Consider the following 121,446-nt stretch of genomic DNA (forward strand, 5'->3'; position numbering starts at 1 on the left):
AAAGATGGAGCAGTTCCCTCTTTGTCTGGAGAAGGTGTTGTTTATGGACCACAACCGGTAAGTGTATTTTATTATTTAATTTGGTGCGTTTAACAGTTTCTGTAACTTTTTACTCAAAGGGCAACACTGTTTAGCTTTGTTAACTAGATGTTAGGATTGTGCAAAAAAACGAATGCGATTTTCATGCGCATCTCGTCAGTAAAAACGCTCCTGTGACTATAAATACATCTCCAGCACACGCTCCTGCCCACTTGCTTCTCAAAACTACTCCAAAACTAGCGTTTCCAGGAGGGCAGCGTGCTGTAAGCTGATGTCGAATCACAACACAGGAACCGGTGGCACAATCAGAACTCGTTACGTTTTTCTGAAGGAGAGGCTTCATAGAATAAGGAAGTCATCAGCCCGTTTTTATGGCAGTGAAAACAGCGGTGTACAGATATTAAAAATATTGTGTTTTTTTACACTCAAAACATGAACACATGTTATATTGCACACTGTAAACACAATCAAAGCTTCAAAAAAAGCGCGTAAAACAGGACCTTTAAGTTATTTCATTTTCCAGTGCATCATTTCAGTTCATTTAAATGAACAACCTAGATGAAGGTTTCTTTGAAATAAGTTTCTTATGCTCACCAAGGCTGCATTGATGTCTTCAGTGTGACATGATTATTCATAAATCTCTGTTGTTATTAATATATATTTTAATACAAACATATTAAGTAAAAAAAAAAAACATTATCAATAATAGAATGCCAATAATAACCAAGGACCAAATCATAATATCAGAATGATTTCTGAAGGTTCATGTGACGCTGAAGACTGGAGTAATGATGGTGAAAACACAGCTGTGACCACATGAATAAATTACAGATATTTTAAATATTAATAATATGTCGCAATATTACAATTTCTATTGTATTCATCAAATAAATGCAGCCTTGGTGAGACTTCCTTCAAAAAATAAAAAAAAATGTGTATTCGAAAATTGACACAGAACAGACATTAACAAAGAAAAATGCACTTATAAATGTGATTTATAGTACACTGGAAATCACATTTATTTAAAAATAAATGAATATCAGTAAATTAAGAAAGTTATCCACTGTACAATGACAGAAATGCCTGGGGTGTATTCCAGAAAGCAGGGTTAACTTACCGTGAATTGAACCGTGAACTCTCGGTTGATTAACCCCAAACCTTGCTGACTCAAGGTATGTATTTCCAAAAACTCCCGTCCGGGAGTAAGTTCATTCAACTCAGAGTATGTTCCTGATTAAGACTCAAGAAGACTTTCTCAACAGAGCGACGAATCGACGAGTCACTATAGAAACGGACGCTAAGAAAAAGCATGCCAAGCTGTTTCTTTCTTCTTCTTTTGTCCATTAGTTGTTTACCTGCTTAGTGCATATCTCCACCTAACTGATGGCTGTGCAATCTTTTTTTTTTTTTCTCCATTTAATCTTTAATGGGGGGGTGAAATGCTCGTTTTTACTCAATATCCTGTTAATCTTGAGTACCTATAGAGTAGTACTGCATCCTTCATAACTCCAAAAAGTTTTTAGTTTTATTATATTCATAAGAGAATGATAGTCTGTACCGATTTTTTCGCGGAAAAACACGACCGGCTGGAGGCGTGACTTGTGGGCGGAGCTAAAGAATCACGAGCGCGAATAGGCTTTTGCGTTGAGAGCATTTGGAAGCTGTGACATTACCGTGAGGAAAAAAACATCCAAAACAAACCATGGCTAACAGTCACATTCAGCCGTTTATTTATGATCCAGAATCAGATCCAGAGGCTGAAATTTAACAAGAGCAGCATCAGCAACGACGTCTCTATGTGGTATGTACTGAAACTGTATATATTTGCTTAGCGGTTTTGGAAAATGACTAAGTTCCACTTTATGTCGTCTTTTTTTTTTTAAGCTGTACATATGTGGAAAGTGCAGTTTGATGCCAACATCGCATGTTGTTTGCTTGATGTGCTTACTCACTGATAGCTAAGTTAACAACACAGAGATATTTGAAGCAGTTTTACTCACCGCATGCGGTTCCAACACACGATCCTGACCCTTTTTCGTTGGGACTGCATTATCCTTAAGAAATAAACGATGTGCAAATCCGTCGTCAAACTGGGCCTTGTTTGTAAAACAAGCATCTTCGAAATGCAGGGAACAAACACTTGCACAACTCCGTTGATGCTCTGTAAAAATAAACTCCATCCACTGGTCCCTTAATGTTTTTTTTTCTTTGGTAATCTGTGCAGGGTTGTCTTGCCCTGGCAACCAAAAACACACTCCTTTTGTGACATTTGGCGACGCTCTCGCTCTGATCAGTGAAGTCTGTTGTGCTCTCAGTGCTCTGCTATACGGGAGCGCGCTCTTCCGGCAGACGTGCCTCAGGACCCATATAAGGAAATTCCGCTCCATCTAACGTCACACAGAGCCATACTCGAAAAAAACTTTCCGAAACATGTGACAAACCAGAAACGTACAACTTAATTTTTGAAACTTTGTCCATGTTTAGCATGGGAATCCAACTCTTAAACAGTGTAAAAAACTCAGTATGCATGAAATAGTATTTCACCCCCCCCCCCCCCCTTTATCCTTGAGAATGTGAATTATTTTGTTTGTTTTATGCCAATCATAATATTAAGTCATATCAGAAATGTATTTGTATTTAGAATTTAGACATAAAATAATCATATTAGAATAATATATTACCTTATGTATAACTTATATTAACGCTTCCTCATTAACATATCAAATATATATAAATATATACATAATAGGATATATTACATATTTTAAAGTTATATCATGTTAAAGTGTGCTTTAGTAAAAGTAACATGGCTTCTACAATAGACGCTCTACTGTTGTACTGCTTCTAGACAGACACTAGAGGGCGGCATCCAACTTAAAAATATCCATTGCTGCGCTATTAGCTTACAAGACCTCATGTGGATCAGAGGGATATTTTCTATCCAAATTGCATGTTAGATAATTTGGTACCTGTGAATAATGCATTGTAATGCATTTAGTGGTTTTCCTATACTTGAATATGTTTTTGCACATCATTTCATGAAAACTTTGTTACAGCAGTTTTAATACAATATAAGAGATGTTCCTTTTACACTTCCTCAAAACATTACGTTTTGTTACATCATAAGTCATCGTATCACATCAGAAAAATCTTTTTTAAAGCTACATATTGATATTTTACAGTCTCACAATGATTTTACAAAAAAAAAATCACACCTGTCAGAAAGCATTTGAAAGTATTAGGTTTCTCCAAGAGCAGTGATGATTTCAAGGCTACAGGATCATTTTTGACACTGAAAGTAGAAAGATTGATCTTAATTCACCATATAGTAGAATAAACCAAATACACAATGGTTTTGAACACTTCTCCTACTACTAGATGTAGTAATGGCCTGCTCGTACAGAGATCCGCCTCTGAGTAAAGACCACATTGATTGCAGTTGTATACAGTAAAACAACACGGATGATAAGGAGGCCGCTGATAATACATATAAAACATGGATATAGGTTGGTATGTTTAATGTTTCTACAGGTTAAACTAATTTCATTCAGCTTGTGTGTGTGTGTGTGTAAAGGTTATAGTAATTTATGATACCATTCAAAGTTTGGAGTCAGTATGTTTTTGAATGAAGTCTCTTCTGTATTCTGCATTTATTTGATTAAAAATACAGTAAAAAAGGCAGGAAAATACAATCTCAAATTTCCAATTCTACTGTCATCTACAGTTAAATGAAAACTAAATTTAAAATAATGTTATAAAGTTAATTATTATTATTAATTATTATGAATTAATTATTAATAAAAATTCATATATCTACATGATAGGTAAAAAGTCGCTTGGATAAAAGCATCTGTTAAATGCATTAATTTAATTTAATTTAATTCAATTTAATTTATATATATATATAAATATATCTTTAAATATTACATGAATGTATGTTAAATTAATATATAAACAAAATTCTGAATGTATGTTAAAATTATATATTATCAGTATTATTATTATTATTATTATTATTATTATTATTATTATTTATTTGTACAAAAAACTCAAGAGTTGTTGATTAATGCAGCGTATTTGAATTCTGTATTTTTCATCATATACTGTAGGTGAACTGGAATTTATGCCAATCTCAGGATTTTAATAATCTCAGTGTTGAACGTGTAGTTTTAGTTTGCCATTGATCAAACAGGAATCCAATCTTGCGTAAGCAGCTCTACTATGGGATAAACACATCCTACAATAACTCACAGAAAAACTAATAAGGCAAGAACATGACAACTTAATTACAGTAATGCCATTCCATCACACTTACAGTATAGATCAAGTCAGAAAAAGAAATAAACGTTAGGTTTGGATGATTCAGTCACTGCTTGACTTTAGTTGCGGTTTTCTTATACTACTATAAACACTGGCGGCAATCAGGCATTTGGCTTTATTGCATTGCTTTATTGGTGTAGTGAGTTTGTTTTTGCTCTAAACCTACATGACACGAGGTGAACGACACTGGCATCAGGCCAAAGCAAAGGGACGTTGAGAAACTGGGGTTAAAGTTACAGTATTTGCTGTTATATCACTTGGCAGTGTTTTTGTGTGCCTTTCTGTCAAAACATCAGGTTCATAGCTTGTGAAATACCAGAACATGATGACATTACTGAATCTGTGTCAATCCAGTGTCAGCTGACAGGCTCAGAGTGGCCAATTAACCCAAACACCCCATAAACCCCTGAGAACGGGTCAACACCTCACACAGAGCGCAAACATTATACTTACTGGGAAACAACAACAACAAAAACATATTGATTTAAATGTTGAAATGTTGTTTTTAATTACCTTGCTTACATATATAATATATATTTTACCTTACAGAATAAGATGATAGATACAGAAGAAAAAAAAAAAAAAATAAATAAATAAAAGAAACATTTCTTATTATCGGTGTGTCACATTACCATTCAAAACTTTGGGGTAAGATTGTAAAAATAAAATAAAAAAAAACACAGATTTTTGTTTAATCAAAAAAAAAAAAAAAAAAAAAAAAAAAAAGAAGAAGAAAAAAAAGAAAAAAAAAGAAAGAAAATTAAAAAATAAAAATAAACGTTTCTTGAGCTGCAAATCATCATATTAGAACGATTTCTAAAGATCATGTGACACTGAAGTGTGGATCAATGATGATGAAAATTCAGCTTTGATAGCAATAAATGACACTTTAAATATTGCCATTGAATTCTTTTCTTGTAATTCAAAGGCCCTTCACCAATTATTCCATTTATTCTATAGCGACCACATCTCAAATATTGATTAGATGCTTTATTTAAAGACACTCATCGTTTGTTGTCCTTTAATCACTATTTTGTGTTGGATTAAGTTTGGTAACAATTCTTAAAATTAACTAGTTACTTATTAGCATGCATATCACTATTATATTATTAGTAGTTATAAAGGTTATTAGCACATATTAATGCCTTATTGTGTGTGGATGAAACATATTTTAGATGCTGAAATCCTACCCCTAACAACTACTTACTGACTAATAATAAGCAGCAAATTAGAAGTTTGTTGAGATATATGTTCCCTATTCTAAAGTGTTTCCTTAAAGCTGCAGTAGGGAACCTTTGACGCTCTAGCGGTTAATAAACAGAACTGCTTGCGTCTTGCGGAAGAACATTGTAGCCGGAACTACTTCTCTCTGTTTATGTCTATGAAGAATCACAAAGGTACTGGGTAACTCCGCCGCGGTACCCCCGAAGCAATCTAAAATAGTCCGAATATAAACACTTATTATAGGTGCACCCTAGTGATTCAGGACAGGCTAAAAACACGGTTTGGAAAATGGATTCATGGTGTACTCGCTTATTATATACATTTTGTATACTTTGGACACAAAAAAAGTTACGGACCTCAGCTCTGATTGGTTGTTTCTTACCTGGAGCGATGTATTTCTGCAAATGGCAATAGGACACTGGGAGGAGCCAACGGAGCTTGATTTTTTCACAGATTATCTGTCTCATATTCTACTGTCAGGACACAATGGCAGGTTTAACAAATATGTAAAAAAAAAAATACATTTTTACAAAAGTTACCAACTGCAGCTTTAACTTTTTATGCATCTCATAAAAAATAAATAAAAAAAAGACAACGATGGAGTGTCTTTAAAAACCTTCTTTTGCATGGAACGACTTCCTTCCGCCACGGATTCAAATCTCAGTTTGACGGTTTAACAGCTGATCTCAAGATCTCTTAATAATTAGAAAACCTTACTTTAGAACATTAGTAACAAATGGATGTTGAGTTTCTTCATTGTAAGCTTATTGTATCACTGTATTAAAAGTTCACTGTACTATGTAGAGTCGAGTATTATGACAGAAAGATGGACTGAGCGAGTGTGATTACTTGCATCTGATAGAGCATTCCTTCTTCAGCTCATATATATATATATATATATATATATATATATATATATATATATATATATATATATATATATCTCATAAATAAAACATGAGTTTGAGTGTCTGCTGAAGAAAGCGATATCTTTGTCGTAGTATCTTAATTTCTGATGATAGTGCTGCTATACATATACATACACACACACACACACACACACAAATATATATATATATATATATATATATAAATTAAAACCATGGTAAAACCACTATAGAATGGAATGATTACAACATCTAGACCACAGTATTGCATTTAAAAGTTTTATTAAGAAAAAAAGTGGTGAACAATATCCAGTGAATTTCTAGACTCTCGTGATTTTCTTTTCAACAATCACTCATTGTTTTTTCATCACTCATACAGACATACAATAAAAATATTACACATATTTATTAATGAGTACATAAATAGAATGTTACATTTATGTATGTACAACTTTTTGTATTGAAAAAAAAGATTTTACATAATACTGTACATGGAATGATTTCAGTGCTAAATAATATTGCATAGAACAATTTTAACATTGTAGTAAAATATATATTTACTATAGTAATATATAGGTAGCAGCTATTATGAGAACAACTTAAATATTTCATTTAAGCTCATTTTAATAGTAATAAATAGAAGAATTATTTACTAGTATCATAAAACTAAATATAATAGTTTGAGGTATAAGTGTAGGCTTGATTTATTCGATAGTTTAGCAGCAGTATAAAGGCCTCGCAATGTGTCCGATCCATTAATATGGAGTTCAGGTTATTATCTGCAAAGAATAAAAAAGAGGGTTTCAAATCACAAAGGAGAAGAGCTTTAGAAAGCACACAGGAGCATCAAATCTTTGCTAATATCCTTATGGTTTTGAATGAGAAGTAATTTTCATACCTCATCGTCGGACAAAAGCCACAGGAAGCTCTCGACTGGGAACCAGAGTTCCTGAATGATGCGCGTCCACCGGCTCATGATCTGTGGCCACAATCTCATAGTCACGTAGTATCTGAAGATGATGAAGAGTATGAAAAATGACATCAATCTACTCATATTAAGACCTAGAAGTATTGCGTAAGCTTCCATTGTCCAGCAAACGTACCCAGCAGAGGCTGAGTTGGATCTGAAGCTCAGCAAGTCGCCGGCCGATGCACATCCTCTTTCCGACCCCAAACGGCACGTGTGCGAAAGGATTGATGGAGCTTTTCTCCTGAATCCAGCGCTCTGGTCTGAACTGCTTCCCGTTGTCAAAATACTCCTCGTTCAAACCAATAGCCTGAGTGTTGATCATCAGGACCGTCTGGGAACATCATGAGAAATAGCGATGAATAAGTGATGAACGAAACACAACCTAGTTACAGTCTTGTGGCTCTTTTGCAAAATCTAGTGAGACTTTTAAGATAAAACACACAAATATATTATACTTGGTATTCTAATGAGAGTTTAATATTAGGTATAACTGTATATTATACGTTAAATTTATTTCAGTGTATTATATTCATTTATATATATATATATATATATATATATATATATATATATATATATATATATATATATATATATATTTTTTTTTTTTTCCTTATATACAGCAAGTTATATTAATAATTATATTCTAAAATACATTTATAATGAAAATGTGTATTAATCATAATTAATATTATTATTATTAATTACTGTAAATATCATATATAATATATATATTATATATTTTTATATTATATATTATATATCTTTTTATTACTATATATATATATAATTTTTTATTATTTTTTTTTTATTTTTTTTTATCTAAATATAATTTAGAAACACCAAAAGCAGTGTCTAATTAAATACTGACTATTTAATTATTTTATATTTTATGCTATATATTTTTTATAGTATCACATTGCTAAAATTGAAATACGTTAAATTCTATTGGAATCTATTTCATGAGAGGAACATTTTTTGCTGCCAAATTAAGTTTTGGAAATCGCTCTTATTTCAGTTAGGATGCTGTCTGAGAAGGGAGCTGCCAGTTGGACAGCAGACTTCGAGGTTGCTCAATAGGTTTTGAATCAGAGTTCATATGGGGGCAGTAGAGAGCAGGTCTAATGATGAGATACTCACTCCTTTGGACAGAGTATAATCGCCCAGAACGGTGTCTTTGTCTAAGGTACGGCTGGTGAACGGCACAGACGGTGAAACTCTGCGGGGAAAAAAGACAACAATGAACCTCACACTTTTAAGAATTCTTATAAATGTCCTATTTTTTGCATGCATGAGCGCGTAAGCTGAAAGGTATGAGGCACGTTATGCTGCTAATGCAAGTCAAGGCTAGATAATCCCACAAATACACCATCAACATTCCCAGCACATGCTTCAGCATTATCCTGCTTTAATGTCCGTGTCTTCCTGTAACGCATGACTGTCGCCTGAAACATGAAAGCATATGAGGCGTAAGCATGCTTCCATGCGCTTTCGGATTCCAGTCTGGACTATTATATCAGCTGACTGGATCTGGGAACGACCAGCCTAATTCAGTGCTATTCTATTAGAAATGATTCACCTCATATGAACTTTTTACAGCTGATACAGAGACACTCTAAAGGGGTTTTATTTTGCAACAGTGTAATAAATGAAAATGTTTTAGTTGCTCAAAAATGTTTCTTTACATCAAACAGTTCTTAAAATTTTTTAAGAATCTAAAGAACCTTCGAAGGTTCCAAAAGGTACATGAAAGATACATTAAAGTTTCTTTCATGGAATAATTGGTTCCAATATATATATATATATTTGTGTGTGTGTGTGTGTGTGTGTGTGTGTGAGAGACTTAAAAGAACCATTTTCCCTAATTTCCTGACTTTCCTCGCTAATTTCCATCTCTTAAAAATAATAATATTGGCATTGATGATTCAATGAAGAACCTCCAACATCCATGACACTAAAGGTTGTTTATGGTAGAAAATGGTTCTTTAGATTATTTATTTATTTATTTATTTCAATTGTCCAGTGAAAGGATATTTGGGGAACCCAAAATGGTTCTTCTATGACAAATCCGTGAAAACATTCTTTTGGAACCTTTATTTTTCAGAGTCTTGAAGAAGATTTGAATTATCCTGAGAACTGTTTATAAAGAATATTTATTGGAATGGAACGATTCTTCACTTTTAAAAATAAAGGTTCTTTATTTGGCATTGATGGTTCCATGAAAAACCTTCAACATCCATGGAACCTTTCCATTCCACAAAAGAAATAATGGTTCTTTTAATAACTGCTCAATGCAAAACATGCTTTGCAACCTTTACTTTTTTTAAATTCCATTTGTGTTAAAGATCCTTCATGGAATCTTCAATGCCCAAATAACTTTTCAATAAACAGATCCTTAAAGATCCATGTTTTTCCTAGTTCCAGTTAATTTCAGTTGTTCTACTATCTAGTATATTTTTCCCACCTCATGGACTCCTTCAGGCAGGCTTTGAGGTAAGGCATGTTCTTGATGTGCTCAGCACACGGTGTTTCTCCTGCAGGCACCACATCCTGGATCTCCTTCAGAAGTTTAGCTTGGGCGCAGGGGTTACGTGAAAGGTTGAAAATAACCCACAACATTGTATTAGCGGTCTGCAAGAGGAAAACAAGAAGTTTGTATGGTCAGTCGGGCCACACTGTACATGCGCGCTACTTCTGCCCTGCCTCATTCTTCTGACTTATGTGCTTGATTGAGCTAAGCTGTGTGTTGTTCAATCTAAGCCTGGATAAGAGCAGAACAAAGACGAGTTAAATCAAATGTTTTTTTAGCTCACTCGTGTGTGACTCAAAAACAAGCTTGCTGAAATACAAGTGGGTTTGTGTGGGGTCATGAAAGTGCGTACCGTCTCCACTCCTCCGACCTGGAGTTCGGTTGTGGCGGCGTACAGCTCCTTCTTGGTCAGGTGGTTCTGGTGGTAGATGTCGCCGAGAAAGCTCCCTGTGCTGCCGTTTGAGTGCTTCTTCAGATTCTTGTCAATGTAAAGTTTTGCTGTTAAAATGATGGATTACTTGATTAGTTTTTTGATCGTTTTGAAAGTTTTAAAACATGACATCTTGAGTGGTATTTTATGAAAATAGAAGTAAATAAATGTTTGTTTTTTGTTTTTGTTTTTTAACAATAAATGCACAATTTTATTTAAATACATTCTATTTATATAAACACACTACCATTGGGGTTGATCTGATATGTTTTTGAAATTAAGTCTCATTTGCTCACCAATGCAATTCATTAAAAAGATGGTAAAAAGGTGTATGATTGTGAAATATTACTGCAAATTAAAGTAAATGTTTTTTTTTTTATTGTAATATATTTACAAACATAATATAGTTCTGTGATCAAAGCTGAATTTTCAGCATCATATCATTAGTGCAGTCTTCAGTGTCGTCCTTCAGAAATCATTCTAATGTTCTGATTTACTGCTCAAGAAACATTTCTGATTATTAGTAATGTTTGAAATCTAAAAAAAAAAGAAAATTCCACACACACACACACACACACACACACACACGCACACACACACACACACACACATATATATATAGAGAGAGAGAGAGAGAGATTTTTGTTTTGTTTTTTCAGCATTCCGTGTGTATATCTTGAATGCATATTGGATGAAAGCATCTGCCAAGTACACGAGTGTAACTATTCTATTCAATAACTTAAAAACTGTTAAGGTGTTACCACTTTTGTGCTAATTGCCTACGTGGGGAATGCCGTTCTTGTAGTCAGGTACAGCACGTGCTGCTGTTGTTTAGCTGCAGGGAAAGTGAAGTGTTTGTGAATGTGTGACAGGTGCTGTGAGCGAGCTGCTGTTAATGGAGCCAAAGCAGCATAACATACTGGGAGTAATTCAGTCTCACATCAACATTCCTCCCTCTCTCCCTCCCTCCGCTCCTGCTACTACAAATATTTGGCTGGATTCTCATGCACTGTAATGCAGGTCACTGCATTTACTACTATGGTTTACTCTCTCTCTCTCTCTTTCCTGCTGTGAGCCCAATCTGCTACCGTTGGTGCAGAAAGCCGTAAATTCATGTGTCATCACCTGACTGGAAATGAATGCTTTATGGGTCACATTTCAACTGATTAAGGCGCTCTTTAGTACCTGTGTTAAAAATACGGTCCCAGGCCGCTGTGTGATCTTGCCATGTTTTCGTATTGAAGGTCTTGTGGAGCTCCACGGGCGTCACCATCATCAGCCCAAAGGTGCTCATCATCTGAAAGTGAGAAAACACCATGTAGATCTGTTTTTGAACTATGAAACACTTTGCATCTTTGCATTGCATCAGAAGAGATTTAGATAAAGCTTATGCACTTAGTGTGTTACTCACTGTTTGCACTATCAATCGGTTCAAAAAGATAGTCGATTTACCGTTTTTACTGACGTGATGAAATCCATGGCCTCCTGGCTGACATTGTCTTGCAAGAGTCCAAAGCGTTTGTCATAAAGCACATAACAAATAGCTAAAAGACCAAAAGAGAAAGAAATGTAATGCAGTTCATTATACCAAGTCAGTATGTTGCAACTGTGACATGAAAACTCACTTTCAAAGGACCACTTGTTCAGTTCAAAATACAAATCGTCGATCTTCCCGTCGACTTGGGCTCTTCCGATCCTCTTTATCAGATCGGCTGAAACCTTTTCATGAAGACAACAAGTGGTCATTCATATAATCTATGCATATATGTGAATTATACTTGATGTTTCTCAAGCAGAACTCACTTCATTGATTTTCCCGTCCAGTTTCATGACTTCAGTTGGTTTCATGAGTTTCTGCTGGAAAGCGCTACGCACACGCTGCCAGTCTTTTCCTTCCCTGCAAATGCATTAGTTTAGATTATAGAATATAATGAAATAACCAATAAATCTCACATGCATAACTGAACTATAATATTTACAGTATAAGCAGCCCATATGCTTCATCTCGCATGTCTCTGTAGGCTTTCCATGGTTTGATCTCCAGTCTCTGAGGATAGCTGCCCTCCTTCCTGTAAAGAGCCTCCAATAAACACGGAGCCCCAATGTGAACCGATTCAAAAGAGCCCAGCTTCATCTGGAAGATCTTCCCAAACTTCTTATGGTAATTAATCTGAGATTGAAAACAGAGTAGCAGAGAAAAAACCCTTAAAACTGAAAAAATGTACAGGAATGAATGAATGAATAAAAAATAAAAAAGACACTAAAATAACTAATTTGAGGTAAGCTAAATTAACTCTGTCTATATATATAATTTAAATATATACATGCATTTGTTTATTAAAAAAACTAAAGCTGTAAATTTCACTATAAGTTATGTAATGGTGTGCATGTATAATGAAAAGCCTACATGACTGAAATCCATGACTAAAAAGCCTAAAATCATGCATTTATATTTTATTTTAATAACCATAAAACATTAATGTTTCAATAATCTTCTGTTAACTTAGTTAATTTATAAATTAACTAAGTTAATGTATAGTGCATATATAAGAAAAATATAAATGAAAATCCAACATGAATTCAAATAAAAGAATAAATTTAATAATAAATGAAATAAAGGCATACTGTTATATACTATACCGTATTTCAAACAAAATTTAACTATGAAATAAACTTTAAAGTAATTATAAATGTAGTTTTTTTTTCAATTGTAAATAGAAAAAAATATAATATAATAAAAAAAGTTAAAAAACTAAATTAGTATGTTGATTTTTTTTTTTTTTTTTTTTTTTTTTGCATAATGTATAATAATAAAGAGGTTCATACCAACGCCTCATGTTGTCTTTTAAGACCTCCTTTCCGGAGCAGCTCGATGAGGCTTCCGAACAGCGGCCAGTTGGTTGGTCCAGGGATGGAGTCGAGACTGTGCGCGCAGGGCTGCGCGCTCCCTGCAGCATCCTTCGAGTCCAACACACACACGGAGGATGTGGGCTTGCAGTGCTGAAGCCCGATAGACTTCTTCTTCAGCAGTTCCAGAATCTGAGGACCTTTCTGGATATGTGCTCTCATCTTGACGAGTGCGTAAAACGACGTGCGTAAAAGTGTTCGTGAAGTTTCTCTTAAATGCCACTATATATACTAGCGGCTGTGTTTATCTCGGTCGGACGCGGCGACCAATCAGGAATCGTGTGTGGAAGTCGAGCCCACCATTCATTTATGGATCCGCTTTGGTGAGGACCGCATGACCCCATATAGACCGAGGAAGTGCCCTCAAACGCGCTTTATAAATAAACATAACGGAGGTAACGCGGTTCGCTTTGAGCTGCCCTCAACTCCTCTCTCTGAGTAAACACTGAGACCACGCGACGCCGCGACGCGCAAATATTTGCTCAGTATCTCCTGTGCGCGCTCGTGGACAGAGGCGATCGGCAATCGCGGTTGTTTGTACAATATCTGCGATGGAGCTCAAGAACATGTCAACGTAGAATTGCATTGATGATATCTCACACATCATCATCATTAAGCATCGCTATGCGCACGTGCAGCACCTTGCATAGTGAACTTGTCTTTGAAAAGAAACTCGTCTAAAAGCTTTTTGCATTGAGATAACATTCATTTACTACATTTTTAAAGTATTGTCAATAAAAATATATGAGGAAAGCTGTATGTTTGTCCATAAGCATCCAAAGATTAGATTGATTAATATTGCATAATATAAAGAAGTGTATATCTAAATGTTTCTGCAATGTTTTTTTTTTTTTTTTTTTGCATTGAATTGTGTATTATGGTTTCAAAGTATTGCCTAATAAAAATACCAGGATAGTTATGTAACATGCATGTTTGTCCATGAACATGCAAGTTGCATGTGAGTTCACTGTAAAAAAAATATTGATTATTGGAATATGTTTTACAAGAAAACATTGTTTCAGTTTTTGTAATTCAGAATCTAATGTTACTTGCCAATTCTTTATAATTATTTGTGAATTTTATTAGCAATTTCTGAGTGAAAATAGTTTCATGTCCGATATTTACTTCCAAATTGCATATTCACACTATATTTTTTTTCTTCTTGTTTAAAGTTGCAATTAAAACATTAATTATATATATATATATATATATATATATATATATATATATATATATATATATATATATATATATATATATATATATATATTAAGTATTCAATGAATATGATATCATGAATTTGGCATGCATAATAATTATAGATCAATAAAAAAATATTTCTAAGTGAATTATCTTCCACTACACAACAGCTGCATATAATTGAATATAAAACAGCTTGTAAAATACATTTTAACTATCATATTCTGTTTGCAAAGTACGTTAAGCATTGCACATTTCTGTACGGGTTGTTTAGCTGGACCATGTTGTTAATGTGTGTATCGTATGACCCATGATCGTGAGTTTTGGGTATAAAATTAGCCGGGTTAGCATGTTGCCCAGTACCCAATATGAACTCAAGCCCCTCTGGTAATCCCACGCTCATGATATGGCGTAATTTTACCAAAGTAGAGAAATGTGGTACAGTAAACATGTTGACTCATAGCATACATAGGTCTTGTTTAAATAACCTTGAACCCTCTTCAGTGCTTGCTGTGCTGCCATAGTATTAAACAACACTTTGTCCATATAAGGCACACCACACAGAGAACAGAGTCATCCAGACTGGGTTTGCTAGTACCTACGAGACACCTGAACATGAACTCAAAGTCATGGACAAAGTCAGTAACAACAGAATGCTCATTACAGAATGCTCATCTAAGATGGTTTAACATCTGATTCTGTTCAATTAAATTTCAGCACAAATTGGAATTTTTTACACAGATTTTTTTTTTTTTTTTTTTTTTTTCACCAGAAATATTTGAAGCACATCTTGTGCACATTGACAAGGCTGAAGCTGAAGCTGTTTTTGACAAATAATCCCAAAATGGCCAAATATCGGCTGATTTATCATGTATATCTTGTCCAGCATGATGGTCAAATTGCACAGTAAGGTCACATACTGTATGCTTAAAAATTAACCTGGAAGTTTAAAGGGGTCATTATTTTTTATGTTGTACATTTTTATTACCATCTTATATGTTATAGTATATTAGATAAAATCATTTAAATAATAATAAAAACATAATATATATATATATATATATATATATATATATATATATATATTATTATTATTTTTTTTTTTTTTATCTTCAAAGGAATTACATTTTAATCAATAATCATCTTTAATTGTCTCTATTGTCACTTTCAATCCTGCTAGTATTTTGTCCCTTTAAATTAGTAAGGTCCTTAATGACATCATCCTCCAGGAAGTGACATCATTATGGAGGGAAATCAGCAGCACACACATTAGTGAGTAAAGCTTTTATGTTATTTATATAATGATCTCATACATGCATTCTTTTTTCTGTTTAGCTTTTTTTTATATTGTTATTTTTTTTTTTTTTTACCTGTATTATTATATTTATATTATTTCTTTGTTGTGGTATATTTGTTGAGTACCTTTATATTGTATGTTGGAAATCAAAATAATAATACAAATAGCGATGGATTTAACTTTGTCGATGTGAACTAGCATGATTATATCTGAAGCAGATGTTTATTTTCATATACTGCATAACAGAAATGACTCAGAATTGGTTGTTGGTTAACTGTGAGACGTTTGGAGTAGAATCAGTGAAGCGATTAGCAGACGTTTATAGTGACAGGAAACTCAAGATGGTGGATGTCGTTAGGCCTTGTTTTCGTTAGAAATAGACCTCATAAACAAACCTATAAACATATTGACAATAACCTGCAGTATGCACAATAAAACTTTAACTCTTGTTAACGTTAATGGATTAAATTGACTATAAGAATGTAATATCAGCGGTCCTCAAGTTATTCCAGAACACATGGGTGGCCGTTTTTTGGCAAAAACAAGGTATTAGAGCTTTTGACAGAAGCACAGCCATGCAAGGACTTAAAACCCTCAGCTTGTTTTTGGTTATTTGGCAGTACAAGGCTGTAGAATAATGTGGTTGATGCAAGACTCTTTCTTTGGCAAATTTTGGTTAAGCTCTTTCATACTTGGGATTTTGGGATTTTTTTTATTGCCCAACATCGGTTTGAGTTTCTTAGAAAGAGTAGATCAGAAGAAATGGAAAACAAGATAGAATTGCACAAGAGTGTCTATAAAAATACACATGGTTTTGTAAAACCAAAGCAGAAGTCACTGTCAGGATGTTTAGATTGTTGCCAGTGCATTCTGGGTATTTAATAAGTGGTTGTTAGGCCATTTTTTTATGCTTTCCATTTTTTTTTCCACCTGTTTGTGAGATGAAGTTGCTGGAAATATATATAAAATTTATGTCTGTAGCACAAATATTACATAAATGTAACAATAGGGTGATATTTAGCTTAACAAACACCATTAATCAAGACTAAATGATGTGAAGTCTGATGGCTTTTTCATGTTCTATGAACCTAATGTCTGTCCCATAAACTCTTTGACCAGAAAACACATGAAGTGAAGCAAAACTGATGACTCAAGCTTGTACGACCCCGGCTGATAGGGGCCATTGAGTTCAGAGTCAACACACACACACACACTCACACACACACACACATGCACATAATAAACACTAGTAAAGATCATTTATGAACAATCTGTTTGGCATGTGACAAATGAAGGAATTGCTAATGGTTTCAGGAGGTGAACTTATCATGTTTGTTTTTAATAATTTGGTTGCGTATAAAGATTTCCTAATCCAGAATTTGATCAAAGATGGCATATGTGAATATATTCAAGAAGATTGGCTATTGAAAATGTTTGTTTGTTTGTGTATGTTTTAACTGAACTCTGTTTAAATGAACAAAATGACTTTTTCTCACAATCTTCCCATCACTAATAAACACACTCAAAACCTCGATGATTAAGGGGATTGACTCAAGATGATTAACTCAAGCCAATTATTTGTTAATTCTCACAAGGAGGATCTTATCTGGGTTGCATTTCCCAAAAGCACCGTTAGCTAACTGTGGTCACTGGAAATGATGGAATTTACGACCAGTTGCTTTTGGGAAACGTACCCCTGATTGTTAAAACATTGCGGTGCTTTGTTTCCAAATTCTCATACTGCTTTTCTCAGCCACATCTGTTTCTTTGACAACCTTAGCTGTCCTTCTTTAAAGAATTAGGTCACATTCCACATGGCATCAAGGTGTTGAAGGATTTGTGTGTGTGTGTGAAATGGAGTAAAAAAAAATGTCCTCTCTTGTGTCATTCATACGTGTTATCACATCAAGGCAAACCCGAGGAACCAATCCGGTCCAATAGCATCATTTTGCTGTCAATTTACAGTGCTTCTGGACAGTGATTTATAGCTGACATTTGAGAACGGCTCAGCCCCGGAAACCTCTGCGAACTCACTGACCCTCTCTGAGGTTTTTCTTACACAAACAACTTGGAGGTCCGGGAAAGGGTTAAGGGTTTCCCTGCGGCAGCCTTTACTCTACTTTACATACTTAGGACTTCAAAGAGTAGAGCCATTCTTGCAATGCACAATTCACAATTATCATAATGCTTTCATGAAATGAAATGGGTAGTTGGTGCAGGGTTGTTTAGCAATGGAAAAACAATGCGAATTGTAAATAAAGTGCAACTAATCATAGATAAGATAGACTTTGCATATCTTTTGTTCTTGACGTCAGAGGCCATCCAGTCTAACTCTATTCATTTGGTTCAGAATGACCTCAATTTGTTTGATGAATTATTTGCCACAGAGAGCATAAATCATGAGTTTTTTTTTTTTTTTTTTTTTTTTTACAAACTTTTCTGCTAATTTTAAGTCCAAATTTCAGTTTCTTTTCTAAATGTAAATGGCTAAAGAAATACAACTTCTAACCAAGTTTTTAATTAAGTTGACAAAAATACCAGCTTAACTGTAACTTTTGCCGTACCTTTTGATCACACTGCACAAAAACAAAAAAACAATTGTTTTTTGGTCTTAATCTTCAGTCAAGTGGACATTTTATTTACTTTTATTGATTAAAGATGTTCTGTGCTTGGAGTCCCCACATGATATTCAATATAAAGTATTTAAAACCAAACCAGTTCAGTTCCATCTGCATGACTGTCACAAAGTCCACACCGAAAATCACTTACCCAGTTGGACCCAATACACTTGGTGCTCTACTTTTGCACAGCCTGGAAAGGAACGGGTTAACAATGAGCCGATAGTTCAACGGGTGCAATCAATAGATGTTTCCCCAAATCACCTTCTCTATTTGCATATATGACAGAGTAAATGTATGTCTCCACTTGCTAGCAGAGAGAGATTATTAACATTTCTGAGCTCATCCTGTGGCCGCATGTACAAAGCATTCTTCCACTGGAATGTTCCTGCTTTCAGACGGATGGGTCGAAGGACTTGGGCTACAAGATGACAGCACGAAGAAGAGCAGAGAAACAGTTTATAGCTCATGATGTGCTGTTTAAGTGTTCCTCAAGAGAAGTCACACATAAGTCAGTAGTACAGAGCTATAAAACGAATGCAGAGAGCAGCTCAGATCATTTAGAAAGAATGTGATGAGGAAAGGTTGAGATTTTCTGCTTCTTTATTACAGAGGTTTGAGATCAGAAACTTCAAAATTCATTTGCATTCCATTCAGTATCTTTGCTTTCTAAGAGAAACACTTGAGAGGTTAAAGAGGTCTCATTTCTGTAGTAGGCTACGCTATTTTGTTTTTGCACATTGTACTTGGTAAACAAACTGTTTTGATGTCGTAATCTTGAGTCAAGAGGATAAACAAAACCACTTTAAAACCACCGGTGGCTCACTGCCATGAGAACTAGTGAGTTGATTACGTGGGTTAGAGACCCAATATATATATATATATATTTAAATGGTGTAGTTATTTGATCAACCTTATTCAATTGCCTAACAATATAAAATATAATATTTAAGACAATATAAATGAACATATATTAAGACAATATGTAATTTTTAGTTAATTTTTAAGCTTTATTTTTGTTAGCTATCTACAAAACTTACCAGTTTCTTTATTTCTTTTATTTATTTATTTATTATATAAATGATCCCAGTGTTGTTTAAAAGTAAAAAGAACATTTTTTTTTCTTTGTGAATTATTAATTCATGTATCATGTGATGGTGTCTCACAAGGCTGATAATTTTGAAGTTAAATGATTGGTTGCAACAAGTCAGATAAACCCAAAATCCGAGCGAGTAAACTGCCTGACTCACAGGTGATGAAACCCCTCGTCCCCCATGACCCCGACCAAGCTACTTAAAGCCTCAGGTAAATTTGCTGAAGCTCTTGACCTCAGATACTGTGTCCCACAGGACGCATAAACCCTATCTAGGGTGCAGAGCCTTTCGGAAACAAAAAGAAATCCAGCTGGCCTTATCTTATCATGCTATGAGTAAGCAAACAGGGGCACAGAAAATGTCAGCCTGCACATTACCCTACAAACACCAATCACCTTAGAACTCCAGCTCTCACCTATTGATAAGTTTGATGAAATTAATTGCACATCTTTTTTATTGCACCTTCTTTTCCAGCCATTTGATGGCTTTGTCTTCCACACAACTTCTAAGAGTTTTTTCTATTGCTAATGAAATTGCATTGTTGATTTGCACGCTACTATATTGTTACAGTATAAAATATACTGTATATTTCAACAGCTTTGAGTGTACTCCAGGGTTAGTTATTTGGCTTTAGTTTTTATGTGGCTTTATATTTTAATAAGAGGTTTAATGTCTCCTAATGTATCTGTCTGTTTGTCTAAACATTTATCTATCTATCTGCCCTTCTGTCCATCCATCTGTCCGTCCATCTATCTATCAGGTTTTGTTTCATTTCTACATGGCATGTAGCTTCACTTGTTACCAGGGCTGTGGTTATTTACTTGCTCAAGTCTGTTTATATCTATAGAGACAAAACAAAAGAATAAACTGACAAATCAGAGTGCCTGTTCACTATCTGATAGGTGTTTACAGTGTTACCCGAATCATTCAGCACCCATTAGGTAATATGCTCTGGTTTTCCGTCAGTAGTGTTGCTCGTATTGCAGGGACCACCATCGCTGAGCCTCGGCGCTATTTATAATGCTTTCAGCAGCACCCAACAGATGCAGGACATTTATTACAGCCACATGTCTCCACCAAGGACCATTAACCTTTTGGGACCGCCGAGCCATAAAGTCTTCCAAATGTTTAGGAAGATCTCCCGCTACCCGTTTCCGATGTTCCTCAGAAGTGACTCAGTGTTGTTATGAGCTCATCGCTGCTTGTTATGATGAGAGTTGTGTAAGTGACAAACCAAAGCAATGGCTTCTTCACAGCGATTGCCTAATATTTCTTGATGTTTGGCCAGCATCTACTGGTTGATTCAAATCACTTAGCTCTCACTTAAGCATTTCATATAAGTTATTTCCTATAAATATAAAAGAATGTAGCAAATGTCTGAGAATGCTGTTTAGAGAAGATGATGTCACATTAAAGTTCTAAATATGACTGGTTACAAATTGGATACATAGTATCATGCCTTTACTGATGGAATGTTCTACTAATATAAATTGCTTGCTATGCATTTGCTATTGTGTTCCAGTGGCTCTGGTGTGTTCTTAATATTTTTTTGTTTATCTCACAATGTACTATTAGTTTCTAGGTTTTTGATAGGGGGTTGCAAGGGTGTTGCTATGTGGTATACAGTTGCTAAAGTGTGCTGAATAGTTTTAGTGCATCTGTTTGTATTGCATTGATGTGATTTACTAGTTTAGGGTTACTGGGCTTTGATATGTGGTTGCTGGAGTGTTCTAAATATTTTTTTTTAATGATATTTTAGTTTTTAATTGCATTGGTATGTAATTAACTAGTTTAGGGGTTACTAGAGCTTTGATAGGAGGTTAAAGTGTATTTCAGAATGCACTTTTTTCTTGCTAGGGCATTGCTATTAAGTACACAGTTTCTAGGGTGTGTGGAATGGGTTTTAAGTTGCTATGAGCTTGCAGATGTACTCTGGTGGTTTTTAATTAATTCCTATGGGATTTACAAGGTTAGGATTAGTTCTTTGCCACAGTGTATTCTTACAAATGTCTTATGGCTGTTTTCCTGTTGTACTGATATGGGGTTTATTGGATTAGGGTTACTAGAGCTTCAATATGTGGTTGCTACTGTAGGGTGTAGATATGCAGTTTCTAGGGTGTATGAAACGTGCTTTAAGCGCAATTTAAATTTAAGAGTGTACTTTTGATTGCTAGGTCTTTGCAAGCTGTTTTTTTATTGCATTTATGTGCACCTGCAATGGAGATTTGAGTAGTTTTTAGTGCAATGCTATTCATTTATTATAGAGTACTCGGTGGTTCCTGGGCTCTTGGTTGATTTCTTAGTTTCTTTCTAAAGTGTTTGTTTCTGCATGTTATGGTGGTTGTAGGGTATTGCTGTGTAATTGTTGACTGACCTTCCCTGAAGTCTGGAGCCAATCCTAAAGCTTAGTGTGTTCTGTAGTTAAACGGATTCTTGCGGCACCACAAAAAAAAAAAAAATAAATAAATAAAATAAAATAATAATAATAATTAAAGCTGCAAGCAGCGATGAACGGGCCCTCGCACCCGGGCTCACCGGCAGCGAGTGGCTTTAGTTAATAGGTGAACGGTGAGAAATATGCGTTTAAACTCATAAATATAAGTAGAATATATCAATGTTTATTCCATATATGTGCCAATCTTCCTGTTGCCAGCAGGTGGCACTATCATTATAATGGAATATTGGCCTTCAGATGTGTTCAGGGCAGGACTTTTATCGAACATGTGAGGTTTGGGGAGGATTGGACATTTTATGCCTGAGTTACAACAACATCCTATTTCATGGCGAAACAATGAAATTTGTCAGGCCGCCATGGACACGCCCTTTAACGAAACCTCAAGATCTTCGCAATTTAAGATCGCAAAAGGCTTTAGATTACACTGACCAAGTTTGGTGTTGATCTGAATAAATATCTAGGAGGAGTTCGTTAAAGTACAACCCCTGAAAATGGCCAAAACAACACTAATTTTGCAGAGAAAATTCGAAATAACTGACTTCCTGTTGGGATTCGGACTTCGTACCAAGAGACTTTTTCGTAGATATTGGTGTGTTACATGTGTGTACCGATTTTTGTACATGTACGTGAAACATAGCTCAAGGCGCACTCCGTTTAAAGTGTATACGCACTCCGTTGAAAGTGTATAGGTGGCGCTATTGAGCCATTTTGCCACACTCGATGGAATATTGGCCTTCAGATCTGTTCAGGCCAGGACCCTTATCACACAAGTGAAGTTTGGGCAAGATCGGACATTTTATGCCTGAGTTATAACATCTTTTATTCCCATGGCGAGACATCGAACTTCATCACGGCGCCATGGACACACCTTTTAACAAAAACTCAAGATCTTCACAACTAAACATCACACAGGTCTTTAGATTAGACTGACCACAAAAAATACATTGATGTCATAAAATTTCTAGGAGTAGTTTGTCGCAGTGTAAAATATGTAACTTCCTGTTGCCAATAGGTGGCGCTATGACTATAACTGAATATTGGCATGTAGATCTGTTCAGGTCAAGAGTCTTATCCAACATGTGAAGTTTGGGGCAGATTGGACATTGTATGTCATAGTTACAGCAACTTCCTTTTTCATGGCGAAACATCGAAATTTGTCAGGCCGCCATGGACCCGCCCTTTAACGAAACCTCAAGTCCTTCGCAATTTATTATCGCAAAGGGCTTTAGATTACACTGACCAAGTTTGGTGTTGATCTGAATAAATCTCTAGGAGGAGTTCGTTAAAGTACAACCCCTGAAAATGGCAAAAACAACAGCAATTTTGAAGGGAAAATTCAAAATAACCGACTTCCTGTTGGAATCCGGATTTCGTACCAACAGACTTTTTTGTAGGTATTGGAGTGTTACATGTGTGTACCAATTTTTGTACATGTACGTGAAACATAGCTCGAGGCGCACTCCGTTGAAAGTGTATAGGTGGCGCTATAGAGCCATTCTGCCACACCCGGTGGAATATTGGCCTGAAGATCTGTTCAGGCCAGGACTCTTATCACACATGTGAAGTTTGGGGAAGATCGGACATCTTATGCCTGAGTTATAACATCTTTTATTCGCATGGCGAGACATCGAACTTCGTCGCGGCGCCATGAACAAGCCTTTTAACGAAAACTCAAGATCTTCACAACTGAACATCGCACAGGCCTTTAGATTAGACTGACCACAAAAAAGACATTGATGTCATAAAATTTCTAGGAGTAGTTCGTCGCAGCGTAAAATATGTCACTTCCTGTTGCCAATAGGTGGCGCTATGACTATAACTGAATATGGGCATGTCAATCTGTTCAGGTTCGGAGTCTCATCAAACATGCGAAGTTTGGGGCAGATTGGTCATTGTATGTGTGAGTTATAGCAACTTCATTTTTCATGGCGAATCATCGAAATTCGCCAGGCCGCCACGGACACGCCCTTCAACGAAAAGTCAGGATCTTCGCAATTTAACATCGCAAAGGCCTTTAGATTAGGCATACCAAATTTGGTGTTGATTTGAAGAACTCTCTAGGAGGAGTTCGTTAAAATACAACACATGGAAATGACCAAAATTACACAAAATATGCTCATAATATTAAAAATAACCGACTTCCTGTTGGGTTTAGAATTTCGCTCCAAGAGTCTTTTTTGTAGGTATTGGTGTGTTACATATGTGTGCCAATTTTCGTGCATGTACGTGAAACATAGCTGGAAGGCTGTTGATTTTCTTGGTATAGGTGGCGCTGTCGAGCCATTTTGCCACACCCTCTTCTGAATCCTATATCAGACGAAAATTTTCACCAGGTTTGACGAGTGTGCAAAGTTTCATGACTTTTTGAGCATGTTAAAGCCCTCAAAAATGTGATTCATTCGGGAGAAGAAGAAGAAGAAGAAGAATAATTAAAGCTGCAAGCAGCGATGAACGGGCCCTCGCACCCGGGCTCACCGGCAGCGAGTGGCTTTAGTAAATAGGTGAACGGTGAGAAATATGCGATTAAACTCATAAATATAAGTAGAATATATCAATGTGTATTCCATATATGTGCCAATCTTCCTGTTGCCAGCAGGTGGCGCTATCATTATAATGGAATATTGGCCTTCAGATGTGTTCAGGGCAGGACTCTTATCGAACATGTGAAGTTTGGGGAAGATTGAACATTTTATGCCTCAGTTACAACAACTTCTCTTGCTGTGGCGAGACGTCAAATTTTGTCATGGCGCCATGGACACGCCCTTTAACAAAAACTCAAGATCTCCACAATTTAACATTGCTCAGGCCTTAAGATTAGACTGATCACAAAAAATACATTAATGTCAAAAGATTTCTAGTAGTAGTCACAGCGTAAAACATGTCACTTACTGTTGCCAGCAGGTGGCGCTATGACTATAACTGAATATGGGCATGTAGCTCTGTTAAGAGCAGAAGTCTTATCTAACATGTGAAGTTTGGGGCAGATTGGACATTGTATGTCTGAGTTACAGCAACTTCCTTTTTCATGGCGAAACATCGAAATCTGTCAGGCCGCCATGGACACGCCCTTTAACGAAACCTCAAGATCTTCGCAATTTAACATCGCAAAGGCCTTTAGATTTAACTGACCAAGTTTGGTGGTGATCTGAATAAATCTCCAGGAGGAGTTTGTTAAAATACATCCCCAGAAAATGGCAAAAACAACGCCAATTTTGCAGGGAAAATTCTAAATAACCGACTTCCTGTTGGGATTCGGATTTCCTACCAAGAGACTTTGTGGTAGGTATTTTGTAGGTATCTACCAATAAATTTACTAATGTTAAAAAATGAGACATTATTTTATTTTGTTACCAAATCCTTAAGTAATTAAAAGTGTTTTGTTATAAATTTATTGACCTATAAGCATTTGTGAAATAGTTCTGCTTGCATCACAGCTTGGTCGTCATCTTTGAGCTGAACAGTTTTACTGTTACATCCATGAGATTATATAAATTCAGATTAATGTCAATCACAGGGTGTCAGAGGTCAGTATCAAATGAGTTTGAAATTATGGACCCACTTCATATTAAGTGGCCTTAACTACTATGTACTTACATTTTAATTAATAATTTAGTACAATGTACTTATTGTGTACATACATGTTTTTACATTGTACTTATATTTAAAAAAAAAACTACATGTAATTACATCTGTATTTAATTTCTGTAATTGCATTTATAAATACACTGTTGACCCATACTTTACACCTTAACCCACCCTTAAACTTACCCATACCTCCAACCCTCTCCCTAACCTTACCCCTATCCCACCTCAATAGCAGCAAAAGTGTTTTACAATACAATATGAACACAATAAGTACATTGTACTTATTTTTTTTATGTAAGTACATAGTAGTTAAGGCCACCTAATATAAAGTGGGACCGAAATTATTATTTGCAGCACAAATAAGTATTTTTAGAATTTTTTTTTAATCACTGAAACTGTCAGAAAAGGATACGGCCTAAGAGATTTCTTAAGCTGTAATGAAAACAGCACAATTAGCAACAACAACAACAACAAAAAAACAATTTAAAATAATATTTTTTTTCTGGTGATTAAAGAGATGTTTAAGTCCCTCTCTCTCTCCCTGTCTGTCTGCCACTCAGCTCATGCCCATCCCCCACTCTCTCACACACACACACACACACACACACACACACACACACACACACACTCAGTCAGCACACATACATTCCTCAAACAGAGGGACAGAGTGAGATGAGATGTCTGACAGTTTTTTAATTTTCTTTTAATCATACAGTGTCGTAAAGTCATGAAACTATGCATATTTCCTCAGAATGATTTGATCTCTGTATGAGAAAATGCTTTTAAGTGTTTGGAAGCTGCAATTTAAAAATACAAGACAGTTAATGATTCCTTTTTTGACTGTCATTTCAAAAAATCACCACGACAAAACCGTTCAAGCTAACCAAAATCCGTTTGCAATTTAAGTTCCTCAATGTTTTTGCAACACGTAGATAAAGTTTGGTGAGTATAGTGAACTTTTCCTCTGAGAAGTATGGATTAAATCACAGCTCAATTTTTTTTTCAAAAATCCATATTCAAATCAAAATAGCCGACTTCCTGTTGGTCGTAGCTGATAACTGTGAATTAGAAAGTTGTCCGTCTTGATAAGAACAATATACGTAACAAGTTTTTTTGTCTGTAGTTAAAACTAACCCCCCCACTTTTGACAAAAGGTGGCGCTATAGAGTGCCTCTTCCACGCCCTTGTAAAAGCTTTTTCCATTGTCCAGCTATCAATAATACTGATATGTGTTTTGAGTTTCATGTAAATCTGAGGTTGTTATCTGCCTCAAAATCACCATATCAGAATATTCACGTTTGACATGTTGCCATGGCAACAATATATAAGATATCAATATTCCCACAACAGGTTTACATCGGCCATGTTTTGTCATTATTCTGATGAAGTTTGAAGCAAATAGAGTAAAAATAAGATGCTGAATTCAAAGCATTTTGAAAATGACTCAATTTCCTGCTGCCAGTTGGTGGCGCTATAACGTTGACTTTTAATAGTCACATATATACGATCGGCATAATACAACGAACAAACCAATGAAGTTTGATCAAACTCAGGTAATGTATGTGGATGTTATTAGGCATTTCTTGTTTCTAATTTTTTGCCCTAAATTCAACGCCACGCCACGGGCAAACCCTTCGAGATATCAAAAATCCCCTCGCAATTTTTCATCCCCAATGTCTTGAGATCATGTTCACCGAGTTTCGAAGCAAACGGTTGAAAGTCCTCAGAGGAGTATTTCAAATTCCAGAGCATGCTTTTTTTAAACAGCCCTGAATAGCTGACTTCCTGTTGGGCGGAGCCTATGACATAGAGTGCAAAAGTTGTTCAGCTCAATGAGATCTATAAGTGTACTGAGTTTCATATAAATACATGCAAGTGTGTGTGAGCTATGGTTCAAGGTTTCTGACTGTGTTCCAGGGGGCGCTGTAGAGCCCCTGTGCCACGCCCGGGTCCCAGCCTCTGTGGCGTCCTGATGGCCGCAGGTTCCAATGTGTGTGCCAATTTTCAAGAGTTTTTGAGTATGTTAAGGCCCCCAAAAACCCCCGGAAGGTTCATAAAAAATAAAAATAATAATAAGAAGAATAATCCTTAGGGGAACAATAGGGCCCTGCGCCCATTGGCTCGGGCCCTAAATATAGCTGCAAGCAGCGATGTCGGGCTCAAGCCATCAGTGCAACGCCACCCCGGTGGCATCAGGATAACTGTGCCCAGCGGGCATAAGCATTTACAGTAACCCTCTGACAATCAGTTTTAAGGGATGCGGCAGTTAAAGGGTTAATCCGACCAATCTAGACTTTGAAATCACATACACAGAACAATATATATAACTTTAGTAACACTTTATTTTAATATTTATAAAAAATGTATAAGGTGTGCATTGTAGCTGACACCTATATGAACACATTACAATTGCTTTGTGACTGCAAGTCTTTCTTCTCAAATGCTATTGAGCTTCAAATTTGCATTTGAGCCCATGTGAAAAAGTTGCATAATTTACATATGACTTACAGTTTGTTGTAATAAATATCAAACATTCAATTTAATTGTGCATTATAGCTGTCACCTAGATGAACAATTACAGTTGTTTTTATGACTGTAAGTCATTCTCTTCAAATGCTACTGACGTTAGAAAAGTGTATAACAATATCACATGTAACTTTAGAGACCTTCCCTAAATTTGAGACTCTAGAAAGTCCAATGTCAAGACAACTTTATGCCTGTTTTATTTTCTTTAGTTTTCTTTTCTCTGTGCCGGATTGCTGATGTCCTATACCCAGGCATAGATGTCCATCCATCAATTACGAACATTCAGCCGCAAACATGAGGTGTGAGCGGTCGCGAGCGCGGATGGGAGAATGACGCATGTTTTTTTTTTTTTTTTTTTTTTTTTGAGCAACTGGGATGGTGCCCCCTCTGGGAGTTGGTGCCCTACGAAGACTGCATACTATGTTATACTGCATAATGTTAACAAATTAGACATTATTTTACAGTGTTACCAAATCCTTAAATAATGTATTAGTGTTTTGTAATGATTTTAATGACCTATAAGCATTTGTGAAATAGTTTTGCTTGCATTACAGCTTTATCTGTCAGTTGAAGAGTTTTACTGTTACATCCATGAGATTAATAAATGTCATGTCACGTCACAGGTTGTCATAGGTCAGTATCAAATGAGTTTGAAATTATTATTTGCAGCACAAATTAGGGTTCTTAGGATGTTTTTAAATCCCTAAAACTGTCAGAAAAGGATAAGGCCTAAGAGATTTCTTAACCTGTAATGAAAGGAAAAAACACCACCATTAGCAACAACAAAAACAATAACAATTTAAAATACAGATTTTTTTTTTCCTGATTATTAAAGGGATGATTAGGTCTCTCTGTCTCTCTCTCTGCCAGACAGCCCCTCCCTACAGTCCACACACACTGTCACAGTCACCAACCCCCTCACACTCCCCCTCCCTCTCCCCCTCCCTTCCCTCACACAGACAGGGTGGCCAGAGTGAGATCATGTCAGTTGAGAAGTCTGACAGTTTTTTAATTTTCTTTTATCCATACAGTGTTGTAAAGTCGTGAAACTATGCATATTTCCTCAAAATGATTTGATCTTTGTATAAAAAAATGCTTTGAAGTGTTTGGAAGCTGCAATTTAAACATACAAGGCAATTAATGTTTCCCTTTTTACTGTCATTTCAAAAATTCACCACGACAAAACCGTTCAAGCTAACCAAAATCCGTTCGCAATTTAAGTTCCTCAATGGTTTTTCTTCATGTAGACAAAGTTTGGTGTGTATAGTGTACTTCCCCTGTGAGGAGTATGCATTAAATCAGAGCTCAATTTAAATATTCAAATCAAAATAGCCGACTTCCTGTTGGTCGTAGCTGATGACTGTGAATTAGAAAGTTGTCCGTCTTGAAAAGAACAATTTATGTACCAAGTTTGGTGTCTGTAGCTAAAACTAACCCCCCCACTTTTGACAAAAGGTGGCGCTATAGAGTGCCTCCTTCACGCCCTTTTAAAAGCTTTTGCCATTGTCTAGCTATCACTAATACTGATATGTGTTTTGAGTTTTATGTAAATCTGAGCTTGTTGTCTGCCTCAAACTCACCATAACAGAACATTCAAGTTTGACACGTTGCCATGGCAACACTATATCAGATATCAATATCCCCACAACAGATTTACATCGGCCGTGTTTTGTCATTATTCTTTAAGTAAATAGAGTAAAAATAAGATGCTGAATTCAAAGCATTTGGAAAATGGCACACTTCCTGCTGCCAGTTGGTGGCGCTATAATGTTGACTCTTAATAGTCACATATATACGATCAGTATCATACAACGAACAAACCAATGAAGTTTGATCAAATTCAGGAAATGTATGTGGATGTTATTAGACATTTCCTGTTTCTCATATCTCGCCATAATTTCAACGCCTCGCCACGGGCAAACCGTTCGAGATATCAAAAATCCCCTCGCAATTTTCCATCCCCAATGTCTTGAGATCATGTTGACCGAGTTTGGTGGCAATCAAGTAAAAGACCTATGACAAGTATATCAAATTCCAGAGCATGCTTTTTATAAACAGCCCTAAATAGCTGACTTCCTGTTGGGCGGAGCCTATGACATAGAGTGCGAAAGTTGCTCGGCTCAATGAGATCTATAAGTGTACCGAGTTTCATATAAATACATGAAAGTGTGTGTGAGCTATGGTTCAAGATTTCTGACTGTGTTCCAGGGGGCGCTGTAGAGTCCCTGTGCCACGCCCGGGGCCCAGTCTCTGTGGCGTCCTGATGGCCGCAGATTCCAATGTGTGTGCCAATTTTCAAGAGTTTTTGAGCATGTTAAGGCCTCCAAAAACCCCCGGAAGGTTTAATAAAAAATAAAAAAAATAATAATAAATATAGCTGCAAGCAGCGATGGCGGGCTCAAGCCACCAATGCCATCGCCACCCCGGTGGCATCAGGTAAACTGTGCCCAGCGGGCAAATGCATTCACAATATCCCTCTGGCAGTGAGGTTTTAAAGGATATGGCAGTTAAAGGGTTAATCCGAATCATCTAGACTTTAAAATCACATTCACAGAACAATATATATATATATATATATATATATATATATATATATATATATATATATATATATATATATATATATATATATATATATATATATATATATATATATATATATATATAACTTTAGTAACACTTTACAATAAGATTCCATTTATAAACATTATGTTAACATGAACAATATTTATATAGCATTCATTCATGTCAGTTAATATTCCAAACTTAAACATTAAAACATTGTTTTATTGTGATTTTTTTCCAAGCACATTTTACCAATTCCAAACCATATCAATCTTAATAACTACCATTATTTTTTATTTAATCATTTATGAGTGCTATACAATAGTCCAGGAAAGCTGGAAGAGAAAAACAGGTCAAGAAGAACTGACAAAAGAATTGCAAAATAATTAGGAAATAATGTGAAGATTAATTTTTAGTCAATTCTGCAAGACAGACTTTCAGGAAAGGAGGTGGAATAAAAATGAGCTCCTAAATCTTAATCCTGGATTCTGGAAGATATATTCCTCAAACCATCGGACAAGAGGAGGTGGTGCTGGTCCTTCACGAGTCACTCTAATCTGTTCATGAAGCCTATATATAAAGTCTTTATATATAGTATTTCACAATACTTCATGGTATTCTAATTAAATCATTTTTTGGAATCTTAAGTCTCTCAGAGCCTGACACCGAGTAATTCTGGAGACTCCAGGAAAGTGGCAGTTCTGTAAAATGTTGGCGCTGGAGACTAAATGCTCCCTGATAGTTTCACACCTAATTCACTTAACACACACACAAACACACACACACACACACACTACCCACAGTGACAGTGGGACTGAGTGACATCAGATGTATGATAGTTTTTTTATTTTCTATCATCCATATAGTGTTGTATAGTCATGAAACTATTGTCATGAGACCAGTCATTCTGAGGAAATATGCCTCAGAATGACTTGTCTTCTATGTGTACATTTTTTTTTTTAAGTGTTTAGAAGCTGCACTTTAAAAAAATAAAAAGACATTTACTGGTTCCTTTTTTACTATTATTTCAAAAAATCACCACGACAAAACCATTCAAGCTATCCAAAATTCATTCACACCTGTTCTGTAAGATTAATTCTTTAAACAGTGGTAAAAGAGGATGTGGTGCTGAACCTTCAAGAGTCACTCAAAACGTATCTGTCCATAAAGCCTATAAAGAATTATTCTTAATATACGGTTCACAATACTTCAGCTTGTTATTCTAATTAAGTGAGGATCATTTTATCAGTAAAATTCCTAAAATACATATTATTTTATTTGAAAGATTTCTATAAATGATTTAAATCATACTCGTTTCTACAATAAATATTTAAAAGTAATCCTATAGCTCCATCTGGTGGCCATTATTGGTACTAAGAATTGCAAGCTTGATTTATAAGTTATGATAGTTTTAATTTTATGCTGGCTCTTGAAAATGATAAAGCTATGAAACTTACTGTGCTTCCTTCAAATGAGGACTTCTACTTATATAAAAAATTATGAAGAGTTAGAATGAAAAATTTTAAAGATATAGTAAAATAATTATTGTATTTTTTATGTTACTTTAATAAATCTCTATGGCAACACCATTTAAGCTATCCTAAACCCATTCACAATTTAACATCTCAGTATATTGGCTTCATGTTGAAAAAGGAGTATGGAGTAGTATGAGGAGGAGTATGAATTCATTTACAGGCTGATTTTATCATAAATCCACAATAAAATTTCTGAGTTCTGTATCAATCTGTGTTGTTGTTTGTTTATTTTTATCTTTTATTTTTCATAGGAAGATAACTGACCCTTTACTCTCCTTTTTAATAAATGTGCTTATAAACCAAGGACAAGCTATTTATAGCTGTATTTATGAACTGCTTACTCCTGACTATTAATATTGGGACAAGGCTTTATAAAGCATGAACTGACTATTTACTAATGAGTGCAGTTATTATAGTGTTATCAATGCATTTGCTAATGTTAACAAATTAGACATTATTTTACAGTGTTATCAAATCCTTAAATGACTCATAAGCATTTGTGAAAGTTCTGCTTGCATTACAGCTTAGTATTGATCTGTGAGCTGAACAGATTTACTGTTACATCTATGAGATTATGTAAATTCAAATAAATATAATGTCACAGGATGTCATAGGTCAGTATCAAATGAGTTTGAAATTATTATTTGCAGCACAAATAAGGTTTTTTTAGGATTTTTAAAAATCCCTAAAACTGTCAGAAAAAGGTTAAGGCCTAAGCTATTTCTATGTGAGTGGCTAATTTTATTTTTGTTTTTATAATTGTAATACACAAACTATGAAATTATACAAAATGTATAAAAAGATAAATAAATAAATACGCACACATTAAAAAAGCAGCCAAGTCGAATGAGTTTCCTTTTTTATATAGATTAAAATTGAAGACAGAAGCAAGTGGTAAATGTGGTCACTTTAATATTCAAATCCAGTAGATCCAGTTTATGTTCACGTGGCTGTTTTCGTTTATAGTCGCCAAGCTATTATGTATTTTGAAATAATCTTGTCCGTGATGTGTTCGTTCGTACGACGAAAGGCAGAATCCTGCAGCTCGAGAGATATGTTATTCTGCCAGTCGCGCTTTCAAATAGTCTTGCACACTTAAACAGGTCACAAACACCTGCATTTAGCTCTTGTTGTGTTACAATGGGTTTATTGTGTGCATTTGTGGTAATATTTTATTTAAAAAAGCTCTTAAACAAGAATAAATTCGTTTGTTTTGAGCTGGACACTGTACGCGCTGATCGGAGGCGTGATTTCAGATAGGCAGCTGCAAATATTTCATTTTCACACAAACAGTTCAAAAACATCTTAATTTAGCTCTTGGTGTGTTCTAATTGGTTGATTGTGTGATATCGCTGTAATAATTTATTTTTAAAAGCTTTAAAACAGGAATAAATTCGTTTTCTCTGAGCTCTTTACTCCAGACGCTCGTGATCAGAGCGGTGATTCATCTCTCCTATTTCTCACGTATCTCTGGCCAGAAATAATTTATCCATGAGCCCTGAACCGGTAATAATCAGATATGTTGGTTTAGCTTGTCAGTGTGAATTAAATCTAAGTATTTGTTTGTATTTTTAACCGATTTAAAAGTGAAAGTAAAAGTCCGGGAATTGAACCTGTAGGGGCGCTATTTCTCTCAGACAATGGAAGTCTGAAGCACATATACTCAAACAGAGGGACAGAGTGAGATGAGATGTCTGACAGTTTTTTAATTTTCTGTTATCCATACAGTGTTGTAAAGTCGTGAAACTATGCATATTTCCTCAGAATGACTTTTTCATCTGTATGAAAAAATTCTTTGACGTGTTTGGAAGCTGCAATTTAAAAATACAATAATGATTCCCTTTGTAAGGTCATTTAAAAAAATCACCACGGCAAAACCATTCAAGCTATCCAAAATCCATTCACAATTTAAGTTCCTATCAGAAATACTGATGTGTGTTCAGATTTTTGTGAAATTCTAAGTATGTTATTTGCCTCAAAATCACCTGAGAAGTATTCCAGTTTGACATGTTGCCACGGCAACAATTTTTTAGATATCAATATCCCTCTTGCAGATTTATATCAGCTGTGTTTTAACATTATTCTGATGAAGTTTGAAGCAAATCGAGTAATAATAAGATGCTGAATTCAAATCATTTTGAAAATGACACACTTCCTTCTGCCAGTTGGTGGCGCTATAACTTTGACTCCTAATAGTCACATATATGCGATCGACATCATACAACGAATAATCTGATGAAGTTTGATTAAAATCAGGAACTGTATGTGGACGGTATTAGACATTTCCTGTTTCTCATTTCTCGCCATAATTTCAACGCCTCGCCACGAGCAAACCGTTCGAGATATCAAAAATCCCCTGGCAATTTTTCATCCCCAGTGTCTTGAGATCATGTTGACCGAGTTTGGCGGCAATCGAGAAAAAAACCTATGACAAGTATTTCAAATTCCAGAGCATGCGCTTTTTACATAACTCTAAATAGCTGACTTCCTGTTGGGTGGAGCCTATGACATGCAATACGAAAGTTGTTCGGCACGATGAGATCTATATGTGTACTGAGTTTCATATGAATATGTGCAAGTATGTGTGAGCTATACATCAACATTTATGACTGTGTTCCAGGGGGCGCCATAGAGCCCCTGTGCCACGCCCGGGTCCCAGCCTCTGCAGGCTCCTAAAGGCCACAGATTCCAAAGTGTGCGCAAATTTTCAAGAGTTTTTGAGTATGTTAAGGACCCCCAAAGCCCCCACAACTTTGACGAAAAATTTGAATACTAAACCTTAAATAGCCAACTTCCTGTTGGGCGGAGCCTATGATATGCAATACAAAAGTTGTTTGGATTGATGAGATTTATATGTGTACCGAGTTTCATACGTCTACGAGCAAGAATGTATGATATATGGCCCTCCATATTCCAGGGGGCGCTGTAGAGCCCCTGTGCCACGCCCGTGTATCAGTCTCTGCCCGGCCCTAATGGCCGCAGGTTCCAATCTGTGTGCCAATTTTCAAGACTTTTTAAGCACGTTAAGGGCCCCAAAAGCCCCCGAGACGTTGGAAAAAAAAAATAATAATAATAATAATAAAAAATAATCCTAAGGAAAACAATAGGCCTCTCGCCCTTTGGGCTTGAGCCCTAATAAAAAACAAAGCAGATACAAGAGGGTCCTCGCACCTCGGTGCTCGGGCCCTAATAATAATAATAATAATAATAATAATAAACGGAGCAATTCCAAGAGGGTCCTCACACCATCGGTGCTCGGGCCCTAAATATAGCTGCAAGCAGCGATGTCGGGCTCAAGCCGTCAGTGCAACGCCACCCCGGTGGCATCGGGAAAACTGTGCCCAGCGGGCATAAGCATTTACAGTAACCCTCTGACAATCAAGTTTAAAGGGATGCGGCAGTTAAAGGGTTAATCCGACCAATCTAGACTTTGAAATCACATACACAGAACAATATATAGAACTTTAGTAACACCTTATTTTTATATTTATTTAAAGATGTATTACTGGTTAATAATGACTATTATTAAGGGAAAAGGCTTTATAATCATGAACTATTTACTAATGCTTAGCTAATGAGTGCAGTTATTATAAAGTGTTACCAATGCATTTACTAATGTTAACAAATTAGACATTATTTTACAGTGTTACCAAATCCTTAAATAATTTATTAGTGTTTTGTAATGATTTTAATGACCTATAAGCATTTGTGAAATAGTTTTGCTTGCATTGCAGCTTTATCTGTCAGTTGAAGAGTTTTACTGTTACATCCATGAGATTAATAAATGTCATGTCACAGGTTGTCATAGGTCAGTATCAAATAAGTTTGAAATTATTATTTGCAGCACAAATAAGGATTCTTAGGATGTTTTTAAATCCCTAAAACTGTCAGAAAAGGATAAGGCCTAAGAGATTTCTTAACCTGTAATGAAAGGAAAAAAACGCCACCATTAGCAACAACAAAAACAATAACAATTTAAAATACAGATTTTTTTTTCCTGATTATTAAAGGGATGATTAGGTCTCTCTCTCTCTCTCTCTCTCTCTCTCTGCCAGACAGCACCTCCCTACAGTCCACACACACTGTCAGTCACCAAAAATTCACAGTCACCAACCCCCTCACACTCCCCCTCCCTCTCCCCCTCCCTTTCCTCACACAGAGTGGCCAGAGTGAGATCATGTCAGTTGAGAAGTCTGACAGTTTTCACATTTTCTTTTATCCATACAGTGTTGTAAAGTCGTGAAACTATGCATATTTCCTCAGAATGACTGGTCTTCTATGTGTACATTTTTTTGAAGTGTTTAGAAGCTGCACTTTAAAACAATAAAAGACATTTACTGGTTCCTTTTTTTTACTGTTATTTCAAAAAATCACCACGACAAAACCATTTAAGCTATCCAAATTCATTCGCAACTGTTCTGTAAGATAAATTCTTTAAACAGTGGTAAAAGAGGATGTGGTGCTGATCCTTCAAGAGTCACTCAAAACTTATCTGTCCATAAAGCCTATTAAGAATTATACTTAATATACAGTATTTCACAATACTTCAGCATGTTATTCTAATTAAGTGAGGGTCATTTTATCAGTAAAATACATAAAATACATATTTTTCTTTGAAAGATCTCTATAAATGATTTAAATCATACTCGTTTCTACAATAATTATTTTAAAGTAATCCTATATCTCCATCTAGTGGCCATTATTGGTACTAAGAATTGCGAGCTTGATTTATAAGTTATGATAGTTTTAATTTTATGCTGGCTCCTGAACATAATAAAGCTATGAAACTTATTGTGCTTCCTTCAAATGATGACTTCTACTTATATAAAAAAATATGAAGAGTTGGAATGAAAAATTGTAAAGATATAGTAAAATAACTATTGTATTTTTTTTATGTTACTTTAATAAATCGCTATGGCCACAACATTTAAGGTATCCTAAACCCATTCACAATTTAACATCTTCAGTATATTGGCATCATGTTGAAAAAGTTTGGTGTGAACTACTCTTCTTGGAGGAGTATGAATTCATTTACAGTCTGATTTTATCATAATTCCACAATAACATTTCTGAGTTCTGTATCAATCAGTGTTGTTGTTTGTTTATTTTTATTTTTTTATTTTTCATAGGAAGATAACTGACCCTTTACTCTCCTTTTTAACAAACCAAGGACAAGCTATTTATAGCTGCATTTATAAACTGCTTACTACTGACTATTAATATTGGGACAAGGCTTTATAAAGCATGAACTGACTATTTACTAATGAGTGCAGTTATTATAAAGTGTTACCAATGCATTTACTAATGTTAACAAATTAGACATTATTTTACAGTGTTATTAAATCCTTTAATGACTTATAAGCATTTGTGAAAGCATCTTAGTCTTGTTACATGTACTGTTACATCCATGAGATTTTAAAAATGTAGATACATGTCATGTTACAGGATGGAATAGGTCAGTATCAAATGAGTTGAAATTATTATTTGCAGCACAAATAAGTATTTTTAGAATTTTGTTTTTAATTCCTGAAACTGTCAGAAAAGGATAAGGCCTAAGAGATTTCTTAAGCTGTAATGAAAACAGCAATGTTAGCAACAACAACAAAAAATAACAATTTAAAATACTTTTTTTTTTCTGGTGATTAAAGAGATGATTAAGTCTCTCTCTCTCTCTCTTTCTCTCTCTCATTGTGTCTGCCACTCAGCTCATGCCCATCCCCCACTCACACACACTCAGTCAGCACACATACATTCCTCAAACAGAGGGACAGAGTGAGTTGAGATGTCTGACAGTTTTTTTATTTTCTTTTAATCATACAGTGTTGTAAAGTCATGAAACTATGCATATATCCTCAGAATGATTTGATCTCTGTATGATTTTTTTTTTTTTTAAGTGTTTGGAAGCTGCAATTTAAAAATACAAGACAATTAATGATTCCCTTTTTACTGTCATTTCAAAAAATCACCACGACAAAACCGTTCCAGCTAACCAAAATCTGTTCGCAATTTAAGTTCCTCGATGTTTTTTCTTCATGTAGACCTAGTTTGGTGTGTATAGTGTACTTCCCCTGTGAGGAGTATTCATTAATTCACAACTGTAAAATCTCAAAAATACACATTCAAATCAAAATAGCCGACTTCCTGTTGATCGTAGCTTATGACTGTGAATTAGAAAGTTGTCCGTCTTGATAAGAACAATTTATGTACCAAGTTTGGTGTCTGTAGCTAAAACTAACCCCCCCACTTTTGACAAAAGGTGGCGCTATAGAGTGCCTCATTCACGCCCTTTTAAAAGCTTTTGCCATTGTCTAGCTATCACTAATACTGATATGTGTTTTGAGTTTCATGTAAATCTGAGCTTGTTGTCTGCCTCAAACTCACCATAACAGAACATTCAAGTTTGACACGTTGCCATGGCAACACTATATCAGATATCAATATCCCCACAACAGATTTTCATCGGCCGTGTTTTGTCATTATTCTGATGAAGTTTTAAGTAAATCGAGTAAAAATAAGATGCTGAATTCAAAGCATTTGGAAAATGACACACTTCCTGCTGCCAGTTGGTGGCGCTATAACGTTGACTCTTAATAGTCACATATATACGATCTGTATCATACAACGAACAAACCAATGAAGTTTGATCAAATTCAGGAAATGTATGTGGACGTTATTAGACATTTCCTGTTTCTCATTTCTCGCCATAAGTTCCACGCCTCGCCACGGGCAAACCGTTCGAGATATCAAAAATCCCCTCGCAATTTTTCATCCCCAATGTCTTGAGATCATGTTCACCGAGTTTCGTGACGAACGGGTTGAAAACCTCAGAGGAGTATTTCAAATTCCAGAGCATGCTTTTTTTAAACAGCCCTGAATAGCTGATTTCCTGTTGGGCGGAGCCTAAGACATAAAGTGTGAAAGTTGTTCGGCTCAATGAGATCTATAAGTGTACCGAGTTTCATATAAATACATGCAAGTGTGTGTGAGCTATGGTTCAAGATTTCTGAAGGTGTTCCAGGGGGCGCTGTAGAGTCCCTGTGCCACGCCCGGGTCCCAGCCTCTGCAGCATCCTGATGGCCGCAGATTCCAATGTGTGTGCCAATTTTCAAGAGTTTTTGAGCATGTTAAGGCCCCTAAAAACCCCCGGAAGGTTTAATAAAAAATAAAAAAAATAATAATAAGAAGAAATATAGCTGCAAGCAGCGATGGCGGGCTCAAGCCGTCAGTGCAACACCACCCCGGTGGCATCGGGAAAACTGTGCCCAGCGGGCATAAGCATTTACAGTAACCCTCTGGCAATCCAATTTTAAGGGATATGGCAGTTAAAGGGTTAATCCAACCCGTCTAGACTTTGAAATCACATACACAGAACAATATATATATATAACTTAAGTAACACTTTATTTTAATATATATAAAAAATGTATAAGTTGTGCATCGTAGCTGACACCTAAATGAACACATTACAATTGGTTTATGACTGCAAGTCTTTTTCCTCAAATGCTATTGAGCTTCAAATTTGCTTTTGAGCCCATGTGAAAAAGTAGCATAATGTACATATGACTTACAGTTTGTTTTAATAAATATCAAACATTTAATTTAATGGTGCATTATAGCTGTCACCTAGATGAACAATTACAGTTGTTTTTATGACTGTAAGTCATTCTCTTCAAATGCTACTGACGTTAGAAAAGTGTATAACAATATCACATGTAACTTTAGAGACGGTCCCTAAATTTGAGACTCTCGAATGTCCAATGTTAAGCCAACTTTATGCCTGTTTTTGTTTTGTTTTTTACTTTATTTTTCTTTTCTCTGTGCCGGATTGCTGATGTCTTTTACCCTGGCATAGATGTCCATCCATCAATTACGAACATTCATCCGCAAATGTCCGAGCCGTCGCGAGCGCGGATGGGAGAATGGCGCATGTTTTATTTATTTTGAGCTACTGTAATGGTGCCCCCTCTGGGAGTTGGTGCCCTACGAAGACTGCGTATTCTGCATATAGGGAGCGGCGGTACTATCTGGAAGATATATTCCTCAAACCGTTGTACAAGAGGAGGTGATGCTAGTACTTCAAGAATCTCTCAAAACTTATCTGTTCATAAAGCCTATATATAAAGTCTTAATATAGTATTCCACAATATGTTGTGCTATTCTAATATTATTGTGGTTTTTTATTGACATTGTTATTTGCTGTTATTTTTTGTTTTAATATTGTTACTGTTGTTACTTGTTGTACGGTGACCTTGAGTGGTTTGAAAGGCGCCTTAAAATGCATTATTATTATTGTTATTATTATTATTATTATTATTAGCTGTACACTTGATAAAAAAATTAAATATAAACTTATTCAATTGTGTATATATATATATAGTGTACAGTTTTCTTTTATTGCATCTTGAAATAAATGTTTCTGAGTTCTGTGTTTGTTTATTTTTTTTTATTTTTTTTTTTTTATTTTTTTAGGAAGATTACAGCCTTTAATCTCCTCAAAATTAATGTGCATATAAACTATGAACAATTTAATTATAGCTGTATTTATAAAATGCTTACTAATGACTATTAATTTTGGGAGTAGGCTAGCAACAGTTGATGTTGAGGTCTAAGATATTTCTTAAGCTGTAATGATGAAAAAACAACAACAACACCAAATTGCTTTTTTTTCTGCTGGTGATTAAAGAGATGATTAAGTCTCCCCCCCCCCCTCTCTCTCTCTCTCTCTGACACCAAGCCCATCCCCTCTCCCACACATTCACACAAACTCAGCACACACACTTAACACACACACACTTAACACACAAACACACACACATTACCCAGAGGGACAATGACATCAGATGTATGGTAGTTTTTTTAATTTTCTATCATCCATATAGTGTTGTATAGTCATGAAACTATGCATATTTCCTCAGCATGACTTGTCTTCTATGTGTACATTTTGTTGAAGTGTTTAGAAGCTGCACTTAAAAAAATAAAAGACATTTACTGGTTACTTTTTTCTGTTATTTCAAAAAATCACCACGACAAAACCATTCAAGCTATCCAAAATTCATTCGCACCTGTTCTGTAAGATAAATTCTTTAAACAGTGGTAAAAGAGGATGTGGTGCTGATCCTTCAAGAGTCACTCCAAACTTATCTGTCCATAAAGCCTATAAATAATTATTCTTAATACACAGTTTTCACAATACTTCAGCATATTATTCTAATTAAGTGAGGGTCATTTTATCAGTAAAATACATATTATTTTTATTTGAAAGATTTCTATAAATGATTTAAATCATACTTGTTTCTACAATAATTATTTAAAAGTAATCCTATTATTGGTACTAAGAATTGCAAGCTTGATTTATATGTTATGATAGTTTTAATTTTATGCTGGCTCTTGAAAATGATAAAGCTATGAAACTTACTGTGCTTCCTTCAAATGATGACTCCTACGTATATAAAAAATTATGAAGAGTTGGAATTAAATTTTTTTTTAAAGATATAGTAAAATAACTATTGTATTTTGTTTATGTTACTTTAATAAATCGCTATGGCCACACCATTTAAGGTATCCTAAACCCATTCGAAATTGAACATCTTCAGTATATGGCTTCATGTTAAAACAGTAAAACAGGTGTGAACTACTTGTGTCTTCTTGGAGGAGAATGAATTCATTTACAGGCTGAGTTTATCATAAATCCACAATAACATTTCTGAGTTCTGTATCAATCTGTGTTGTTGTTTGTTTATTTTTATTTTTTTATTTTTCATAGGAAGATAACTGACCCTTTACTCTCCTTTTTAATAAATGTGCTTATAAACCAAGAACAAGCTATTTATAGCTGTATGGATTTACATTTAAAAAATTATCCTATGGCAATCATTCTAAACAGCTTGAATAAAACCTGTTAATATTTATTATAGACCACTGCAACTGTGTATAATCTAACAAAAAAGTTTATTATGAAAATAAAAGTGTGTACACCAGATAAATTGGACGATAAAGAAATTGCTAACAATAATATAATAGAGCATGTTTTAGGTTTTTAGGCGTTTAGATGCAGAAATGGACAAATCAAATGTAAAATAAAATGTAATTGATTTAATTAAATATAGATTAAGTCTTGTTAGAGCAAAATAATAAATAAATACCTACACACATTAAAAAAGCAGCCAAGATTAATGAGTTTAATTTTTTATATAGATTAAAATTGAAGACAGAAGCAGCTGGTATATGCGGTCACTTAATATTAAAATCCAGTAGATCCACTTCAGATTTATTTCTCAACAGTTTATGTTCACTTGGCTGTTTTCGTTTATATTAGCCAAGCTATTATGTGTTTTGAAATAATCTTGTCCGTGATGTGTTCGTTCTTACGACGAAAGGCAGAATCATGCAGCTCGAGAGATATGTTATTCTGCCAGTCGCGCTTTCAAATAGTCTTGCGCACATAAACGGGTCACAAACACCTCTATTTAGCTCGTGTTGTGTTATAATGGGTGTATAGTGTGCATTTATGGCAATAATTTATTTTAAAAAGCTCTTAAACAAGAATAAATTTGTTTGTTTTGAACTTGTGACACTGTGCGCGCTGATCGGAGGCAGTGATTTCAGATAGGCAGCCGCAAATATTTCATTATCACACAAACAGTTCAAAAACATCTTAATTTAGCTCTTGGTGTGTTCTAATTGGTGAATTGTGTGATATCGCTGCAATACTTTATTTTTAATAGCTATAAAACAAGAATAAACTCGTTTTTTCTGAGCTCATCATTCCACACGCTCTTGCTCAGAGCGGTGATTCATCTCTCGTGTTTCTCACGTATCACTGACCACACATCCATTATTAATGAGCCCTGACCCGGTAATAATCAGATATGTTGGTTTAGATTGTCAGTGTGAATTAAATCCAAGTATTATTTTGTATTTTAACCGATTTAAAAGTGAAACCAAAAGAGAGTCTCCTCCCTTTTTTAGTTTAGGATATGCACCTGTAGGGGCGCTATTTCTCTCAGACAATGGAAGTCTAAGCACACACACTCAAACAGAGGGACAGAGTGAGATGAGATGTCTGAGAGTTTTTTAATTTTCTGTTATCCATACAGTGTTGTAAAGTCATGAAACTATGCATATTTACTCAGAATAACTTTCTTTTCTGTATGAAAAAATGTTTTGAAGTGTTTGGAATTTAAAAATGCAGGAAAATTAATAATTCCATTTTTACTGTCATTTAAAAAAATCACCACGACAAAACCATCCAAGCTATCCAAAACCCATTCACAATTTAAGTTCCTCAATGTTTTTTCAACATGTAGACAAAGTTTGGTGTTTATAGTGTTACTCTCCTCTGAGCAGTATGCATTAATTCACAGCTAAATGTAAAAAACAATCCACATTCAAATCAAAATAGCCGACTTCCTGTTGGTCGTAGCTAATGACTGTGAGTTAGAAAGTTGTCCGTCTTGATAAGAACAATTTTTGTACTGAGTTTGGTGTCTGTAGCTAAAACTAACCCCCCCACTTTTGACAAAAGGTGGCGCTATAGAGTGCCTCTTCCACGCCCTCTTATGAACTTTTGCCAGTGTCTAGCTGTCACTAATACTGATATGTGTTCTGAGTTTGATGAAATTCTAAGCATGTTATATGCCTCAAAATCACCTGAGAAGTATTCCAGTTTGACATGTTGCCACGGCAACAATATTTTTAGATATAAATTTCCCCCCAGCAGATTTATATCGACTGTGTTTTAACATTATTCTGATGAAGTTTGAAGCAAATCGAGTAAAAATAAGATGCTGAATTCAAAGCATTTTGAAAATGACACACTTCCTGCTGCCAGTTGGTGGCGCTATAACTTTGACTCCTAATAGTCACATATATGCGATCGACATCATACAATGAATAATCTGATGAAGTTTTATAACAATTAGGAAATGTATGTGGATGGTATTAGACACTTCCTGTTTCTCAATTCTCGCCATAAATTCAACGCCTCACTACGAGCAAACCGTTTGAGATATCAAAAATCCCCTGGCAATTTTTCATCCCCAATGTCTTGAGATCATGTTGACCGAGTTTGGTGTCAATCTGCAAAAAACCCTATGACAAGTATTTCAAATTCCAGAGCATGCGCTTTTTACATAACTCTAAATAGCTGACTTCCTGTTGGGCGGAGCCTATGACATGCAATACGAAAGTTGTTCAGCACGATGAGATCTATATGTGTACTGAGTTTGATATTAATATGTGCAAGTATGTGTGAGCTATGCATCAACATTTCTGACTGTCATCCAGGGGGCGCTGTAGAGCCCCTGTGCCACGCCCGGGTCCCAGCCTCTGCAGGCTCCTAAAGGGCACAGATTCTAAAGTGTGCGCAAATTTTCAACAGTTTTTGAGTATGTTAAGGACCCCAAAAGCCCCCACAACTTTGACGAAAAATATGAATACTAAACGCTAAATATCCAACTTCCTGTTGGGCGGAGCCTATGACATGCAGTACGAAAGTTGTTTGGTTTGATGAGATCTACATGTGTACCGAGTTTCGTGCGTCTACGTGCAAGTATGTATGATATATGGCCCTCAGTATTCCAGGGGGCGCTGTAGAGCCCCTGTGCCACGCCCGTGTATCAGTCTCTGCCCGGCCCTAATGGCCGCAGGTTCCAATGTGTGTGCCAATTTTCAAGACTTTTTAAGCATGTTAAGGGCCCCAAAAGCCCCCGAAACCTTGAAGAAAAATAATAATAATAATAACAAAATATAGCTGCAAGCAGCGATGGCGGGCTCAAGCCACCAATGCCATCGCCACCCCGGTGGCATCAGGTAAAGTGTGCCCAGCGGGCACATGCATTCACAATATCCCTCTGGCAGTGACGTTTTAAAGGATATGGCGGTTAAAGGGTTAATCCGAATCATCTAGACTTTAAAATCACATTCACAGAACAATATATATATATATTCCCCAAACATATATATATATATATATTTAGTAACACTTTACAATAAGATTTCATTTATAAACATTATGTTAACATGAACAATATTTATATAGCATTAATTTATGTCAGTTAATATTCCAAACTTAAACATTAAAACATTGTTTTATTGTGATTTTTTTCCAAGCACATTTTACCAATTCCAAACCATATCAATCTTAATAACTACCATTATTTTTTATTTAATCATTTATGAGTGCTATACAATAGTCCAGGAAAGCTGGAAGAGAAAAACTCCTTATATTCATGTGCAGAATTATTAGGCTGTTTTCTTTTACAGATGAAATGCGCTAAAAAAGAGTTTTAACTCAAACTGTTTTAACTCAAAGTCGAAAATTATGAAATACCCATGAGAAATATCAAACACAAATGCAATACAGAAATGGATAAGTTAAGACTTGACCATTGTACAAAAATGCTGACTGGGTCATGAGGTCAGAAAAGAAGAAGAAAAAAAAAACAGGTCAAGAAGAACTGACAAAAATAATTGCAAAATAATTAGGAATTAATGTGAAGATTAATTTTTAGTCAATTCTGCAAGACAGACTTTCAGGAAAGGAGGTGGAATAAAAATGAGCTCCTAAATCTTAATCCCGGATTCTGGAAGATATATTCCTCAAACCATCGGACAAGAGGAGGTGGTGCTGGTCCTTCGAGTCACTCTAATCTGTTCATAAAGCCTATATATAAAGTCTTAATATATAGTATTTCACAATACTTCATGGTATTCTAATCAAATCATTTTTTGGAATCTTAGATCTCTCAGAACCTGACACCGAGTAATTCTGAGACTCCAGGAAAGTGGCAGTTCTGTAAAATGTTGGCGCTGGAGACTAAATGCTCCCTGATAGTTTCACACCTAATTCACTTAACACACACACACACACACATACACACACACACACACATTACCCACAGTGACAGAGGGACAGAGTGACATCAGATGTATGATAGTTTTTTAATTTTCTATCATCCATATAGTGTTGTATAGTCATGAAACTATGCATATTTCCTCAGAATGACTTGTCTTCTATGTGTACATTTTTTTGAAGTGTTTAGAAGCTGCACTTAAAAAAATAAAGACATTTACTGGTTACTTTTTTACTGTTATTTCAAAAAATCACCACGACAAAACCATTCAAGCTATTCAAAATTCATCCGCACCTGTACTGTAAGATACATTCTTTAAACAGTGGTAAAAGAGGATGTGGTGCTGATCCTTCAAGAGTCACTCAAAACTTATCTGTCCATAAAGCCTATAAAGAATTATTCTTAATATACAGTTCACAATACTTCAGCATGTTGTTCTAATTAAGCGAGGGTCATTTTATCAGTAAAATACATAAAATTCATATTATTTTTCTTTAAAAGATTTCTATAAATGATTTAAATCATACTTGTTTCTACAATAATTATTTAAAAGTGATCCTATAGCTCCATCTGGTGGCCATTATTGGTACTAAGAATTGCCAGCTTGATTTATATGTTATGATAGTTTTAATTTTATGCTGGCTCTTGAAAATGATAAAGCTATGAAACTTACTGTGCTTCCTTCAAATGATGACTTCTAGGTATATAAAAAATTATGAAGAGTTGGAATTAAAAATTTTAAAGATATAGTAAAATAACTATGGTATTTTTTTATGTTACTTTAATAAATCTCTATGGCCACACCATTTAAGGTATCCTAAACCCATTTGAAATTTAACATCTTCAGTATATGGCTTCATGTTAAAAAAGTTTGGTGTGAACTACTTGTGTCTTCTTGGAGGAGAATGAATTCATTTACAGGCTGAGTTTATCATAAATCCACAATAACATTTCTGAGTTCTGTATCAATCAGTGTTGTTGTTTGTTTATTTTTATTTTTTTATTTTTCATAGGAAGATAACTGACCCTTTACTCTCCTTTTTAATAAATGAGCTATTTATAGCTGTATTTATAAACTGCTTACTACTGACTATTAATATTGGGACAAGGCTTTATGAAGCATGAACTGACTATTTACTAATGAGTGCAGTTATTATAAAGTGTTATCAATGCATTTGCTAATGTTAACAAATTAGACATTATTTTACAGTGTTATCAAATCCATTTAAATGATTTGTAAGTGTTTTGTAATGATTTTATTGACCTAAAAGCATTTGTGAAAGTTCTGCTTGCATTACAGCTTAGTCTTGATCTGTGAGCTGAACAGATTTACTGTTACATCCATGAGATTATGTAAATTCAAATAAATATCATGTCACAGGATGTCAGAGGCCAGTATCAAATTAGTTAGAAATTATTATTTGCAGCACAAATAAGGTTTTTTAGGATTTTTAAAAATCCCTAAAACTGTCAGAAAAGGATAAGGCCTAAGATTTCTATGTGAGTGGCTAAATTTGTTTGTTTTTATAACTATAATGCATAAACTATGAAACTATACAAAATGTATAAAAAAGTACAAGTTATTATTTTCCAATGTTTTTTATTTATTTACATTTTTTTTTTTTTTTTTTTTGGGATTTACATTTTTAAAAATTAGCCTATGGCAATCATTCTAAACAGCTTGAATAAAACCTGTCAATATTTATTATAGACCACTATAACTGTGTATAATCTAACAAACGAGTTTATTATGAAAATAAAGTGTGTACACCAGATAAATTGGACGATAAAGAAATTGCTAACAATAGTATAATAGAGCATGTTTTAGGTTTTTAGGCGTTTAGATGCAGAAATGGGCAAATCAAATGTAAAATCAAATGTAATTGATTTAATTAAATATAGATTAAGTCTTGTTAAAGCAAAATAATAAATAAATACGTACACACATTAAAAAAGCAGCCAAGATGAATGAGTTTAATTTTTTATATAGATTAAAATTGAAGACAGAAGCAGCTGGTATATGCGGTCACTTAATATTAAAATCCAGTAGATCCACTTCTGATTTATTTCTCAACAGTTTATGTTCACGTGGCTGTTTTCGTTTATATTAGCCAAGCTATTATGTATTTTGAAATAATCTTGTCCGTGATGTGTTCGTTCTTACGACGAAAGGCAGAATCCTGCAGCTCGAGAGATACATGTTATTCTGCCAGTCGCGCTTTCAAATAGTCTTGCACACATAAACGGGTCACAAACACCTGCATTTAGCTCGTGTTGTGTTATAATGGATGTATTGTGTGCATTTATGGCAATAATTTATTTTGAAAAGCTCTTAAACAAGAATAAATTCGTTTGTTTTGAACTTGTGACACTGTGCGCGCTGATCGGAGGCAGTGATTTCATATAGGCAGCCGCGAATATTTCATTTTCACACAAACAGTTCAAAAACATCTTAATTTAGCTCTTGGTGTGTTCTAATTGGTGAATTGTGTGATATCGCTGCAATACTTTATTTTTAATAGCTATAAAACAAGAATAAACTCGTTTTTTTCTGAGCTCATCATTCCACACGCTCCTGCTCAGAGCGGTGATTCATCTCTCGTGTTTCTCACGTATCACTGACCACACATCAATTATTAATGAGCCCTGACCTTATAATAATCATATATGTTGGTTTAGCTTGTCAGTGTGAATTAAATCCAAGTATTTATTTGTATTTTAACCGATTTAAAATCGAAACCAAAAGACAGTCTCCTCCCTTTTTAATTCCGGTAACTGCACCTGTAGGGGCGCTATTTCTCTCAGACAATGGAAGTCTAAGCACACACACTCAAACAGATGGACAGAGTGAGATGAGATGTCTGACAGTTTTTTAATTTTCTGTTATCCATACAGTGTTGTAAAGTCATGAAACTATGCATATTTACTCAGAATAACTTTTTTTCTTTATGAAAAAAGGTTTTGAAGTGTTTGGAATTTAAAAATGCAGGAAAATTAATAATTCCATCTTTATTGTCATTTTAAAAAATCCCCACGACAAAACCATCCAAGCTATCCAAAACCCATTCACAATTTAAGTTCCTCAATGTTTTTTCAACATGTACACCAAGTTTGGTGTTTATAGTGTTACTCTCCTCTGAGCAGTATGCATTAATTCACAGCGAAATGTAAAAAACAATCCACATTCAAATCAAAATAGCCGACTTCCTGTTGGTCGTAGCTGATGACTGTGAATTAGAAAGTTGTCCGTCTTGATAAGAACAATTTTTGTACTGAGTTTGGTGTCTGTAGCTAAAACTAACCCCCCCACTTTTGACAAAAGGTGGCGCTATAGAGTGCCTCTTCCACGCCCTCTTATGAAATTTTGCCAGTGTCTAGCTGTCACTAATACTGATATGTGTTCTGAGTTTGATGAAATTCTAAGCATGTTATATGCCTCAAAATCACCTGAGAAGTATTCCAGTTTGACATGTTGCCACGGCAACAATATTTTTAGATATCAATATCCCCCCAGCAGATTTATATCGGCTGTGTTTTAACATTATTCTGATGAAGTTTGAAGCAAATCGAGTAAAAATAAGATGCTGAATTCAAAGCATTTTGAAAATGACACACTTCCTGCTGCCACTTGGTGGCGCTATAACTTTGACTCCTAATAGTCACATATATGCGATCGACATCATACAATGAATAATCTGATGAAGTTTGATTAAAATTAGGAAATGTATGTGGATGGTATTAGACACTTCCTGTTTCTCATTTCTCGCCATAATTTCAAAGCCTCGCCACGAGCAAACCGTTTGAGATATCAAAAATCCCCTGGCAATTTTTCATCCCCAATGTCTTGAGATCATGTTGACCGAGTTTGGCGGCAATCGAGTAAAAAACCTATGACAAGTATTTCAAATTCCAGAGCATGTGCTTTTTACATAACTCTAAATAGCTGACTTCCTGTTGGGCGGAGCCTATGATATGCAATACGAAAGTTGTTCAGCACGATGAGATCTATATGTGTACCGAGTTTCATATTAATACGTGCAAGTATGTGTGAGCTATACATCAACATTTATAACTGTGATCCAGGGGGCGCCGTAGAGCCCCTGTGCCACGCCCAGGTCTCAGCCTCTGCAGGCTCCTCCAGGCCACAGATTCCAAAGTGTGCGCAAATTTTCAAGAGTTTTTGAGTATGTTAAGGACCCCAAAAGCCCCCACAACTTTGACGACAAATATGAATAATAAACCCCAAATAGCCAACTTCCTGTTGGGCGGAGCCTATGATATGCAATACGAAAGTTGTTTGTATTGATGAGTTCTATATGTGTACCGAGTTTCGTATGTCTATGTGCAAGTATGTATGATATATGGCCCTCCATATTCCAGGGGGCGCTGTAGAGCCCCTGTGCCACGCCCGTGTATCAGTCTCTGCCCGGCCCTAATGGCCGCAGGTTCCAATGTGTGTGCCAATTTTCAAGACTTTTTAAGCATGTTAAGGGCCCCAAAAGCCCCCGAAACCTTGAAGAAAAATAATAATAATAAATAATAATAATAATAATAATAATAATAACAAATAATCCTAAGGAAAACAATAGGGCTCTCGCCCTCCAGGCTTGAGCCCTAATAATCCTAAGGAAAACAATAGGGCTCTCGCCCTCCAGGCTTGAGCCCTAAATATAGCTGCAAGCAGCGATGTCGGGCTCAAGCCGTCAGTGCAACGCCACCCCGGTGGCATCGGGAAAACTGTGCCCAGCGGGCATAAGCATTTACAGTAACCCTCTGACAATCAAGTTTAAAGGGATGCGGCAGTTAAAGGGTTAATCCGACCAATCTAGACTTTGAAATCACATACACAGAACAATATATAGAACTTTAGTAACACCTTATTTTTATATTTATTTAAAGATGTATTACTGCTTAATAATGACTATTATTAAGGGAAAAGGCTTTATAATCATGAACTATTTACTAATGCTTAGCTAATGAGTGCAGTTATTATAAAGTGTTACCAATGCATTTACTAATGTTAACAAATTAGACATTATTTTACAGTGTTACCAAATCCTTAAATATTTTATTAGTGTTTTGTAATGATTTTAATGACCTATAAGCATTTGTGAAATAGTTTTGCTTGCATTGCAGCTTTATCTGTCAGTTGAAGAGTTTTACTGTTACATCCATGAGATTAATAAATGTCATGTCACAGGTTGTCATAGGTCAGTATCAAATGAGTTTGAAATTATTATTTGCAGCACAAATAAGGATTCTTAGGATGTTTTTAAATCCCTAAAACTGTCAGAAAAGGATAAGGCCTAAGAGATTTCTTAACCTGTAATGAAAGGAAAAAAACGCCACCATTAGCAACAACAAAAACAATAACAATTTAAAATACAGATTTTTTTTTCCTGATTATTAAAGGGATGATTAGGTCTCTCTCTCTCTCTCTCTCTCTCTCTCTCTCTGCCAGACAGCCCCTCCCTACAGTCCACACACACTGTCAGTCACCAAAAATTCACAGTCACCAACCCCCTCACACTCCCCCTCCCTCTCCCCCTCCCTTTCCTCACACAGAGTGGCCAGAGTGAGATCATGTCAGTTGAGAAGTCTGACAGTTTTCACATTTTCTTTTATCCATACAGTGTTGTAAAGTCGTGAAACTATCCATATTTACTCAGAATGACTTGTCTTCTATGTGTACATTTTTTTGAAGTGTTTAGAAGCTGCACTTTAAAACAATAAAAGACATTTACTGGTTCCTTTTTTACTGTTATTTCAAAAAATCACCACGACAAAACCATTTAAGCTATCCAAATTCATTCGCAACTGTTCTGTAAGATAAATTCTTTAAACAGTGGTAAAAGAGGATGTGGTGCTGATCCTTCAAGAGTCACTCAAAACTTATCTGTCCATAAAGCCTATTAAGAATTATTCTTAATATACAGTATTTCACAATACTTCAGCATGTTATTCTAATTAAGTGAGGGTCATTTTATCAGTAAAATACATAAAATACATATTTTTCTTTGAAAGATCTCTATAAATGATTTAAATCATAATCGTTTCTACAATAATTATTTTAAAGTAATCCTATATCTCCATCTAGTGGCCATTATTGGTACTAAGAATTGCGAGCTTGATTTATAAGTTATGATAGTTTTAATTTTATGCTGGCTCCTGAACATAATAAAGCTATGAAACTTATTGTGCTTCCTTCAAATGATGACTTCTACTTATATAAAAAAATATGAAGAGTTGGAATGAAAAATTGTAAAGATATAGTAAAATAACTATTGTATTTTTTTTATGTTACTTTAATAAATCGCTATGGCCACAACATTTAAGGTATCCTAAACCCATTCACAATTTAACATCTTCAGTATATTGGCATCATGTTGAAAAAGTTTGGTGTGAACTACTCTTCTTGGAGGAGTATGAATTCATTTACAGTCTGATTTTATCATAATTCCACAATAACATTTCTGAGTTCTGTATCAATCAGTGTTGTTGTTTGTTTATTTTTATTTTTTTATTTTTCATAGGAAGATAACTGACCCTTTACTCTCCTTTTTAACAAATGTGCTTATAAACCAAGGACAAGCTATTTATAGCTGTATTTATAAACTGCTTACTACTGACTATTAATATTGGGACAAGGCTTTATAAAGCATGAACTGACTATTTACTAATGAGTGCAGTTATTATAAAGTGTTACCAATGCATTTACTAATGTTAACAAATTAGACATTATTTTACAGTGTTATTAAATCCTTTAATGACTTATAAGCATTTGTGAAAGCATCTTAGTCTTGATCTGTGAGCTGAACAGTTTTACGGTTACATCCATGAGATTTTAAAAATGTAGATACATGTCATGTTACAGGATGGAATAGGTCAGTATCAAATGAGTTGAAATTATTATTTGCAGCACAAATAAGTATTTTTAGAATTTTGTTTTTAATTCCTGAAACTGTCAGAAAAGGATAAGGCCTAAGAGATTTCTTAAGCTGTAATGAAAACAGCAATGTTAGCAACAACAACAAAAAATAACAATTTAAAATACTTTTTTTTTTTCTGGTGATTAAAGAGATGATTAAGTCTCTCTCTCTCTCTCTTTCTCTCTCTCATTGTGTCTGCCACTCAGCTCATGCCCATCCCCCACTCACACACACACACACACTCAGTCAGCACGCATACATTCCTCAAACAGAGGGACAGAGTGAGTTGAGATGTCTGACAGTTTTTTTATTTTCTTTTAATCATACAGTGTTGTAAAGTCATGAAACTATGCATATGTCCTCAGAATGATTTGATCTCTGTATGAATTTTTTGAAGTGTTTGGAAGCTGCAATTTAAAAATACAAGACAATTAATGATTCCCTTTTTACTGTCATTTCAAAAAATCACCACGACAAAACCGTTCAAGCTAACCAAAATCCGTTCGCAATTTAAGTTCCTCAATGGTTTTTCTTCATGTAAACAAAGTTTGGTGTGTATAGTGTACTTCCCCTGTGAGGAGTATGCATTAATTCACAACTGTAAAATCTCAAAAATACACATTCAAATCAAAATAGCCGACTTCCTGTTGATCGTAGCTTATGACTGTGAATTAGAAAGTCGTCCGTCTTGATTAGAACAATTTATGTACCAAGTTTTGTGTTTGTAGCTAAAACTAACCCCCCACTTTTGACAAAAGGTGGCGCTATAGCGTGCCTCCTTCACGCCCTTTTAAAAGCTTTTGCCATTGTCTAGCTATCAATAATACCGATATGTATTTTGAGTTTCATGTAAGTCTGAGCTTGTTGTCTGCCTCAAACTCACCACAACAGAACATTCAAGTTTGACACATTGCCATGGCAACGCCATATTAGATATCAATATCCCCACAACAGATTTACATCGGCTGTGTTTTGTCATTATTCTGATGAAGTTTTAAGGAAATCGAGTAAAAATAAGATGCTAAATTCAAAACATTTTGAAAATGACTCACTTCCTGCTGCCAGTTGGTGGCGCTATAACGTTGACTCTTAATAGTCACATATATACGATCTGTATCATACAACGAACAAACCAATGAAGTTTGATCAAATTCAGGAAATGTATGTGGACGTTATTAGACATTTCCTGTTTCTCATTTCTCGCCATAATTTCAACGCCTCACCACGGGCAAACCGTTCGAGATATCAAAAATCCCCTCGCAATTTTTCATCCCCAATGTCTTGAGATCATGTTCACCGAGTTTCGTGACGAACGGGTTGAAAACCTCAGAGGAGTATTTCAAATTCCAGAGCATGCTTTTTTTAAACAGCCCTGAATAGTTGACTTCCTGTTGGGCGGAGCCTAAGACATAAAGTGTGAAAGTTGTTCGGCTTAATGAGATCTATAAGTGTACTGAGTTTCATATAAATACATGCAAGTGTGTGTGAGCTATGGTTCAAGATTTCTGAAGGTGTTCCAGGGGGCGCTGTAGAGTCCCTGTGCCACGCCCGGGTCCCAGCCTCTGCAGCGTCCTGATGGCCGCAGATTCCAATGTGTGTGCCAATTTTCAAGAGTTTTTGAGCATGTTAAGGCCCCTAAAAACCCCCGGAAGGTTTAATAAAAAATAAAAAAAATAATAATAAGAAGAATAATCCTTAGAAGAACAATAGGGCTCTTCGCCCCTTCGGGCTTGAGCCCTAATAATCCTTAGAAGAACAATAGGGCTCTTCGCCCCTTCGGGCTTGAGCCCTAATAAGAAGAAGAATAATCCTTAGAAGAACAATAGGGCTCTTCGCCCCTTCGGGCTTGAGCCCTAATAATAATAAAAAACAAAGCAGATACAAGAGGGTCCTCGCACCTCGGTGCTCGGGCCCTAATAATATATTTGGGAACATTTGCAGTACAATATGCCCCTAATATAACAATTTGTCCTTCTCTTGACTTCCAGATGCTTGACGTATTTTACAGACATGTTGTTTGACTTTGGCCTCTCCTCATCAAGGTCAAGAGAGTTCCCTCAAACCGCATCAGACCCGCATGACTTTGGCACGTTGACTCTTGGGACAAATGTTGTAATGCCTGTTCTTTGACCGAGAGAGTGAAGTTACAAACACCTGACCGCATTTCCTCTGCATTCAGCCTCTGGTGGAAACTCTCCAGATTTCATCTCTGTCTCATTCATTGAAGCACATGACTATCCGAGTGCTCTCTAGGACCTGCCCAGGCCTGTTTTCTAGAGGTGGTTGTTTTGCACACCACTCTGTTTTCTCAAATGACGTCAGCTTCCTTGAGTTCCCTGAGTGTAACGCAAAATTTACGAGTATGTTGTGTAACCACACATTCTTCCGCTTGATAAAAGACCATGGGGAAACTGTATCCCGGGGGCTGTTTCTGTGCTACAGTCGAACAACGGATGTGTTTTAGTGCTGCAAGAGACACCTTGTTATGATTGTTATGATTATTTCACTGAGTTCCCATACCACACGCTCTGTTCTGAAAAACTGAAATTGAAAAATCGGCACACAATCCTGAGATCGATTCATTTTCTTGTAGTAGTTTTCTGTAGGACAGCTGGTTTGCATGAAGTTGTAAACAACTGTCCATTAATTCCCAGCATGCATCAAAATGGCTTATTTAGGAGTATTTGCTGAGGCAGATTTTTATAATTACGGTTTGTTATCAACTCTAACCTTAAGCATTTCTAAGCAATTGTTGATTTTGATCGACTGGATTGTTATTTGCTTGTATATCTGTTGCATCACACACTCAAAAATTATATATATAATTTTTTTTTGCTGTAATTTAGTTACTGCTAAATGCAGTTACAGTACATGTGTTCAAGTTGCTTCATGTGCATCTCAAACAGTGTTTTGTAACACATTCACACTTTTTTCAATCAAAAACTTGCATGAAACCCCTTACACAAAGAAAATATTTTTGCTTATATATATTGATTAACAATCCATATATTCAGTTATTTAATGTCACTGTAAAAAATGATGATCAATAAGTAATGGCGATGTGTTTTATTCCATTACTTTAAACTCATTAAATCAATTTAACCAATTTCAAAATTTTTGAGTTATACGAGATTTAATTGATAAGTCAGTTTAATATGACTTAACTTGAAATAACTTGTAAAGCCATTTAATTATACCTTAATATTTAGCAATTTCATGTCAGTTTTTAATTGAAGTTTGTTTTTTACAGAAAACATACAGAATAATACATTGTTTTAATACATTGCCACTTTTTATATTGAAAAATGTGATTATACATTACATTGACTAAAATGAGGAATCATGACAATGAAATACATTGATATATATCTATATATTTGTAATCTTTGCTTATTTGTAAATGTAAATCTCACTCGGTTATTTAAATGCCAAATCTGATTTTCCACCTACCTCACATGACTTTAACAAGACATCATAATGTGCAACAATCCTAAAACTGTAATGTTAGTTTTAGTTAACCATCATAACACCATCACGCGTTTTCATATGAAATTTGTAATGTAAACATTAAAGTCTAATAAAAGTTTATGAATATGTGTTAAGCTTTATGTAAAGCCATGTGTTATGTTGAAATAAAGCTATTATATGTAAAATTATAAATAGTGATACATGATCTATGCATATATTGCATTAAACTGAAAAAAAAAAACATAAGCACTAGCTTTCCATTTATTTAATATATGACATTCTATTTTCCTATATTCCAGGTGCTTGTGTGTGTGTGTGTGTGTGTGTGTGTGTGTGTGTGTGTGTGTGTGTGTGTGTGTGTGTGTGTGTGACTGGAGGTCAGTGTTGGTGTATTGCTGGACAGATGCCAGCGCTTGGGTTCAAGCAGTGCCTGTGTTCTGTGTGTTGAACTCCAGAACTACAACCACACACTCTATCACCATCATGCACCACATGACCTCTGCCAGCATCCACTCACACTGCTCTTCACTCAATCACTTTAGCAATAATGAAAGGAATCGCACAAAAATATCTGCATTTCAGCCTCCATGCAATCAAAGGAAGAAGAATAAATACAATGATTTTGCAATAAAATAGATTTATTGCATATAGAGTAAAATAATGAACATGAAAATATTTATTCTGCATTATTTTCCATATATATATATAATATATATAACAATGATACACATATAAAAACGAGAACATTTAGTGACTGATTAACTAAAATAACAAGTTTGCATGTTTGCGTCAGAGGTTTTTCATGTGATTTATTGGATAAAGAGCAAAATACCTAACACTAGAATATTTTTTCCCATTATTTTAATGATTCTTTTTTTGCAATTATACACATACAGTATAAAAACGAGGCAGTTTAGTCACTGATTAAATGACAAGTTTGCATGTTTGTATCAAGTTTGTTTTTCAGTGTCTCTGATTTGATGACTGTTTGCACCGAAAATACTACCATGATTTATAAATATTTAACAATTTAGATCAAGTATATTTTGTGCACTATACAGTAATTTGAGGGGATAAAGTCTGTAATCTAAAAATGTATTGAATTAATCTCTCAAAATAGCTGTTTCATGAATTCTATAGCTGTGATTCACCCTAAAAAGTATTTATTACATAAAGGAAAAAGCCTAATACTTTAAAGCTCAGTCTGTCATTATTTTACAATACAATCAACAGTATTTATTCATTTATTTTAATTAACAATGATAAAACAGCCAATAGTTTCATGACAAAATAGCACTTTGTGTCAGTTTTTCATTATTCCCATATGTTAAATGATGATTCTGATTTGATGTCTGTGTGTATAGCAGTGTGAGGTGATAAGTGCTGTATCACGGTACATGTCAGTGCATCAAGGGCACTAGAGTGAGTGAACTCATTGCTGTTATACATGTTGATGGCGTGTGGCTGTGTAATCAGCAGACGCTCGAGGTCACAGTCCCTTCTGCATGCCGTGCTTCTGTGTTTCCCCTCCGTGTCTCTCTGAAACGACTCCTCAAGGTCTCTTTCGGATGGACTCTGGAACATAGTAGACTTTGTAGCCATAAACTTGTTATGCTGAATGCTGAATGACAAATAACTCGGGAGTCAACGGTCGGGTTGAGCGAGTGACTTGTGTAAGTGTGTGCCTTTGATTACGTGAGCTTTGCATGATGTGGTTCATTGCAAAACTGATCCATCGTTATTAGTGGGCGCTGGGACACAATCAATAAACAAGCTCAAGTCGCTGTTTTTGAGCTCGTAAGAAACGTTCAGGCTCAGTGAAGGATGCTTTTTTAAAGCAGCTGAGAGACATTTATATAGAGAACGTGTCTGGTGTAATTTGGCTGTTCAGAATAACATTAATGTAGATAATTAATAATACAAATAATAACTCCTTGTAGTAACTCATTCTAAAAGTTTCCTTAAATATCTCTGATATATATATTTACAATTGCATACAAGTTATATTATGTTATTACAGTTATTATTTTAGTTATGTAGTTTATGAAATAGAAAATGACATATTTATATATCATTAATGATGTATTATTAATACATTTATTATTTATATTTATTTGATTCTATTATAAATTGCATTAGAATGTTCAATATTATCACATTTCCTAATATGACCCTAAATATTTAAGTTGATGCACATTTGTTAAATATTTCTATATTAATCAACATTATTCATATTTAGTTTTTTTTGTATTATAATTTATTAAATAAGTATTTATTATTATTATTATACACATATTTAATATATTTATTGAATTAGGTTTGTTTATGGTTTTATTTTAAACAAATAATTATATACTCATATTTAATATATTTATTGAATTGTTTTTTTGTACAGTTTTATTTTATAAAACATATCTATATTACAATTACATTTTAAATCATATAATGTGATTTTAGATTTAATCTAATATAAATGATCGATATATTATAAAATAAAACTGTAAAAATACAGTTAAAATGCAGTGGAATTTGCAATATTTGCAATTGTATGCAATTAATATTCTATTATTGCAATTATTATATTTGTTTTAAATATATTTTATAAAAACTATATTTTTTATAATCACGTTTAATTCTATAATTGTTATAATACATTTATTTTATTGTATAGTTAATTATAGTTACAATAATGATTATATTGTCTTATATTCGTTTATTTTTATTTTATATAATTATGTAATAAATTATTATTCAAATGTAAGGTTTATATTAAAATGTATTTGTTATTTGTTAAAAATCAGTTTACAATTTTATAATACAATTATTTATATTACAACACATTTCAAATGTAAAACATTTAAAATATCTGTTTTTTAATGTTAACATTTACAATGCTATGGAACAAATAAAATGAACCTTTACAAAAGTAAATAATCAGTTGTTCAAAGTTAATATTATCTCTAGCAAACACATGTGAGCGTTGCTCTAAACCCAGTGACATTCACATTAGTTATTATAATGACAGACGTGCCAAAACTAACGAATGAACAAACAAAGTGTTCAAATCATCATTAATCAAGCATTATACTAATTGTTGATATGTCTCTGTACAGAAATGAATGAGAAAAGTCTCTCTCTTTCCTTGATTTCCTCGTCTTAATCAGATCAGCAGTGCTGTTTTTGGTTTTGACTCACTATCAGTCTCACTTTGCTTATATTATATGTAACAAGATATTACACAAGCCATATATTACACATCAATTGATGGTTTTTAATCATAAAAGGATAACAGAATAACCTCTCCGCTACACCTTCACCTGAAAAACAAACTTGTGTGTCGAGTCACTGACATTTGCTCTCAGATCAAACTGACTCAAGGGTCACAGGGGCCGCTGATCTCGGAGTAACTCATCCAAACATTTCTTTACGAGCATCAGGGATGATCTGTCAACACTAGCCGATCAAATAAGCGCTGAACACACAAGAGCTTGTGTTTACCGGAGTGTCTCTGTTCTACTATGTGGCACGGACTCTGCAATGACAACAACATGTGCAGACTGATGCTGAAAGTGTCAGCAAGGGCCATTCAAAATACACTCTTGAACAAATACACTTAGGACTTGTTAAGATAAGCCCATGTTATTGAGCTGAAGTTCCAGCAGATGGAAGCAAAGCTTGTTTTATAGCAGTATTTCCGTGTCATAATACAGGTGTCACCAATAATATATAATATAATATAATATATTACTTATTACTCTGAGTCTCTGTATATTGGAGTGCTGATATACTAGATATAGACTGTCATAAACGGGTTTATTGCTATGACTTTTATTTTATGACATGTATTTTATCTGATTAACTGTAAATCCACAATTTTCTCCAACTATTAACCCTGGACTAACAGTGTTTATTTGTTGGAGCTCTAATATGTATGTAGTCAATAAATAAATATACATATGTTTACATGGAAACAGAAAATAAACAGATATTTAAAAAAGTTCAAAGATTTGTTTGTTTTTGTTGTGTTTTGTCTGTACCACATTTAACCACACAATAAAAAGAGAAACAATAGGTAATAATGTTTCGCAGGAAGAAAATGAAGCAGTTTCCTAGGATCAAGATTTTTTTGCATTGCATTATGATGTAAGTGAAGCACATTACACATTACACACAAGTCACATTACTTAATGTAAAATAAATAATAATAATTTCTATAAGGCATAATATTAGTCATTTTAGATTTGTAATATTTTAAAATATTAACTTAAGTATATGTTTCTATTTTTTACACACACATACACACACACACACACATATATATATATATATATATATAGATATATATATATATATATATATATATATATATATATATATATATATATATATATATATATATAGATATAGATATATAGATTAATGCTCTTAAAAACACAAAGTAACAGTTTTCCGCAGTGGTGTATTTCACTTAACACGAGGCAAATGACACTTTAAGAAATAAACTTGTGAATGAAATTAATTTATCTTTATTCTATTATAATTAGCCCAGAAATAATCAACAATAAAACCTTATATACAAATCATAGCGAACAGAAGCAGTGGTGAAGAGCACATGCAGATCAGAGCGGCACATACAGTATACAGTACATCAACTTCAGCACAGTAACAAACCACATGAAGATCCAGGCACACGTCAGAGACGCAGGAAGAAAACAAGTCAGAGACTCACAACACACTGACATTCAGAAGTTGATCATGTCTTTTCTTTTAGTACCAGTAGCAGTAACATTTGCCACAATACTTTGGTAAATTGCATGGTTATTTTCATGGGTTTTCTATTCAAACAAGTGGATTTGCAGAACTCTGTACTCTGTTTTTCTAATAGCACATATCTTAATTTGGTCTAAATTTATTTTAATTCAGTTAACATTTATGTAATGGTTAATTTTATGTATAGTGCAATATTCACTCAATTTAATAGGATATTGCAAGAATTAATTTTTTTCATGAAAATGCATATGATTTCATGCTTAACGAAATGTAAATCTCTTTTTTAATCTGTAAAATGGGTTGTTTCAGAACGGCTATGTTCAGAAAGAAATATTAACAAACATTACAGCCTACTGCACAGTTTACACTGCATACTGCTTAATATAAAAATAGTAGACATTATGATAAACATATCAAACAGTAGTTTGCTGAATTAATGTCACATGACCTCTAATTATCATCTCAGAAATAAAAATAGTTATTTTGCATTTTTAATCCACTTTTGGTGGGAACTGTTTTCATTTTTTGGCAGTCCAAAGAGATGAGATGTAAAAACTCAAGTGCATTGCATTCTGGGATATCCATGCATTGTGTTCCATTGTCATCTGGGTTTCTGCACAAACAGAAAAAACACAAACTGTGCACAGTATATATGTTGTGAACTGCAGAAATGGTATGAGTAGTGTGATAGGATGTTATCCGAACATAGATGGGTCTGTTTTCAGTGCTGCGATGTTGTAAAGAAAAGAGAGTGGATGAAAGAGCTGAGTCTCTCAGGTGGAGAGCGAGAAAGAGTGGAAAAAAAGCATTTTTCTTGGATTGATTTGAAGCAATATTTTCCAGTAAGATTGGTGCTCCCTGCTGATTGGTCCTGCAGTTCTCGGCAGACGAGCAGTTGCTGCCCTCTAGAGGTAATCCAGCTCAAGTGCATGACTCAAGGCCTCCAGATCCGCCCGACACGTCACTCTCCAGAACGGCATGTTCTTCTGCAGGACATCACAATGTACCATTTATTTGTCAAGGGTGATGATATTAAAGATTGTCACAAATTACAGAAGAAGTCAAATAGTTTATTAGGTCATATAATATATTTTATGTTTATGTATATACCCCCCTTTTAAAATTACTTTTTTTTTACTTTATTTTTTTATTACTGTCTGAAAAGTGTTTTGAGTATGAAGATTTGGATAGGTTTTGAAGAGAATAGTGACTTTAATACATAATTTTGTTTGTTTAAATGCATTTTAAGATTAACTTGATTTGAATTGCAGTATAAATTATAAAAAGAATAATTATAACAAATATAACATATATTTGTATAAATAAAAAAATATGTATAAAAATCTATTAATATTAAAATAAATTAAATTCCAATGTAAAATATATTTAAATAATTACAAAAAAAGCCATAATATAATTAAATATAAAAAAAATTAAAATATCTAATACTGAATAATATTATCAATTTAATTATAATCTGAATAATATAAATGCTTACTCTAATAAAAATTACTATATTTTAAAATAAATGATTCTAACATATAATTGAATATAAATATCACATTTAATATTTTACATTTTATTATTATAAAAATAATAACTTAATATTAAATGCACATCAAATTACAATTTCAAATATATAATAGATTTAAATAATATGCTTTATATATATATATATATGTGTGTGTGTGTGTGTGTGTGTGTATGTGTATGTATCTTTATTTATTTACTTAAAAAAAAAAAAAAAAAAAAAAATATATATATATATATAGTATTTTGCTAATGAAAAGATGCACTAATACAATGTTTCTCTTGACATGGAACATAACAATACCAGTAATAATAAATATATGTTGAATACCATTATGCATTATGGTACTAATTCAGCTGTTTGGCATTATTCCTTCATACCTTCTTGGCGACCGTCTCCTCCTCGACTCCATCTCCTACAACCACATACACGGCTCTCCGACCGAACCTCTGAGTCACGCGCTCAAAGCAGCTTTCTTTACCTAGAACACAACATTAACAGTTCAGTTTCTAGATCAGGAAAACTGGCTGAAATGCAGCGTATGAAGAGGCTGCAAACCTGTTTTGGTGGCGCTGTAGATGTTCTCGATGGGAAAAGCTCCTCCAAGACCGTAGAGAAGTACTTTAGAGAGCGCTGGAATCAGCTGCGTGGTGGTGACCAACACGTTCACACAGTTCGGTCTGAGAAAGGGAACATCTGTAAGTTAACTCTTGAAAGAATAGTGCAGCCATAAATAAAAATCTGGTCTGGATTTAGTTTCTCTACACAGACTTAAAGCTTTGATTGATAGGAAAATTTTAGTGAATGAAGGCTTCCATTCACATCTATTTCTTATGGAAGATTATATCTGCCATAAAAAAAAAAGCAACTGCGACTCAGTTTTGTGACCTTTTCAGAATTGTGAGAAACAAACTCAATTGCAAAATATAAACTCAATTGTGAAATATAATAATATATAATAAACTCATGATTGTGCGATATAAACTTATTTGTGAGATGAAAAAAAATCTTAATTATGAGATAAAAAAAATCTGAATTGTGAGATAAAAAAATCAGAATTATGAGATATAAACTCAGAATTATGAGATAAAAAATCTGAATTGTGAGATAAAACTAATCAGAAATGTGAGATAAAAAAAATCTGAATTGTGACGTAAAAAAATCTGAATTGTGATATATAAATTTAGGATTATGAGATAAAAAAATCTGAATTGTGAGATAAAAAAATCTGAATTATGAGATGTAAACTCAGAATTATGAGATAAAAAAAATCAGAATTATCAGATAAAAAAATTCTGAATTGTGATATATAAACTCAGAATTATGAGATAAAAAAAATCTGAATTGTGATATAAACTCAGAATTATGAGATTAAAAAATCAGAATTATGAGATAAAAAATCTGAATTGTGATATATAAACTCAGAATTATGAGATAAAAAAAATCAGAATTATCAGATAAAAAAATCTTAATTGTGAGATAAAAAAAATCTGAATTGTGACGTAAAAAAATCTGAATTGTGATATATAAATTTAGGATTATGAGATAAAAAAATCTGAATTGTGAGATAAAAAATCTGAATTATGAGATGTAAACTCAGAATTATGAGATAAAAAAAAATCAGAATTATCAGATAAAAAAATTCTGAATTGTGATATAAACTCAGAATTATGAGATAAAAAAATCAGAATTATCAGATAAAAAATTCTGAATTGTGATATATAAACTCAGAATTATGAGATAAAAGAATCAGAATTGTGATATAAACTCAGAATTATGAGATTAAAAAATCAGAATTATGAGATTAAAAAATCTTAATTGTGATATATAAACTCAGAATTATGAGATAAAAAAATCAGAATTATCAGATAAAAAAATTCTGAATTGTGATTTATAAACTCAGAATTATGAGATAAAAGAATCAGAATTGTGATATAAACTCAGAATTATGAGATTAAAAAATCAGAATTATGAGATTAAAAAATCTGAATTGTGATATATAAACTCAGAATTATGAGATAAAAAAAATCTGAATTGTGATATAAACTCAGAATTATGAGATTAAAAAATCAGAATTATGAGATAAAAAATCTGAATTGTGATATAAACTCAGAATTATGAGATTAAAAAATCAGAATTATGAGATAAAAAAAATCTGAATTGTGATATAAACTCAGAATTATGAGATTAAAAAAATCAGAATTATGAGATTAAAAAATCTGAATTGTGATATATAAACTCAGAATTATGAGATTAAAAAATCAGAATTATGAGATAAAAAATCTGAATTGTGATATATAAACTCAGAATTATGAGATTAAAAAATCAGAATTATCAGATAAAAAAAATCTGAATTGTGATATAAACTCAGAATTATGAGATTAAAAAATCAGAATTATGAGATTAAAAAATCTGAATTGTGATATATAAACTCAGAATTATGAGATAAAAAAATCTGAATTGTGATATAAACTCAGAATTATGAGATTAAAAAATCAGAATTATGAGATAAAAAATCTGAATTGTGATATATAAACTCAGAATTATGAGATAAAAGAATCAGAATTGTGATATAAACTCAGAATTATGAGATTAAAAAATCAGAATTATCAGATAAAAAAAATCTGAATTGTGATATAAACTCAGAATTATGAGATTAAAAAATCAGAATTATGAGATAAAAAATCTGAATTGTGATATATAAACTCAGAATTATGAGATAAAAGAATCAGAATTGTGATATAAACTCAGAATTATGAGATTAAAAAATCAGAATTATCAGATAAAAAAATTCTGAATTGTGATATATAAACTAAGAATTATGAGATATAAACTCTGAATTATGAGATTAAAAAAATCCAAATTGTGAGATATAAACTCAGAATTGCAAAAAAGATTCTTAATTGCAAGATCAAAGCGAGTTAAAAAAGAATTGTGAAATAGTAAATTGTGAAAAACTCATAATTGTGAGATATAAACTCATGATTCCAAAATAAGATCCATAAATATGAAATATAACTTAGAATTGCAAGATATAAAATGCGAAAGATAAACGTGCAACTCAGAGGTGAAAGCAAAGTCTGAATTGTGAGATCTTGTGGGATCTTGACAGGCTCCGGTCACTGTGTTGATTCCAGCTCAGACGTTCTGCTGAACCTCACTTTTGTGTTCACTAAAGGTTATGAGACAGAAATATCTTGGCAAATCAAGTGGTATTAATCACCATCTGTCAGTGTCTTCAGTCTCTCATGTTGACAGTGTGCTTTGCTCGCCAAAACCCATTATGTTTGAGTGACACAAAACTGCTGTAACTTGCTGTAAAATAAGTCTATTGTTGAAGGAATATTCCAGATTCTCTTTCGGCTACCACAGAAACTAGCTTCTGCTCTTGAACTCTACAACACTCACGCATCTCGTTTATTTAAGCTGGGATACTCCTGTAACGAGCGGATGTCCTGACCTGGAGTTGATGAGAGCGAGGGCCTTCAGTGCCTGCGTCAGCCACAGATCCGTCAAAACCTCCATCTCCCGCCGCAGCTGAAGCCACTCTTCCCGCTTCGGACTGCACAACAAACCTACAGAACAATCATCAGCAGACACAAAACCCATTCAAGAACTGAAGTTTAATGCACAAAACATATTCTTGAATGTTGTTTCTGAAAATCCAAAAATAGCAATAAGAAACATCACCAACTGGCCATGAATTACTGTGATTTTACAAAGTTGTTTGGCTCAAAGCAATGTGGCATAAGTAAAAAAAAAAAAATAAATAAATAAAATAAAACACTTACAACAAGTGTAATACAAAGCCTTGAATGACTTGTAGTTTTTATAATATAATGATATGATGCACAATAAATAATTTTGTTTATTTTAAATAATTTAATATTAAACTATATTTAATAATAATTCTTGAACTACAGCACTTTATTTTATTTTGTTTAAAACATAAAAAATAAGAATAAAAAACTACTATACATAGTTTTCTTTATTCTCAGTAATTAAATATTAAATCACATTTAATAATAATGATTGAACTACAGCACTTTATTATCTAAAAAACATCTAACAATGTAAAAATATAATTTTGTTTATTCTCAGTAATGTAATATTAATAAACTAATAAACTACAGCACTTTATTTTATTTATAACAAATAAAAATCTAACATGATGTACAATAAATCATTTGATATTTAAATATTTTAATATTAAATCATATTTAGTAATAATTTCTAGAAATACTACTACTACTTATTTTTATATTTAATTATATATTTTAATAATAATAATAATAAAAATTTTAAATATAAAGATCATTATAAACTTTTTACCATGCCTTCATTTATTTGTGCTTCATTTCAATGAACCGAAAATCCTGATTTTTTTTTTTTTTAATTTTTACATATTAAATATTTAATGTATGAGAACGTCACAAACAGTCCCTCATTGTGAATTTGTTTTTAATGGTCTGTATTTATTTTCTAAAATCTTGCACGCAAGAGCCAATAGCTCAAACACCCAATTCATATTTATATAAATAAATGTAAATAAATATCAAACATATATAAACACACACACACACACAGTGGTTATGGTTGATGCTATAAAATTGCCGTAAACAGACGTGTGGCTTCAGGTGCATGTACTTTAGCTATTTTACAACGACTTCAAACATGTTCGACCAATCAGATTTGAGAACAGAATCTATATGTTGTGTACTAGTCATTTCAGGATCTAGTCATGCTTGAGTTCACAGCTGTGAAAGCAGAAAGCAGGGTGTCGAATGCGGTGGTGTTCTCTTCTCACCTCCTACATTGTTCTTGTAGGTGTTGTAGATCTCTTTGACTCGGCGGTAGCGGAAGGCGAGTTTCCTCATCCAGTCGACCCCGCCGTGAACACCTGAGCCCAGGCAGAGCGTGCCTCCACCTGCTGGGCTCTGGAAGCCATCCGTGCCAAAGTTATACGTGCTGCAAGTACAGACACACACATACGGTCAGCCTCAGATCCGCTCTACACCTCCTGACACGCTCCTAAAAGTGTGATTAATGTTCATCGTAAAATGTCTGGAAGCAGAGCGAGAGTCTGCCTACAAACTGTGATATCAAACTATAATAACCAGTATGTCAGCATGCCGTTATGTTTAATATATAGATCACCTAAAAAGGAAAATTGTGCCATTTATTTATTTATCCTTATGTCATTTCACAAAAGGAATTAAAAAAATAAGTTTCTGCTCCTTTTTCATATAGCATCTGTTCATATTAAGTACGTAAATAAATACATTGAAAAAAAAATAATTTCAATAAAATATTTTAAAATAAACAATATGTAAAAAATGAAATATATATATATATATATATATATATATATATATATATATATTCCTGCTTTCAAAAAGCATCAGTTCACATTAAGTAAATAAATAAATAAATATTTTAAATAGTAATAGAAAATATTTTAAAATTAATTAAATTAATAGGCATTTAATTAATCATACATATTGCTTTTATGGTACTTATTTTGGAGTATTTGTACTTACAGAGCTTTTTAAATATATATATATATATTTTTTACAAAAATAAATTTAGTAAATTGTAATATTTTCAGTAAAATCAATGAAAGATTTTAAAATAAAATAAAAGATATTCACTTAATTATATAGACTGCTTTCATGGTGCTTTTTTTTGGAGTATTAATAAGGGTTTGGAATGAAAAAAATAATAATGACATTTTCAAAGGACTGTTCCTTTAATAACTCTGTTGACATGCTCATACAGGTGTGATTAATGTCCATCATAAAAAGTCTGGAAGCAGAGCGAGGGCTTGCCTCAAAACTATGATAAAAACCAACAAGGTTTAATACTCAATAATGTCAGTGGCATGAACAGAACCCCTTTATGGTACTTAATGTCCATTTTATTGGAAATGCTCATACTGTTGCTCATACTACATACCTCAAATCCTGTCCATTGTCATCCGAAGCCACATCATCGATGTGAACTTGGTCACATTCCTGGGAAATGAAAGGAAAGCGGATATGCATGAGCTGCGTTACAGCCGTGTAAAGTGATGTACTGAGTAAAGACAGGTTCATCCATCTCCGAGTCTCAGGGAAAGATGGTGAGAACAAGAGTGAAATATTAAAAAAGACAAACAACAAAAAAGCAAAAGCAGGCAACCGTGTCCCAAGACATGAAGACGCCTGTAACGCCGCAGAGTAAAATATTAGAAAGATGACAGACAGAACACCATCTAAACCCAATATTGGACATTAATGAACTCTTTTGTCTTGGCTGGGTTTGTAAATGTGGTGGTGATGCATAAGCTTTATGTCTGCTCTTTATTTGAGATTATTTTCTTGCATGCTTCTCCTTGCTATTTTAGCAACACATGTAAACTTGATAAAAACTTGGATTCAGATTCACAAAACAGTTACTCAGCCTTCACTGACGAAACATATTTATGCTCTCCTGTTGTTTTTCATATTTTCACAAATATGACTTGTGATATCTTTACATGACACGTTGTTGCCGACTTGCCACTGATTTCTTGAATTACTGTAATTATAAATACTTTTAATATAAGTAGACTTTCACAGTGATTTTTCCCCCCAGGATTTTTACTGAATAAAGTTCCTGAATTCATGAATGATTTAAAACAATATAATAAAAATAAATCAATAAAAAGATGAATATATATTTTACTAAATTTATATATATATTTACTAAACCATATACACTGCTTTTATTAGTTTGCATTTAAGGATTTTTGATTAATACAGTTCAAAAGAACACCATTTATTTGAAATTTATTTTTGTTTTTAAAAAAAACATTATAAATATATTTGGAAACAATTTAATGTGTCCTTGCTGAATAAAAATATGAACTTATTTTAAAATTAAAAAAAAATGTTGCATGTTACATGCAAATGTTACATCAGTTACTATATTTCTATTTTATTTTTTTTCTCATAAAACATGATCAAAATCAATGAAAGATTTAAAACAATTGCAATAAAATTATATATATATATATATATATATATATATATATATATGTATGTGTGTGTAATTAAAAATTATATATATACAGTATATACAGTATATATATATATATATATATATATATATATATATATATATATATATATATATATATATATATATATATAATTTATTTTTTTATACATTATAAATGTCTTCGGTGTCACTTTTAACCAATTTAATGTATCTTTGCTGAATAAAAATATTAATTTAATTACAATCACCAATTTCATTATAAAGTTTCTACTACTCAGATACCTTGTCTATTAAACAATTATTTAAATTTCCTCAGAATTTGTCTAGTGAAAATCAATAATTAAAAAAAAACATCCAATAATAAAATAATTCCAATGCTTTTACGATGTATTTATTTATTTATTTTATTATTATTTACAGATGTGATTTCAAATTTACCAATATTTTGCTTCTCACTCTTGACCTTTTCTGCTACTCTCTACAAGACATTAATTTATTCTTTATTTATTTTTTTATTAATTAAAGGGATTAGATGGTCAAGTTAGGCCATTAAACAGAATTTATCAATCATATTTTCTTCTAAGCTGCTGACCCCTGTGCAGTAATTATTTTGCCCGCGGCTGCTCTTGTGACACTTGTGAATCGACTGAACTCTCAATGTTTGAATGTTCAGTGATGGTTGGACTGTTGAGAAACAGAACGAGAGGGAGGGGGGCGTCTTTAAACCCTGCTCAAGAAATAATGGTGTGTGTGCCCTCCACCCGTGGGCTGTTGTTCCTCCCCGGGACAAATTGTCTTTTCAGTGGCAGCCACACACCCCTAATTAAGACCTCAGGTGTTGTCAGGGTTTCTGCAGCACCCCCTCCAAAGCTTTTAGAGAATCTAATCCCTCCTTTCTTCATGCAGAGGGCAAACCCAGGACTTTCACACATTCACTGTCAGCTCATGCACCTTAAAGCATAAACAGTACTGAATTCCAATAACTAATAAATAATTTATACCACCCAAACATAAATATAGATTTTGCCTTATATACACAACTGTTCAAAAGTTTGGAGGCTGCAATCTTTTTAATATTTTGAAAGAAGTCTCTTATGCTCACCAAGGCTGCATTTATTTGATCAAATAGAGTAAAAAAGTGATATATTATTACAGTTTAAAATAAACAATTTCTATATAAATATACTGTAAAATGTAATTTATTTATGTGATCAAAGCTGTAATTTCAGCATCATTCCTCCAGTCACACGATCTGCAGAAATCATTCTAATATGATGATTTACTGCTCAAGAAACATTTCTGATTATTATCAGTGTTGAAAACAGTTGTGCTGCAGAATATTTTTATTTTTTGATTTTCAATTTCAAATGAGCAGAACTGATTTTTAATAGAAATGTTGTGAAACATAATAAATATATTTAGTGTCATTTTTTTTATCAATTTAATGCTGATTTCTTGCTGAATTAAGTTATTAAATTCTATTAAAAATGGTTGTAAATATTTGAATGGTAGTGTACATTTTTATAATTTAGTCTTTTTGATGAATTATTTAGCTGTTTCTTTGCATATTTGTGACAAACAGCACAACCAGTTTCTGCAGCTGTAACAAAAAACACGAGGACACATGATTTGTTCCTCATATTTTTGTAACATGGAGTTCTGAAAAATAGAAAAAAGAAAAGAAAAAAAACAGCAGGGAAATAACTGAAATACTGTAGAACATGTATAATGCAAGAGAGACTACTGCTGTCATAATGGCATCAAATTAGCAAAAATAATTACCAAATGAAGACATGAGGTATGGGGAATACTTAGAGCTTTATGATTGACAGGTGTTCTACTGAGAATGTGAGAGTTCTACATTCTGATTGGCCGATCACAACATTCTGCGTAAAATATTTTTTATTTATGGAGTAACCATCTACGTTCGTGTCTCATATCTATAGAATAGATCCATACATGTTTATATCTCACAATTCAGACCTTAAAGAGTTAAAAAGTGATACATTTTACCCATTAAGAATTGTGAGTTTTAATAACTGTGAGCTATTAAAAAAAAAGTTATAAATAGCAATTATTAGGAAAAGTTTGAGTTTTTTCCGTTCAGTTTCCGAGTTCAGTTCCGTTTTTTTTTAATGCCAAATGAATAAAAAATAAAAAGTTAATTGCAAGATTTAATCTTACAGCTTTTTATTTTATTTTATATTTGAATGTCGTAATTGAGTTTATATCTTGAATTTTTTTTCTGAGAATTATGAGATAATTACCTTTTTTGTTATTTTTTTCATCCCATGTGGAAACAAACTTCCATTCATATCACTCTCCGTCTTTCTTCTATTAAACTCAAATGCATCTGTATTTTTATAATTGGCACCATTTTTTGTGATTATTTAAATATACGTCTATTGCTGAAGTCCAAAAAAAGAGTGTTTGGCATTAAATCCTGCATGATTTGGTTGATTGTGATGTTTTGCTCACCTCCAGGTCGTTGAAAAACAGACGTGAATCTGCCAGGTTGAAGATCATCTCCTCCATCCACAAGCCCAGAGAAACAGCCTTGCCAGAGTCCTGGATCAAAGCATAGAACGTACATCAAATTAGTTTCATAGCTGGTTTTAACTTTCCACAGAAGTGACAGGTGATGATTACATTATCTCACTGAGAGAAGGAGCGTGTGGTGCAACAGGTTTTTAACCAGCAAGAATGTTGATATTCAGCGCAGTCATTGTGCTTTCAATCAGAAGCTATTCCTCTTTCTCTCTTTTTCTCCTCTTCATGTTGTAGGTGAAGCCTTATGCTAACACCAGCTAAGCCACTGTGCGCTCTCATTCTATGGCAGCTGCGTAACTAGCCGCTAACTCCTGCGTTTGGCATTGGATCAAGCTGCATGTGTCAGCCAGAGGTTAGTGTCAGATTAACTGTGTAACAGCTAATCATTGTCAGCACAGGAGCTGCGAGTCGGTCCTGCTTTAATGAAGATAATAACCCGTCATCTGCCATCATGCATGGATGACTCTATTACAGGTGCTAGTCAAGCGTAGAATAATAAATGCACCACTTTAGAATTACGACTGAACTTTTGAGAATGGATTTTAGGAAGATAAAAACGATTTGGGCCAAAGAGCATTTGAAAATTATTGTAAATATATTGCAAATATGATCTAATCAGATTGAAGGAAAAGTATTTTTCAAATAGAAAATCTATCAAAATTTACTTTATTTCATGTGTGCATTTATATGTAATGGACACACACACACATATGTATTTATTTTACAAAGATGTATCAGTATTATAATTTTTTTATATATATTTACCCGTATATTTTTCTGATATATCTGAGTTATTTTGTTTAAAATAAAATGTTTACATGAATTTTTACATATACTTTTTATATTGCTATTTCTAAATAACTTTTCATTTGTTTTAAATTATAATATTTTATAATTATAATATTTAAATTAATAATATATATTAATTTACAAACTCATTTTTTTAATTGAAAAAAATAAAAATACACATAGACTTATGTATGTGCATATTCAGACGTTAAGACATTTATCAAGGATAAATAACATCCTAATGGGAAAGAGCCTCCAATAACCTCTGACATTTAAAAACACCTCAGCCAGCGGGCGTCTGTCATCACCGTGAGAGGTTTTGTGTTCAGAAGGTCGAGTCTTGCTGTGGGCCAATCAGCCCAAACAGGCTGTTTACAGTGGTGGGCTTATAGCTTTGACATAAAGTTAAAGTTAAATATCATGTTACTTAAAGATGTGAAATCTGAGCTAATGCAATCGCGGCTCTTTGTCTGACCGTAAGCGGCTTTGTCATGACACACACCGAAACTTGTTCTTATTTAACTCAAGCCCAACTTCAGTTTCATTTGGATGTTTTCTTTGATTTGCTATCTCCAGTGGATAAGCAGCTATTCTGGACTCGTTTTCCTGGATCCGAAGTTAGACACATTAGTCACGGCAACATTTCTGCAGTCCTCAAAAAGAAAGTCCAAAGATCTGCACACTCGAGACGGCCGGGCGATTCTCAGAGTCTCTTATGTGTCACGTCAAATCCGCAAGGGATCGTGGGAATTCAAAATAGATTGTGGGCCAAGAAAAAGAAACATGAGCATTGTTTCCTCATCAGCTGCCTGGAGATCGCCTAGAAAGTTCATGAGCCGTCGTTCAAATCAAAGTCTGGAGCTGAAGGAGCGTCATTATATCTTTCACTGTTCATTTAGTTCTTCCGCATTTACTGTCTGCTGATGACATTACTTGATAACAGCTGAGGAATATATTTATTTATTATGATGAATTGATAATAAGGGACTTCTGCTTCTGCTAAATGGATTAAAATCAAACAAACATGATTCTGTTGTATATAGGATACATATACGTATTGGATAAGTTAGGTGACAGTAAGATTTTTTTTTAAGGATGCATTGAATGCAAGGATTTCTTAAACTGATAAAGTGACAGTAACGACATTAACAAAAGATTTGTTTTAATTACATGCCGTTTTAACAAAAATATGAAGGAGAACAACTCAAATCAGAATATCAGAATGATTTCTGAAGATCATGTGACACTGAAGACTAGAGTAATGATGCTGAAAATACAGTTTTGATCACAGAAATAAATTACACTTAGAAATATATTCAAATATAAACCAGTTACTTTTAATTCTAATAATATTTGACTATTTTTATTGTATTTATGATCAAATAAATGCAACCTTGGTGAGCATAAGATAATAAAAAACATGTAAAAACATTAAAAAGCTTGCTGAACCCAAACTTTTAAATGGTGGTGTATATAAGACAAAAAGTATATAAGGCATATATATATTAAAAACTGACACATATACATACATAAATTGAAAAAAAAAACTTGTGTATATTGTTATTATTATTATTTACTATATTGTGGTTTATACTGTTACTGTTAAATAGAATTACACACACCACAAAAAAAGTTAAATGAATAAAACATAGAGTATCTTCTTCCAAAGCTGAAGCAGTGTAAGGTTCATTGGAGCGAGTGGGAGAACAGGTTTGTACCTTGCCGAAACGTGTGGAAAAAGTCCCCGTCAGGAGCGAGTGGAAAATGATGATGGTCTCATCCAGGTCCCAGATAAACACCCTCTACACACACACACACACACACACACACACACACACACACACACATGCGTCATGAGCATGAGCACAAACACAATCTGCTTACTCATCAAGAATAGTATTTACTCCCAAAACACTGCGTATTATCTCAGTGTTGTGTACAGTATATGATAATAATAACGGCTGATCATTTCAGTCAGTTCAGCTACTTTTCACAGCTTAAGGGCAGACAGGAAAATGTTCATAAACTTTGTCTGGTTATCAAATACACATATCAATATTTTAATATTCAAAATTAAGAAATACATGACATAGAATCAATAGGGCAAAGAATACATAATACACCTCCTTTTGTTCAAACCCGTTATGATTATTTAGCAAGGTTTTGAAACTTGTATTGGTCATTTTTTTGATCAGTCCTCATTTGTTTATTGTATGAAAAATATTAACTCGGACATTCTGCTAAAAGTCAGTTAGAAGGAACAGGTTTGGAATGAAAAAAGGGTGAGTAGATTGTGTCAAAATGTTAATTTTGGTTGAACTATTTGTTTCAATTCACTGTCTATTCCTCCAAATGTTGAATTAGGACATTACTGCACAGCTCTGGGTTGATGTGAACGTAATCCCTGCGGTACGGAGCACAGGAATGTTAATGAAAGGCACTGTGTAAGGGACACCGTGAAGGCCTGCGTCTGTACCTCAATGTCAGAGTCCAGAGGGGGGACGGGGTCATTGGCACGCTTCCTGCCTCTCAGCTTCCCATCTGAGCTGCGTCTCGCTGGAACGCCTTCCTGCTCCTTCCCTGGAGTCAGAGGACTCGTGGGAGTGTGGTACTCTGCTGTTACACACACACACACACACACATGGGATGACATGTCACATACATACAGACATGCAACCAAATATCTCAAAACCAAAATAAATAGTCTTGAAAGTTGTATGGATGTTATAAGTTGCATTGAGTAAATCCAGCTGGATAAAACAAAAACTGTGTCCTTCTTCATTTTGCTAATCCATGCAATGTGATTATTTTAAAGGAGGTGATTCTGTTCTGTACCAACAGTTTATATATTATATAACACTTTAACATATTTTTCATATACATTTTTGTCTTACTATTTTAACAAGCATTCTGCAAATCGAATATAAAAACAATACTTCTCATCTCATTGTTTCTGAGCGTAGAGCTCACCTGTGTGTAATTCCGGGCTGTGATTGGTCGATACAGCGGGATGATCTGTGTGCTGATAGGCTATCGCCGCGCTCATCGCTGAGGGTGTGATATTGCTGGTTGTGATGTACGGGCTGTTGTAGTGTGTGTTGTAGTATGGTGAATATTGACTTTGGCTGTAGCTAGAATACGCTGAGAAGTCCTGATGGAGACAATGACACGAATGAATCATCTCGTTTTGTACATTTCTGAACCATCTAAACCTTACTGTAGAATTCTTTAATGGTTGGCTAAAACACCATGGTAGTCAAATGATACTGTAATGCACTAAAAATGCCATGGTTTTATAATTTTAGTCATGCAAAGCTTCAACTTTTGCAAAGCTTCAACAGTATATCAAGGCTGGCTGTAGTCCATCGTTGAAGGTGCTGCGTGAGGCACTTTTCCTAATTTGACCCACCTGCTGTGCAGGACTGAATGGCGTTGAGCCTGTGATGCTGTTTGCACCCTGGAAAATTCCAGAAGAAATGTTGCCGCCTGGAAAAGAAGCACAAATCTAGTTTAAGAGCGTACTTCGAGCTGACTGTGGTAAAGACACTCCAAAGCGCACGATCCAACACAAACACAGCGCAGGAAACACGACAGGCAGCGGCCGAGGAATGGCTTGAGGACGGCTGGTGAAATACAGACACTCAGAGAAAGTTTGCTTGATTTATGACTCCGAAAACAGTTGAGGTGAGAAAGGGCAGCGTGGAGCCCAGAGCAAATCCATCTCTGTTATCAGACTTCCAGAGTCTGAATGTCTTTCTCCAGGCCTGTCTAGTTCCCTTTTTTCTGTCTCGTTCCCTTCATATTCCTGCTCGTTGGCTTTCTGAAACCTGCCCTAGATAAATGACTCTGTCAAAACAGCATGAAATCTCCAAGGAAGCAAGCGAAAAGCCTTCAAAGGGGGAGACAGGGAAGTGGGCGAACGCCGGGGCCGTGTTTCTGATTTTCTCCACAGCGGTGAAACGCGAGGACCTTTGGCACCCGGAGAAGGGTTATTTATTTCATGCTACAGCGGGTCTCCTGTTGGAATTCGCCTATAAATCAAACGAGCCCGGCGAGATGTAGCGTGAGACGCAGTGAGCGCGTTTTCCCAGACCCATTAGAAATCCATCCATTTCACGAGCAGACAATTTTACAGTAAATGATGTCTCGGGACGCTTATGAATTACCGTAAATCACTGTAATATGTAATATATTATATTATCTACAAAAGCACTAATAACTCATTTATTATGCTAATTAGACAGACGGGAAGTAGACGTCCTGTGCATTATAATTTGTGATCTGCTCACCAAGACTGCATTTAATTGATTAAAAATAATCTGTAAAATCTGAAAAATGTTGAAATATTATTCAAATTTAAAATTACTATTTTCTATATAAATATATGTTAACATGTAATTTATTTCTGTGGCGTAAATCTGAATTTTCAGCATCTTTACTCCAGTCTCCAGCATCACATGATCCTTCAGAAATCATTTTAATATGATGATTTATGATGATTATTAACAATATTGAAAACAGTTTTGTGTGAGGAATGGAGTAATAGTCAATCAATATTTCCTGAAAGCCTTTCCTACCACTGTATTACTTCATTCACACTTATAGCATGATTACACAGTAGTACAGTAGTTACTATGCCAGTTTTTGTTTATTTAAAATTTTTATATTTTCAGTTTTCATTTTAATTGTAGTTTAATGTTTAGTAATTTGGTTATTAATTTTTTCCCCTTTTTTGAATATTACAATTTATAATTAATTTTAGTTTTAGTTTAGTTTAAATTTTTTTTATTTACATTTAGTCATTTAAATGTTTAAGCGTATTGCAGTTAGTTTCAGAGGCAACATTTCTAAACTTTAGGTTTTATATATATATATAGATATATATATATATATATATATATATATATATATATATATATATATATATATATATAAAGCTTATTTCAAAGAATAATAACCTTGCCTTACAAAAAGCTTCCATATGGCTTTATAAGACTTTATTATCTACATTTATATAGCTTTTTCACCCTTGATGTCCTTGTTTTGTCTCTGGACAGCCCTGTGGCAACTATTTGCTTTCACTGCATGGAAAATGCACCTACATTTTTTTTTAAAAGCCTCTCCTTTTGTGTTCCACGGAAGAAACATCATCAGATTTTGGAACGACATGCGGGTGAGTAAATGATGATGACTAGTAAATAATCCTGTTCCTTTAACCCTGAAAACGTGCCTGGTGCCACTTCACCTTTGACCTCGACCGAGAACGGTCAATTTCACACTGCGGTGCCAAACTCAGGACTGTACAGAAGAGGGGGACTGACTGCTGTCCGGCGCTCAGATCACACTAACACACTCCTCCAGTGTCCGGCGTGTTGTGGAGGGGAGCGGAGAAAGGTTCTGACCTCCTGAGAGAGCAGAGAGAGACGCCTGACGCCAGGAGCCAGACCGCGGATAATGGGAAACAGGTGTGTGTGTGTGTGTGTGTGTGTGTGTGTGGTGGGGGGGGTTTGCTAAGTGTCAACCCAACATAGATGTTCAAAACCATGTGTATTTTTTGTATCGTGCAGATAAATATTATCACCTAGAGTTTTCATGAATGCATTACACAACCTTTGGGATATGCGATTCTGATTGGTCAAATATGTTTGTATAAAGATGCTAAACTGTATAAATGAGTTCGGAAAGCAGTTTCCAACATGGTTGCACAAGCATCATGCCATAGTTCTGATCTCCATGTTTTATAATATACTCACATAGCAAACAGTTACTCAAAATTGTAATCATATTTCTCATTATTACTGTTTATTTGATAAAATGCAGCCTTGGTGTCAGAAGGCTCGTCTTTCAAAAACATGAAAAAATATATCCCCAAACTAACAGTAGTGTGCATATAAATTTTTTATTTACATATAAACAAAAATGCACACACTACTGTTATTTTGGGGATCCGTATATGTTTATTTCTATCAGTCGTTCAAAACCAAAAATTATTTTACAAATTACATTTTAAAGTTAGTCTATTACATACAGAGAATTTTCATTTTTTTGTAACTGAACACTCATGCAAATTATGATGACCACTTTTTGGCCACTAGATATATTTACTGAATTTATATGCTTGGAAAGTTCCTGCAATAATTGACTCAGTGTTTATGTTTGTGGCAGAAGATCACACACTAATAGTAAAGCAGCGGGCTAAAGATCAGCTGCACATCACTTGTTCATATTTTCTCTGCATGCAAAGTAACCAAATGCATATTTCGGATACTTAATTGCCCATTCCAACCTCTAAAATACCACGTGGACAAAATTGTTTACCAAGCTGTTTCATCACATGAAATGATCATATGTGACACTGACCGTGTGTGGAGTAACTGTAGAGCGTCTGAGCGGGTGGAGAGCCACTGAAGTTGGACGTGTATCCCAGCAGACTGCTCTGTCCTGGTGAATGACTCAAACCATCTTCTGTTTTAATATCTGATCAGGTGAGAGAAAGAGACACGACCAGCTGTCAGGTCAGCAGTGATGTTCACTACGTAGGGCGGGTGTGAAAGGACACTCACTGTAGGGCGTCATGCTGTAGCCCTGTGTGTGATGTGTGTACGGTGTGTACGGTCCGGCCGGCTGTAACGCAGGGCTGTACTGTGTCTGTCCGTAAGCAGCCATGACTGAGGACAGTGGGTCTGTCAAAGCAAAGAGTTAGTTACACAAACAGATCTTTTAAGAATAAATAGACAACATCTTTCTGTTGAGACTTTCTCCATTACACAAACAACACAAACTGATTCATGAACAAATAAACCGCTTCTTTTTAATGGTCTAAAAACAAGTGTTATTTTACCTGTAATTGAGGTAGGTGTTTAATATTTTTTATTATTTACATTTATTCATATTTATACATTTTTATAGATTTTTATTTCAATTTCAGTTTTATATTAATACAGTGTCACAAAATGAAAATGAGAAAAGTTTATTTGGAAATAAAATACATTTAAGTTTTTGATATATATACACACAAAAACTTAAATGTAGAGAGAAAAAAATATATATAGTGAATTTTATGTATTTTATTTTATTTAAAAGTTATTTGAATAAATTAAATGTTAACTGAAAAAAAAAAAAAAAAATATATATATATATATATATATATATATATATATATATATATATATATATATATTTCTTGAAAACTCTATATCATGAAAAAATATATATACATTATATATACATATAAATATACACAGTACATACACATATTATGTAAACACAAACTTTTAATTGGGATGCAATTAATCGCAATTAATTGATTTGTATTAATCGATTTATATGATTAAATTACAAACATCTCAAAACCATGAGTCATCAGTTCTTCAAAAGTAAAAGAATCATTAATCGAACTGTTAAAGAATCTGATCATTAAGTGGAATCCAATTTAAAAGCAAATGACTCTTATTAGCTGGCTCATTTTTAATCAATCAAACAAATGAATTGGTCTCTAACTGATAAATTATCAATTGTTTAGACTAATCATATTTAGACTGGAATCATTAAGGATTTCGAATAGGTAAGTGGGATCCAAATGACTCTCATGAGTTGTTTGTTTTTCAGTCAGTGAGGTGAGAAAAATTCACTTTTTTCGGAAAACAAGTTTTATCTTGCATTTTCTGCTCCTTAAGTGCATGCATCTTGTTTTAAGGATGGACATTTTATTATTTGTAATTATTGCAAAACAAGAATATTTATTACAAAAAATATTTGTGCAGTGTACAAGTGAAGCCTAGTGGGAATAAAATAGATGTAATATCACTCACATGGTCTAAAATTGTCGCCCAGTGTGTAGATCTAATTGCTCCTGTGAATAAAAGAAACACGTTGAACATTTTCTATCCGAACCTCCCTGAATGCTCTAGAGGAAGTTCATTAAATCCAAACTGTGAAGTGTGCAGACCTGTCTGTCGTTGTACTTCCGCTTGCACACGTTCAGCTGTCAGCTTTCCTGAAAAAGACAGACCTGTTTGTCAGAAATATGTGACCTAAAAAGCACACCGGGCTTCAGTTCAACATCACGCATCTCCAAAACAAAGAAATATGCAGAAGGACAAGGAACATAAGAATGCACAAAACGCAATTCATGTCTCATCGTGTCTTGCACAGGAAAAAAAAAAAGGTGAACGGACCGTATTTCTCAATGACGAGGCACCTGCGGTTTCCCAAAACACACGTAATTATAATTCTGCGATACAGACAACAGTGAAACACTTGTTTGTATAAACCGGCTCGGGTGGACTGTGTTCCTGGAACAGAACAATGTGTAACCTGCTTCTTCAGCCTGGCGTAATTTGGCATCGTAAACCGCAGGCAGAACTGCATGCCAGAAGTAAAACGCTGGTTGTTATTGTGCCTTAAATTTAAGAAATGCAACCGTCCCCGTTCTGTTCTGGTCTGGTGATGGCAAGGTGCGCTACATGAATATAAGTTTAGTTTGCATAAATACAAATGAGACAAGATGCAGGTTAAACATCACAAATGACCTTGTAACACTGACCTTGTGTTTTTGTGTGTGTGTGTGTGTGTGTGTGTGTTTTTTGACCCAGAGAAATTGCTCTTATTGCTCTTAGTTACCTTTGATTTTAGAAAACCTTTTGATTTTTGAAACCTTAGAAGAAAAAAACATATAGACATAAAATAAGAGCTGAGCTAAAATTAATGTGATTCATTTTCATTTGTGAGAGTCTGATGAGACATTTTGGACTTTAGATTGTGATGTGACCCACCTTAACTTCCTGTTTCAAAAGGAAACGTCAACAGTGGACAGAAAACTGTGCCTGTCATATGATAAAGTCTGTATATGTTTTCTTTCTGCTGTCTATGAGAAATATGATCATATTTGCTTTTATATCGCATTCACTTTTGAGAAAACTAGTGCACATTGTTGTTTTAGTATCGCTGATATACTATTAATATTTCTATTAACATTTAAATTAGGGTTTATTTGTGTAATTTTTTTATTTTAGTTGAGGTTTTTGTAATTTGTATTGTTTTGGTCACTTCTGTTCTTTTTTTTAAATCAGGTTTGTTATAATTAACTAAAACTGAATCAAAAATTAAAAAACAAAAACACTTTCATTACTTGAAATAAATGTTTTATCTCATATGTCAACATCTCTCTTTTTCATTTAGTTTAACAGTGCTAAAATAACTAATGCTAAAATGGAAATAAAAATATAAAGTAAAAACAAAAGTAAAATAAAAAAGTATAAAGACAAAACTACAAAAAATTACAAAAAAATCTAAAATTTTAACTTAAATGAAAACAAAATTAAAATAAAACAGATTCAAAATATTACATTAAATTAAAATTATAATAGTTATCTTGATACTAACATAACTATAAAATAAGTCTAGTTTTTGTTAACTTTTATTTCATTTATGGTTGTTTAATTATTTCTAGTTCAATTAAAAGAAAATCAGTAATTAGGGCTTGTCAACTATATATATATATATATATATATATATATATATATATATATATATATGAAAAAAATATAACTTTTTATATATATATATATATATATATATATATATATATATATATATATATATATATATATATATATATATATATATATATATATTATTATTATTATTTTTTTTTTTTTAATTATTTTTTTTATTTTTTTTTAGTTTTAAATTTAGTTTTAGTTATAGCTAATAACCCTGCTACTGCAGTTCCAGAATAAACATCTCATCTCGACAAAGACAGCACAAAGCACAAAGCTGTCGTCTTCCTCTAAACTTCTCTGTGTTCCTCCCTCAGGGCTCCTCCATCTGTCGGCCGGGTGGAGAGACGCTCGATGTGAGAAATATCAAGAGATCAGCTACTGTCAGGAGCAAAGATGGAAAGGAAGTGCAGCAAAATGGTGAAATAAGAGCCAGAACAAGAGCTTTCATACAGTCATGCAAGAGTGGGCATGTACATGTGCGACTGACCTCAAACACAGATCGGGACGTGCCAGATTCAGCTCTTTTTTAATGAATCTGACAGTTCAGACAGCAGCGAGGTGAATGATGTTTTGGTGCCTGCGGTCGGGTGGCACCCAGCGCATGTTTAAAACAAACAGAGACAATGCCTCGCTGCTGAGAGCTCGGTTTTCTCAGTAAACAGTTGCGACACTACCGTACGGATTAAAGACACATATCACGTGTCTGTCATAATGCCAGCAAAGCTGAAATAATTACATTTCTTGATGTGTTAAAGGTGAAACTTTTTCCATTTCAAAAGTTTTAGCTCTTAAGAAATGCATAGTACTTTTTTTGAATGACTTGTGATGGCGGAAAATGATGTTGTCTAAAAAGTGTTTATATATTGATAAAGATGATGCATATGAGTTGCATGCAAACTAAAAAAGCTTATTTTGCACATTCATTTAAAATGCAATAAAAAAAATGGTGGTCATGCTTATCGGCCTGAATGATTGATGTATTTCTACAAACTTATCGTAAACAAAACAATTTCCACCAACAGGAGTCAGTCTAAAGTCTAAGACTGCTAATGGACCACAAAGACTGAAATAAAGAAATAAATGATTTGCATTCATGTTTTTAAATCTATTCACTTTTTAATTGTTTTATTTTTGTGGGATAACATTTTATTAAACGTCTTTCTCACATAAAGAGACTGGAAACATAAACAAGATTTGAGAGCAAATCGTACTTGAAAAATAGCTGACATATTTTATGAGAATTGTTTTCCTTTTTTATACGGTTGTAATTTGTACACAAAAGAGCAACAGCAACCCGTGTTTTTATTGCCAAGTAAAACTATTCAAAATTGTTAATTGAAATAAAGTTTAATAAAATATAAATATTAGATGAAAAACTTAAAAAATTAAATTAGAAATGCTGCTTTGGGTATCTAACAAAATAAGTATGTAAAATAAGTTTAAGCAGTAAATTTACTACTAAAATAAAATAAAATAAAATAAAGCTTAATATAAATATTTAGTTGAAAAAACAGAAAATAAAGTGAAAAAAACAAACCTGACAAAGCACATTCAAAAAAATATAGAAACTTAAAAAAAACCTGACAAAAAAATATAATAATAATAATTATATATATATATATATATATATATATATATATATATATATATATATATATTACAAAATTTTAGTACAATAGGATCAACATTTTGCTGAATAACTCATGTTGTGTTTAGCAAACAAACATGAGGGTGAGTAGCTGATTTTTCATTTTTGAGTGCACTATCCCTTTAATCTCATATAAACACGCTCTCACACACGTCTGCTTGTTTTGAGAAAACACAAAGAGCAGTTCTCCAGGTCAGAGATGCAGCGATTGACACTGATGGTTTTCTCACACCTGCTGACGCACCAGTCCTAACAAAACCATTCCCAAGAAAATAAACGAGGCCAGAAAGAGACCAACGCGGTCCTCCCAGTGGAGTCCTGACTTCCTCCCAAAGTTCCTGTGATGCGCAGCGTGTTTCCTGGTACGAGCGTGTCCCGGAGCGAGAGGGCATGGGAAAGAACACTCTACCCCCTTTCACAATGGTAAACTGAGCTAAAACAAACCCGGGACGGGGCACGGCCGGGACAGAGCGCTTCACCTGGCCTCGCCGCTGTTCTGCTAGCGTTGGCGTCTTTCATGGCTATCGTATTCCACACAATGCCTTAAATCATACATCACTGTGCATTGTCACATGTGCATCTCTTTTTAGTTTCTTGAAGGAAAACTAGTTGAGGAACTGGTCACATGATGCAAGCAAGCACTCAACAGCGGCTGCACACTTTTCTAGTGCCGCTGGTTATGGAAGTATTTGTTTCCATTGAGACTTTTTTTTACAATTTATAAGCCATGAACCAAACCAACTAAGTGAAACCAAACTTTGTCTAATCATTTTTTTTTTTTTTTTCAGATTTTGCATTTTTGCTTCAAATCAAAGATACAAAAGTGTAAACTTAACATCTTTAATGAGGGAAAGAACTACAATCCCATGAAGAATCGCAGTTAAAAGGTAAATGCTATAAATAGTTTGAGAGTGTTTAGGGCTTCAGGAACTAGATTGTACACTAGACTGATAGCCTACTGCATACTAAAATAGTTAGAAAATAAACAGAAATGCTCAAAACAAAATATAAAAAGCTAAAGACACATAACAAAATTACTGAAACTTTCTCTGCAGAATCATGGGTAATGCAGTTTCTCGTCAGGGGAAAGCCAATGAATGAGCTCGAAGCTCACAGTTGATGTGTCTTTAACGGTTTATTAGTTATACTTAAAAATCAGTTCCTCTATGACCAAAAAAAAATGCGATTCTTACTTCTTATCCTGACGGGATCATTATGACCGGGTTAAGAGAGCAGGTTGTCTGTCTTTGAAATGAATCATGAGCTGTAGCTTTGCCATATGGCTGTCTGATTTACAGCGAGCTCTCCAACCTGAACCTTGATCTAAACCGTTCAATCAAAGCCAACAAACTGCTCTCCGGCCGGTAGCTGAGGGCTACATCCCATATGGCGCTGGGCGCGGGTTCGCGGGTGACCGCTGCTCCGCCTGAAGGGAAACCGCGAGACACGGTGACCTCACTGCAACAATGCAGCACTTCTGCAGCCCTCGTATTTCCAGCGTGACTCCAGACAGACTGCGAGCAGCCATCTGCCCTTTCATTTCCTCTGAACCCACACGGGGTTTCACTGAGGGATCAATGAAGCAGGTAGTCCAGCTCCAGAAAGGAGAATGGGCAGAATATGGACCCTTTTCACATATCCCCGGGACACATTTCTATAGTGGTGAACGGAAACTACAACAAATGTAACTCCTGCATTCCCGTTAGCTCCTATAGTGAAAGAAAATCTATGATTGTGTTTCTGTGACTTTCCAAGAAGAGGGAAGAAATATACCTGTATAGAGAGAGAGACTAGTCCCTCAGACTAGGTTTATTTACTGAAATATCAAGCTACTTTGCTATAAATGTACTTTTTTTTTTAATTCAATATATATATTAAAAAATAACTAGATTTACAATGTTATTAACTGTGGAAATGCATTGTTACAGTCTGTAAAAAGGGGCCATTGTTCAGTTCAGTATTTTTTCTGAAAGATGTATTCAAAGGTATTTAAAATAAGACCGTCTTCCATGTTGTTTTTTGAAGGTCGAATTGTGTCATTTTTGCAATGCTTTCTTGTGTCCCAGTTTAATGTGCAAAAATAACACACTTTTACGCATGTTTTGAGGGTCAGTCTGAAAATCAAACCTGAGCCACTATACAAAGTATACACAAAAAAGAAGAAAAAAGAAAATGAAGAAAAAAAAAAATATATACATAGATAAATTGTCACACTTTTTTCTAAAAGGAATTTTAAAAAGTGCTACAAATGTACAAGTACAAATAGTTTTTGCTTGCTTCCTGATTAAAATAAGATTTATTAAGTTTTATTTTATATCAACATTTCCTGAAAAATCATTGCAGGCTGAAAAACAAACTTGCAAACTTGAAATTTGAGTGTCAAAGCGTTTACTTCTAAAAACAAGTTTTCCTGCTGTACATGCTTGATATGTTACATTTCCATTGAAATGGATTCACAACATATACTATGGAAGTCCATTTCCGCCACAGAATAAGAAAAAATATAAAAGTTAATTGTGATTTTTTTTTATCTCTCAGTTCTCACAAATAAAGTCAGAATTCCAAGATACAGTCAAAATTGTGAAAAACTTGCAATTCCGAGAAAAAAAGATGCAATTACTTTTTGCCCCTTTTGTATTCTGTGTTGGAAACAAAAAAGACAGAATTGCAGTCTATATAAAAAGTTGTGCAATAAAAAGTCTCAGTTTTTATTTTTTTTATTCTGTGCCTTAAATGGCCTTTAATACTGTTGTGTAAAGTTATTGTCATTGAGACTCAAAACCGTACACTTCCCCTCGTTATAGTTCAGTGATGCTTTTGACATTTGGTAAATAGCCTTATCCAAACATTAAACTTATTCTGGCTAGCTAAAATAATACATTTATTGTTATAAACACTTTTTTTCTTTTTAGTTCACTTTTCCTGGCAAAACTTTTCTGCATATGTTTTTCTATATTCTTAATATGCAACTTTTCCATTAAAATGGAAGATTCCTCATCTCACACTTCGCCTTATTATAATCCAGTGATGCGATAGACATTTGGTGAATAGTCTTATTCAAACATCAGAAGTACTCTAGCTCATTTATGGCATAGTGTTGAACCTCAGGGCTATGGCTTTTTTTTTTGGATGCTGTGGGAGTTTTTCAATTAAAGTACTAAGCTGCGTCTCTTTATTTGAAACGCACACACAAACTGAACAGCTCGTCTGTGGACGCTTGCCTTTGGGGCTCAAGCTTGTCTGCAGCCTTTGAACTCAGACTCTCGTAAATAAAGCTGCCCGGCCACACGCGTCTGCTCTTTAGCTCGCTAATGGAGCGATGGGGGGGCTGTAACAGCCTAGTAATGGTCTCTTGAGATGCGGCGGCGCTTACATCACTGTCCAGGGATTTCATCAATGCTGGAGCACTGCAGAGCATGGGAACCCTGATAAGTGTTGCACAGGCTCGATGAAAACATATATGCACAATGATGTAATGTACAATACAGAGGTGATTGATAATGCTAACTGTATAAATCACGACAGATGCTGGGAATTCAATTAGAAATGGTTTTTGCATTAACTATGTGGTAATCCCCTATTTTTAGAAAAAGAGTTTTCAAATAAAATGCGTTTTTTTTTTTTTTTTTTTTGAACTTCGTGGATTATTAAAAATTATTCAAATCAAACAAAGTCTGCCAAAAACAGCTTCAACTTATGAAATGCAAAATATGACTCAAAACTGTAAAAATTATATTACAAAACAACTATTTTTTTCACTTCATGCCATATTATCTAAGCAAAATCTCTACTGTTGCACAATATAAACCATTGCATCATTCTTTTTTCTCCTGAATCAGTTCTTAAACAATTTAATCTTCGATCCAAAACCTTTCTGCTGAGTTGCAAAGAACATGTTTGAGTATTTTTAGTGTATTCTCTCTTCAGCCAGAATCATGACAATACTTGTTGTTCAGGAAATACAGCAAATAAAAATGTCAAATGGGTTTCACATGCACAAAATACCATACGGAAAGTCTACATTTACTTGTTTCTACTGTCCCACAATAAACTTCTGTACAATAATATATTCAACTGAAATAATTTTTAAAACATCTTATTCTTTCCAAGTTTTTCTCTGCTTTGCAGACAGAATCATGGCAATATTTGCCCAGAAAATGCAGCAAAGAATAGTAATAAACGGGATTGCATGCACATAAAAGTGTGAGAAGTCCATATTTACACATTTTTACCATTGCATCATTTCTAAAACATTTTATTCTTTGTTTAAAAATGTTTTACTGAGCAGCAAAGAGTCGCATATTTTTTTGCACTTCTCAAGTTCTTTGCTTTTTAGAATCAAAATCATGACAATGCTGTATTTTCTGGACAACAAAGTGGTTAAAATGGTTTAGCATGCATAAAATACAGTGCAGAAAGTTCAAATTGACACTTCTTTTGAATTTCATTCTTTTTATGTTTGCATGAATATGTATGCATAAAATAAACATATTAAAATGCTTCATTTAGTTGTCCAGAAAATACAATGAAGAAAAGTGTAAAACAGATTAGCATGCTACAATACAGTACAGAAAGCCAATATTTACACATTTTTACCAATGCATAATATAAACTGTTGGGCAAATTCTGTACTAAAAATAATCTTTCCTCATTGCTTTTCAGCTAGAATCATGACGGTACTTGCTGTCCAGAAAATACAGGACAGAAAGTGTAAAACAGGTTTCAAATTGAATCATTTCTAAAACATTGTATTCTTTCCAACTTCCTCTTTTTGTGTCAGCCAGAATAACGACAATGTTGTATTTAAAAGTAGAGTGCAGGAACTAAATACATTTTGGAAAGTCCATATTTACACTTTTTAACTCATGCCATAAACAATTCTGATTCATGTTTTTAATATTTTAATCAACAAGTTACTTGTTGCTTTTAGCCACAATCAGGACATATTTACCCATTTTTACTATTACACTATATAAACTGTCATACAATTCGGTTTTTAAAACAGAATCATTTCTAAAACATTCAATTCTTTCCAAGCTGTTCTATACTTGTCATCCAGAAAATACAGCAAAGAAAAAGTGCAAAACAAATGAGTACACACAAAATCCCAAGAGGAAAGGCCATCAGTTTTCCATCCCGCTGATAGACTTTTAATTTATTGGCTTCTGTAATTAAAAAGCCCAGCCTGGGCTCGGCGCACGTTCCTGGCCACCATGTTTGTGTGTAACTCTAACCGCCTGCCATGGTGGGCTCTGCTTTCCACATGACAGCCTCCAAGAGGAGAAAACCACCTTTCATGCCAGCTTGTATAGAAGGATCCCCTCTCCCACCCAAAAACCTCCAACTTCTGTGTAACTGACCCCCTCCGTTCAGACATTCGGCCCATCGGTTCCCAATTTCTCATCCTTCCCATCCCCCTCATCCCTACAGCCGCCAGCCTCCGGGGTCTGCTGGACCCTTCGCCCCCGGAGCGCTGCCCCGAGACGTGGGTCATGGATGGGGACAGCTGGTGGACCTCCCAGGATCGGTCTTATGAGAGGTTTGGTCAGGTAACACATCTGGCCTGCTGCAGTCGGGAGGTTCAGACTGCATTAAAACAGCTCGAGTGCAGCAGAGAGAGACTGAGCGGTGTGTATTCACTGCATGCAAATCACATGCACAACAAAAGAGCAACTATTCTGAGACAACATTTCACTGACTAGCCTTCTGAAAATACTTCACTTATATATATATTTTTAAATGTGCTTGCAGATAATAGGATAATTAAATTAAAGGCCATAGTACACTTTCACAACTTTTTCTTAACACACTCAAGCAAACTTGCTTGAAAAAAATGCACTTTGTGTTTTGATCTTTTGTTGTGCTTTAAAGAAGTACACTTATTTTGATGTGTTGACTACCATACTAAAGCACTTGATTACATTAACTGTAGTATTTTATATGATATATAACATTTAAAGCAGAATTTGAAATGTACTAAATTGCAATTTCATCAAGTTTCGACAGTAAATACTTTTAAGTTTACTTATAGTTTACCATAAATGCTTGTACATTTGGCAATGCACTTTAATCATATTTCAAATTTATTATGAAATTACATGGACTTAGGTCCTATTTAGGGGGACAAAAACTACTTGCATTTAATATAATTTTGCATAATGCATAATACAGTGGAATTTAATACATTTTTAATTTCTTTGTAAATAGCATGCATTTAAGGGTCCAAACATTTAAGTTAGCATATATTATAGCAAGTTCTTTTTAAGTATATTAAAAAAATACTTATATAAAAATTTAAGTTATTTCTATAAGTAAACTTATTAAACACATGCTAAAGTGTACTTATTTTTCACAATGGTAAAATCATCTTTCAGGCTTGCTTTTCATCCAATTTCGAAGCTAGTTTTTTTTTTTTTTTTTTTTTTTTTCACTTCTAAAGAAATTGTGAGTGGTGTTTGCAATTGCAAAACTCAAAACCCCCAAGCTTGTTGCAATTCATTTTCTAAGATTGTCTGTGTGGTTTTTCCTGAATTAAAAGGTGTTTTGGTGGTCTCTTACTAGCCCAAGTCACTATGATATTCAGTTTATTCCAGTTTTATCATCCACCAGGTGAAAATCATCAGCATGATTGCTTAGAAAAGTAACAACACACCTCAAGTACGTAGCATGCATACTGCAGTTATGACAAATGTTATACTTTGGTTTAAAGTATATGCTATTCAGTGGAGCTTAAGCTGTATTTATCCTGGAATATTCCTATGAAATTGAGTTTGTTGCTTGTTTGACTTGGATTTTAAAACCTGAGCTTTGCATGACTTGCAAAACAGTTGTCTACATAATGTGTGTGTGTGCAGCCCAGGAAGACTAAGTAGTTTATTCAGTTAGCAGTCTTGAACTTCTAACCTTGCAACATGGTAAACTGCAAGTCCTAATATCGTCGGGTTACACTGTTGCGGACAGTTGCTGAATGATATGTGACTTTATCAAAGAAACCTGTTGAAAAAGTTCCTGCTCATTTGCCCTGAGGGCGGTTAGCATGTGTAAACGTGTCTGAGCAGCAGATACAAGGAACATTTGAGCTTATTCAAGAGAACTAATTTGTTTACATTGTGTATGGTCCAAGTTTTTTAGTTGCCACCTGGAAATCGATTATTAGAGAGAATATAGTCAATTTTCTGAAATCTTTTAATCATTCAAATGTTGAAAAGTGATTGACTGCAGTGTTGAGTTTTGCTGTTCTTGACTGTCAACTTCTAGAGCTGTTAAAACAATAAGTGTCATGAAAAAATCCCAATATAAAAATTATTTTCATCAGCGCTGGAGGGTATAACGGTATATACTGTGTAATTTTGCTTGGGTGCCATCACTCAATCAACAGTAATGATGTCATTTTCATATCAGCCTTCGTTTGTTGCATGAATGTTATATTTTGGTTTGCATCCATCATGTTCTGAATAAAAAGTGTGAATAATAAAATAAAGCACCTTTCATTTGTAAACTATTTCATACACTGGATCACACATATACTCAGCACTTTGCTTTATGATTCCATGACTGTAATGCATGTGACATTGGCTGCATATATGTGTGTGTGTGTGTGTGTGTGTGTGTGTGTGTGTGTGTGTGTGTGTGTGTTAAGATATAAGATAAGGACTAAAGGTTTGCAATAGCTGAAGAACCAGCTGCTGCTGAATGAGACTGTAGAGAAAAGGAGGGGTTTGGATGACTGTGTGTGCATGTGTGTGTGTGTGTGTGTGTGTGTGTGTGTGTCAGACTTAAAGGGAACTACAAATCTCTGATGCTTCCTATTCACATGAACATATAGAATCTCTCCACACAGTATACTGTCTTTTGTCAGGTCATGCATCACAATTAGTGTTACCACTCATTTGGATAATGATCTGAACAAACTAAATGATGCAATTCCCACAGTTTCACAAAAAGATGAACATGAGACGGAAATATCAGAGACTTTTCACTCAGAGTGGTAAGCAACCACCTAGAAACCCCTCAGATCACCATAGCTACACCCTAGTAACTTGACACAGGTTCTCAAACCGCACAAATATTGTTGTTGTACTCTCTCTCTCCCTATGTATATACACACACGCACACACACACACACACAATAATAGACATTTTACAGAGGAATTCTCTGATATTTCTTGTCTGGAAAGCCAACCACAATCAACAATCAATATTTAATCCTTCAAAAGCAATGCAAATCATCCAAAACATCCAACATTTGATCACAACAGTCTCTTTGCTTTACAAAAGCAAGTTTGATTTAGACATTTAGAGCACTGTCCAATCACAGCGAGTCCTTGGGTCTCTGACTGTATCTACACTGCTAAAACAATCCTGTACACTCAAATTAACAGTTGTTTTGGGAAAAGTAAGACTAGAGATTCAGGAAGAAATGACTGGTAAGAATGTTACACTATTAAAATGCACGTTTGTGTTTAGTATGCTTCTTTTCCTATACCTGCATTATAGGCTTTTCATACCTTTAATCGTGAGCAGTGAAACATTCCTTGGCCAGGACTCTGAGCCACAGTCGCGACTGTCTGATGATGTGGCAAAGTGTTAACTGTGACAACGGCGCTTCGCTACTGAACACATCCAGTTGCACAAGACTTCGGGAATCTCTCTGTGGGCGCTAGCTAAATATTTTGCTCATTACGAGCGAGGTTATCTTCCATCTGGAAGCAGAGGATTGGTTGACAATTCAAAGCAGACGCGGAGTTCAAGGCCTCCAGCCTCACCCTAAAACCGAGGGGTTAACACTGGCCGACCCATAATGAACCGAGCGCTGATAAACTCAGGAAGAGCTGTGCTTCCTATGAAAATATTTATCATTCCAGAAAACTTTGGCTGCAGATGACTTTAGGAATTAATTCATGTTTTCTTAAGAGGGGGCGTCTCAGGATGGGGAACTCGGGCCTTGCTTTGCCTCTCCAAGCAGGAACTGTGCAGCTTATTCACAGTTTCTTAGGGTTAGTAATCAGAACCATGACGGAAAGAGAGCTCAGAGTGAGACCTGATGTTATTATACACTGAAAACGAGAGCGTTAAATTAAACTTGTCTCTGTGCACATGACCTTTGATGTGTGTCTAACATTTTCCAATGGGAAAAATGATGTTAATAAGTGCATTTATGTCAGATTTCAGTCTAATTCATTTGTGATCTGACCTGTCCATAAATGGCTTTTAAATAAATGAACAAAAAAAGATTTGCATGATACCAAATGGAGTAATGCACATACAACAAATCTCCATTGTCATACTGAAAATAAGACATCTGACTCCATTTTCAAAGCATGTGAAATGTGAATGCAAAGAGAATGGTGTTAATTTTTATTTATTCATTTTTGTGATATTCAAAGAGGTTTGTATTTAGTTCTTTTAAAGTCTAAACAGATTGGAAAGTAACCCCTTCAATCAGCAGCAGGAGAATAAATTTAATATGAATTTGGTTCTTTAAAAGCAGTTCTTTCAAGTGTGAATGGATTGGATTTCTACTGGCAGCAGTATATAACGTTTAATATGAATAATAACGTAATGCACATTTGTTCTTTCAGTTTTAAAAAACACCCGATGATAAATGTTTATCATATAACAATGTTTTTTAAAATAATCACACTATGTTGAGTCACCAAAGTCAAAAATAATTGCATTGCCTGTGCAAATGAGAAATGTTCATATTAGAAAAACTGAATCTGCTGAGTTGCCGTGCATGAGTCAATATTTCTTGGACTTGTTTATGGTATTGCAAAGTCGTGATGGTAGAATTATGCATTTATGTTTAGGATCAGTACTACATCTGTAACCGGTTTTGGATCTCTGCGTCTGATTCCTGATCTCTTCTGTGGACCTGGATGGTTAATAATTTGGAATTGTGCAACAGTGCCCTGCGTTCTGGTGAAACAAAGCGGTAAATGTATTGAGCAGGGGGTTGTGAGAGGTTCTCGAGGACGATGAATGCTTCTCTTTGAAAAACGCTTAGCAAGGCACCCTAAAATTACCTTATTAGCTTCCTGACTTTAAACATCGCCTCAGTGATTTCAGAGTAATCATCCAGCTCTGTGAAATCTGACATTGATTTAGTTCAAACAGCCAAATTTCTCAAAAAAAATCTGCTCATATAGACATGCATAAACTAAGGCTGCTAAAATCAGAGTAAATGAAAATTAAAGAACGACACAGACGTTTACATCTGGAAAACAAAGTATTCTATTCAAAGATCTTTGAAGATGGTTCTGAATAGCACTAATTAAATTTTCTTTGAGTTTTGATAATATTAAAAACTACTGCAATGTCAGTGATCTGAAACAATAAGTGAATTTGTTAAAATCGTGTTAGCATTTTAATCATGCTGAGATTCCCATGATATAAACAAACAACAACAACAACAAAAAAAAAAAAACATTCATTGAACTTTTAGATTTCACCATCATATCTGATACCAGTTTTTGATGGAAAAAGATCCCAAAAAGCAGTAATTTATAAAAGTCTGTGTATGGTAGGATCGTCATACACACACATATATTATTATTATTATTATTATTATTATTATTATTATTATATATATATATATATATATATATATATATATATATATATATATATATATATATATATATATATATATTTATTTATTTATTATTATTATTTTTTTCATTTGGTCAGTGTGATGCATAAGTCTCGATATAAAAATAGGTACTACATTAATACAAATTATAATTATTTTTATTATTATTATTACCTGATTTGGAACACTAATACTAATACTTTCACTTAAAAGTTTTATGATATAATAACACATCTAGATTTTTTTGTTATCTATTAATCTATCTTTTAAATCTATTTTACTCTACAGAGCCAAATATAGTTTTTGATTTAGCTAAGTTATTAACTATTCAAAATCCTCGAGTATGAACTAGAATCTTCTAATCAGTTCAAACTATAGCATGATTAAATGTAGCCATTTTGTTACATTGTTTGGTTAATATATATACTTTGATATATTTTATTTTAAAGAATGTATTTAGATATCTGCACCTTCAACCCTCCTTTCAGCATCCGCTAATGTTAACGAACGCGTCCCCCTGAACTTTACTTGTTTTTAGAGATTTTCTAACAACATAACTCATTAGGAACCACTATGAAGGCAGGGGATGTTACCCGTTTGTTATTGTACAATACAACACACAACAAGACAATATCAGTGAGTAAATAATGCACTCACCATGTCTGAAGCAAAGAAAAAAAAACTGCTTTAAGTTCAGCAAAATGTCCTCTCCATCCTGCGTGATGCGCGTTGTTCAAAGCGCCGACAGACGGATATAATGTCGCATCTCGCCGCTGTTGTTACATTCGAATTTTGAAATTTTGAATGATCCGGCTGCGCGCGCGCTCAGACCGCAGTGTGTTCGAGAGCTCTGCCGCGTGTCTCGCTCCCGGTGTGTGTGGCGAACTCGAGTGCGCACTAATGTGAAGAAACATTCAATAAATGAGCGAGCTGAAGATCCTCCTCCTACTGCTCGAGCCCTCAACGCTCGCGTGCAGCTCGACCTCAATGAGACCGTCCTGCTCACGCAGATTGATCTATGCTTGTACTGCAAGGGCTAAAGTTTAGAAAATGCACCGCACTAATATAACGAAACGTGAAAAACAGTCATTTGATGTCATTTGATTGACTCTTTAATACTTTATAAATCAGTCATATATATAGTTTATTCATTTTTTATTTTGTAAAAGTTTATACAAATCTACATAATGTATTTCTGGACATGTATGAGTACATAAAGTTTTGTGTTTTTAAGGGGCAGGGGATAGAAAACATCTTTAGTTCAGTATAAAAACAATGCAAGTCAGTGATAGGAAAAACAAATGTGTGATTGTGAAGGAGAAACTTTATCTCAGTGGTTTAAACACAAATATGATCCCCATAACTGTCAGCAAAGTTATTAATGCATGTTTCAAGGGAAGTTACAAAGTAAATCCTGATTATCACATTTAAATGATGATGATTTATGACTTCATTATGAAGGCACAGTGTGTTTCAGAAGATCTACATTCGTAGATTCTTATAAATGAAGCCTCACACAACTGTGATGTAAAAAAGTTGAACTTGAAGTCAAATACAATGCATGATTTCCAGGCAATCTGAAAGAATAATTAAATCCTAGTTTTAACCTATAACTGGATAAACATGCAGATTTGTCTTCCTCTTTTGCAGAGTTCCCTTTTATTATGAATAGTAAAGTGAGGTTCCCTTGGAAATGGACAGTGAAAGTTTGCTTCCAAAGTGTCATTTCAAAAGCAGTTAGAAGAAAAGCATAAATCACCATCATATCGTTATCAGCAGAAATGTCTTCAGGTATTACATTATGTGTACATTTTCATTTTCATTTGCATTAGAAGTGTTGTGGTGTTTCATTATACTCATGATACTCATTCTCATCCCCATGTTAAACATAAGTATGTACTTAAATTTAAACATACCTTTATTATGAAATACAAAATTTGATAGCAACTCTAAATTAAAATTGTATTCTATACAAACTATATTGTCATTAAAAAAGTCAGAATTGCAAGATATAAACTATACAATTGAGAAAAATTTAGAATTCTGTTTTTTTTTTCAGAATTGTGAAAGAAGAAGAAGAAAAAAAGGATATTCCCTGGCGGTTACAGGTTTCCATAAGATGTTGTGTCTCTTTAAGAAAGTTGATAAAAATCGATTAATTCTATTCTTTTTGCAGATATAACGTTGGTAAACATTAGGTGAAGCAAAGAAAATATTCAGGTTAATCGAGTAATAATGGCATTTCCTCTTTCTTTTACTGACTAGTTTCCCATACCAGATTTGTGAGGTGAGTCTGAACTAGTTTCCAAGGCGTGTAAATAATCTGATAAGAGATTCATCTGAGCGTCTTAACAGTAATGTTAAAAATGTCTTTAAAATATGTTGTAATGAGTCATTTGTTTATTCTCAGCAGTTCTCACACAGCTGATGCTTGCATGAAGCATCTCACAATACAAATGATGGAGACTTGTTGTCACAGAGGAAGTTGTCACAAGCACCTTGAATCAAATGTCTAATTGTGCAAATGCCGGGTTTTACAATCAGTGGTTGTATATGCTGGATTAAAACACCTAGTTTAAAGGGATAGTTCACCAAAAAATGAATGTATGTTTTAGCCATGATTCCCTTCCACTTGCATTATATGACTTACAGACTGCAACGGTTTGTTTTCCCTGTTTGTGTCTTACTTAAGAAACAAAGTCACCTACATCTTGGATAACCTGGGGGTAAACAGATAAACATCACATTTTAATTTTTGGGTGAACCATCCCTTTAACTAGTTAATAATATTTTGTATCTGAACTGTTCAATAGCTTTTTGCATTTAAGAGCTTTAAGTTTTGTGTCTGTGGGTTTAAAAAATAAATATATATCTGTCTATTAATGCAATTAAAATCAAATACAGATATCAGATTGTACTGCATATAGTTGTAACAACACTCTATATCTGGGGGTCAAATCAAGTTCACACTTTATTAATGTTAAAATAAACATTATACAGTGACCATCATCTGGTTACAATAAGCATTGATTCAGATGTGTGATATGCTAGTGGATTAGATTTATTTCCAGAGATGGCAACAGTCTGGCTGTCGAGACAGAATGAAGTGAAGTGAAGTGAAGTGACATTCAGCCAAGTATGGTGACCCATACTCAGAATTTGTGCTCTGCATTTAACCCATCCGAAATGCACACACACAGAGCAGTGAACACACACACACACACTCTGTGAACACACACCCGGAGCAGTGGGCAGCCATTTATGCTGCGGCGCCCGGGGAGCAGTTGGGGGTTCAATGCCTTGCTCAAGGGCACCTAAGTCGTGGTATTGAATGGTAGAAAGAGTCTGAATGCAAGCGAGCGAGAGCGCGGATGAGGAAAAATCTGGTAACCTTACCTATGACTGTAGTTAAGCAACGCAACCCAGACACGAATTCGTCTGGCCGTGATTCATTTTTGCGAGGAGGGTGGTCGATCTCAATGCTTTCTGTGGAATGTGCGGCTAAAAAAGAAAATAAAAGCAGCCATTGTCTTTATCTTTATTCCTCTCTTGGAGTTTTGCAGAGCCGGTCAAACATGCTGTGAACAGCAAGAGATCAGGGAGAGTTTCCTCTCAATTCACCAGTTCACTTCTGTCTGCCATCCCTCATGAGCAAAGAACTAGAACCCATTTCCAAAACATCATGTACATTTCCCCCAAAAGAGATGAAGTTCGTTTCTATTTAAGTCTGCATTTAGCAGATGCCAGTACTAATATTAAAACCATAAAGAGGTAGTGAATATACTTAGGGAAAAAGCAGAGCATAAGCATTAAAATTGCGAATAACGTAATAACGTAATAAAGTTCTGCAGCGTCTTTGCTCCCTGAATCATGTTGTCTAGTTGAAGAAGGTTGTTTCACCTCTTTTTAAGATGATTTTCACCGTGAGGACACTTTTGACTTTTGGGTCAGACACTTAAACACTGGAACACCTTAGCAACTGCCTGGAATCGCATCCTAAAAAAAGACTCAGAACACCTTAGGCACCACATAATGTAGAAATCCTCTGACAACCACTCACTACACCCTTGCAACCACATAGCAATGTGTTTCAAACTGCACTGAGCATTTTATAAACCACACAGCAATGCACCAATGACCTCTCAGGACTCCTCGGCAACTGCATAGCAATAACCTAGAAACTGCATAACATACATGTCATTAACCGACTGCATGTTTGTTTTATTTTTTCTGCCATATGGACATCACCTTGATGTGGTCACTACTGATAAACTCCTAATCATATAGAATGTAGAAACGTAAATTTTCTGTGATAATGCTTTGCAACAATTTGTATGGTGAAAACGATTTACAAATAAACATGAATTGAGTTGAATAACAAAATACTATATCAACCGTGTTAGCAAACCATGGTGCTTTAGAAAGCACATAGCAACTGAACTACAATCCACTCAGGATTATTTGTTGTGCACTGAGCCATAGGCATTGGTCAGATCTAGCCGCAGCACTTTTCAGCTCTTTCCTGATGTTATGGATCTTGACTGCCCTCTGGTTCTTGATGTAAGGCTGCTTCCAAACCTCTCTACAGCCATACTCACTATGATGGTCGTAATAGTCTGCAATCTCTTCTCAACATCCCCTTTGGCTGCTACTTCCAACACCTTGTATACATCCTCATCAAACTTCTGCCACTCTGCTGTTTTACAGGCTTGGGGCCACCTGATCATTCCCTTCTCTGACTTCCTGTTCGAAGGGACTGTTTGCATCATTTGGAGGCTTTGGGCTCTGTGGGGTGCTTCTGGGTCCGGCTCCTCCTCTGTCTCAATAAGTGCTAGACCTGTGCATTGTGATGCTTGCAGTCGCTCTCTGCATTTCATCCTTGTTTGATGGATTGTAAGGTCCTTCTCATTTTTTGCAGCTCTTTCCACACAAGCATTTTCTGTTCATCATCAACGTTTGTCCATTGCTGATGGTCGTGACAACACCGTAGCAATTAATTACTAAATACTATAGCAATTGTACTGTAATGTCTTAGCAACCATCCATAATAATCTCAAAACTACCTCGCAACATGTTACAATCTACCCAGAACACTTTAGTAACACGCTAGCAGGTGCAAAACAAAATAATATACTAAGCGCATTGTAATGTCTAAGCAACCACCCAGAACATCCTCTAAACTGTATAGCAACATGCTACAATCTACCCAGAACACTTTAGCAACCAAGTAGTAATGGCCATTGCATAACTAAATCGCATTGCAATGTCTTAGCAAACACCCTAGCAACATGCAACAATCCAAGAAAACTGTTGGTATTATACATGACTGAAGTCAGTGTCATAAAGCAGATTTCCTTAAATGTACTCGAGTCTCGGTCTAAACACAATAGAGCCCTTCCCAGCGCTAATAAACTCCCAGTCTGTGGTGGTTCTGTGAGTAACCCGTCACACACCGCCCGCTAGTCTCTCAGTGCCCCGCTAGTGCCCCTCTTGTCCATGGAATGTGGAAATCATTTCCCCCTTAATTTTACAATGGAGGTGGAGGGGAGGCCTCCCTTTGGTTCAATTTTCACCAACACCATAAAACACAGCGGTCATAAGAACAGCACCGACATCTGTTTTTTCCATCGCCAGGACTTTAATGACCAGGTAATAAAAGTTTCATTTGACAGAAATTACAACAGATGTTTCAGCCGATAAAGTTCAGATAGAAGCGATCTCTCTGGAGACTGAGCTGACCCTACAAGCCCACCTTTACTACATACCGCCACAACAAAAGCCACAGAAGTCACATCCAGTTTACTTCCACTGCCCTGTCTACACAATAAAATAGCACTTTTTTCCATGTGTCTTTTTTTTTTTTTTTTTACAGTTTAAAGGGATAGTAGACCATTAAATTAAATTCCTTTTGTAATAACTTGTATTGAGTATTTGTGGTTTTTCTCCTCATAGTCATGTCCTGGCTTCTAGAGGATTCTCAGAGGATCCATTGGTGAGCAATTGATGTAATGCTACATTTCTCCAAACCTGCTCATATGAAGAAACAAACTCATCTATATCTCGGATGGCTTGAGGCAGAGTACATGATAAGCAGATTTTCATTTTTTTGGGTGAACTATTCCTTTAAAAAATGTATTTTTCTCAGAAATCTGAGTGAAAGGTGTGTACAAATCTTCCGTTTAGCTTTAAAACAACTGAAGAAACGTTTCCAGGTATGTTCTGTCAAATATGCACTGATTCAAGAGTGCCTTGCAGGAAGGTATTTGATACAAACAGCACTATTATCCCATGAACTAGTATTCAGTCTTGTCTTGTCGAATTATGTGAAAATGCCATTCTGGAATCGCAAAAACAAGGACACATATAATAGACATTAAACAGACACTAATGGCACAGACCTGAAAAAATTATGAAAATGAAAATCTCAATCAGTGTCAGAAATCAATCAGCTTTTATTAGGCTTCCGGTTTCAAATTCAAGTGGATTTATTGGCATGCTAAATAACTAAATAAATAAGTTTATTATGTATACTTAATATATTTTCAGTGGTTTTAGAACTTAATGTTGAGAATTTGGTTTTAAATGTCTATGAATTAATAAAAGAATGTAACTTTTTTAACATTGTCACCATTTTTAATGACATTTTTGTTTTCACTATATGTTTTTTAAACTGTACTTCAGAGTGGCAAAGTCATTTTTAAAAGCACAAATTATCCAAATGATGTAAATCAATTTTAAAAGAGCAAAATGCTGTTTAATATACAGTAGTTTTAGATGATCTATTGGAACATACATAATATTAATAATAAAGATCACTGCAACTAATTTTTTAAGTACTAAGATATGTTTACGCATTTATAGCATTGTCTTTTTTTCCTCACATTTGTTGGCCATAACATTTGATTGGCACCTGTTCTGGCCTGTTGAAGTTAACAGGCCACAGATGATTTATAATAAAGCAGGGCCACGAGCAGTCTGAACATTTTATGACAGATCAGGACTGTGTGAAAGTGCGAGTGTGTGTCTTTCACAGCGCGTCTCTTTTCTTTTCCCAAGCCCAGCCCCAGAGCTGAGACAGATACGTTCACACATTTCATTTTGTGGTTCCCACGGCAGTCAAAAATGCACCTGACCCCAGGGCTCATGTACTGGGGGATCTTTTTCTGTTTTGCTCTTAAAGGAGCAGCCGTGACTAATGCACCTTTTACTGTCTCCTTTATGCTGCTGGATATCATGAAGTTTCATGCAACATGACTGGATGTGCGTGTGGCTTCAGCACAACACATCCTCTGTCACATTTGTCCATAGGTGTACAGATATCTATGTACGCCTGTGGATGTATGTGATTTTATAGACCATCTTTTAAAGGGATAGTACGCCCCCCCCCCCAAAAAAAAACATTTCTGTCATCTATTCCAGTCTTGTATCATGAATCATTTTTGTATGTGTTGCCCACAAAGAACACAACTTACAGGCAACATTCTCAGAATGTTACTGAAACGTTTTAACTTTAATAAAACTGTAATGCATTGTATGATCTCATGAATAATTGTAACTTATACTTTAAAATACCTATGCATTCTTATGAGTAAATGACAAACCATTTTAAGGTGTAACAAAGAATCTCCAAATATTTTAATGCATTTTAGCTTTGTAATGTATTATGTACATTATGAATACTTTCATAATGCGCTATACATAGAGAGGTTACCAAAACATTTTTATAAAACATAAAAAATGTGTAAAATTTTCTTTTTTTTTTTTTGTTAGTTGGGGAAATTGAACAACAAGAAGGTGAGCAAACGCGTGTGTGTGTGTGTGTGTGTGTGCGTGTGCGTGTGTGTGTGTGTGCATGTATCTGTATCCTCCCTCGGGCAGAGGCGACTGTTAGGAAATGAATAGAGGCTGTTCTCAATAGCTTTGTGTTTCTGTTTGTTTGTCCCTCTGTAAGCTGGGTGTAGGTAGGAGGGTCTCTGAGAATGCTGGCGTTTCGCATGGCCACGGGCGCTGAAGCATTGTTAACCAAACAATACAGCAGGTCCTGGCATTAGCACGTCTCTGTTTAAGAGCTGCCAAACAACAGTTGCCTTCCCAACTGCAGCACAGGCCCCAAACGTGCGGGTAAACCTTGATTTAAGAGCTTGCGGTCTCTAGTCTTCACAGGAATCCTGTTATTCAATATGCTGAAAAATAGGAGTGAACGCAACAAACATGTAATGCTACTCCATTTTTAATAATTGTTTTCTATTTTATTTTATTTATTTATTTATTTTTTTTTATATATTTTTTTCCCTCGGAGCTTGATCTTTCATTGTTCAGAAGATTCCATTATATTACATTGAATTGTCAACCTTTTAGTCAGTTTATCGTAATTGGTTGATTATACATTTTATTAAAATTTGCATCACAAAGGATTTTTATTTAATTGATCAGTTACACATTTAAATATCAACTTGTCTGTATATCATAATTGATTATTAATTGTCAGTTTGATTTTTAACGATTAACTCTCAACTATTATACAGCTATAAAATGCATGTGGAGAGCAGCTCAGACCATTAAATATGAAATGTTTGAGTTTATATGGAGGTTTCTGACTTTGACGGCAGACTTGGGTCTCTTTGCCACTTCTGAACACGGTTTGAGACGTCAAGGACCTTCCTTTTGTCCAGGAAAAACAACTGAGAAATAGAAGATAAAATCTTATATCTGTCTGAGAAACAGTTGAGATATTAAAGACATCTTTTTTCTTTCGTACAGACTGAATTTTGGACTCAATCTGAGTTTCAGTGCTGATCATTGATCAAATTTTTCATTCAAATGTCACAATCTTCTGTCAATACTGAAGCTACTAATGATCTTGGGCACACTGTCCTTATGGTGAATCAATAATCTGAATACACTAATAGAAAGACCTGGACACTTTAAACCTTTTACCTAGTCCTGTAATTAATTTAGCTGATCACAGTGGCATGAATTTTTGATAAGTTATTGGATTCCTATCAGCTTTGGGGAATTATTAATAATAGATCAACCATCTGGCAGCTGGAAGACCCTCATTTGTTAACCTCTCAGTCCTTCAATATGAATCAAATCAAAGAGAGGAGAAAACACTTTTCTTCTTTAGCCGTGCATCCAATATAACCATATTTTGGTGATAATTCATCTGTCATTTACTTCTTCAGACTTTCATCAATTTCATTAAGCAATAGTATAAATCCGAATTTAAAATTATACATTTCACAGTATATTTATTTTATTTTACCTAATTTTCTTTCAGTTTTCACTAGGCCGAATCACCATAACTCACCATTGTATTTTCTTCTCAGATGTGTGTAATCATAATAAATGATATGTATTTTATATTTATGTATAGTTTATAAATCATAAATAAATTATTATACATTATATTATATATATATATATATATATATATATACATAATATATAATCTCTGTCTGACTGTATATTTCATAATTTACCCAGTTACATTTATTATAAACACTCTCAGAAAAAAAAAAGTTACAAAAGCTGTCAGTGGGGCATTACACTTTCTAAAGGTACACATTTGTACCTTATTAACCACTAAATGGTGCATGTAATTACCTTAAAGATACATATTAGTGCATCATGTGTACATAGTAATGGTACTGCTCCAATGACAGCTTTTGCACCTTTTTTTTTTTTTTTTTTTTTTTTGAGTGCTTAATATTTTTTTTATATTGTGTTGCTAGCTTAACAATACACCATTGTAATTTTTTTCTTTTATCTTTTATTTGAGATTTGTTTGTATAGTGGATTAGGAAAATAAAGAGAGCGCTTACTTACTTTTTTTTTTTTTTTTTTTTTTTGGTGCTGGAAGTATTTAATTTCACTAATTTTTCCATAAGAATTACAAAACCATCAAGCCCACAATAAAAAAATAAAATAAAAAAATTAATAAATAAAACAATAAAAAAATAAGACTTGAAACAAATCAACTTGCTGAAATATAATTGTAATTGTAATATAACACAATTTAAAAAGTACATGAAAGTGTAAGAAAAAAAGTTTTTACATTATTTAACATTTACATTCGTTTTACAATATTTACCAATACATTTTTTTACATTCACTTAATGCCTAAATGTATTTATTTAAAAATGTTTAGTTATGTGTACTGTAAAACAAGTCAAACATACTGAGCAAGGAAATCATTTTTGCAATTTGGTTATTAAACACCAAAAGTTTAACTATTTAAGTTAAAATACATGGACTTGTGTCTTTTGCATAAGCGTATATCATCATTTAATAGTGTTAGAGCTCATGGTTCAGTTCTTTATGGGGGAAATGAATGGGAGTTTCACTTTAGGAACTCCGTCATGCTCTAAATACAGACAGAAGAATTTATAATGCAAGGTGAAAGTGATGAGAAAGAAAGTACCTGACACAGGTTCTCATGGTGTGCCGGCGTTCAGAAGCCTCAGTGGGAGGAGTTTTCACACAGGTTTGAGTGACAAGAGAAAGGCCAGAGAGCGAGAGGCAGAGTTTGGGAAATCTTCAGCCTAGAGCCAGTTGGCGAACAGGAGAGGAAATGCACAGAATCTCTTTTTCTTTTTTGTTCTCACACCTTCGTATTCTCTCGTGACCCCGGGCGTAGAGAAGCGCCGAGCACCCCCGCCCTGCCCTCCCTTGTGTGTGAGAACAAAAATAGTCTACGGTCTCTGTCTTTCCCCCTTCCTTGAGTTTCTCTCAGACTCGCGCCAAAACCACCTGAGGCGTGCTTCTTTATAAGACACTGTCTGAAATCAACTTACTCCCCTGACTCTCTCCAATCCGCTTTTAAGATCAATATTAATGCTTTAAGCAGATGACCTCCACGTGGCCTTTCACCCTCACTGACCCACAGTTCTGACATATTCACTTGTATCGACAACATTAGAGCTGCTCCCAAACCCAAGAGCTGCATGTTTGGAGAGTGAGCTTAAATACATAAAGATGGACCCACAAAGGCACTTAATTTTAATTTGATCAATTAATCAATAAATAACTACTTTCTGTATTGCTAGCTAGTTATAGAAGCCTGTTACCAACACAGAATAAAAAGTTATTCTAAGAAAAAAATTAATTTAAAAAAAATAAATAAACCTGCAGTTGCAGAAGTCTAAATTGTGAAAAAAAAGGAAAAAAAGAAAAATGCATTTATTTATTTATTTGAATTCCATTGTGAGGGGGAAAACAATTGTTTATAAACTCAGAATTAAGAGTTTCTTGCAATTCTTGCAAATCTTCAAGACTGAGAAAAAAATAATAATTTTGGCAAAACTGCATGTATTGCTAATGCTGAAAATAAATAATTATTATTTAATTGACTACCAAAGAAGTATCAGTTAGAAATCTGTAAAAAAAAAAAAAAAAAAAAATATATATATATATATATATATATATATATATATATATATATATATATATATATATATATATATATATATATAATAGTACATATTAAATTATGACAAATAATTATGTAATTACATTACAATCCATTGATGTATCAGTGTTATTTTAGTGTACTTAAATACTGTTATAGTTTTAATAATTTAATTGTTTTAGGAATAAATGTAAATTTTCTGTTTAGCTTTATTTAATTTTTAGTTTAAGTAATTTCAATAATTAAATTTAAATGTTTTATTTCAAGAATAGTAGTAAAACATTAATATTTTTTTTCCATTGAAGTTTTTTTTCTTCTAATATTTATATTTCTATTTACATATATTATTTGAATAGTTTTGTTTTAGTCAATAACAACTGCACTGCTATTTATTGTAATATTCATCTATGAGCTGGCTACTCAGGGTGCTCCCTTAGATGGTATAGTAAAAATAAATTTCTTAGCTAGTATTTTTTCAAGTGTTTTTATATTGTGGTTTCTGTTTCAAGAATGTTTCAAGTGGAAAGCAAGATAAAGAAAAAAAAAACTAATTAAGAAATGCTTTTTTTGGTCTTGTTGTCTCCTGTGTGACTGACGTTACCACAGCAGTCAGTCAAATATCAGTGCGTTTTCATTTTGATGAGCTCACAAAGGGAGTGTCCTTCCCTTCTGGCTTCACAGTGAATTTAATTTCCTCAATAAAGGCGGCTTATTTTCATATTTTGCTCCAGACATTACAATAAGTCGTTACTGTATGAGTTCAATCAAGTCCAAACCATCAAAACAACTTTTAATAGTTTGTCAGATGAAGTGGTTGGTGCACGCAGCCTGAATGACCTTTCGACCGAGGTCCACAGCTAGTAAAGCCTTGTTTTCCAGAGTGTTTGTAATGTTTGATGAACCCAAAGCGACCAGTTTTTATTTTCTTCTCCAAAATGAGCATAACTGTGCAGATATGTGGATTTAAAAGAGAAGGAATGACAGAAAAACAGAGGTTTAAGGGTGGAGTGTTATCATCTCTGTGGAGATGTTTATTCACTTACAACCCCTGTGCAGTTCAAGCCCTGAGATGGAGAAAGACCTGAATTCTGGATGGATAGTGAACAAAACAAAGGATTTTGATGATAACTTTCAGATGTAAATGAACAATCCTTCACTGCACACTTAATTCGCATCACACATTTATCATGTCCAACTTATTTTTCTTATTTTGAGCACCTTTGTTTTGGTTGTGGTTGATGTTAACTAGTACTGCGGTTCTCCTCCTCCTTCTCGGGTGACTATCGTTATTTTCAGAAGAAAACATGGGGGAATTTCCCCATTGTTATGCTGTCATACACAGAATACTGGTCGTGTCCCAAACACACAAAAGATGTTTTACGACACGAGTGACTGGGAAAATACCCACAGGAAAGAACAATCGCACATGAGATTCTTTAATATCGCAGCCGTTTTGTCTAGACAGCAATGAGATTCAATGTAGAACAACTTCATTCTCAGATGTTTTTCATGAGGAAAACGAGAAAAAGTAATCTCTGGTACCTCCTTTAAAGTTTCAGATCTCAACAATGTGCTCAAAATAACTAATTCTGAGTCCGAGATCTCAACATGATATTCATACATCTTAAATTTATAGCTCTGTAATCTTATTTTATGGCAACTTTTTTTTTTTTTTAATGTTAAATGTTCTTGTCAATCATCGCAGTCACATGACACCTTCAGCTCTAGATGTCACTGTCAAAACAACTTACTGTCAAACAAGACCAACAGAAACATCAGACTCCTTATCTGTGCCTTTTCTCTGTAACACATTTAAATGTCCTTAAAACCAGATCAACTTGAGAAGTAAAACTACGCGAGAGATAATGACCCTTCAGAGACTGTGATTTAACAATTGTGTCATCAGTTACTCACCCTCATGTTGTTCCAAACCAGCATGACTTACTTTCTTCTGTGGAAAATCAGTGGGCGCCAACGTTATTTTCATTGTATAAGCAAAACTCTTGTGCTTCACTAGCGAAAAACACCAGAGTGATGCCATGTTTTCTTTGGAAGTGTATAATTGCATATTTCTTCTGACCTAAGTGTGACTATTTTAGACATTTACTGAGGTAATATCATGTATCATGATATATATTAGTGCTATCAATAGATACATTTTTTAATTCTGATTAATCATGATTAATTATGCAATTTCACATAAATCAGTAAGTTTGTATTAACGGCATTAAATATTTAACGTGTTAAGAATTTTTAATGAATCACGTGTTAACGTTAGCAGCCAGTATATATGTTTGTGTGTGTGGTTTATTTATATCTCTTAGCACCTCTCTTATTTTATTTTATTTTATTTTATTTTATTTTATTTTATTTTATTTTATTTATTTTATTTTATTTTATTTTATTTTATTTTATTTTATTTTATTTTATTTTATTAATTAAATTAATTAAATTAATTAAATTAATTAAATTAATTAAATTAATTAAATTAATTAAATTTAATTATTTTAATTGTATTGTAATGTTGTGCATTTCTCTTTCCTTTCACTTGTTTTGTATGATAATACAATAATAAAGCTCTGTCAGTATTGTATGTATAAACACAATCATTCCACTAAAATATACTTCAAAAGGGAAAAAAAAAAAATAATAATAATAATTTGAAATTCGTAATCATACAGATGGTTTATTTCGAAGTGTTTTCACATAATGTTGTTCTTCATTTAAACTGATCTTGTTTAAAGCATATTCATTTATTAAAAAAAAAAAAAACTAAAAACTAAAATAAAAAACCTGTCACATCAAAAGCTGAGCTGTAATTGCCGTTCTGATGATTCGACTTCCTGGTGAAAAATGAAAAATGAATAAACAGAAAAGGCAAACACAAGCGTGCTAAAAGGCATCACTTCTACAAACACAAAAACGAAGACTGACAAGATGGGGAAGAGACCAGAGTGGATGAAGAAAAATATCAGAGTGGTTTTTGGCAAAGCAGCTCTTAAGTAAAGCAAACACAGTCAGTCTGAGCAGATCCAGCTGTGGAGAGCGAGCACTGGCATCTGGAGCAGAATAAAACGCCTGCTAATAGAAATAATAACCAGCAGGGTCTTCCACAAAGCCTCTAGCAAGGAGCTCCAGTCTTGTAAGAGTCTGCCAGGCGGCACATGTCACCATGACACAGGGCATGATGGGATGAACATTCCCCCGGTTCTGCCAAACGCACCGCTCGGGGAAAGTTGCCATGTTGGTTTTGGCACCGCGCCCCTGAAGTCAGCGACTCGAGCATCCACAATCTGGGCACAGGACTCCCGTATGGCACAGAAAAGCTTGCTCGCTCCATCACGGTGAGCGCCAAACCACAGCTGATTTTCTGCTTCTTGCTTCAGGGCTGTTATTTTCCCGTTTATCCTCCTTACCGCCCGATCACTGCTCACCTCCATATATTCTCTCTCTCTCAAAGATATATGCATGAACTAGCAGGTAAAATTCACTAAGTTCAGACTGAAATATTCCCTAACAGCACGATTATTTAATCACATATAAAGGTTTACCATGGTAACTGTGGTTGATACCAAAATAGCAGTTGCTGTTAAACCATAACACACACATTTGGTATTTCTTTCAAACTGCAAGTAGCTTCCAGAATCTTTTTTTTTTTTTTTTTTTGTATGTTGGTGGAAATTATTATTCAACTTTGCACAACTGTAAAGGTTTTTATATATATATATATATATATATATATATATATAGCACTATGGTGGTACCTAGGTATAGTGATATAGGTATCAAATGAAAATAATATGGTATTTAGAAAAATACAATGGTTTTTATATTGTAGCCCATGGTACTTCCAAGAATACAAAGGTACATTTCCAAAATACCATGGACGTACCTAAGTAATGTATTTACGAACATGTACCATAGGTTTAGAGCAGTACCTTGGTATACTATAGTACACTACTATTGTAAATTACCATGGCATGACCATTATCATGCAGCGTTACGTTTTGTATGTGGTGCAGAATACCGTATGCATCATTGTATTTTGTATGAAGCTTTATCATGGTCCTCTTTGTATCATAGGAGAAATTTACACATATATGTATTTATTGCAAAGGCACTCCTTGGTAAATTACCATCTTACATTACAAACTTTTTAACTTTTTATACTAATGGTCATGGTACCAGATCGCAGCTGCACCTTTGTTTAAAAGTCCCAAGAGTATTCACTGAATTTGGAAAGCATGCTTTTTCTTTTTATGCCCCTAGGGTTTGGAACGACCTACAAAATGTATTGAAATTAGAGTCTTTGCCATCTTTGAGCACTTTTAAATGTATTCTGTGTTCTACATTTAAAGAGTCTTGTAAATGCTTTTCTTGAACTTCAATCTATTTTTGATTTGTTGGATTGTTTGTGTTTTAATTATTTATTTGTCTGAAACTATGTGTGCTGCCGTTTTTGATCAGGTCTCCCTGGAAGAAGAGATTATTATATCTCAATGGGATTTTTTCCTGGCTAAATAAAGGATAAATAAATAAAATAAATAAATGTCTAACATTGCTATACTGTAATACCACCACTTAAAAAAAGTACCATGGTATTAAGTATTTTGGACATTCGCCATGATATTATTGGAAGTATAAGTATAAAAACTATGCTACATGAATTTTAGTACCATTGTATATTTCAAGTTAATAATATGTGAACAAATGCCATAACAGTACTTGCAGTATTTACATGGTACATGGTATTTTGATGATGCATGGTCCTTGACTGTGGTAATAGCATGGTCATTTTTGTTATGGTAGTAAATAGATCTTACACTGTAGTTAATTTGTCAATTGACTCATACAAACCTCTGAAACCAAATGTTTTTTTGGATCCCTCAACCAAGACCTGGGAAGGAGGTTAATTGTCACTTTCTTGTATTGACACTGTAGAGGTGAGGAGGGAAGAAAAACATGCTGTTGGTGGTGAAAACTGCTAATACATAAAATGGTAAACGAATAACACGGTGGTTTTTGGTTTTTGATGCATTTCAGCTCTTCTCAGTCTCTCAAAGTGTCTGTCTGCCATCATGGGCTGAACAGCAAGGGCTTCACACTCGTCTGATGAATGAGAACGGACGGAACGGAGTGAATTCAGAAAGACAGAAATCAGACTCATAACTCAACAGCAACACAAATCCAGTTATTACAAAGCGCCTACACCTTTCTCCCGAATGAACATCTCATCATGATTCTGATGATGAAAAATGACCATGAGTGTCAACAGAGGACAAAACATTACCATAAAGGTAACCTGCATGTCTCTATATAGCAAGTCTTCTCAGGTCATATGCTAGTTTTACATGTTAAACATAATACATTTGAATCATTATTTAAGTCATATGCACTACTTTTGAAGTGATTTGCTCACAGTGCTTCCAAGATCCACAGAAGAACTTTATTTTTAAGAGCATAAAGACTTTCCCACCAGAACAAGCATCACATTTTCACACATCACGTTTAGTCAGGTCAAAGCACATGTTTGATTGTGGTACATATAAAACCAGCCATTTAGGATGAAAGTGATGAAGGTGTAATAAATCAATAAATCAATGAATGAATGTTATTTCTCTGGGGAGGGAAAGAGTGTCCTCGGTCGCTCCAGATTTGTGTTCATCGTGAAAGTTCACAGCTCTGTTTTCTCTTAAGGATTGTTTTAAAGTTTTAAGTAGGGAACAGATCTGTAAACACTTCCTTAGGAAGAGACGGTGTTGCTGGTTAACACCCATTTTACAGCCCTGGGGTAACGAGAGGCACAAAGTACATAATGTATATTTATATAACAACAGGTTTGCTTGGGGTTACAGCACTGAGGTTATAGCAACACAATTCCTGCACTTATTCCCAAATAATGGATACAAACACCTTTAGGATAATTCTAGCAAATTCACGGTATATATATATATATATATGTATTAATGTGTGTGTGTGTGTGTGTGTGTGTGTGTGTGTGTGTAATAATAACAATAATATTAATTGCATCCAAAAATTGCAGGAATGCAATTTTATAACCTCATATATTGTTATAACCAATATAACCTCATGCATATAAGAATAATATAACAAATATATTTATTTTAAAGAGTATTAAGTTTATATATATTATGTATAATCATTAAAATGTAAAATGTATAATCATTTATAAACGTATAGGTCTTGAACAATTAAAATGAGAAAGAAAATAAATATTTTACTTTGTGAAATGTAAAATTACTTTTTTATATATACTATTCATCTATGTCATGTACGTCATCATGTGTGGCTTGTGCTTTACTCATATGTGGCATTAATAATAAGGCCTATAAATGGCTTGATTTGAAACCCCAGAGCAGTGGGTCATGATTTAAGTGTTTGTAACACCGCTGAAGTGCCTCACTCGACTGGAAACAATGTGGAGTTGATTAAACTTGTGCTCCTCTTTGCCCTCAACTGGGCTTGAGTATGATTCAGGCTCTGAAATTCACCTTGATCCACACACACACACACACACACACACACACACTGCCCCGGGGGAGTGTGATTGACAGGTTGGGGTTGTGTGGTGGGATTAAAGGGTGGGGGGGTCAGGAGGGGGAGGTGGGATTAGGAGCGGTGAGCTTCATTAACCCAATTGTTTACACAAGCAGATCCCAAGCAATGAGAGCTTTTCCTTCAAACCCCTGCCACTGTGGCCATCAGGGACTCGTCTGTGGGCCTGTGCGCTAATGTGGATGAGTGTTTAATACAGGGAGCCATGTAATGTTATTTCTTCATTATATTTCATGTCAATGAGTCACACTGCAAATTTAAGACTTTTTGCTAAAATTTTTGTAGTGTTCAAAACCATGGTATTTCATGGTTATTTCATGGTATTGTTATTATTTAGCTTTACGTGTAATTTGAGAGTAATAATGGGAGTATTTTATGTAAAATATTTAATATTAATTATAATAATTAATTACATTTATAAAGCGCTTTTATGGGTATTCAAACCACATTGCATGAAAGGGGGAATCTCCTCCTTGTTTCTGTAACCATTATTATTAATAATATAATATAATATTCATAATTTTATCAAAACATATTTTTAAATGTAATAATCTATAAGAAATTAAAATGTTAATGAGTTTCAGTAATTGTGTTTTAGTGTTTAATTCATTATCTATCGAACTCATTTACTTAAAGGGGTCATATAACGTTGCTAAAAAGAACATTATTTTGTGTATTTAGTGTGATGCAATGTGTTTATGTGGTTTAAGGTTAAAAAACACATTATTTTCCACATGCTGTACGTTATTGTTTCTCCCCATGCCCCGCCTTTCTGAAACACATCGATTTTTAAAAGCTCATCATTCTGAAACGTGTGGTGTGCTCTGATTGGCCAGCTATCCAGTGCGTTGTGATTGGCTGAATGCTTCAAGTGTGTGAGGCAAATATTTACACCCCTTACCACACTGTCATGCCATGTGTCCTGGCTCCACAAGACAAAGCCAATAAAACCCATTACAAATTGGGCGTTAATTGCATCCAGTGCGGACACAATTATACGGAGCCAAAAGAGTCTCAATAAAGATAAATGCACACACTACATTCACATATGCACACACAGGATTCAGAAATACACACACAGGATACACAAATGTGCACAAAATTTACAAATGCACACACAAAATTTAAAAAGCACAGAAGATTCACAAATACATACAAAATTCAGAAATACACACATAATTCAGAAATGCAAACAACATTTACAAATGCACTCAAGATTCACAAATGCACAGGACAAGATTCAGAAATGTATTTCTGATGCACACGCACATATATCTTGATTTACAAACTGCTTGCGGTCTGTGAACTTCACTGCATTTGTGTGTGAATTTTGAGACTCCTCTGACTTGGCTCGACACACAAATGCATGGAATGATCAGCAACCAATCAGATGTCTCCCTTCTTTTAGCCAATCACAAGAACGCACTCCACGTGGTTGTTTACTTATAAGCCAATCACATGAACGCGTTCACACAGCATATTTATGAAATTGTATGGAAATACAGATGTTTAGATTACAATTCAGGTTAATTTTTTTATTATTTTTTACAAAATATAAATTTTAAAATGTCTCAATACATATAGCCCAGACTGTGACTGCAGAAAAAAAGTTAACCATGGATTCATAAATTTGCAATAGGCAATTATTTCATTTTCTTGAAATATTTTAATGAAAGTAAAAAAAAAAAATTACAATATTTTGAATATTTTAAGTATATCTAAATATTCTTTTGGATGCAATATAGAAGTCACTTTAATTATAATATTCGGTCCCTACATGAAGAGGGAGTCAGTGGTCCGCTGAGAGAGGAAAGTGATTCTCCGGCTGCGCAAAGTGAGTCTTCGCTGCGTGAGGAAAGGGAATCGTTCGCTCAACTTCCCTGGGTGAGGAAAGTGAATCGTTCGCTGAGGAAAGTAAGTCGCTCGCTGCGTGACTCGTGAGGAAAGGGAGTAGTTCGCTGCGAGAGGAAAGTGACTCTCCGGCTGCGGAAAGTGAGTCTCCTGCTGCGCAAAGTGGGTGTCCGGCTGCGTGAGGAAAGTGAGTTGTTCGCTGAGGAAAGTGAGTCGTTCGCTGATTGAGGAAAGTGAGTTGTTCGCTGAAGAAAGTGAGTCGTTCGCTGATTGGCTATAAGTAAACAATCCCCCACGTGGGGTGCATTCTTGTGATTGGCTCAAACAAGGGAGATATGTGATTGGTTGCAGATCATTCCCTGGTTAAAAAAAGGCATTTGTGTGTCGAGCCAAGTCAGAGGAGTCTCAAAATTCACACACAAATGCAGTGAAGTTCACAGACCGCAAGCAGTTTGTAAATCAAGATAAATGTGTGTGTGCATCAGAAATACATTTCTGAATCTTGTCCTGTGCATTTGTGAATCTTGAGTGCATTTGTAAATGTTGTTTGCATTTCTGAATTGTGTGTGCATTTCTGAATTTTGTGTGCATTTCTGAATTTTGTAAGCATTTGTGAATCTTCTGTGCTTTTTACATTTTGTGTGTGCATTTGTGAATTTTGTGCGCACTTGTGTATCCTGTGTGTGTATTTATGAATTATGTGTGTGCATGTATGAATCCTATGTGTGCATTTGTGAATGTAGTGTGTGCATTTATCTTTATTGAGACTCTTTTGGCTCCATACAATTCTTTATGCACCAAGAGCTTGTAACACTCCAAAGAGAAAGGAAAAATTTAAATCAGATCATATGACCACTTTAATTTGACAAACAATATCAGTTCTGTGTGATTTCTACTGAAAATGCCATTAAAGCATTTACACTGGACACATACAAATGAAATCAAATAGGATCTAAGCAATATGTGGCAAAGATTAAGTGCTGAAAAACTATGTAACAGTAAGCAAAAGTGTATAAATGTTAAAAGGTCTTGAAAGTGCACATTACAGGCAGCTTTATTACCCCAAACCTATCCGCACATCTCTGGCCTCTGTCAGTGAAAGGAGTAAGGAGGGAAGAAGAAAGCCATAAATTGAGCCCCATCAACTCGCCTTGGACTTCAAACGCCCTGATTCACTCTCTAAGCGGGCCCAGCGCAGAGCCCTGGGGTCCTCCTGAGCCCTAAACACAACACTGGGAGCTATTTGCACTCCGTCATACAGACAGAGAGAGAAAGAGAAAGAGACAGTTCACATGTGTGTTTGCTCTCTTGCTAAGTAGGCTTTATCTGAGAGCATGGAAGCTTCCAGAGGTGCTCCTATCACCTCTCAAGTGGCTCTTTTGTTTAGGCACTGCAGGGCTGTTGTTTTCCTATTGCAGTGAAGTGGAAAAGTAAATTAGTCTTCCCTCCTGGCTGAAGGAGCAGTGTGAATGGTGTGTGTCGACAGGCAGGGTGTTGGACAGCTATGGGTGGGCTAATGGGTCGATTTGCTGTCTCTTTGGCAGGAGCTGATGTATACTGTCAGCCCTTATTGAGATGTGCTCAGCTTCAAAGAGCTGCCAGGCACTGATTCATGGAGGCACTAAATGTTTAATGCATCCTCCTCTAGGTGCTTTTTGTGTCAGTGTGTGCATGTATGCACTGTATTGACTTGAATATTTTAGTATATCAGTTCGAGCAACTTTGCATGCTTAAATGTTTGTGCATACATGCATGTGTAAATTCAGAAATGCATGGGGGGGGGGTAGTATGTGTATGTATGCACTGCATATGGTTGTATATTTGACTTGTCAGTTTGAACAACTTTTTACGTTTAAATATTTGTGCATATGCACCCACGTGTAAATTCAAAATGCCTGGAGACTTTTTGAGCAACTTTGCATGTTTAAAGAGGTTTTATGATGCTTCTTTAAAGATCATTATTTTGTGAATTTAGTGTAACAGAATATGTTGACATGCTTTAATGTTCATAAAACACATTATTTTTCAAATACTGTACATTATTGTAGGTCATCTATGCCCCGCCTCTCAAACAAGACATTTTCTACAAAGTCCCTCCTTGCAACAAGTGCAGTCTGCTCTGATTGGCCAACTGACCCAGTGCATTGTGATTAATAATGTCCTTAGATTTAACATCAGTTCAAGCCCGAAAGCGGATCAGAGTCACGTGACAGACACAGTGATGAAGCTCATATGTGTTTGCAGAACACAAGCCAGGGACGGTTAAGACAGCTGACTCCGTGTTACCCTCTCTCTCTCTCTCTCTCTCTCACACACACACACACACACACACACAATGTGCAAAATTCCTCATTCATTAGCAATTAATTAAACTAATAACAAAACATCCTCACAGTAACTGTTTCAGAATTGCCAGATTGTCGTAGCAAAGTCAGAATGACCTCCTCTCCTAGGTTCATGAAACGGTTGTCCATAAAATGCATTGCTGTTCTGTTGTAAGTAATCTTTAAGATTCCTAAATGCATCTATTTTGGGAAGGCCTAATAAAGTGTTTTTGCTTTCACCTAGATACACACAGCATCTCTCCGATATTGCTGCTTCAACACACTAACAGCGGTTACTGAAACCACGCCTTCTTTCTTTGCGTGAACATTTGGGCGGCTTTATGCAAATATTTCCACATAGTGATGTAGACATGTGGGGGAGTGTTAGAACAAGCTGTTTTAAGAGTCTTAACTTTGATAAAGAGTATCTCTTTGGATTTGAGACTTTAGTCTTTGCAACTTTACAGATCTTCTTTATGCTTGTAACACTCCAAAGAGAGAGGAAAAATTTTAATTGCATCATATGACCACTTTAAATGTTTGTGCATGCATAGAATGATGCATGGTGGCAGTACATTTTCAATACATCCTCCTCCGGGTGGTTTTTGTGTTAATGCACTGTACTGACTTGAACGATAAAAGTAATATGTGTCAGTTTGATCAACTTTGCATGCTTAAATGTTCGTGAATGCCTGTGTAAATGCAGCAATACATGTCTGACATGCAAGTCTCATTTCACCCCCTTACTATGTACTGTAACAGGTTTTTAAGATCTCAGCTAATTCTCAACAGCAGACCAAATCTAGGAGATCCCGGCAGATCCAAGTCCTCTTGGAATGTGGAATTCCAGACAGGAAACAGGGATGGTGGAAGAGAAAAAAATGGTTTAGGTACATCTGGTGCTAATTTGGCCAGGGTGCTGCGGACACGGCAGGACTGGCGTGTTTTGACTGGAATACCAGGAGGAAGTTGCCGTTGTTTGTTTTTGAATAAGTGATCTCATTAATCGATGAACGTGAGGGAAGGGGCCTCGGTAACTGACAAAACGCAGCAGCTCACACTGGGGTTGACACCAGCGGAGGGTTTACTGCAGACAGCAGGGTACCGTCATCTGATGAAAAATGAAACCCCTCGAACTTGGGTAGTGAATGCACATCACAGGCCGGGAGGATGGTCTCCTCTTCATGCAACACTGAAAGGAGGCTTCCTGCCATCAGTTTGTGCCATCTTATAAACCCCACATTCATTTAATGAGAATGTGAAAGCAAAATTGACCTGTTTTAATGCCTTAATAAATTCATAAGTGCAAAATATAATAACAAATACAAGAAATTGTAATCTTTCAAATAAATATGAATGTTGTCCACCTTAATTGTTTAATAATGTTAAATAATAATATCATAGCTGATAGCTCTCCATGCTTTAATCAAATTCTGAAAAATTGCTTAATCAATTTAATGTAATGTATCTATTCTGTGAAATATTTAAAATAATTTAATAATAACTAAATGATTTAAAAATACTGATGCTTAATTAATACAAAAAAGGTTGTATTTCCACCTAAATAAAACATAATTTTATATAAAAATATGTTATTTTATGAATATCTAAAAATATATAATAAATAAAAAATATATCTAATTTTACAAAAACATTTAACTGGGATGCAAAGGTTTTTTTTATGTTAATTCTGTAAAATATTTAAAGAATAATATCTACAGATATTTAATGTTAAAATGGCCCTGTCATGAAGTGAACTTGTAGTTTTGTTCAGATTCATGGGTTTTTGAGAGAAATAAACTAATAGCTTTGTTTGTTTGCACATGCTGTCTGTTGTTTTAGCACCCCATTGACTAAAGCAATTATGCAAATCAGGAAACAGTGCAAACACACACACACACACACAATTAGTGCTGAATGCAATTAACATGGCACAGTTACCCATTTTGCTCCTGGCTGCTGCAGTGATCAATAGAAACAAAAACAGAAATAGAAAACTGAGGCAGCCTGAATGTGCTGAGTTTAATAAATAAGGGGAGAAAATAAATCTCATTTACATAGAAAACTTTTGTTTGTTTGTTTATTGCATTCCTCATTTGTTCGTAGCTGTTGAGAAAAGTGCTAAATTAATAAATGTGGCTGATTCGTGAATAAAATGCATGTTTTGCCTTTAAAGGGTTAGTTCCCCCAATAATTAAAATTATGTAATTAATAACTCATCTTCCAAGTGTCGTTCCAAACATGTAAGACCTCTGATCATCTTCTGAACAGTTTAAGATATTTCAGATTTAGTCCGAGAGCTCTCAGTCCCTCCATTGAAGCTGTGTGTACGGTCTACTGTCCATGTCCAGAAAGGGAAGAAAAACATCATCAAAGTAGTCCATGTGAAATCAGAGGGTCAGTTAGTGATTTTTTGAAGCATCGAAAATACATTTTGGTCCAAAAATAGCAAAAACTACGACTTTATTCAGCATTGTCTTCTCTTCCATGTCTGTTGTGAGAGAGAGTTAAAAACAAGGCAGTCTGGATATCCGGTTCGCGGACGAATCATTTGATGTAACCGGATATTCTTGAACCAGTTCACCAAATCGAACTGAATCGTTTTAAATGGTTTGCGTCTCCAATACGCATTAATCCACAAATGACTTAAGCTGTTAACTCTTTTAAGGTGACTGACAGTCCCTCTGAGTACATGTGTGCCCCTCTGTGTGTTTGTGTGTGTGTGTGTGTGTGTGTGTGTGTGCGTGCGTGCGTGTGTGTGTGTGTTGATTGATTGATTGATTGATTGATTGAACTGACAATGTAAAGAATATGGCACAAGATGCAGTATAGAAAACTGAGGCTACCAAAATGTGCTTTTGTATGCCATGTTTTTTTGTCCTCATTTGTAAGCAGCGTTGAATAAAAGCAGAACATGTATATGTAAAGAATCATAAGTTATTACCATTAATGTTACAAAGGCATGATGCTCAGTGCAGCACTAGGATCTTGTTTTATTTGTCTTTGGGAGATTCAAATGCACATTTTTGCACTTAAATAGCATTTTCTAAAGTGTTTGCTGAATTTGCACCTTTTAGTTTGATTAATTATGTATTTTGAACTCACTACAAGTTGCATCTTCATCTCAGAAGCTTGCTTCTGCAGCACGCCGCTCTGAAAGCATGGCACAGCCGTGATGCCCTGAGAGCCTGAACACACACAAACCACAAACCCCACACCACTGCCAAAGCAAACCAACTGCCAAGCCTGTTTGGAAAGAGAGACGGGCAGCAAATACGCTCTCCGAAATCAAGGCCATCAAACCTTTCAAAATAATAATTTTGCACGCTGTCTAGTTCTGCAGACCTCTTGATTGTTCCACCATGACATCTTCTCTGTTGAGCGGCTGGACTGGAGTGTGATGGTGGGCATGAACCCTCCTCCAGAGCACAGGGCGAGAGCTGAGGCTAATTGGTAAAGACAGATGTTTGATTTAGTGAGGTGTCGGCTGTGCTGCGCTCGCTGCAGTGATGTGTTTGCTTGCTGTGTTTCTTGAGTTTGGCTGTAGTTTATGGTTACTGTGTGTTTGAGTAAACGGAGAATGTGTGCTGGCAAAGAGCACAAGAGGAAGAGGCAAAGAACATGAAGAACATTTTTACATTATTCTGAAGAGTTTTTGCTCATGCAAAACTTGATACCTTACTGGCCCAAGTCAACAGACCCCTCCTACCAGGTTTTTATTTGGGACTTCCCTCAATGTTGGTTTAAACTCTTTAAAATAAAGGTTCTTTATTGGCATTGATGGACCCAAGGAGAAACTTTAACATGTAACCTTTTCATTAATTGAAATGTTCCTTAAAGTGGAGAAGGTTTCTTCAGATTAGGAAAATGTTCTGATGGCTCTTTTAAGAAATGTTCACTGATGGTTCTTCATTGGCATCAGTTGCTCCATTTTTCCATTAATCAAAAGCTTCTTTAGTGTGAAAAAAAAAAGATCTTTAGATTATTAAAACGTTCTTGACACTAAGTTTTAGCCTTAAAAGAGTTATTTGAGGAACTAAAAATGTTTCTATATGACATTGCCTCCTTTGGATTTTATTTTCCACAATGTCCAAGCACATCTTTAATTTGTTGTTTAAAAGGCGATTCATATTAAGTAACATTATGACATTAGCTGCACTGACACAATCTGATGAGAACAAAACTGGAACTGAATTGAACTGAATAATGTGAAACTTTGCAACATCAACACTGTTATTGAATAAAACTGAATTAATTCAACACTGAACTGAATTGAGCTGAATAATTACAACAATATCTTTTTCTAGATCTGCTTTACAGCAGAAATGTATTTGTTTCTTAACTGATAATGGATTAAATTTACAAGGTTTAAACCAGCCAACAAAGACCGTTCTCAGATATTTGGCTAACTTCTGGTTAATGTATTGTTTGTTCAAAGTTATCTGTTCTTT

At 34.5% G+C, this 121,446-nt stretch overlaps 2 protein-coding genes and 1 long non-coding RNA gene across 4 annotated transcripts in view; 1 reads left to right on the forward strand and 2 right to left on the reverse strand.

The window, feature by feature from the left end:
• Positions 1-13,409, forward strand: part of LOC128016033 (uncharacterized) — a 13,508-nt gene extending 99 nt beyond the window's left edge. Inside the window, exons 1-3 of the long non-coding RNA XR_008184056.1 lie at positions 1-57; positions 12,422-12,561; positions 13,251-13,409. The exon at positions 1-57 is cut by the window's left edge and continues 99 nt beyond it. This is a non-coding gene — a long non-coding RNA (uncharacterized LOC128016033). The remainder of the gene's footprint in view (positions 58-12,421; positions 12,562-13,250) is intronic.
• On the reverse strand, positions 6,736-13,680 carry LOC128016032 (1,25-dihydroxyvitamin D(3) 24-hydroxylase, mitochondrial). Its single transcript, XM_052600347.1, has 12 exons — positions 13,227-13,680; positions 12,380-12,570; positions 12,204-12,297; positions 12,026-12,119; positions 11,853-11,944; positions 11,586-11,697; positions 10,323-10,468; positions 9,905-10,071; positions 8,581-8,659; positions 7,574-7,771; positions 7,369-7,480; positions 6,736-7,249 (listed from the first exon to the last, which is right to left on the reverse strand). Exons 1-11 carry the CDS (start codon positions 13,467-13,469, stop codon positions 7,370-7,372), a joined length of 1,527 nt encoding a protein of 508 aa, XP_052456307.1. The 5' UTR covers positions 13,470-13,680; the 3' UTR covers positions 6,736-7,249; position 7,369.
• Positions 13,681-60,942: 47,262 nt separating this feature from the next.
• LOC128016034 (eyes absent homolog 2) lies at positions 60,943-95,738 on the reverse strand. 2 transcript variants are annotated; one of them, XM_052600350.1, is made up of 16 exons: positions 95,492-95,738; positions 81,041-81,088; positions 80,904-80,944; positions 79,656-79,775; positions 79,453-79,569; positions 76,502-76,578; positions 76,063-76,243; positions 75,569-75,705; positions 74,811-74,894; positions 72,232-72,321; positions 68,689-68,747; positions 67,541-67,701; positions 66,194-66,308; positions 63,292-63,413; positions 63,114-63,214; positions 60,943-62,188 (listed from the first exon to the last, which is right to left on the reverse strand). In XM_052600350.1, exons 4-16 carry the CDS (start codon positions 79,756-79,758, stop codon positions 62,108-62,110), a joined length of 1,428 nt encoding a protein of 475 aa, XP_052456310.1. In that variant the 5' UTR covers positions 79,759-79,775; positions 80,904-80,944; positions 81,041-81,088; positions 95,492-95,738; the 3' UTR covers positions 60,943-62,107. The 2 variants fall into 2 exon arrangements, with proteins under 2 accessions (XP_052456310.1, XP_052456308.1); XM_052600348.1 differs by having other exon boundaries at positions 75,569-75,708.
• Between the last annotated feature and the right edge of the window lie 25,708 nt (positions 95,739-121,446).

The sequence above is a fragment of the Carassius gibelio genome, chromosome A6 (genome assembly GCF_023724105.1).
Source record: "Carassius gibelio isolate Cgi1373 ecotype wild population from Czech Republic chromosome A6, carGib1.2-hapl.c, whole genome shotgun sequence".
Classification (NCBI taxonomy): domain Eukaryota; kingdom Metazoa; phylum Chordata; class Actinopteri; order Cypriniformes; family Cyprinidae; genus Carassius; species Carassius gibelio.

What these genes read in the sequence shown, in the direction of transcription:
- LOC128016032 (XM_052600347.1), bottom strand. Translation starts at nt 13,469, where the DNA reads ATGAGAGCACATATCCAGAAAGGTCCTCAGATTCTGGAACTGCTGAAG. An exon ending in GAACAAGTGGTCCTTTGAAA is followed by an intron (nt 11,945 to 12,025) that starts GTGAGTTTTCAT and finishes TTGGTCTTTTAG; the next exon opens with CTATTTGTTATGTGCTTTAT. An exon ending in TCATCACGTCAGTAAAAACG is followed by an intron (nt 11,698 to 11,852) that starts GTAAATCGACTA and finishes TCTCACTTTCAG; the next exon opens with ATGATGAGCACCTTTGGGCT.
- LOC128016034 (XM_052600348.1), bottom strand. Translation starts at nt 79,758, where the DNA reads ATGGCTGCTTACGGACAGACACAGTACAGCCCTGCGTTACAGCCGGCC. An exon ending in CTACAGTTACTCCACACACG is followed by an intron (nt 76,579 to 79,452) that starts GTCAGTGTCACA and finishes CTTCTTTTCCAG; the next exon opens with GCGGCAACATTTCTTCTGGA. An exon ending in TTTCCACACGTTTCGGCAAG is followed by an intron (nt 72,322 to 74,810) that starts GTACAAACCTGT and finishes GCTTTGATCCAG; the next exon opens with GACTCTGGCAAGGCTGTTTC.